General features: G+C 45.7%; 1 protein-coding gene across 3 annotated transcripts; it reads left to right on the top strand.

The window, feature by feature from the left end:
* Positions 1-7,573: 7,573 nt before the first annotated feature.
* ZMIZ2 (zinc finger MIZ-type containing 2) lies at positions 7,574-119,529 on the top strand. 3 transcript variants are annotated; one of them, XM_075272953.1, is made up of 20 exons: positions 7,574-7,608; positions 24,193-24,252; positions 98,101-98,175; positions 99,254-99,368; positions 99,552-99,757; positions 101,087-101,273; positions 101,509-101,772; positions 102,161-102,334; positions 104,238-104,312; positions 104,965-105,136; positions 105,479-105,620; positions 105,705-105,915; positions 106,985-107,090; positions 107,499-107,656; positions 107,770-107,837; positions 110,694-110,762; positions 110,892-111,136; positions 115,237-115,415; positions 116,781-116,987; positions 117,083-119,529. In XM_075272953.1, exons 3-20 carry the CDS (start codon positions 98,126-98,128, stop codon positions 117,188-117,190), a joined length of 2,736 nt encoding a protein of 911 aa, XP_075129054.1. In that variant the 5' UTR covers positions 7,574-7,608; positions 24,193-24,252; positions 98,101-98,125; the 3' UTR covers positions 117,191-119,529. The 3 variants fall into 3 exon arrangements, with proteins under 3 accessions (XP_075129054.1, XP_075129052.1, XP_075129053.1); XM_075272951.1 differs by lacking the exons at positions 7,574-7,608; positions 24,193-24,252 and adding an exon at positions 71,055-71,163; XM_075272952.1 differs by lacking the exons at positions 7,574-7,608; positions 24,193-24,252 and adding an exon at positions 71,181-71,553.
* The last annotated feature ends 4,165 nt before the right edge of the window (positions 119,530-123,694 follow it).

Here is a 123,694-nt window from a genome sequence, read left to right as displayed (position 1 = left end):
AACATGCTATTTTGTCCTGGCAGCCTCCCTTTAAAAAAAATTATATTTCGGCACAAAATTTTGTATCAGAAACAATATGGAGTGAGCTTTTTTTTTGCAGGGCTGTGGCGTCAGTCGGGGCCAATTTTGGCTGGAGTATGGTTCCGAATAAAGATACAAACTCTGGCTTCAAAATAAAAGTACCATGGCTGTCAGCCATTTATGAAGGAGTCAGAGTTGGTGATTTGGCCTACTGACTCCACAGCCCTGGATTTATGACACTGCAGTAAGTCTCACTGTTGGTCTACGCTATAAGGACATCGATATCACCAGCGACTTATAATACAGGTGTGATATAGACAGACATCCACATCTTGTTCCTTCAGTTCTGCATTGATCCCTTGTGCTTTACACTACAGTTCTGCTCATTCATATATAACCAGCATAAAACACAAGCCATGTACAAGTTGGTAAGCTGATTCCTATGACCGCATGGACAGAAGGAGGATGAACTACAAGCAACTAAACCTTTGAGAAAAGGCAAAAAATTCAGGTAATTGAGGCTAATACTTTAAGACTGATACCAAGACCAGCAAATCCAATACCAGTCTTCCTATCCCCTATGCTATGATCATCATTTATGTCCATTTATAAATCCGATGGGCCAGCCGCCTGAAAAATGACAAAGGTGGCGTAAAAGAGGAGAAAGTCAATCATTGCACAAAAACTCGAGTCATGCAAAAAAAAAAAAAATTGCAATTTTTTTCATGCCTGGTTTGCCATACGAGTCATGATAAATATCTCCTATAGAGTCTGTAATTTATGGAGAGTTACTATACCTGTTATATAGAAATGGTTCCACATTCCTGATAAGTCTCTACAACAAGTTGTTCTAGGGGGGATGATACATAAGAGCCATGAGTCAGGCCCTGTGTGTAGTCAGCGGTCACACACATGAAGGACGCTTTATTAGAGGCGCCTATGTAGCTTTCATAACTACGTTGTTTGCTTCTTCATGGTATAGTCACCATTGTTCTGCTGGAATATTGGCCCATGTGGACAGGGTTGCTTTCCATGGTTGCTACACTGAGCAGATGTGAAAGAGTCAATGCTGCATGACCACTTCGGCGGTGGGTCAGTGGAGGTCTGGGGAGGCATAGCCTTGAAGGGGCACACAGACTTCCACCCAATGGCTAACCATACCCTGACTGCTGCTAAGAACCAGGATGAATTTCTCAGAGCCATGTTCAGATCTTTCACTGTAGTGGACCCGTGTTTCATGCAGCATTGTTCCTATTTTGGGGTATAGAAACAGTGCTGAGATACTTCAGCATCACTGCTATTATTTGAATAGGAGCATTTCTGCATGCGCCACCTGCCCACCAGCAGATTCCAGCACCCAAAGGCTTCTAAATCAGATGATCTGTGTGGGGGTCCAAGCGTCGGACCCCAACAGAGCACATGCTGGTGACATATCCTGTGAATAGGTCATCAATATGAAAATTCAAGTCTGAGTCGGACAACCCCTTTAATGGATAATGGAGGAATTGATGTCATTGACTGTCCCTCACATTCTCCAGACTAGTTGAGAAGCTCAAGGACATCATAAATTACAGTAGAGCATCCAACAGCACCAAGTGGTGCGATACACTGTCCCGGAGCTGACTGAGGTTCTCATCCAGGTTTGGGAGTAAATCTCCCAAACCTCTCGATTATCTGCCATTTCATCAGGAATAGAGATGAGCGAACAGTGAAATATTCAATATTCGTTTCGAATAGCCCCTCAATATTCGACTATTCGAACCCCATTATAGTCTATGGGAAAAAAAAGCTTTGTTTCAGGGGAAACCACTCTTCGACTCAGGAGAGTCACCAAGTCCACTATGACACCTCAGCAAATGAGGACAACACCTCTGGAATGGAACTGGGAGAGCAGGGGAAGCATGTCTGGGGGCATCTAACATGCCCAAGTCCCTGTATTACGCCACTAATAATGCAGGAGCTGACTTTTTCCCATAGGAATGCAGCGTTGATTGGCCGAATGCCATACAGAGTACAGCATTCGGCCAGTCAACGCTGGTTCTGCCGGAGGCTCGTCTGTGAGGAGGCGAAGTCTAAGATCTGTCCACAGCAGTCTCCATTGTGGTCCGATCTCAGGTATAGCACGGTTGACACAGCACTGCTACACCAGAGATGCAGCAGAGCTGGCTGTGCACTGAGCTCTGCTAAACCTGAGATGTAGCAGTGCTGTGCGCTCAATGCTGCTACATCTGAGATTGGACCACAATGAAGACTGTTGTGGACTGATCTTAGACTCCGCCTCCTCCGGCACAACCAGTGTTGATTGGCCGAATGCTGTACATTGTATGGCATTCGGCCAATCAACGCTGGTCAATGCATTCCTATGAGAAAAATTTAGCTCCCGCATAACGCAAGCTGACAGGGGTCCCGACCAGATAGAGCCCCAAACAGCTGGGTGAGTAATAAAGATAATTCCTAGCTAACCCTGCAGGACATCTATCCCTGTCGCACAGTCACATAGTTCACTGTCTCATATGAACCAAATCTGAAATCCACCATTCATATAAAGTGGAGGTCACCTGATTTAGCCATCCAATTACTTTTTCCGATTTTTTTTCCGATGTCTCTGTTGTCATAGTTCCTGTCCCACTTCTCCTGCACAGTTATTGGTGCAAAAAAAGCGCCAAGGAAGGTGGGAGGGGAAACAAATTTGTAGTGCATTTGCTGCATGGTATTCAATTGGAATTGAACATCTCGAGCAGCCTGATATTCAATGGAATTGCAATTCGGTCGATCGCTCATCTCTAATCAGGAACATGCCCAGATGTCTGTTGGGGGTGCATACAGGCTTGTGGACGATAACCACGACTCAGCCACATTATGAGTTGCTGATGATCCTGGATCCTGTGATTTCTATTGTTACTTTCATTTTTCGGATGATTCGGAATCCAGCCCTCAGTTGATGATTTTGGTTCCCATTGACCACTTACAAACCAATTTATTGTCAATGAATTACCCAAATTATATCAGTAGATTTTCAATTTGAATTTTTTGTTAATGAAGATCCAATCTGATTCTAACTTTTTGAGAGGTGTATGCAGGGCCACTTTAACCATAGGGCCAACGGTGTAGCCACATGGTAGCAGGCGTTCCCTCAGCCACCCCAGATCAAGCGGGACAGTCCTGAATTTCAGGTGCTGTCCTGCTGGTCCAGGCAGCAGTCAATGATTTCAACTCCACAGATAGAGGTTCATCGCAGACATCGTCATCAGCTGAAGGCTGAAAAATGGAGCTTGAAGCTGATAGCTCCACCACCGTATTCAACCTCCATCTGTGAAGTTGAAATCATTGACTGCTGCCTGGACCGGCAGGACAGCACCGGAAATTCAGGAAAGTCCCGCTTGATCCGGGGTGGCTGAGTTGCAGACGTTACAGCCGGAGCCTGTAGGTCCATGGGAATGGAGTTAAGTTGCTGCATTTCTGCAATGTGTGGCCTATTAGCACATTCACAAGAGAGAATAGAGTCCAGAAACTTCTGGAAACATCGGTACATTGTATTTTTCCTCTTTTTCGGGCCTACTCCAGGCAATGGCTAAAGCATAGGCATCATAAACTTGTGTGGACAAGGCTGAACAACTCACAAAGATCCATGGGAACTTTGTTTGAGCGTCTGTGACATGTCACATACGAAAATCAGACCTTTTGGGGCACTTGGTTTAACGTCACGCTACGAATTACAGAAAAATTCCAGATTCTTGGAATGTGGCCAAAGCCCTTCCTAGTTGTGTTGTATCAGTGTTTTTATTTGCTCTAGCATTGACTTACTTTGCCTAGATGATCTGGCCACGAGGTGGCGCTAACACATAACAAAGTGCAGATGTATTGGTCAAACCCAGGTTACCGCAGTGATAGCAGGAGGGGAGGGCGATTGCACAAGAGCTGTCAGAGGGCGCCGCAGACGGTTTTATGCCAGTAGTTAATAGCAGGGGAGACCACACGCACTTAAAAGAGCAAACAACCTGAACTGCTATAAGCTGGGTAGGGAATACGGTAGCAATAATGACCTTTATATAGCGACAACATATTCCGTAGTGTCAGGGGATGCAGTAAACATACAAAATAGTGTCAAACAAATATAACCTAATATAGTGAAACCTCTCCAGAAGACCACCTCTTCGAGAAGACCACCAAGTCGTCCTAGATTTTCGATTCCACCGTATATCATGCATGCCTCGGCCATCTTCTTCGAGAAGACCACTCCGTTGTCTTAGATTTTCAGTTCCACTATATATTATGCATACCGACCATCTTCTACGAGAAGACCACCCTCTCGTCCACTATATATTATCCATACTGATCATCTTCTACGAGAAGACCACCCTCTCGTCCATTATATATTATGCATACCGACCATCTTCTACGAGAAGACCACCCTCTCGTCCATTATATATTATGCATACCGACCATCTTCTACGAGAAGACCACCCTCTCGTCCATTATATATTATCCATACTGATCATCTTCTACGAGAAGACCACCCTCTCGTCCACTATATATTATCCATACTGATCATCTTCTACGAGAAGACCACCCTCTCGTCCACTATATATTATCCATACTGATCATCTTCTACGAGAAGACCACCCTCTCGTCCATTATATATTATGCATACCGACCATCTTCTACGAGAAGACCACCCTCTCGTCCACTATATATTATCCATACTGATCATCTTCTACGGGAAGACCACCCTCTCGTCCACTATATATTATCCATACTGATCATCTTCTACGAGAAGACCACCCTCTCGTCCACTATATATTATCCATACTGATCATCTTCTACGAGAAGACCACCCTCTCGTCCACTATATAATATCCATACCGACCATCTTCTACGAGAAGACCACCCTCTCGTCCACTATATATTATCCATACTGATCATCTTCTACGGGAAGACCACCCTCTCGTCCACTATATATTATCCATACTGATCATCTTCTATGAGAAGTCCCTCTCATCTTAGATTTTTGCTTTTAATATATATTATGTCCACCTCCCTAGAAGACCATTTTTCAGTGCAATTTTGGGTGGTCACCTCAAAGAGGTCTGGCTGTCCTAGCCTCATAAGCAACGAAACAAAAGATCACATGACCACAAATTCAATTGCGGACCAGTGAATTGTGACCGCAAACATTAACTAGCGCTAGGTAATTGGGTACAAATGTGAACGCCACTCGAGACGAGAGCTATTAGTGTATTACTGCATGTCGGGCATAATAAGTGGAAGTGACAAGCTGTGTCAGAATCGTGTCTGTTCTTTTCCTGTCCCTCCTCCCGGGGAAATGTTCTGTATCGAGCCTCAGGTTAATTGTTTCCATGCCCTGTTAGTAACTCGGGTAATGGAGCATTGCTTTGTAGAGTTCTGATAGGGGGTGCGGAAGGGGAAGGGTTAAAATGTATCCTGCTGATGGTTTCTATGGAAACAGCTGGCAACGCAGAGCACCAAAAGGAGGGGCAGGTGGCGCACCCTCTTGGCACACGGTGCCCCTTCTTCTGTACCTATCTCCAGATCAACGTTTTTCCTCCATTTTTCATTGTTCTTGAGCTCTGCTCTTCTCCTCCCTTCCCCTTCCTCGCTTCTCTCCCTCTCCACCCTTCCTCTCCATCCCGGGTTCTGCAACTCCCACCGCCCCATTGTTCGCAATCTTTCCTCCTGTCTCTTATTATCTTCTCCCCTAGTTTCACCCCCTCCTTACACCCCGTGAGTTACTCCACCACCACCCCCAGCATCCTCTCCTCCTCTGCCACTGACAGTCTCACCCTGGAACATGTATGGCTGATATGTGATTGACAGGTCATCTCATTCATTAACCTTTTTATGGCCACGGAGCTGCAGGTCCATCAGGTTCAACCTATCCATGACTCTGTCTATCTATCTATCTATCTATCTATCTATCTATCTATCTATCTATCTATCATCTATCTATCTATCTATCTATCTATCTATCTATCATCTATCTATCTATCTATCTATCTATCTATCATCTATCTATCTATCTATCTATCTATCTATCTATCATCTATCTATCTATCATCTATCTATCTATCTATCTATCTATCTATCTATCTATCTATCATCTATCTATCTATCTATCATCTATCTATCTATCTATCTATCTATCTATCTATCTATCTATCATCTATCTATCTATCTATCTATCTATCATCTATCTATCTATCTATCTATCTATCTATCTATCATCTATCTATCTATCTATCTATCTATCATCTATCTATCTATCTATCTATCTATCTATCTCCTATCTATCTCCTATCTATCTATCTATCTATCTATCTATCTCCTATCTATCTATCTCCTATCTATCTATCTATCTATCTATCTCCTATCTATCTATCTATCTATCTATCTATCTATCTATCATCTATCTATCTATCTATCTATCTATCTATCTATCTATCTCCTATCTATCTATCTATCTATCTATCTATCATCTATCTATCTATCTATCTCCTATCTATCTATCTATCTATCTATCTATCTATCTATCTATCTCCTATCTATCTATCTATCTATCTATCTATCTCCTATCTATCTATCATCTATCTATCTATCTATCTCCTATCTATCTATCTATCTATCTATCTATCTATCTATCTCCTATCTATCTATCTATCTATCTATCTATCTATCTATCTATCTATCTATCTATCTCCTATCTATCTATCTATCATCTATCTATCTATCTATCTCCTATCTATCTATCTATCTATCTATCTATCTATCTCCTATCTATCTATCTCCTATCTATCTATCTATCTATCTATCTATCTATCTATCTATCTATCTCCTATCTATCTATCTATCTATCTATCTATCTATCTATCATCTATCTATCTCCTATCTATCTATCTATCTATCTATCTATCTATCTATCTATCTATCATCTATCTATCTATCTATCATCTATCTATCTCCTATCTATCTATCTATCTATCTATCTATCTATCTATCTATCTATCATCTATCTATCTATCTATCTATCTCCTATCTATCTATCTATCTATCTATCTATCTATCTATCTCCTATCTATCTATCTATCTATCTATCTATCATCTATCTATCTATCTATCTATCTATCTATCTATCTATCTCCTATCTATCTATCTATCTATCTCCTATGTATCTATCTATCTATCTATCTCCTATCTATCTATCTATCTATCTATCTATCTCCTATCTATCTATCTATCTATCTATCTATCTATCTATCTATCTATCTATCTCCTATCTATCTATCTATCTATCTATCTATCTATCTATCATCTATCTATCTATCTATCTATCTATCGCTATATACATATATATAATTTGGAGTACCCTACTGTTACGCTCACCTGTTAACCCCTTGAGTGACGGTAACCTTCAAACCATATCCATTAACCCCTACCAGGCCACAGCTTAATCACTGAACCCTACCTGCCCGTAAGGTAATGATCTGTCACCTATAGGTTACCATTGCCCTTCGTTTCCCTTTCTTCTATACATCCAGGAGGGCACGGATACATTAGCGTTGTGATTATACGGTACGTGGCGTCACACTAAGTTACGTTTTAATTACTGATCCCTCGGAGATGCCAGCAGGTAAACCAGTCATTACGTTGTAAAACGGTTCAGGCAGACTCCATTACATGGTAATTATGAGATGCCCAGACAATGGGGCCCCTTAAACTGGCATCAGTCAGGCTGCTCCCATGTAGCGTCCCCCTCCCATTAAGAAGCTGCATTACTGTCTGAATCCATGGCAACCCAAGTCTGTCAAGGCATGGAGGGGGTGAGGGGGCGGGAGAAGCCAGAACTGGCAATGACTCTTCATTAGCTCTCTGTAATCCCCGGCCTCCTTCATCTCCCTTCTCTCACCTCCCCGGCCATTTATCCGATACAGTGCCCGCATGCTACACGTCTTACCCTGACACTCCGTCACGTCAAAGAAACATGGCGCCACACTTTAGAAGAGGTGCCCTAATAATACCACACGACTATACCCAATAAATCCGTATCTACCACCCCAAGGCGCCGGTGACAGAATATTCATGGCCGTATATGTTACTGTATATTTAGCACCTTTTGTATTATATATGCACTGGCAGAAGGGGGCAGAGGTGAAATATTCTTAAGATCACTCAGCTTTCCCAAAGTCCTGAATGTCAGATGCTTGTTCTGCTGTGATACAGGAGCCGGGGGCAGGGGGGGTATGGCTGCTAGATGTGACAGATTTGTCAAGTCTGACAAAACTGGCTGGCAGTCACTGAGGGGGTGGTAATGGCAGCCATACGACTGTCACTCAGCTTTCCGGAACTTGCTAAATAATCTTTATTAAGGGAATAGATAATAAAATGTTCTGGCTATTACTTAAAGGGGACATATTGATAATAATAATACATTTTATTTATATAGCGCCAACATATTCCGCAGCACTGTACAATTTATAGGGTTCAGATACAGACAGATACATAACAAAGAACGTCATTTCACACAATGGGACTGAGGGCCCTGCTCAAAAGAGCTTACAATCTATGAGGTAGAGGGGGTGACACAAGAGGTAGCAGGGGCGGCATTGCTTATACAGTGTTCACACAACTTTGTGCATTAGGAATTGTGATAGGCTTGTCTGAAAAGATGTGTCTTTAGTTTGCGTTTGAAACTGTAGAAATTGGGAGTTAATTTGATTGTCCGGGGTAGAGCATTCCAGAGAAGTGGTGCAGCTCGGGAGAAGTCTTGTATACGAGCGTGGGAGGTTCTGATAATAGAGGATGTAAGTGTTAGGTCATTGAGTGAACGGAGAACACGGGTTGGGCGGTAGACAGAGATGAGGGAGGAAATGTAGGGAGGTGCGGCTTTATGGAGAGCCTTGTGGATGAGAGTAATAACTTTATATTTTATTCTATAATGAATAGGCAGCCAATGTAGTGTATTGATGTTATATTGGCATCTGCCCCCCATTGTCCGGTGTTGTAGTCCAGGAGTAGGTGACCTTTTTTGTATGGCGTCCAAACTTAAATAAAAAAAAATCAAAGATGACGTTCTCAGAGTGCCGGGCAATAATAGTAAGGCTGGCAACTGAGGAGACCCCAGAGTATAATTGTAGCACTTTAATTTCGGACGTGTTTGGGCCAAAACAAAACCGCTTTGCCCAAGTACTGTCCCTCAGGAACTAAGGCTGGCCTTACATGAACGTAAGTTAAATCCGCAAATGGCCCGGAATTGTGGGTTCTCAATTGCGGACACATTGTATTCAGTGCGGCCTCTTACACCACCAGATATTTTATCCGTGGTGTGTCGTGCCATGATCGGGATCCGCACTGAATACCGTAGGTCCGCAAAGTCATGGACATCACGGCATGCACTGTCTTTGACATCTGCTCTTTGTGGATGGACACGGACATCTGCCGAATGGCTTGAAATGTGTTGCTGATCGGCAAATTGCGGACCGCAAAAACCACTACTGTCGTGAAAGACCAGCTTCAGGCTGTTGTGCAAGGGAAATATGCCTCTCTTGGCATGGGTGCCAAGGGCTGACGACTCCTGTTCTAATCCACTGGAGGACAAGAACAACAGACACAAAGACCGCTAAAATAGTGGACACCAATAGTGCCCGATGGACAACACTGACTATAATGAGATCTGTCAGCTGTTCGTTCTTTTAAACTTAATCTACCCAATGAAAAAGTTGGACTTGCAGCAATTTTTCATCCAAATGGAGATTCCAGAGCAGATGTGAACCCAGTCTTAAGCTGTCGTCCTACACAAAAGAGAAGGGTGTGACATGGAAAGGGCCCCCAGCCCCACCAGATACGGGTGTAAATGATCCCTGAAATCTAAGACAACTACAAACTTGCGCGGATATCAGTGTGCAGGCGCATAACCTGGTGGAGGGTGCGCCTGATTTATGACAAGGGTTGCGCCTCCACATAAATGTAGGGGATATGAAGACTGGCATTGAACATCAATCTTCATAAATCTACTCCAAAGCCTACAACAAATTTCTGGCATAGTCTACCAGCGATTGCTCCCATATTAGAATATGAGTGTCTCCTGGCACACAGGGGAAGCCATTGCCAGCCTGACATTTCACCTGCAGTGGCTAGTGTTAGCAACATTTACATGGCGTCTATACAGATAAATGACCATCCATGTGCGACATGGACAACTTAGGTTTTCCAGATGGGAGCATCACTAATAGGACATATGGGCATGGGTTATCTTCATGAAGACTTGACATATGACTACACCTATACACAGGGTCTCCATTCAATGGCCTAGCCAGAAAGTGTCCAATCAAGAATGTCCCCCTACTAACAGTGCCCCCATAATTGTGCCAGGCTTGGGCCCAGCACCTTCCAATTATGAGGTCCTACCCATAAGGCAGTGGGCTCCCTGAAACTCCAATACTTGGATAAATTGTGGCCCAGAACACTCACACAACCTCAGCTTTTCACTGGAACTTTACTGAGTTAGTTCTGAAGGCAAAAACAGTGTTTCGGATACAGCAGAAACTTCACAAAGGTTCCAGAACATGAGCACAGATTTCTAAGGCTGTGTTGGAGTTGCGCTCCCATAGCAGTGCAGAGCATCTATCCTGCGTGTACAGGGGTTGTGCTCAGCTCTCATGAGTTCTGCTTCTCCTGACATACACTAAGGGATTTGCTCTGATAACTTTCAGGTAGTGTTTTGCACAGATGAGTGGTCGCACCAACTTCCAGGAGTAGACTTCACTTGACTTCATACCATGAAGGGCACAAAAAAACTTCTTTGTAAGGGGATATTTCCTTACCCCGGTATGACTGTAAAGGATGCACAGCCAATGGGTGCAACAGGGCTCTTCCCATTTGGAAAAATCATTGCACTGACTCTTTTCCAGAAAATATTAGATCAAAACATGTCACAATGACTCTTCAGCAAAATACTTAAAGTGGCAGTGACACACAACACAATGCACTGAGTCATCAGAGCAAGCAGAAAGGAAATGCACATAGACAGCCCAAGAGTATTCATAGCCTATCTTGGGTAGGGACCTGATGTCCAAGACCCACCTCAGGCTAAACTTGTGTAAGAGGGTGGCTTTCACCACATTACACACCCATTAAGAGGACACCCAATAACAGTGTCCCATCCAAATGACACCCAATAACAGTGACCCATCCAGATGACACCCAATAACAGTAACCCATCCAGAGGGCACTCAATAACAGTGACCCATCCAGAGGACACCCAATAACAGTGACCCATCCAGAGGACACTCAATAACAGTGACCCAGCCATGTGTCCTCCGATACTCATCTCCACTCTCTACAAAGAAGGTAATATGAGTGACCACTTGTGCTTCCCCCATCTGGAAGAAACCTGTAGCTAAGCACCATGAGAAATTTTGTGTTTCCGCGGAAGGAATTGAGGGAACTGGTGGCTGTATACCACAAAAAGGAACTTAGCTGCAGGTGCCCTTGGTAGTGAGAGTGGTGGTCACCAATATAGGACGTCACTGGCATCTAAGGAGTAGGAGACATCAGAACATACAGGAGAAAGAACTAGACTAGGGGCAGGTATTTATAGTCCTCACATTACAGAATAGTAGTAAGTAAGGGGTTTGAGGCTGAAGAGCCTGACATTGAAGGTTTTTCATAAATGGAAATGTGTTGGCTCTTCAGAGAGAAAAAAAACAGCAGCACATTGGAGAATTTCCAGTGGGCGAGAGTCAGAGGGGACTGAAAATGTGCATGTAAATGGCAACCAGATGAGTCACTGCAATGATTCCTTCTACGCAGGTGGAGACTCAGTCAGAGCTTAGATTACATCAGAAATCTGTGCCTGGAAGCCCACGTGATGCTGGAAAAAAGGAGCCAGCCATAGCCATGGATGGAATTACGTACATCGATAACCATCGAGCTTAGGCTTGGTCCCTACTAACCATTTACGTTACGTTTTCTGTACGCATTTTATATCATTTAGCTCAGTGGGCGACGGAAGGAAGAACTGATGCACAAAATGGCAGCGATTTACATCAAAGTGCAGTCCATTATCAGTGCCCACTGACTTCAATGGAGTATAAAATTATCATCACCGAATGCGATGCTTCAATAGAATCAGAATGTTGAAAAAGTATTCACACCCCTTCACTTCTGTTACCTAACATGGAGGATATTCCTCATGAGTATGACACCAGGCACCCCTGTATTTGTGGATTTTCTCCTTTTATGCCCTGCAGATCCTCTTAAGCTCCGTCAGGTTGGATGAGGAGTGTCGATCTGCAGCTATTTTCAGGTCTTGTTTGATCGAGTTCAAGTCCGGTCTCTGGCTGGGCCACCTAAGGACACTCACTGACTTGTCCCAATGCCACTCCTGCATTGTCTTGGCTCCGTGCTTAGGCTCCTTGTACTGTTGGAAGGTTAAAGGGATGTATCACCAGGAAATAATATATTATTTACATGAGTATTGTAAATGTGGCATTTTTTTTAAATGTGATTTTCCATATTAAAGTGGTATTCAGGTACTAAATTGATGACCTAGCCTAAGGAATCAGTGGGGGTCCAACACCCAGTCTCCGTGGATCAGCAGCCTGAAGTAGCAGTATTGCTCCCTTAGCGCTGCTACTTCATCAGTCACATGGCTTGTTTGCAGCTCAGTCCCATTCAAGTGAATTGACTGACCAATGATACCAAGCTCAGGTGATGCACAAATGTGCATTGTGCTTGGTCAGTAGTGAAGAGGCCACAGCACTCAACCAAACACTGTGGCCTCTTCAAACAGTGTATTTGTAGGGGTCCTGGGTGTCAGAATCCCACTGACCTTTAATTGATGACTTATACTAAGGATAGCTCATTAAAGGGGCTCTAGCATTGGGAAAAGTCATATTTAGATTAGCACATCCTTGCATAGCCTTTTGTATGTAAATTGCCTCAGTTGATTTTGAATGAGTCCATTTTTATTCATATGCTAATGAGCTTGATCGTGCACCGGAAGTCTCACTGTGCACTGTCTGCTCTATGTGTATGTACAGCAGAGACGAGTCATAAGCACAACACAGGGGGATAACTGGAGAGGGTATTAAACCATGGCTGGAGGGGGACCTAGTTGCCCCCAGTTTAATGTCACCCTCCAGCTACTCCTACGGTTTAATGTCTGCTTCTAGTTGCCCACCGTTTAATGTCCCACTTCATCTGCCATTTATTTATTGCCCCCTCCAACTACCCCCATTGCTAATGTCCCCCTCCAACTGATCCAGTTTCATGTTTAAACTGGGGCACCAGGAGAGGGACTTAATACTGTGGGGCAGTTGGAAGGGGGGCATTACAACGTGGAGACATATAATGTACGGGTGACTGTAGGAGGATTATACTGTATCGAGGGACATGATAAATGAAAGAGAATGGGCGGAGTCAACATGAAAGTGGGCAGGGCTAAATCTGCCGCACATTTTATCCCTCTTTCTGTTGTTCAAAAGTTGGGAGGTATGCCAATGATAGAGCCACTTTAAGTATTAAGCCTGGAAAATTCCTTTAAAGAGAACACACAATAGGTTGATGTTTTCTGTATTTCATTTGCCAGATTTGCTGTGTAGACTGGAACATCATCATATCAGATGGTGGAAAATTGAATGACAGCTCTACTGTAGTGCTGGAGGCCTAGGTAAGGCAGAATAGCAGCACTATACACATAGACCCAGGTGTAGCTTTACAACATAACACAATGTCAGCACTAAAACAGTATGTACTAAGTAGGGGCCCTACTATATATTTTGCAATGGGGCCCAGGAGCTTCAGCTCGCACCTCTGCACATAGATAAGGGTCTGTATGCAGCTCTCCTGTCACTCTGATGTCTAGGCCATGGGGCCGTGCTCCATCCGTTACTACAGATTGTAATAAGCTGTATTACGCTCTGCTTCCATTCATAACAGAATTCAGAACGCTCTGCCAGATCCTTCAATATGACGGATGTGTCCAGTATCTTGACAGGAAAAATAGCACTGCATGCTCTGCTACATTCCTGTCAAATATGAATCTGTAACAAAGATGCAGATGTGAACAGTGCACTGAAAACATTTTTTTACCAATTGACTCCCATTTATTACAGCTGCCAAAAAGCACCCACACCCTGTGCACAGTCTACTCACTTCCCAATGATTACAAGGGTAAAATAGGGACATTTATAGGAAGCCCTGTCACCCCCCAGGTCTAAAAAGTCTAATGACATACCGCAATTTGTTGTTTTGCTTATACAAATCTGTTCAGCTATTCCAAAGATACAAGCCCTATTAGCATTGACGTAAATTAGGTAATACTAGCCAATTGGGTGGGGTCTGTGTGTGTTATATGTCAAGTACTGTTACTTCCCATTTTGCTAGTTTACCCTGTTTGGAGCAACACTAAAAAGACTTATATCTTTGGAATGGCTGAACAGATTAACTGAGTTGTGGTTTATTGTGCAGACTATATAATGTGTATGAGCCATGTGATTTCCAGCCAACTGACTAATATTTCCGCATATTTTATTTTGATAGATTATTAAATAGCCTCTTTCACTAAAGAAATGCAGCAGCGTGTTAGGAGAGACCAGGAGTCTGGGAGTCCTAGTAGTCGCGATGATCATGGTGGCAAGGATCAAACGCAACCACATCTTCCAGTTCTCCTCCTAGTCCAGTCTAGTGGTGAGGTAACCTGCAGGATGTCTGAGGGTAGTAGGAGTCTTCTACTGGGGTCTGTCCTAGTGGTTGTAAGCCTCCCTGAGCCTGATGGTGGTTGGAGTGTCCATGATGGTCATGTAGGAATAAGGGCTCGTTCACATCTGCGCCTGGTCTCCGTTCATACAGGTTTCCGTTTCCTGCACAAAACTGAGCAGGAGACGGAAAGCTGCAGGACTCTTTCATACCCATTCATTTGAATAGGTTTGAAAGATGTCCGGCCGTGAGCACCGGTGAGCGTTTTATGCTCTCCGTGGCGAAAACGTTTTTTTTTAACCGGACACAGAGTCGGACATGCAGTACTCTGTGTCCAGTTTTAAAAAAACAGTTTCGCGGCGGAGAGCATAAAACGCTCACCAGCGCTCACGGCCGGACCCGGTCTGACAGCTTTCCGTTTTCTGCATGCAGGAGACGGAAAGCTGAGAACAGAGTGCGGGCGCTAGTGTGAACCCAGCGTTAGACTGAGGAGACAGGGTTGGTTCAACTCCACCAGTTACTAGAATGAAGTGACAGTGGTGCTAGGAAATTTTCTCTGCCCATTCAGCTCTGATCAAACTTCCTGAAGGAACATCATTCTCAACGCCACGTTCCTATCACCACTGCTAATGCATTATATCAGTAACATAGGGGTAACTCCCAGAGTTCCAATCATAGCAGCTGCTATGTAGCCCAGAAGTAAGTGCTCCATTTTTTATGCCACAATAAAGTACAAATGTGATGATGAAAGGGGATGTGGAATACTGTATCTGCAATGAGTATTACTATGGAACATCATGATAATCCCTGCTGTGTGCATTATTTTATCCTTCTTTGTTGCATTACTTTGCATTATCTCTATCATGCCCCTTTCACACTTGCGCTTGTTGTCCAGTTTGTGCCTTCCGCTGAGTTTCCGTCTTCTGCTCTGGCAAAACTGGACAGGGAACAGAAACCCAGAGGTCAGCTTTAAAACCTTTCACTTGAATGGGTTTACAAAGGTGACTGCCTGTGTGTGTCTTCTGCCTGTCCACGGGGGAAACCGTTTTGTTTATAGCCAGACACAAAGTCCTGCATGTCATTGGGACCATTAGACGTCATCAAACTTCAGGGCAGGTCATATTCCTGTCTATTTTGCGGACTATGCTCACTGGCCCCAATGAATGGGATTGCAGAAGCACAGCTGGTGCACGTTCGGCACAGATGACATCCATTTGCAATGATGGCTGGGCAACACACATACAAGTCATGTGTATGTCGCCTCATGAAGTTTCTTAATGCAATAAATACATCTGGCCTTACTCTACTTCTCCTGGGCAGAGATGAGCGAACAGTGTTCTATCGAACTCATGTTCGATCGGATATTAGGCTGTTCAGCATGTTCGAATCGAATCGAACACCGCGTGGTAAAGTGCGCCATTTCTCGATTCCCCTCCCACCTTCCCTGGCGCCTTTTTTGCTCCAATAACAGCGCAAATTAGGTGGGACAGGAACTACGACACCGGTGACGTTGAAAAAAGTAGGAAAAACCCATTGGCTGCCGAAAACATGTGACCTCTAATTTAAAAGAACAGCGCCACCCAGGTTCGCGTCATTCTGAGCTTGCAATTCACCGGGGACGGAGGTTTCCGTCCAGTTAGCTAGGGGTTAGATTCTGGGTAGGCAGGGACAGGCTAGGATAGGAAGGAGAAGACAACCAACAGCTCTTATAAGAGCTAAATTCCAGGGAGAAGCTTGTCAGTGTAACGTGGCACTGACGGGCTCAATCGCCGCAACCCAGCTTTCCCAGGATCCTGAATGGAATACACTGTCAGTGTATTCCCGTATACCCCATATATACCCCCCAAATCCCCGTTCCAACGGTGTGCCCCCCCACCTTCACCCCAGAAATACCCTGCAAGTCCCCTAGCAATAGAATTGGGGCTATATACACCCACTATTTTTGCTACTGCCATATAGTGCCATTGTCTGACTGGGAATTCAAAGAATATATTGGGGTTATAAATACCCTCATTTCTTGCTACTGGTATATAGTGCCAGTTTCTGACTGGGAATTCAAAGAATATATTGGGGTTACAAATACCCTCATTTCTTGCTACTGCCATATAGTGCCAGTTTCTGACTGGTAATTCAAAGAATATATTGGGGTTATAAATACCCTCATTTCTTGCTACTGCCATATAGTGCCAGTTTCTGACTGGTAATTCAAAGAATATATTGGGGTTACGTGCACCCACAATTTTTGCTACTGGTATACAGTGCCATTGTCTGACTGGTAATTCAAAGAATATATTGGGGTTACGTGCACCCACAATTTTTGCTACTGGTATATAGTGCCATTGTCTGACTGGGAATTCAAAGAATATATTGGGGTTATAAATACCCTCATTTCTTGCTACTGGTATATAGTGCCATTGTCTGACTGGGAATTCAAAGAATATATTGGGGTTACAAATACCCTCATTTCTTGCTACTGCCATATAGTGCCAGTTTCTGACTGGTAATTCAAAGAATATATTGGGGTTACGTGCATCCACAATTTTTGCTACTGGTATATAGTGCCATTGTCTGACTGGGAATTCAAAGAATATATTGGGGTTATAAATACCCTCATTTCTTGCTACTGGTATATAGTGCCAGTTTCTGACTGGGAATTCAAAGAATATATTGGGGTTATAAATACCCTCATTTCTTGCTACTGGTATATAGTGCCATTGTCTGACTGGGAATTCAAAGAATATATTGGGGTTACAAATACCCTCATTTCTTGCTACTGCCATATAGTGCCAGTTTCTGACTGGTAATTCAAAGAATATATTGGGGTTACGTGCACCCACAATTTTTGCTACTGGTATATAGTGCCATTGTCTGACTGGTAATTCAAAGAATATATTGGGGTTACGTGCACCCACAATTTTTGCTACTGGTATATAGTGCCATTGTCTGACTGGGAATTCAAAGAATATATTGGGGTTATAAATACCCTGATTTCTTGCTACTGGTATATAGTGCCATTGTCTGACTGGGAATTCAAAGAATATATTGGGGTTACAAATACCCTCATTTCTTGCTACTGCCATATAGTGCCAGTTTCTGACTGGTAATTCAAAGAATATATTGGGGTTACGTGCACCCACAATTTTTGCTACTGGTATATAGTGCCAGTTTCTAACTGGGAATTCAAAATGCGCAAGGCTCCCGGAAAGGGACGTGGACGAGGCCGTGGGCGAGGTCGGGGGAATGGTTCTGGGGAGCAAGGTAGCAGTGAAGCCACAGGGCGTCCCGTGCCTACTCCTGTGGGTCAGCAAGCATTGCGCCACTCCACAGTGCCAGGGTTGCTTGCCACATTAACTAAACTGCAGGGTACAAACCTTAGTAAGCCCGAGAACCAGGAACAGGTCTTGCAATGGCTGTCAGAGAACGCTTACAGCACATTGTCCAGCAGCCAGTCAGACTCTGCCTCCTCTCCTCCTATTACCCAACAGTCTTGTCCTCCTTCCTCCCAAAATTCCCAAGCTTCACAGAACAATAACCCCAACTGTCCCTGCTCCCCAGAGCTGTTCTCCGCTCCTTTCATTGTCCCTCAACCTGCCCCTCCACGTCACGATTCCAGGAACCTAACAGAGGAGCATCTGTGTCCAGATGCTCAAACACTAGAGTCTCCTCCATCTCCGTTCGATTTGGTGGTGGATGACCAGCAACCCACCCTCATCGACGATGATGTGACGCAGTTGCCGTCAGGGCATCCAGTTGACCGGCGCATTGTGCGGGAGGAGGAGATGAGACAGGAGTTGGAAGAGGAAGTGGTGGATGATGAGGACACTGACCCGACCTGGACAGGGGGGATGTCAAGCGGGGAAAGTAGTGTGGATGTTGAGGCAGGTGCAGCACCAAAAAGGGTAGCTAGAGGCAGAGGTCAGCAGCTTAGGCGAAGCCAGGCCACACCCGGAATCTCCCAAGATGTTCCAGTTCGTACCCAGCCCCGAAAAACTCCCACCTCGAGGGCACGTTTCTCGAAGGTGTGGAGTTTTTTCAAGGAATGCGCCGAGGACAGATATAGTGTTGTCTGCACAATTTGCCTCTCGAAATTGATTAGGGGCTCTGAGAAGAGCAACCTGTCCACCACTTCAATGCGCCGTCATTTGGAATCCAAGCACTGGAATCAGTGGCAGGCAGCAACGGCAGGACAAAGGCCGCCTGCCGTTCACGCCACTGCCACTGCCTCTGCCACTGCCACTGCTGACTGTGCTGGTGATGCACTCCAGAGGACGAGCCAGGACACCACTTCATCTGCCTCCGCCACTTTGTTGACTTCTTCCTCATCCTCCCCTGTTCCTGTCTTATCTCCTTCTCCTGCACCATCAAAGGCACCATCAGGCGCTTCTTTACAACAACCCACCATCTCTAAGACATTGGAGCGGCGGCAGAAATACACTGCTAACCACCCACACGCGCAAGCCTTGAACGCCAACATCGCTAAACTGCTGGCCCAGGAGATGTTGGCGTTCCGGCTTGTTGAAACTCCCGCCTTCCTGGACCTGATGGCAACTGCGGCACCTCGCTATGCCGTCCCTAGCCGTCACTACTTCTCCCGGTGTGCCGTCCCCGCCTTGCACCAGCACGTGTCACTCAACATCAGGCGGGCCCTTAGTTCCGCGCTTTGCACAAAGGTCCACTTGACCACCGACGCGTGGACAAGTGCATGCGGACAGGGACGCTACATTTCACTGACGGCACACTGGGTGAATGTAGTTGAGGCTGGGACTGCTTCCCAAACTGGCCCGGTGTACCTCGTCTCCCCGCCTAACATTCCTGGCAGGGACACGAGAAGAACACCCCCCTCCTCCTCCTCCTCCACCGCCTCCTCCTCCGCCACCGCCTCCTCCTCCGCTGTTAGATTGACCCCAGCTACGAGTTGGAAACGTTGCAGCACTGGCGTTGGTAGACGTCAGCAGGCTGTGCTGAAGCTGATCAGCTTGGGGGACAGACAGCACACTGCCTCCGAGGTGAGGGATGCCCTCCTCGATGAGACGGCAATATGGTTTGAGCCGCTGCACCTGGTCCCAGGCATGGTCGTTTGTGATAACGGCCGGAACCTGGTAGCAGCTCTGGAGCTTGCCGGACTCCAACATGTTCCATGCCTGGCCCACGTCTTCAACCTAGTGGTGCAACGTTTCCTAAAGAGCTACCCCAATGTTCCAGAGCTACTGGTGAAAGTGCGGCGCATGTGCGCCCACTTTCGCAAGTCGACAGTAGCCGCTGCTAGCTTAAAATCTCTCCAGCAACGCCTGCATGTGCCACAACACCGGCTTTTGTGCGACGTCCCCACACGCTGGAACTCAACGTTTCAGATGTTAAATAGAGTGGTTGAGCAGCAGAGACCTTTGATGGAATACCAGCTACAAAACCCTAGGGTGCCACAAAGTCAGCTGCCTCAGTTTCACAACCATGAGTGGCCATGGATGAGAGACCTTTGTGACATCCTACGGGTCTTTGAGGAGTCCACAAGGAGGGTGAGCTCTGAGGATGCGATGGTGAGCCTTACAATCCCGCTCTTGTGTGTTCTGAGAGAATCCCTGATTGACATCAGGGATAACTCAGATCACACAGAGGAGTCAGGGATAGCATCCGATCCGTCACAGCTGGAGAGTAGGTCCACACATCTGTCCGCTTCATCGCGTTTAATGGAGGAGGAGGGGGAGGAGGAAGAAGAGTTGTCCGATGATGTGATGGTGATACAGGAGGCTTCCGGGAAACTTCGAATCGTCCCATTGTTGCAGCGCGGATGGGTAGACATGGAGGATGAGGAGGAAATGGAGATTGAACTTTCCGGTGGGGCCAGAGGAGTCATGCCAACTAACACTGTGGCAGACATGGCTGAGTTCATGTTGGGGTGCTTTACAACCGACAAGCGTATTGTCAAAATCATGGAGGACAAACAGTACTGGATCTTTGCTATCCTTGACCCCCGGTATAAAAACAACATCTCGTCTTTTATTCCGGTAGAGGGGAGGGCCAATCGCATCAATGCTTGCCACAGGCAATTGGTGCAGAATATGATGGAGATGTTTCCAGCATGTGACGTTGGCGGCAGGGAGGGCAGTTCCTCCAGTAGGCGACCAAGTTCTCACCGGTCCACACAAACGAGGGGCACACTGTCTAAGGTCTGGGACACCTTGATGGCACCCCCTCGCCAAAGTGCCGCCACGGAGGGTCCTAGTGTCACCAGGCGTGAGAAGTATAGGCGCATGTTGCGGGAATACCTTTCCGACCACAGCCCTGTCCTCTCCGACCCCTCTGCGCCCTACACGTATTGGGTGTCGAAGTTGGACCTGTGGCTTGAACTTGCCCTATATGCCTTGGAGGTGCTGTCCTGTCCTGCCGCCAGCGTCCTATCTGAGAGGGTGTTCAGTGCAGCCGGTGGCATCATCACTGACAAGCGCACCCGTCTGTCAGCTGAGAGTGCCGACCGGCTCACTTTGATAAAAATGAACCACCACTGGATAGAGCCTTCATTTTTGTGCCCACCTGTGTAAAGCACCCCAACATGAAACTCCATGTCTGTACTCAACCTCTCCAATTCCTCCGCATCCTCATACTCATCCACCATAAGCGTTGCACAATTCTGCTAATACTAGGCTCCCTCCACCCTGATTTCCCCCAACTCTGCTGGTTAGAGGCTCCCTTCACCCTGCTTTCCCACAACTCTGCTGGTTAGAGGCTCCCTCCACCCTGCTTTCCCACAACTCTGCTGGTTAGAGGCTCCCTCCACCCTGCTTTCCCACAACTCTGCTGGTTAGAGGCTCCCTCCACCCTGATTTCCACCAACTCTGCTGGTTAGAGGCTCCCTCCACCCTGCTTTCCCACAACTCTGCTGGTTAGAGGCTCCCTCCACCCTGCTTTCCCACAACTCTGCTGGTTAGAGGCTCCCTCCACCCTGATTTCCACCAACTCTGCTGGTTAGAGGCTCCCTCCACCCTGCTTTCCCACAACTCTGCTGGTTAGAGGCTCCCTCCACCATGAATTTGCCCAAACTGGGCTGGTTAGAGGCTCCCTCCACCATGAATTGGTTCAAACTGGGGTTTTTAGAGGCTCCCTCCACCATGAATTGGTCCAAACTGGGGTTTTTAGAGGCTCCCTCCACCATGAATTTGCCCAAACTGGGCTGTTTAGAGGCTCCCTCCACCATGAATTTGCCCAAACTGGGCTGTTTAGAGGCTCCCTCCACCATGAATTGGTCCAAACTGGTGTTTTTAGAGGCTCCCTCCACCATGAATTGGTCCAAACTGGGGTTTTTAGAGGCTCCCTCCACCATGAATTTGCCCAAACTGGGCTGTTTAGAGGCTCCCTCCATCATGAATTGGTCCAAACTGGGCTGGTTAGAGGCTCCCTCCACCATGAATTGGTCCAAACTGGGTTTTTTAGAGGCTCCCTCCACCATGAATTGGTCCAAACTGGGCTGGTTAGAGGCTCCCTCCACCATGAATTGGTCCAAACTGGGCTGGTTAGAGGCTCCCTCCACCATGAATTTGCCCAAACTGGGCTGGTTAGAGGCTCCCTCCACCAGGAATTTGCACAAACTGGGCTGTTTAGAGGCTCCCTCCACCATGAATTTGCCCAAACTGGGCTGTTTAGAGGCTCCCTCCACCATGAATTGGTCCAAACTGGGGTTTTTAGAGGCTTCCTCCACCATGAATTGGTCCAAACTGGGGTTTTTAGAGGCTCCCTCCACCATGAATTTGCCCAAACTGGGCTGTTTAGAGGCTCCCTCCACCATGAATTGGTCCAAACTGGGGTTTTTAGAGGCTCCCTCCACCATGAATTTGCCCAAACTCTGCTGGTTAGAGGCTCAATCCACCCTGATTTTCAAAACAAATGTTGGTGCCAACCTCAACTTACTACAAGGGCCAAATTCACTGCTGGTGACAAGCTCTCCTCACTGCAAGTGCCAAATACACATGTTTCAAGGTGTTTTCCTACTGTCAGAGAGGTGGTATTGAGTGTGTAAAGTGTGTAGTTGTTAGGCTGTGATGTTGGGGTAATAGAGGGTCTTTGGTGTGTTAGATGCCCCCAGACATGCTTCCCCTGCTGTCCCAGTGTCATTCCAGAGGTGTTGGCATCATTTCCTGGGGTGTCATAGTGGACTTGGTGACCCTCCAGACACGGATTTGGGTTTCCCCCTTAACGAGTATATGTTCCCCATAGACTATAATGGGGTTCGAAACCCGTTCGAACACACAAACATTGAGCGGCTGTTCGAATCGAATTTCGAACCTCGAACATTTTAGTGTTCGCTCATCTCTACTCCTGGGTCCTTGTTCCTTAGCTCAGTCTGTGTGTGGCATTTACACCATCTTCATCTTTTTCTCACTTGTGGTTTAGTAATTTGTACTTTATTATCACTCTGCTCTGCTTGTAATAGAAGTCAGCTCTCTATGCACTGACATCCCCATGAACTTGTGCTGGGCTTGTGTATGTACACAGTAGCCAGTCTGAGGAGACAGAGCTGCAGCCTAAATCAATGCGGAGACCGGGGTGTGTCTCAGATTACCTCAGACTGCCTGTACTCACTGTACGTAGTTTAGTTGTAGCCACAAATTAAAGTGTAACTAAACTTTCTGACAACTTTAGAATTTCTGGCAGTATTTCTGTCATTAATAAACTTTATAATATACTTTATCAACAAATGTTGGCTCCTTTGTGTGAAATCCTGCATTTTAACTCTTTCCCTTACTTCTATATTGAGAGCTGTCCCTGTTTCTCATTGTGCTGTGTGAAGTCAAGTCAAATAGCTATGTCTCAGGCATTACAAAACGTAGAAACTTAAGGAGATTGGGATATTTATACGAAGCTGTATAATATACATGCTATAGAAATCCCAATCTTGAATGGAGATTCTGACTTCATGTTACATTTCCCCGAGCTCCATACACAAAGAGAAGCAGGGCTGGCTTTCAATAGAGAGGCAAGAGAAAGAGTGACAAAATGCAGGATTTCACACAAAGGAGTCAAACTTTGTTAAAGTATATTACAAAATGTATTAACCGCAAAAATCACAAGTTGTCCGAAAGTTTAACTACACCATAAAGCTCTGGCCTAACTGAGATGAGCTTAAAAACAGCCTAGCAGCAAGATGTAAGGAAATATCTCAGCTCAGATCCATTCTCATGAATGGGATTCAGTTGCAAATAGACTAGGAGATATAGCTATAAGGGGTGTAGGGGTAGCAGTTACTACCAGGCCCTACACCCTGTCATGGCCCACTATTCTAAATGGCACAAGGTAGTTAGGGGCTCCATTACAGTTTTTGCATTGGGGACCAGCACTTTAGTGCTGCGGATACAGCCCGTGGGGCCTTAGCCTTAAGGTATGTTTTTATCCTTTGTGTCACCAAAGTGGGAAAAAATCTCATATTGACATATTCCAGTTGTCTATGGGTAGAACTTCCCTCTCCCACAGGTACCACTACACTAGAAAACAAGGGAAGTGAAACCTGGACCAAGACTTTTGTCTTTCAAGGTATTAAGTTTCACCATGCAATCACTTGACTGTATACTGTAAAGTATGTAAGCTTACATCCCGTACCCCCTACTGCATGACACATGGCCACCCAAGTCTAAAGCCACATTATGTTAAACACAAATGCAGTGACGTCATCAACACTGCGTCCGAGCCTCTGACAGCAGTGACACGGGGTGTATAGGATGGCACGGAGTCAATCATTTTTACATGTTCAGCTGCGGTTTTCCACCTCTGCAATACAAAGCTGGGATAAAGCGCTCGGTATCGTGACTGAAAGCAGGGGCAAAAATCCTGTCATGTGTGGTCTGAACCTGGAAATGAAGGAACTAGTTTGGAATTAACTAGATTAGACATAATTTTCCAAAAGTTTTGGGCTCAATCTGACCCCTTAGGGGTTCATCACTTACTTCATCTTCTGGGGTCTCTTTAGAACGCAGAGAATAAGAAGTCCTGGTGCAGAATCATAATAAAAAGTTATACCTGCCCTCACCTCTCCTGGACATCCTTGCGGCGTCCATTGCTCTCTTGAAGTCTTCATTCAGCCTCCTGGTGACATCACACACCCCGATGAGACTGCTGAGGCTGAGCGTCATGACATTGGCACCTTACATGATCGATGAGGCCCAATTGCATCCCTCAGCAGTCCCCTTGTGACCCAAGAGGCCAGAAGAGGACCCTGAGGGAGCGCCGGACACTGTGAGGACTTCCCATCTGTGTAACTATCAATCTTTAAAATGTAACTTAAAAAAACAGTAAAATTCCTTGGCATCCAACCAACCATGCCAAATCAACAATATATCAGCAACCAAATCAGTTTGCTCTATCTTAAATAGTTGGACTATGTTCACACGTAGGAATTTGTCCCATAATTCTAATCAAATTACGCCAGAAATTTCAATGGGGAGCAGAAGCAATATACACTAGCAGAATTTGGAATTTGTGCCTGCCCAATAAAGGTAAAATACAGTGGCAGTCTTCTCCAAATTCTGCTTCAAAATCAGCATCAAAATCCTCGTTGCGGTTTTTTTGGTCAGGATTATGACGCAGAATCTGCATCAAAATCCGGCTCAAAAAACCACCTCCCATTGAATTCATTGGATTCCTTTTCCGGCTTGTTCCCGCTCACGGAAAAAAGAAGCGACATGCCCTTTCTTAAGGCAGAAGCCGCTGCAGAGTCTGCGGAGCAACACCTCCCTTCCGGCAAGGCCCATTCATTTGGGCCTGATCCGGAGAAGAATGCCGCAACTGTATCCCGCTGCACTGTATGCACTGCACCGGTATCCAGTCGCGGCTAACCTTTTTTTGGACTGGACTCTGAGGCGGCCTCCACGTCAAAATCCGGTCCAAAAAACTCTGTGTGAACCCGGCTTAACAAGGAGAAAAAAAATCTGCTTCAAATTCCTGAAGCAGAAATGTTCTGTTTGACAAATTCAGCGTTAAATTCCTACATGTGAACATAACCTAACATGGAACCAGTCTACAATACTAGTCCGTATATAAATGCTGACAGTCTTGGATGGCTATCAATAGACCAATCCAGAGTCACCCGCAGTGTATCCATATCCATCTTCTAGTTATGACGCACTGCAAGTGCTGTCAATGTCACGCGCATGCACGAATAGTCAAAATATCGAAATATACTTAGGATCTGAGGATATATTTTGGCAGTGTACGCATGCGTGGATGGATTCATCATTTACCTCCATTCCCCTGAGGATGCCACAGTCACAAGTTGGGGGGGCATGAATTTGTTTTTTTTAGATCCCTGCATTTATACAGGGACTAGTACTGCAGACTCATTCCATGTAACTATTGAAGAGGAAACGTATTTGGTTGCTAATATACTGTTCATTTGACACGGTTGGTTGGATGCCAAGGAATTTTACTAGTTTTTTAGAGATTCAATAAAAGTTACATATTAAGGACTGATAGTTACATAGATGGGAAATACGGGTTTTACGCAGTGCAATAAAAGTACTTTGTCCCGAAACTAATCTTTGGACTGAACCAGCAGAATCCAAAATCCGCATATACAGATGCCACAAGCATTGTCACCCAGCTTTCCCAAACTCCTAAATGTCCACAACGTATACTATAAGCACAAGGGTCACAGTCTGTAGTCAGTAATAGTTAACAGGGTCGCAGCTGAACTGAGACAGAAGTATTGCAGTGACTCCTTTGATTTGGTTGGGAAGCATTTTTTGTCTGTGGGAGGTTTTGGACGCTCCTCTCCTACAGCGAAGGACCAGACACAAAATGTGACATTCCTGGCTGGTGAATGGGTTCAGGGCAGGACACGACTGCCACTCTCCTCCAGATTGAGTCTGGATCCACCCTTAGAAAAGTGCAACAAGCACAAGATCTTGATGTAGGAATGTTCCATCTCATGTGTACGTGCCCTTCTTTATTACAGCCAGGTTCACATGTGTGTTTTTTTTGCTACTGTACTTCATTCAGAACCTGAGTCATAGTGTAGCTGCATAGTCTGCATGAGGCCCTAGTCTGGTTTTGACTTACATTTCGGTTTTACTTATAAAAAAAAGTTGCTGTAACAATTTGTGCTATGTATTCCAAGCTGAGATGATGGAACTGTGCGCTGGCCTCAGGCCATTGGAATAAATTGTCTGGTGCGACTTCCCTAGGCACCTTGTGTGCAGAGGTAGCTATAGCAATAGTGGCAGCAGATATTAGATTTATATTTGGTATCATATACCTGGTATGCTCAGTACCTTCTCTAGAACAGCACTGTAAGTAGTCGTAGAATAACATCTAATACATATTAATGTAATAAAACTTCATATAAAGCTATAGCACTCATATACATCCTGATAATGTCATGTATTAGAGCCCTGGTAAGCATGCCAAAGACGTAACATTAATATTCTTTGGAACCATCGACACCTTAATATCCCTTGCACCCATACTCATTTAAAGAGGACCTTTTACCACCTCTGCTACTTGCATCACCTAATAGTCGCTGCTCCACTGATTTTGGCACAGTTGGAATTTTTTCTCTAGCCCACACTGTTCCTGAGCTATAAGTATGAGCAGGAAAAGGGGTGTGACTCTGAACTCTGATTGGAGTCTGACTCCGCCCACTAACAGCACAGAGTCCAAGTTGACCAAAACTACCTGCATTGATTCTTCAGGAACGGTGTAAGCTACAGAAAAAAATCCAACTGTGCTGGAATCAGTGGAGCAGCGAAGATGGTAAGAACTGGAGTTTGTTGAAGTGGAGAAAAATTCTCTTTAGGCTAGCATTGCCATAACATGCACTGCGGGAAAATCCATAGTGGCAACGCATCAAGGTTTTTCCCACAGATCTTTTCGCAGAAAGTCCACAGTTTACCTTTGCAGAACCTCTGCTTCAATTATACCCATAGGAAAACCGCCAGCTTTTCCGTAGTTATAATTGGCATGCTGCCATTTTCAAAACTGCAAATCACCGTGTGTCCATTGCGTGTATTGTTCCGCAATATGTGGATGGGATTTGGTAGAATCGCATCCACTTTGCAGTGACTGAAATACGCTGCATTTTCTGCTGCAGTGTTCACGCCACGTGGGGTCCTGGCCTTAAAGGGTTTTTCTGAGATTGTGGTATTGATGACCTATCTGAAACATAGCACCTCCCTTCCCCATTCTCAATTAATTTTTTTTAAGAGACAGCGGTGTTGGGATGAGCACCCTGGCCTCTTCACTGAATACCATGCCCAGAACCATACACAGGGGCTAAACCCAGTATTGCAGCTTAGCCACATATTCCTAATGAGCTATAAATAGGTCAAGTGACAAATAAATAAGACATTGCTGGCTCTTGAAGCAGGCGCTCAACTGAGTATCCTGAGTATAAGATAAGATAAGATAATCCTTTAATAGTCTCACAATGGGGAAATTTCAGTGATACCGTTTCATAGATGGTACGGTAGTATATAACAAGAGAGAAAAAGACATACAAGCTCATGGCAGATAGAGAAATCCTAGGAATCATAGCAACTAAAAAAAAAGAAACACAGACACACTGCAGGGTCATTTAGTTCTCTGTGCGAAGTGATGTTAATAATAATACAGCCCAACCGTGGTTGGAGGACACCCCTAGCAGATATTGATGATATATCCCATGGTTAGATGGTTGGTATTTAACTTCTGGAAAACCTCTTCAAGTTTAAGGTCCTAAGGGTAAGTTCACACGGGGTTTTTGGTCAGGATATTGAGGCTGTATCCAAAAACCATGAAATCAATGGGAGCCGGTCAGTTCTTTTTTCCGGGAGCCGTTTCTTCTGGCTCCTGGAAAAAAAGAAGCGACATGCTCATTCTTTCAGGCGGATTTGCCTCACAACATCTACCTGAAGACACTCCCTCCTCCTGGTTAGGCCCATTCATTTGGGCCTAATCCAGAGCGGAGTGCGCGACTGGATGCCGGTGCACTACACCGGCATCCAGTCGCAGCTACCCGTATTTTGGAACGGAACCTGAGGTGGCCTCTGCCTCAGATTCAGGTCCAAAACCCCCCGTGTGAACTTACCCTTAATTGTGAAAACTGACAGCGGGAAAAAAACGTTGCGTTTTACAGTATCAGTGTTTCGCTACATAGGGACTTAGCCCAAAGGGGTACTCCAGTTCTTTCTCTTTACACTATAGGCAGGCTTAAAAAGGTAAATACTATATACTCACATAACTATTTGGCCTGGGACACAGCAATGAGCATTGACTTTGGCCTAGGGTCTTCCTGACCTTCGGCCTGCACAGTAGAGAGTCATCCATTCAGTGGCCGAACAGACTGACACATTGCTGCACAGGAAGAAGGTGAACAAAGTGCGTGAATCAGAACAGGAACTCTCTGCTGTATCCCTGACCAAATAGACAGGTGACTATATAGCGTTCATTATTTTATGCCTCGTATGGGGTAAAGAAAAAGAACTGGAACATTCTGTTTGCCTTCTGCCTTATGGGGCTGATTCGCCTTTTTCTGGATCAATGCTGAAAATGGATAATGGGTAGAGATGAGCAAACTGGTTTCCAAAAGTTTTGCGTGTGACCCAAACCTGCAACTTTGTCAGTATGTCACCCGAGAATCGGAAGTGAATTTTTTACACTCTGGGGTCTCTTCAGTATAATAGTAAGAGGCCCAGGGGAGGTCTATGTCCCAGTTGACTCACATTGCTCTTAAAATGGAAGTGTAAAGATCACATGTGCAATGGGCCAATTGGTGCAAATGGTGGGGCGTTAATTGGGAGACCCAACTGGTAATTGAGTGATAAGATAATCCTTTAATAGTCCCACAGTGGGGAAATTTCAGCATGTTACAGCAGCATAGTGATACAGGTACAGGATAATACACAGTAATATATTACAGACGTAGACACACATAAGCTGAGAAGAGAAGATATATTAGGAGTCCATAGCAGATATGGAACAGAGGAAGTAAGAAGGAAGACTTCATAGTCATAATTAGAGATGAGCGAACAGTGTTCTATCGAACTCATGTTCGATCGGATATTAGGCTGTTCGGCATGTTCGAATCGAATCGAACACCGCGTGGTAAAGTGCGCCATTACTCGATTCCCCTCCCACCTTCCCTGGCGCCTTTTTTGCTCCAATAACAGCGCAGGGTAGGTGGGACAGGAACTATGACACCGGTGACGTTGAAAAAAGTAGGCAAAACCCATTGGCTGCCGAAAACATGTGACCTCTAATTTAAAAGAACAGCGCCGCCCAGCTTCGCGTCATTCTGAGCTTGCAATTCACCGAGGACGGAGGTTTCCGTCCAGCTAGCTAGGGCTTAGATTCTGGGTAGGCAGGGACAGGCTAGGATAGGAAGGAGAAGACAACCAACAGCTCTTGTAAGAGCTAAATTCCAGGGAGAAGCTTGTCAGTGTAACGTGGCACTGACGGGCTCAATCGCCGCAACCCAGCTTTCCCAGGATCCTGAATGGAATACACTGTCAGTGTATTCCCGTATACCCGATATATACCCCGATACCCGTTCCAACGGTGTGCCCCCCCACCTTCACCCCAGAAATACCCTGCAAGTCCCCTAGCAATAGAATTGGGGCTATATACACCCACAATTTTTACTACTGGTATACAGTGCCATTGTCTGACTGGGAATTCAAAGAATATATTGGGAATACAAATACCCTCATTTCTTGCTACTGCCATATAGTGCCAGTTTCTGACTGGTAATTCAAAGAATATATTGGGGTTACGTGCACCCACAATTTTTACTACTGGTATACAGTGCCATTGTCTGACTGGGAATTCAAAGAATATATTGGGAATACAAATACCCTCATTTCTTGCTACTGCCATATAGTGCCAGTGTCTGACTGGTAATTCAAAGAATATATTGGGGTTACGTGCACCCACAATTTTTACTACTGGTATACAGTGCCATTGTCTGACTGGGAATTCAAAGAGTATATTGGGAATACAAATACCCTCATTTCTTGCTACTGCCATATAGTGCCAGTTTCTGACTGGGAATTCAAAGAATATATTGGGGTTACGTGCACCCACAATTTTTACTACTGGTATACAGTGCCATTGTCTGACTGGGAATTCAAAGAGTATATTGGGAATACAAATACCCTCATTTCTTGCTACTGCCATATAGTGCCAGTTTCTGACTGGTAATTCAAAGAATATATTGGGGTTACGTGCACCCACAATTTTTACTACTGGTATACAGTGCCATTGTCTGACTGGGAATTCAAAGAGTATATTGGGAATACAAATACCCTCATTTCTTGCTACTGCCATATAGTGCCAGTTTCTGACTGGGAATTCAAAGAATATATTGGGGTTACGTGCACCCACAATTTTTACTACTGGTATACAGTGCCATTGTCTGACTGGGAATTCAAAGAATATATTGGGGTTATAAATACCCTCATTTCTTGCTACTGCCATATAGTGCCAGTTTCTGACTGGTAATTCAAAGAATATATTGGGGTTACGTGCACCCACAATTTTTACTACTGGTATACAGTGCCATTGTCTGACTGGGAATTCAAAGAATATATTGGGGTTATAAATACCCTCATTTCTTGCTACTGCCATATAGTGCCAGTTTCTGACTGGTAATTCAAAGAATATATTGGGGTTACGTGCACCCACAATTTTTACTACTGGTATACAGTGCCATTGTCTGACTGGGAATTCAAAGAGTATATTGGGAATACAAATACCCTCATTTCTTGCTACTGCCATATAGTGCCAGTTTCTGACTGGGAATTCAAAGAATATATTGGGGTTACGTGCACCCACAATTTTTACTACTGGTATACAGTGCCATTGTCTGACTGGGAATTCAAAGAATATATTGGGGTTATAAATACCCTCATTTCTTGCTACTGCCATATAGTGCCAGTTTCTGACTGGGAATTCAAAGAATATATTGGGGTTACGTGCACCCACAATTTTTACTACTGGTATACAGTGCCATTGTCTGACTGGGAATTCAAAGAATATATTGGGAATACAAATACCCTCATTTCTTGCTACTGCCATATAGTGCCAGTGTCTGACTGGGAATTCAAAGAATATATTGGGGTTACGTGCACCCACAATTTTTACTACTGGTATACAGTGCCATTGTCTGACTGGGAATTCAAAGAGTATATTGGGAATACAAATACCCTCATTTCTTGCTACTGCCATATAGTGCCAGTTTCTGACTGGGAATTCAAAGAATATATTGGGGTTACGTGCACCCACAATTTTTACTACTGGTATACAGTGCCATTGTCTGACTGGGAATTCAAAGAATATATTGGGAATACAAATACCCTCATTTCTTGCTACTGCCATATAGTGCCAGTGTCTGACTGGGAATTCAAAGAATATATTGGGGTTACGTGCACCCACAATTTTTACTACTGGTATACAGTGCCATTGTCTGACTGGGAATTCAAAGAGTATATTGGGAATACAAATACCCTCATTTCTTGCTACTGCCATATAGTGCCAGTTTCTGACTGGTAATTCAAAGAATATATTGGGGTTACGTGCACCCACAATTTTTACTACTGGTATACAGTGCCATTGTCTGACTGGGAATTCAAAGAATATATTGGGGTTATAAATACCCTCATTTCTTGCTACTGCCATATAGTGCCAGTTTCTGACTGGTAATTCAAAGAATATATTGGGGTTACGTGCACCCACAATTTTTACTACTGGTATACAGTGCCATTGTCTGACTGGGAATTCAAAGAGTATATTGGGAATACAAATACCCTCATTTCTTGCTACTGCCATATAGTGCCAGTTTCTGACTGGTAATTCAAAGAATATATTGGGGTTACGTGCACCCACAATTTTTACTACTGGTATACAGTGCCATTGTCTGACTGGGAATTCAAAGAGTATATTGGGAATACAAATACCCTCATTTCTTGCTACTGCCATATAGTGCCAGTGTCTGACTGGGAATTCAAAGAATATATTGGGGTTACGTGCACCCACAATTTTTACTACTGGTATACAGTGCCATTGTCTGACTGGGAATTCAAAGAGTATATTGGGAATACAAATACCCTCATTTCTTGCTACTGCCATATAGTGCCAGTTTCTGACTGGTAATTCAAAGAATATATTGGGGTTACGTGCACCCACAATTTTTACTACTGGTATACAGTGCCATTGTCTGACTGGGAATTCAAAGAATATATTGGGGTTATAAATACCCTCATTTCTTGCTACTGCCATATAGTGCCAGTTTCTGACTGGTAATTCAAAGAATATATTGGGGTTACGTGCACCCACAATTTTTACTACTGGTATACAGTGCCATTGTCTGACTGGGAATTCAAAGAGTATATTGGGAATACAAATACCCTCATTTCTTGCTACTGCCATATAGTGCCAGTTTCTGACTGGGAATTCAAAGAATATATTGGGGTTACGTGCACCCACAATTTTTACTACTGGTATACAGTGCCATTGTCTGACTGGGAATTCAAAGAGTATATTGGGAATACAAATACCCTCATTTCTTGCTACTGCCATATAGTGCCAGTTTCTGACTGGGAATTCAAAGAATATATTGGGGTTACGTGCACCCACAATTTTTACTACTGGTATACAGTGCCATTGTCTGACTGGGAATTCAAAGAATATATTGGGGTTATAAATACCCTCATTTCTTGCTACTGCCATATAGTGCCAGTTTCTGACTGGGAATTCAAAGAATATATTGGGGTTACGTGCACCCACAATTTTTACTACTGGTATACAGTGCCATTGTCTGACTGGGAATTCAAAGAATATATTGGGAATACAAATACCCTCATTTCTTGCTACTGCCATATAGTGCCAGTGTCTGACTGGGAATTCAAAGAATATATTGGGGTTACGTGCACCCACAATTTTTACTACTGGTATACAGTGCCATTGTCTGACTGGGAATTCAAAGAGTATATTGGGAATACAAATACCCTCATTTCTTGCTACTGCCATATAGTGCCAGTTTCTGACTGGTAATTCAAAGAATATATTGGGGTTACGTGCACCCACAATTTTTACTACTGGTATACAGTGCCATTGTCTGACTGGGAATTCAAAGAGTATATTGGGAATACAAATACCCTCATTTCTTGCTACTGCCATATAGTGCCAGTTTCTGACTGGTAATTCAAAGAATATATTGGGGTTACGTGCACCCACAATTTTTACTACTGGTATACAGTGCCATTGTCTGACTGGGAATTCAAAGAATATATTGGGGTTATAAATACCCTCATTTCTTGCTACTGCCATATAGTGCCAGTTTCTGACTGGTAATTCAAAGAATATATTGGGGTTACGTGCACCCACAATTTTTACTACTGGTATACAGTGCCATTGTCTGACTGGGAATTCAAAGAGTATATTGGGAAAACAAATACCCTCATTTCTTGCTACTGCCATATAGTGCCAGTTTCTGACTGGGAATTCAAAGAATATATTGGGGTTACGTGCACCCACAATTTTTACTACTGGTATACAGTGCCATTGTCTGACTGGGAATTCAAAGAGTATATTGGGAATACAAATACCCTCATTTCTTGCTACTGCCATATAGTGCCAGTTTCTGACTGGGAATTCAAAGAATATATTGGGGTTACGTGCACCCACAATTTTTACTACTGGTATACAGTGCCAATTTCTAACTAGGAATTCAAAATGCGCAAGGCTCCCGGAAAGGGACGTGGACGAGGCCGTGGGCGAGGTCGGGGGAATGGTTCTGGGGAGCAAGGTAGCAGTGAAGCCACAGGGCGTCCCGTGCCTACTCCTGTGGGGCAGCAAGCATTGCGCCACTCCACAGTGCCAGGGTTGCTTGCCACATTAACTAAACTGCAGGGTACAAACCTTAGTAGGCCCGAGAACCAGGAACAGGTCTTGCAATGGCTGTCAGAGAACGCTTACAGCACATTGTCCAGCAGCCAGTCAGACTCTGCCTCCTCTCCTCCTATTACCCAACAGTCTTGTCTTCCTTCCTCCCAAAATTCCGAAGCTTTACAGAACAATAACCCAAACTGTCCCTGCTCCCCAGAGCTGTTCTCCGCTCCTTTCATTGTCCCTCAACCTGCCTCTCCACGTCACGATTCCACGAACCTAACAGAGGAGCATCTGTGTCCAGATGCTCAAACACTAGAGTCTCCTCCATCTCCGTTCGATTTGGTGGTGGATGACCAGCAACCCACCCTCATCGACGATGATGTGACGCAGTTGCCGTCAGGGCATCCAGTTGACTGGCGCATTGTGCGGGAGGAGGAGATGAGACAGGAGTTGGAAGAGGAAGTGGTGGATGATGAGGACACTGACCCGACCTGGACAGGGGGAATGTCAAGCGGGGAAAGTAGTGTGGATGTTGAGGCAGGTGCAGCACCAAAAAGGGTAGCTAGAGGCAGAGGCAGAGGTCAGCAGCTTAGGCGAAGCCAGGCCACACCCGGAATCTCCCAAGATGTTCCAGTTCGTACCCAGCCCCGAAAAACTCCCACCTCGAGGGCACGTTTCTCGAAGGTGTGGAGTTTTTTCAAGGAATGCGCCGAGGACAGATATAGTGTTGTCTGCACAATTTGCCTCTCGAAATTGATTAGGGGCTCTGAGAAGAGCAACCTGTCCACCACTTCAATGCGCCGTCATTTGGAATCCAAGCACTGGAATCAGTGGCAGGCAGCAACGGCAGGACAAAGGCCGCCTGCCGTTCACGCCACTGCCACTGCCTCTGCCTCTGCCTCTGCCTCTGCCACTGCCACTGCTGACTGTGCTGGCGATGCACTCCAGAGGACGAGCCAGGACACCACTTCATCTGCCTCCGCCACTTTGTTGACTTCTACCTCATCCTCCCCTGGTCCTGTCTTATCTCCTTCTCCTGCACCATCAAAGGCACCATCAGGCGTTTCTTTACAACAACCCACCATCTCTCAGACATTGGAGCGGCGGCAGAAATACACTGCTAACCACCCACACGCGCAAGCCTTGAACGCCAACATCGCTAAACTGCTGGCCCAGGAGATGTTGGCGTTCCGGCTTGTTGAAACTCCCGCCTTCCTGGACCTGATGGCAACTGCAGCACCTCGCTATGCCGTCCCTAGCCGTCACTACTTCTCCCGGTGTGCCGTCCCCGCCTTGCACCAGCACGTGTCACTCAACATCAGGCGGGCCCTTAGTTCCGCGCTTTGCACAAAGGTCCACTTGACCACCGACGCGTGGACAAGTGCATGCGGACAGGGACGCTACATTTCACTGACGGCACACTGGGTGAATGTAGTTGAGGCTGGGACTGCTTCCCAAACTGGCCCGGTGTACCTCGTCTCCCCGCCTAACATTCCTGGCAGGGACACGAGAAGAACACCCCCCTCCTCCTCCTCCTCTACCGCCTCCTCCTCCGCCACCGCCTCCTCCTCCGCCACCGCCTCCTCCTCCGCTGTTAGATTGACCCCAGCTACGAGTTGGAAACGTTGCAGCACTGGCGTTGGTAGACGTCAGCAGGCTGTGCTGAAGCTGATCAGCTTGGGGGACAGACAGCACACTGCCTCCGAGGTGAGGGATGCCCTCCTCGATGAGACGGCAATATGGTTTGAGCCGCTGCACCTGGGCCCAGGCATGGTCGTTTGTGATAACGGCCGGAACCTGGTAGCAGCTCTGGAGCTTGCCGGACTCCAACATGTTCCATGCCTGGCCCACGTCTTCAACCTAGTGGTGCAACGTTTCCTAAAGAGCTACCCCAATGTTCCAGAGCTACTGGTGAAAGTGCGGCGCATGTGCGCCCACTTTCGCAAGTCGACAGTAGCCGCTGCTAGCTTAAAATCTCTCCAGCAACGCCTGCATGTGCCACAACACCGGCTTTTGTGCGACGTCCCCACACGCTGGAACTCAACGTTTCAGATGTTGAATAGAGTGGTTGAGCAGCAGAGACCTTTGATGGAATACCAGCTACAAAACCCTAGGGTGCCACAAAGTCAGCTGCCTCAGTTTCACATCCATGAGTGGCCATGGATGAGAGACCTTTGTGACATCCTACGGGTCTTTGAGGAGTCCACAAGGAGGGTGAGCTCTGAGGATGCGATGGTGAGCCTTACAATCCCGCTCTTGTGTGTTCTGAGAGAATCCCTGATTGACATCAGGGATAACTCAGATCACACAGAGGAGTTAGGGATAGCATCCGATCCGTCACAGCTGGAGAGTAGGTCCACACATCTGTCCGCTTCACTGCGTTTAATGGAGGAGGAGGAGGAGGAGGAAGAAGAGTTGTCCGATGATGTGATGGTGATACAGGAGGCTTCCGGGCAACTTCGAATCGTCCCATTGTTGCAGCGCGGATGGGTAGACATGGAGGATGAGGAGGAAATGGAGATTGAACTTTCCGGTGGGGCCAGAGGAGTCATGCCAACTAACACTGTGGCAGACATGGCTGAGTTCATGTTGGGGTGCTTTACAACCGACAAGCGTATTGTCAAAATCATGGAGGACAACCAGTACTGGATCTTTGCTATCCTTGACCCCCGGTATAAAAACAACATCTCGTCTTTTATTCCGGTAGAGGGGAGGGCCAATCGCATCAATGCTTGCCACAGGCAATTGGTGCAGAATATGATGGAGATGTTTCCAGCATGTGACGTTGGCGGCAGGGAGGGCAGTTCCTCCAGTAGGCAACCAAGTTCTCACCGGTCCACACAAACGAGGGGCACACTGTCTAAGGTCTGGGACACCTTGATGGCACCCCCTCGCCAAAGTGCCGCCACGGAGGGTCCTAGTGTCACCAGGCGTGAGAAGTATAGGCGCATGTTGTGGGAATACCTTTCCGACCACAGCCCTGTCCTCTCCGACCCCTCTGCGCCCTACACGTATTGGGTGTCGAAGTTGGACCTGTGGCTTGAACTTGCCCTATATGCCTTGGAGGTGCTGTCCTGTCCTGCCGCCAGCGTCCTATCTGAGAGGGTGTTCAGTGCAGCCGGTGGCATCATCACTGACAAGCGCACCCGTCTGTCAGCTGAGAGTGCCGACCGGCTCACTTTGATAAAAATGAACCACCACTGGATAGAGCCTTCATTTTTGTGCCCACCTGTGTAAAGCACCCCAACATGAAACTCCATGTCTGTACTCAACCTCTCCAATTCCTCCGCATCCTCATACTCATCCACCATAAGCGTTGCACAATTCTGCTAATACTAGGCTCCCTCCAACATGATTTCCCCCAACTCTGCTGGTTAGAGGCTCCCTCCACCCTGATTTCCACCAACTCTGCTGGTTAGAGGCTCCCTCCACCCTGCTTTCCCACAACTCTGCTGGTTAGAGGCTCCTTCCACCATGAATTTGCCCAAACTGGGCTGTTTAGAGGCTCCCTCCACCATGAATTGGTCCAAACTGGGTTTTTTAGAGGCTCCCTCCACCATGAATTGGTCCAAACTGGGCTGGTTAGAGGCTCCCTCCACCATGAATTGGTCCAAACTGGGCTGGTTAGAGGCTCCCTCCACCATGAATTGGTCCAAACTGGGGTGGTTAGAGGCTCCCTCCACCATTAATTGGTCCAAACTGGGCAGGTTAGAGGCTCCCTCCACCATGAATTGGTCCAAACTGGGCTGGTTAGAGGCTCCCTCCACCATGAATTGGTCCAAACTGGGCTGGTTAGAGGCTCCCTCCACCATGAATTTGCCCAAACTGGGCTGTTTAGAGGCTCCCTCCACCATGAATTGGTCCAAACTGGGCTGGTTAGAGGCTCCCTCCACCATGAATTGGTCCAAACTGGGCTGGTTAGAGGCTCCCTCCACCATGAATTTCCCAAAACTTGGCTGTTTAGAGGCTCCCTCCACCATTAATTGGTCCAAACTGGGCTGGTTAGAGGCTCCCTCCACCATGAATTTGCCCAAACTGGGCTGTTTAGAGGCTCCCTCCACCATGAATTTGCCCAAACTGGGCTGGTTAGAGGCTCCCTCCACCATGAATTGGTCCAAACTGGGGTTTTTAGAGACTCCCTCCACCATGAATTGGTCCAAACTTGGCTGTTTAGAGGCTCCCTCCACCATGAATTGGTCCAAACTGGGGTGGTTAGAGGCTCCCTCCACCATTAATTGGTCCAAACTGGGCTGGTTAGAGGCTCCCTCCACCATGAATTTCCCAAAACTTGGCTGTTTAGAGGCTCCCTCCACCATTAATTGGTCCAAACTGGGCTGGTTAGAGGCTCCCTCCACCATTAATTGGTCCAAACTGGGCTGGTTAGAGGCTCCCTCCACCATGAATTTGCCCAAACTGGGCTGTTTAGAGGCTCCCTCCACCATGAATTTGCCCAAACTGGGCTGGTTAGAGGCTCCCTCCACCATGAATTGGTCCAAACGGGTTTTTAGAGGCTCCCTTCACCATGAATTGGTCCAAACTGGGTTTTTTAGAGGCTCCCTCCACCATGAATTGGTCCAAACTGGGGTGGTTAGAGGCTCCCTCCACCATGAATTTGCCCAAACTGGGCTGTTTAGAGGCTCCCTCCACCATGAATTGGTCCAAACTGGGTTTTTTAGAGGCTCCCTCCACCATGAATTGGTCCAAACTGGGCTGGTTAGAGGCTCCCTCCACCATGAATTGGTCCAAACTGGGCTGGTTAGAGGCTCCCTCCACCATGAATTGGTCCAAACTGGGCTGGTTAGAGGCTCCCTCCACCATGAATTGGTCCAAACTGGGCTGGTTAGAGGCTCCCTCCACCATGAATTTCCCAAAACTTGGCTGTTTAGAGGCTCCCTCCACCATTAATTGGTCCAAACTGGGCTGGTTAGAGGCTCCCTCCACCATGAATTTGCCCAAACTGGGCTGTTTAGAGGCTCCCTCCACCATGAATTGGTCCAAACTGGGCTGGTTAGAGGCTCCCTCCACCATGAATTGGTCCAAACTGGGCTGGTTAGAGGCTCCCTCCACCATGAATTTCCCAAAACTTGGCTGTTTAGAGGCTCCCTCCACCATTAATTGGTCCAAACTGGGCTGGTTAGAGGCTCCCTCCACCATGAATTTGCCCAAACTGGGCTGTTTAGAGGCTCCCTCCACCATGAATTGGTCCAAACTGGGCTGGTTAGAGGCTCCCTCCACCATGAATTGGTCCAAACTGGGCTGGTTAGAGGCTCCCTCCACCATGAATTTGCCCAAACTGGGCTGTTTAGAGGCTCCCTCCACCATGAATTGGTCCAAACTGGGCTGGTTAGAGGCTCCCTCCACCATGAATTGGTCCAAACTGGGGTTTTTAGAGGCTCCCTCCACCATGAATTGGTCCAAACTTGGCTGTTTAGAGGCTCCCTCCACCATGAATTGGTCCAAACTGGGGTGGTTAGAGGCTCCCTCCACCATGAATTTGCCCAAACTGGGCTGTTTAGAGGCTCCCTCCACCATGAATTGGTCCAAACTGGGCTGGTTAGAGGCTCCCTCCACCATGAATTGGTCCAAACTGGGCTGGTTAGAGGCTCCCTCCACCATGAATTTCCCAAAACTTGGCTGTTTAGAGGCTCCCTCCACCATTAATTGGTCCAAACTGGGCTGGTTAGAGGCTCCCTCCACCATGAATTTGCCCAAACTGGGCTGTTTAGAGGCTCCCTCCACCATGAATTGGTCCAAACTGGGCTGGTTAGAGGCTCCCTCCACCATGAATTGGTCCAAACTGGGCTGGTTAGAGGCTCCCTCCACCATGAATTTGCCCAAACTGGGCTGTTTAGAGGCTCCCTCCACCATGAATTGGTCCAAACTGGGCTGGTTAGAGGCTCCCTCCACCATGAATTGGTCCAAACTGGGCTGGTTAGAGGCTCCCTCCACCATGAATTTCCCAAAACTTGGCTGTTTAGAGGCTCCCTCCACCATTAATTGGTCCAAACTGGGCTGGTTAGAGGCTCCCTCCACCATGAATTTGCCCAAACTGGGCTGTTTAGAGGCTCCCTCCACCATGAATTTGCCCAAACTGGGCTGGTTAGAGGCTCCCTCCACCATGAATTGGTCCAAACTGGGGTTTTTAGAGGCTCCCTCCACCATGAATTGGTCCAAACTTGGCTGTTTAGAGGCTCCCTCCACCATGAATTGGTCCAAACTGGGGTGGTTAGAGGCTCCCTCCACCATGAATTTGCCCAAACTGGGCTGTTTAGAGGCTCCCTCCACCATGAATTGGTCCAAACTGGGCTGGTTAGAGGCTCCCTCCACCATGAATTGGTCCAAACTGGGCTGGTTAGAGGCTCCCTCCACCATGAATTTCCCAAAACTTGGCTGTTTAGAGGCTCCCTCCACCATTAATTGGTCCAAACTGGGCTGGTTAGAGGCTCCCTCCACCATGAATTTGCCCAAACTGGGCTGTTTAGAGGCTCCCTCCACCATGAATTTGCCCAAACTGGGCTGGTTAGAGGCTCCCTCCACCATGAATTGGTCCAAACTGGGGTTTTTAGAGGCTCCCTCCACCATGAATTGGTCCAAACTTGGCTGTTTAGAGGCTCCCTCCACCATGAATTGGTCCAAACTGGGGTGGTTAGAGGCTCCCTCCACCATGAATTGGTCCAAACTGGGCTGGTTAGAGGCTCCCTCCACCATGAATTTCCCAAAACTTGGCTGTTTAGAGGCTCCCTCCACCATTAATTGGTCCAAACTGGGCTGGTTAGAGGCTCCCTCCACCATTAATTGGTCCAAACTGGGCTGGTTAGAGGCTCCCTCCACCATGAATTTGCCCAAACTGGGCTGTTTAGAGGCTCCCTCCACCATGAATTTGCCCAAACTGGGCTGGTTAGAGGCTCCCTCCACCATGAATTGGTCCAAACGGGTTTTTAGAGGCTCCCTTCACCATGAATTGGTCCAAACTGGGTTTTTTAGAGGCTCCCTCCACCATGAATTGGTCCAAACTGGGGTGGTTAGAGGCTCCCTCCACCATGAATTTGCCCAAACTGGGCTGTTTAGAGGCTCCCTCCACCATGAATTGGTCCAAACTGGGTTTTTTAGAGGCTCCCTCCACCATGAATTGGTCCAAACTGGGCTGGTTAGAGGCTCCCTCCACCATGAATTGGTCCAAACTGGGCTGGTTAGAGGCTCCCTCCACCATGAATTGGTCCAAACTGGGCTGGTTAGAGGCTCCCTCCACCATGAATTGGTCCAAACTGGGCTGGTTAGAGGCTCCCTCCACCATGAATTTCCCAAAACTTGGCTGTTTAGAGGCTCCCTCCACCATTAATTGGTCCAAACTGGGCTGGTTAGAGGCTCCCTCCACCATGAATTTGCCCAAACTGGGCTGTTTAGAGGCTCCCTCCACCATGAATTGGTCCAAACTGGGCTGGTTAGAGGCTCCCTCCACCATGAATTGGTCCAAACTGGGCTGGTTAGAGGCTCCCTCCACCATGAATTTCCCAAAACTTGGCTGTTTAGAGGCTCCCTCCACCATTAATTGGTCCAAACTGGGCTGGTTAGAGGCTCCCTCCACCATGAATTTGCCCAAACTGGGCTGTTTAGAGGCTCCCTCCACCATGAATTGGTCCAAACTGGGCTGGTTAGAGGCTCCCTCCACCATGAATTGGTCCAAACTGGGCTGGTTAGAGGCTCCCTCCACCATGAATTTGCCCAAACTGGGCTGTTTAGAGGCTCCCTCCACCATGAATTGGTCCAAACTGGGCTGGTTAGAGGCTCCCTCCACCATGAATTGGTCCAAACTGGGGTTTTTAGAGGCTCCCTCCACCATGAATTGGTCCAAACTTGGCTGTTTAGAGGCTCCCTCCACCATGAATTGGTCCAAACTGGGGTGGTTAGAGGCTCCCTCCACCATGAATTTGCCCAAACTGGGCTGTTTAGAGGCTCCCTCCACCATGAATTGGTCCAAACTGGGCTGGTTAGAGGCTCCCTCCACCATGAATTGGTCCAAACTGGGCTGGTTAGAGGCTCCCTCCACCATGAATTTCCCAAAACTTGGCTGTTTAGAGGCTCCCTCCACCATTAATTGGTCCAAACTGGGCTGGTTAGAGGCTCCCTCCACCATGAATTTGCCCAAACTGGGCTGTTTAGAGGCTCCCTCCACCATGAATTGGTCCAAACTGGGCTGGTTAGAGGCTCCCTCCACCATGAATTGGTCCAAACTGGGCTGGTTAGAGGCTCCCTCCACCATGAATTTGCCCAAACTGGGCTGTTTAGAGGCTCCCTCCACCATGAATTGGTCCAAACTGGGCTGGTTAGAGGCTCCCTCCACCATGAATTGGTCCAAACTGGGCTGGTTAGAGGCTCCCTCCACCATGAATTTCCCAAAACTTGGCTGTTTAGAGGCTCCCTCCACCATTAATTGGTCCAAACTGGGCTGGTTAGAGGCTCCCTCCACCATGAATTTGCCCAAACTGGGCTGTTTAGAGGCTCCCTCCACCATGAATTTGCCCAAACTGGGCTGGTTAGAGGCTCCCTCCACCATGAATTGGTCCAAACTGGGGTTTTTAGAGGCTCCCTCCACCATGAATTGGTCCAAACTTGGCTGTTTAGAGGCTCCCTCCACCATGAATTGGTCCAAACTGGGGTGGTTAGAGGCTCCCTCCACCATGAATTTGCCCAAACTGGGCTGTTTAGAGGCTCCCTCCACCATGAATTGGTCCAAACTGGGCTGGTTAGAGGCTCCCTCCACCATGAATTGGTCCAAACTGGGCTGGTTAGAGGCTCCCTCCACCATGAATTTCCCAAAACTTGGCTGTTTAGAGGCTCCCTCCACCATTAATTGGTCCAAACTGGGCTGGTTAGAGGCTCCCTCCACCATGAATTTGCCCAAACTGGGCTGTTTAGAGGCTCCCTCCACCATGAATTTGCCCAAACTGGGCTGGTTAGAGGCTCCCTCCACCATGAATTGGTCCAAACTGGGGTTTTTAGAGGCTCCCTCCACCATGAATTGGTCCAAACTTGGCTGTTTAGAGGCTCCCTCCACCATGAATTGGTCCAAACTGGGGTGGTTAGAGGCTCCCTCCACCATGAATTGGTCCAAACTGGGCTGGTTAGAGGCTCCCTCCACCATGAATTTCCCAAAACTTGGCTGTTTAGAGGCTCCCTCCACCATTAATTGGTCCAAACTGGGCTGGTTAGAGGCTCCCTCCACCATTAATTGGTCCAAACTGGGCTGGTTAGAGGCTCCCTCCACCATGAATTTGCCCAAACTGGGCTGTTTAGAGGCTCCCTCCACCATGAATTTGCCCAAACTGGGCTGGTTAGAGGCTCCCTCCACCATGAATTGGTCCAAACGGGTTTTTAGAGGCTCCCTTCACCATGAATTGGTCCAAACTGGGTTTTTTAGAGGCTCCCTCCACCATGAATTGGTCCAAACTGGGGTGGTTAGAGGCTCCCTCCACCATGAATTTGCCCAAACTGGGCTGTTTAGAGGCTCCCTCCACCATGAATTGGTCCAAACTGGGTTTTTTAGAGGCTCCCTCCACCATGAATTGGTCCAAACTGGGCTGGTTAGAGGCTCCCTCCACCATGAATTGGTCCAAACTGGGCTGGTTAGAGGCTCCCTCCACCATGAATTTCCCAAAACTTGGCTGTTTAGAGGCTCCCTCCACCATTAATTGGTCCAAACTGGGCTGGTTAGAGGCTCCCTCCACCATGAATTTGCCCAAACTGGGCTGTTTAGAGGCTCCCTCCACCATGAATTTGCCCAAACTGGGCTGGTTAGAGGCTCCCTCCACCATGAATTGGTCCAAACTGGGGTTTTTAGAGGCTCCCTCCACCATGAATTGGTCCAAACTTGGCTGTTTAGAGGCTCCCTCCACCATGAATTGGTCCAAACTGGGGTGGTTAGAGGCTCCCTCCACCATGAATTGGTCCAAACTGGGCTGGTTAGAGGCTCCCTCCACCATGAATTTCCCAAAACTTGGCTGTTTAGAGGCTCCCTCCACCATTAATTGGTCCAAACTGGGCTGGTTAGAGGCTCCCTCCACCATTAATTGGTCCAAACTGGGCTGGTTAGAGGCTCCCTCCACCATGAATTTGCCCAAACTGGGCTGTTTAGAGGCTCCCTCCACCATGAATTTGCCCAAACTGGGCTGGTTAGAGGCTCCCTCCACCATGAATTGGTCCAAACGGGTTTTTAGAGGCTCCCTTCACCATGAATTGGTCCAAACTGGGTTTTTTAGAGGCTCCCTCCACCATGAATTGGTCCAAACTGGGGTGGTTAGAGGCTCCCTCCACCATGAATTTGCCCAAACTGGGCTGTTTAGAGGCTCCCTCCACCATGAATTGGTCCAAACTGGGTTTTTTAGAGGCTCCCTCCACCATGAATTGGTCCAAACTGGGCTGGTTAGAGGCTCCCTCCACCATGAATTGGTCCAAACTGGGCTGGTTAGAGGCTCCCTCCACCATGAATTGGTCCAAACTGGGCTGGTTAGAGGCTCCCTCCACCATGAATTGGTCCAAACTGGGCTGGTTAGAGGCTCCCTCCACCATGAATTTCCCAAAACTTGGCTGTTTAGAGGCTCCCTCCACCATTAATTGGTCCAAACTGGGCTGGTTAGAGGCTCCCTCCACCATGAATTTGCCCAAACTGGGCTGTTTAGAGGCTCCCTCCACCATGAATTGGTCCAAACTGGGCTGGTTAGAGGCTCCCTCCACCATGAATTGGTCCAAACTGGGCTGGTTAGAGGCTCCCTCCACCATGAATTTCCCAAAACTTGGCTGTTTAGAGGCTCCCTCCACCATTAATTGGTCCAAACTGGGCTGGTTAGAGGCTCCCTCCACCATGAATTTGCCCAAACTGGGCTGTTTAGAGGCTCCCTCCACCATGAATTTGCCCAAACTGGGCTGGTTAGAGGCTCCCTCCACCATGAATTGGTCCAAACTGGGGTTTTTAGAGGCTCCCTCCACCATGAATTGGTCCAAACTTGGCTGTTTAGAGGCTCCCTCCACCATGAATTGGTCCAAACTGGGGTGGTTAGAGGCTCCCTCCACCATGAATTGGTCCAAACTGGGCTGGTTAGAGGCTCCCTCCACCATGAATTTCCCAAAACTTGGCTGTTTAGAGGCTCCCTCCACCATTAATTGGTCCAAACTGGGCTGGTTAGAGGCTCCCTCCACCATGAATTTGCCCAAACTGGGCTGTTTAGAGGCTCCCTCCACCATGAATTGGTCCAAACGGGTTTTTAGAGGCTCCCTTCACCATGAATTGGTCCAAACTTGGCTGTTTAGAGGCTCCCTCCACCATGAATTGGTCCAAACTGGGGTGGTTAGAGGCTCCCTCCACCATGAATTTGCCCAAACTGGGCTGTTTAGAGGCTCCCTCCACCATGAATTGGTCCAAACTGGGTTTTTTAGAGGCTCCCTCCACCATGAATTGGTCCAAACTGGGCTGGTTAGAGGCTCCCTCCCCCATGAATTGGTCCAAACTGGGGTGGTTAGAGGCTCCCTCCACCATTAATTGGTCCAAACTGGGCTGGTTAGAGGCTCCCTCCACCATTAATTGGTCCAAACTGGGCTGGTTAGAGGCTCCCTCCACCATGAATTTGCCCAAACTGGGCTGGTTAGAGGCTCCCTCCACCATGAATTGGTCCAAACTGGGGTTTTTAGAGGCTCCCTCCACCATGAATTTGCCCAAACTGGGCTGGTTAGAGGCTCCCTCCACCATGAATTGGTCCAAACTGGGGTTTTTAGAGGCTCCCTCCACCATGAATTTGCCCAAACTCTGCTGGTTAGAGGCTCAATCCACCCTGATTTTCAAAACAAATGTTGGTGCCAACCTCAACTTACTACAAGGGCCAAATTCACTGCTGGTGACAAGCTCTCCTCACTGCAAGTGCCAAATACACATGTTTCAAGGTGTTTTCCTACTGTCAGAGAGGTGGTATTGAGTGTGTAAAGTGTGTAGTTGTTAGGCTGTGATGTTGGGGTAATAGAGGGTCTTTGGTGTGTTAGATGCCCCCAGACATGCTTCCCCTGCTGTCCCAGTGTCATTCCAGAGGTGTTGGCATCATTTCCTGGGGTGTCATAGTGGACTTGGTGACCCTCCAGACACGGATTTGGGTTTCCCCCTTAACGAGTATCTGTTCCCCATAGACTATAATGGGGTTCGAAACCCGTTCGAACACACGAACATTGAGCGGCTGTTCGAATCGAATTTCGAACCTCGAACATTTTAGTGTTCGCTCATCTCTAGTCATAATCATTAGTTGTCTGTGCAGAGAGATCTTTGCTTGGTGAAGATGTAGATTATACAGCCTGGTCGCGGTTGGAAGGAAGGACCTGCGATAGCGCTCCTTCTCACACTTGGGGTGAAGCAGACGGTCGCTTACAGTGCTGCCAAGTGCCATCAAGGTCCCATACATGGGGTGGGATTTGTTCTCCCGCATGGAGGTCACCACAGACAGTATCCTTCTGTCACCCACCACCTGTACTGGGTCCAAGGGGCTCCCCAGGACAGAGCTGGCCCTCCTAATCAGCCTGTCAAGTCTATTTCTGTCCCTGGTTGATATACTACTCCCTCAGCAGGCTACACCGAAAAAGATGGCTGAAGCAACTACAGAGTTGAAAAAGGCCCTAAGAAGTGGCCCCTGCACTCCGAAGGCCCTCAGCCTCCTGAGCAGGTAGAGTCTGCTGTGGCCCTTTCTGTGCAGCGCCTCCAGGTGATCAGCCCAGTCTAGTTTATTATTGAGGAGCACACCCAGATACTTATAGGTCCTGACTATCTCAATACATGTCCCTTGGATCTCCACCGGGGTTGGAGCACCTCTCCGTTTACTAAAGTCCACCACCATCTCCTTGGTTTCCCAGCATTAATCCTGAGCTGGTTCCGCTGGCACCATTCAACAAAATCCCGGTTTAAGTGTCTGTATTCCCTATCGTCGCCATCAGTGATAAGGCCGACTATAGCAGAGTCATCGGAGTACTTCTGTAAGTAACAGCTGGATGAGTTGTGCCTAAAGTCAGCAGTGTACAGTGTGAAGAGAAATGGGGCAAGAACTGTACCTTGAGGTGCCCCCGTACTACAGATCACAGTGTCAGACACACAGTCCTGGGCTCTCACATACTGAGGGCGGTGTGTCAGGTAGTCTAGTATCCAGTTGGACAGGTGATGGTCCACACCAACAAGGTTCAGCTTCTCCCTCAGTAGCCCTGGCTGAATGGTGTTGAACGCACTGGAGAAGTCAAAGAACATTATTCTCACAGTGTTCCCGGGTTTCTCCAGGTGAGAGAGAGCTCTATGAAGAAGGTGGATGATGGCGTCATCATACATACCACAAATAGTCCTATCTAGGTAAAGCAGTCTAGTACCGAGATGGTGCCATACGTCAGCTCATGGTCCTGAATTATATGGGTTCACATCCAGAATTTAGATGCCTATGCGTATACTTGACATATTTATGGAGGGCGTCACAGTTCTATTCTGTATCATGTCGGCTGGATATGAAAAGCATCCAATACTCCGGATGAACCTGTTGGACTAATAGACTCTTACTATTAATATACGTCTTTCTGGCTCCCGCAGATTTTTCTCATGGGAAAACATTTAACATGAGCTCTGCCTTCCTTTAATGGAAAGTACTGCGGGTTTGTTGTCATTTCTATGTTGGAGCTCCTGCCTTGTGTGTCCACGCCGCTTTTCTCCCATAGATCAGGGAAGGAGTTAATCTTTTGCCTCCTCCTATTAATATGCAGTTTGTGCCAGAAAGAAGTACGAGAACACAGTGTTCTGAGCTCTTACTAGCCCACATTGACACAGCCCCCCTATACTCACGCACGCTGTTTCTAAATACACAGGGCCCCCTGCAAAATAAGCATATCATACAGGCACTTACTTCCTGACTGCAGGGTATTACACGGTAGAGATCGGGAGATGTTGTCTCTAAGTGTTTAACAATATATCTAGAAGCGGAGATTCTTGAAATCAAATTGCTTTAGCCTGGCATAGGGTGGTCTGGAATGGCCAATGGACTGGTCTCCATATAAATAAGCATATCATGCAGGCACTTACTTCCTTACTGCAGGGTATTACGCAGGACTGATCTGAAGATGTCGTCTCCAAGTGGAGAGACTCAAAATCTAAGATAGTGACATTACTTAAATCTAGCATTGGGTGATCTGGAATGGCCAATGGACTGGTCTCCATAAAGATAAGCCCCATGATCATCTTGATGGTCTGAAATTTCAGTAGTCCAAAGATGGAAATATGTAAAGTATTAAAGGCCTTATTCACATGACCTAACGTCCGTGAAAAGCAGCCACGTCAGTCCGATGAAGACCGATGAAAGAGCTTAGCCTAGATTCACACGAACATTGTACAAAACGTATTGAGGGATCCGTGAAAACAGGTAAAAATAGAACATCAGTTACATGAATAGCCCCCATTCACAAAAATAGATTTTAATGCAAACATGCGACTGTAGGCTTATTCACATGACAGTGAACAATGGCCACTTTAACACCCATGAGTGTCTATGGGTCTATTCACACGGCTCCATCTACGTCCATTAAAACGGACAAAGATAGATCATATCATTTTTTGTGAATGGACCCATAGACATTCATGGTTTGAAAAACAGGATATGACGACTGTTCCCAAAACATCCATCACAAAGCTGTTTTTCACTGTGTGAATAAGGCCTAATATATCATTACACCAGTCAGATAATTGCCCAAGACAAGGGGCCATTCACATAACACTTTAGCTCCATGCTGAGCATGCCGGTGAGGGATACTTTGGAATACCCAAAAATAGTAAAACAAAAGATAAAATACTATCTGCTTTCCATCTGTTTTTTAGAGTACATAGTCTCTAACCTATGAACAGTGGTGTAACTAGTAATGGCGGGGCCCCGTGGCGCAATTTTGACATGGCCCCCCCCCCGAGTGACACCGACTCCAAAGACCTCGACCGACCCCCTCGTACGCAGTCCTGCATGCTCTATTATGCCCCATAGTGGCTCCTTCACACAGTATTATCCCACATAGTGGCCCCTGCACACAGTATTATCACCCATAGTGGTCCCTGCACACAGTATAATCCCCCATAGTGGCCCCTGCACTCAGTATTATGTCCCTTAGTGGCCCCTGTACACAGTATTATGTCTCTTAGTGGCTCCTGCACATAGTATTATCCCCATAGTGGCCCTTGCACACAGTATTATGTCCCTTAGTGGCCCCTGCAAACAGTATTATTCCCAATAGTGGCCCCTGCACACAGTATTATCCCCCATAGTGTCCCCTGCACACAGTATTATGTCCCTTAGTGTTCCCTGCATACAGTATTATGTCCCACTTTGGACACCTATAAACAATTATTATACTCTGGGGTCTTTTCAGACCCCAGAGTATAATAATCGGAGACCCGGGGGAATAAAAACATAAAAAACTACTGTTTCTTACCTGTCCCCGGCTCCTATGCTGTCGGCCTCCGCTGCCGTCCTTCTTCAATGACGTCAGACGTCACATGACCCCGGACGCAGGCCGGGTTCATGTGACGTCAGAGACGTCAGACAACTAGGAAGGAGGCCTCACAGGATCGTGGAGAGGTAAGTTACAGTGTTTTTTTATGTTTCTTACCTCTCCTGGTCCGCCAATCATTATACTCGGGGGTCCGAAAAGACCCCTGAGTATAATGATAGCAGCGGTAGCGGCTGTCACCGAGCCCCTAATGTCCCGGGCCCTGTGGCAGCTGCCTCTGCTGCTATGGCAGTAGTTACGCCACTTCCTATGAAGCTATTGTGTCTTAAAAAAAACTCTATCACCGATGAAAAGCAGGTTGATGTAGTGCAAAGTTTGAAGAGGTTGTCCCATAAGAGACACCTAGGCTCTATCTATAAGTGTCTACTTGGTGGGAATCCCACCACACAGGAATTGGGGTCCAGTAACTCTCCATATGAATAGAGCAATGGAAGTGCATGTCCATGGATGCCCCATTTAACTCTATGATAGCGGATGTCAGTAATTGCTGCAGATTCTACACATTTCATCTGTAAAAACTAGAACTGCAGTATAAGCAGATCATTTTTTTCCATCCTCGCTCCAGCCGTTTTTCTGCAGCAGTCTCTTCGGTCCTCTTCTGCCTGCTACTATGATCATGTGCCCCAGAGGTCTCAGCTGGGGCCTTTAATTGGGCATCAGCGGTCCTATGGGGCGTTCTAACATTATTACTGCTGGAGCCCAATCACAGGTCCCAGTAGTGACCCCTGGGGTGCGTGACCTCAGTCACAAGCTAAAAAAGCCCTGTAGAGGATGCTGGGACCTGTCCTACTGTCACCTTTCTGGGCAGGCTTTTATTGGAAAGGGGCCCAGAGACATTAACAATATGTCTAGCAATCAGGGCACCAGACATTCTCCAATCACTATCATGGCGTTGAGGGGCCCAGGCCATCTCCAGCTGTCCGTGTGGGGCCTGTACCAATCCGGGCCAGGTTGCAGTCACATCTCCTGCAACCGCGATCATTACACCCCTGGACTTGAAAGTGACCCTGGAAAAAAAATTGAAAAGTGGCCCCATTTTATAGGCGGCTGAATGCAAATAGGCAGGGCCAGCCCAAGTAGCTCCTCCAGTTAAAGCAGTTGTGTATAAAGTAATTTTGTACAGGACTGCTTTATATGGATGGAGAGACAACAGTCCTATGTAAGTTACCATGTTAGACTGAAACAGTAACTTACACAGGACTGCTGCCTCTCCCTCCATGTAAAGCAGACATTTCTGTTACACAGGGCTGCCTTCTTTACATGAAAAGGCAGCAGTCCTATGTAAGTAAAGTTATAGGCAGTGGGGTCAGGGTGGTAGCAGAACTGTAAATTTTGGAGGTTCACCACCCACGTTCCGTTATTATACTTTCTCTTCCAACCTCAGAGTATAATGATTGGAGGCCCAGGTGAGGTGATTAAACATAATAAACATTGATTCTCACCTCTCCTGGGCCCTGGCACTGGTCTTTGGGTCTCTTCTGATCTTAGAGACGTCACGAATGTCAGAAACCGCTGAGGCCCAATCACATGGCGCAGTGACGCCAGCGTAACGTGGTCTCTGACATCGTTCATGACATCTCTTAGGTCAGAAGGGGCCCGAAGACCGGCGTCAGAGCCCAGGAGAGGTGAGTATCAGTATTTACCTCTGAAAGACCACAGAACATAATAGCTGTTTCGGTACGGACTTGTTCGGTCCGAAGGAAACCGCTGGACAAACCTCATGTGACAAATTCACCCAATGCCAGGTTGCACTCTTCAGCAATAGTCAGGGTAAGGGGCCTCAGGTCAGGTAGCCTGCCGGCCTGTTGGCTCATATTCCAGTCAGCTCACTAGGAATATTCCCATTGACATACATTACCAATCTGTCCTAGTCCATGTTAATCACAATCCTGTTTTTTTCGAGTCGTGTGCAGGTACAACCAGATCACTCATTTTTTTTCTTTTACTTTTTTTCACAGCCCCCAAGACTATCATTGGCATTGGACAATAACATCAGATTGTCAGGGGCCCAGCACTTCGCACCCCCTTCAATTGGCTGTTTAATATCAAAGGGATTGTCCTGTAAAATCCAAAAATCCTTGGCATGTGGATGCCATATAGGTGGTCCTTTGCTTGGGTCCCCCTCTATGGGCCATGCTAATAACCCTCATTCTGCATTTTCTTGTGGTTGACTGCAGATTTCCCTTGCAATATTGTCTGTGTGCCAAGGACCTCAAGCTGGACCTATATTAAAGGAGGTGTCTGTGATTTTTTGTGCTCTATACCCTTATATAACATTATATCATTATCACTGGCCCCGTAGACACCTGTCTATTAAAGGGGAAGTTTACTTCTAACACTTGGGTCCAAACAGACATGGCCTCTGAAGTGTTAAACATACCTCCTAGCAAGATTTCCCAACACTGAGGACAGGGCCGTGTTTGCTTTCTTAGCTGTCTGTGTATACAGCTCTCAGGACCAGCTATGTACTTGATCTCTATGTTTGTCCTGTGAACTTTTAACACTTCGTGTGCTGGAGGTTCAATTGCCAAAGGTGAACTTCCTCAAAGTACGGCAAACCAGCTTCAAAATAATATCGTGATGGAAAAGGGTTAAGTCATTACATATTTTACACCCAGATCAAGATTGACGTTGTGGGTGCGTGAAGGTGTGATGGCTCATATGTGGTGGAGTTGGCCGCCTTTGCACAGCTTCATGGAAAATGTGATAGAAAACAGCACAAAATTACCTCTAGTCTTCAGCAATAAACCTGCCGCCATTACTTTCCTCTATGCCCGGGTTCATATCAAATACCGAGACGTTTAATAGATGTATCATTGCAGCTAATATAGTATTGCCAAGACTGGGAAAACCAAGAAATACTTAAAGACTCCTTAGGGAGAATTTACAGAAAGCTGGCATGGAGGGGTCTATATGCGACGCATCATCGACACAAGGACATTTTTTGCCAAAGATACGTCACTTTACTCTTTTCTAACAAACCTAGGAGCCAAATGAGAATATCTCTTCTATGACCTCTCACCTAGCCAAACCAATACCCTGCTCCACACTGATAATGGGAAATAACCCCAAAACAACTGTCTGCGGATGTGTCCTTCTTCTCTATGGAGATTCTCTGGTTTGACTTTAATCCCAGACCAGGAGAGGATTTTGTCAATCCATCTATGTCAGCTAGTTAAATTTGCTTTAACAAGTTCTTTCTTGGGTCATCTGTGCACCAAAGCCCCTGTTGCCTCAGTGCAACATATTTGCAGGCTCAGACTGTCCGACTGGGGTACTGGTTAACACCTGGTGGGCCCTGTGCCTTTAAGGGTCCCTACCAGATCCCTACTGTTTTTTAACAGGCAATGGGGGTCTGGTAATGGCCCCTATTAACTTACCTATCCCCACTCCTGCTCACTGCAGTCTTCCATTCTCTCTTCAGCCTCCAAGGGGCCCACTGCGCCGCATATTACATCACTGTGTTGCAACCTCTTTAAAGAGGTTGTCCATAAATTGGAGTGACCCCTGTGGCTGACAGGTGAGTATGCTTTTTTATTTTACAATTTCCCTTTAAAGGGTTTATCCACCTTCCATCTAATATTGATGACCTGTCCTTAGGATAGGCCATCAATATTATATCTGCGGGGGTGCGACAGCCAGGACCTCTGCAGATCAGCTTTTCCAGTACAAAGCGACTACAGGTAATGTTTCAATTCCAGGAGTCATACAGGGTGTAGCAGTGGGTTTAGGTACTGCAGTGGTGCATATTGTATGGAGGGTGAGCAGCACAGCTTCCAACAGCTGATCTGTGAGGGTCCTAGCTGACAGATCTCTGTAGATGTAATATTAATGGCCTATCCTAAGGGCAGAGCAACAGTATTAGAAAGGTGTACAACCCATTTAATATATGGGCATAATTTCTATCAGAGGGACTGGGAAAAACTGGGTGATAGGAGGCACTATGGGGGAGGGGGTGATAGAGGGTTCAAAGGGGGGTTATATTGTGTGTGGGAGGCAGGATAGGGGGCGTTATACCCTGGCATACATTATGATAAATCTGACAGGGTCAGGATAGTGGTGTGACTTTTTAAATGTGTAAGCCGTGTACTGAGGTGGGCTCCCCAGGATACAGCGAAGTCACGAACAAAGGAAGTGAGTCCAATTCAATTTAACCAAGATAGGATTTTACTTAGTTTAGATAACCTCTTTTGTTCAAAAGAACACTCCCAGGTATTACATTTACACAGCCTAGAGGCTGGGACCCTGGTGTTATACAGCACGGTGCCCACTAGTGTGGCCTTCAATATACTCCAAGCTTTTACCTACCTGCAGGCTGCGCCTATGCAGCTGCCTGTTACCTGTTATTACCCTATTACACAGGAACAATTCAGTGTGTGTGACACAGGCATCCGGCGGTGTAACACCAGGGTTTACAATCTTATCACAATACTACTAAATTCCCCCCAAACCAAGTACAACTAAGCAAGTATAATAGTTGGTTAGCTTGCAAGCCAAACAGTGTAAAGTTAAACTAAATGTTGCTCCCAGACTTCCTTACAAGTCCCTCTCTGGGAGATATAACTCTGTAGAAATCCTCTGTGACTTAGTCCTTTTATCAGACAGGTAGATAGTTCACCAGTATTGCAGCCTGGGGTGATGATTATACCTAACTAACTAACTACAGGCTTTTTACTCAGTCCCAGCAATATGGCGCCAAACTTGCAGTGTGGTGCGTGCACGCTTACTTCTGTTGGGTACCTTTTAGTCTCTGTTAGCATCAGTGAAAGGGAAGCTCCTCGGACAGCATGCGGTCTCACTGACAGTCTCACTTCTCAGCCAAATCTCTGACAGTAATCTTCTCCTTAGGATGGTGTCTGGACAGACTCTGAAAGTCTCAAATCCACAGCTATTCTTGCTGTGGCTTCTCCCTCCAAGGACCCTCTCTGCACAGTGATGTCTCCACAGCTCTCTCTTCTCCTCTAGAGTCCAGCACACTCTGACTCAAAATGGCTCCTAGAACCTTCCTACAACGATCAGGGTTTCCACATCAATCTTCCAGGGGCATGCAGCCTTTTTCCTTTTACCTGTTATCTTGCAACAGCGACCTCTTGTGGTCAAACAACAAAATGTCAGGTTATGAAAACATCAACTCAATTACACATTGCACATTCACTACACAGGGGCTGTTTCACCCTCTTACAAATGGCTGGTATGTCAGTATTAGTAGGGTGAGCCCCTAGAATAAATTCTGCTAGTGGGCCTTAGACATCCCACACTGGTGCCCTGTACTTATCAAGGTTTCTTTTAAGGTTGGCAAAATACCAGTCTTAATAAATCTGCCCCAAGGTCTCTAGATTTCTTTAAAAACTGGGCATTGTTCTATAGGGACGAACCTTACAAATGGTTGGGCTAGAGCTAGTTTTCCTTATTCCATCCAATTTATTTGTACATTCCCTTCCTAGAATTCTTAGTATAGCATACAGGTTTGGGAAGACCCTACATATCACAAGGTACCGTGATAAAAGCAACATCTCCCTAAGGGGGCATTCACACGGAGTAACGCGGCGCTGATTCTGGCACGATAACTCGCGTAAGAATCAGCGCTGATAAAAAGACTCCCATTGACTTCAATGGGTTTCGTTTTCCAAGCAGAACACATTGAAATCAATGGGTTAAAAAGCCTCCCATTGATTTCAATGTGTTCCGTGCGGAAAACGAAACCCATTGAAGTCAATGGGAGTCTTTTTATCAGAGCTGATTTTTACGCGAGTTATCGTGCCAGAATCAGTGTCGCATTACTCCATTTCAATGCCCCCTTAGGAGTCATAGTATCCAGCGCCGCACCTCTCATTCAGGCGGCGCCATGCCGGGGCCCTGGGGGGGGGGGAGGGGGGGCGGCGACATTTTTGCTGTCCTAAGCCAGTCCAGGACTGGCTTAGCGTCACCGTCACTGAGCGGTGGATTGAGGCGGCCCTGTGGATGCAGCGCTGCTCCAGCGGCCGCCCCTCACGCTTAGCAGAGAGCAGGTCCTCTCCCTGTCTGCTCTCTGCCTGCTAACGCCGCCCGCTCCGCCCCCTACGCTCGGCTCTGCCCCCTCCTCCGGGGTGGGGGTGGGACGGCTTTCTGACGTCCGCCTCAGGCGGCACAAAGACTAGGTTCACCCCTGATAGTATCCCTTCTGACCAGTAGATGTTATGTAATACCAAAACTGCCCTGTGGTGGCGTTGTAGGAAAATGAAATGAAGCATTAGCCATGATGTGTGTCTCCATCCCCCAAAATATTCTCAATTGTTTTTTTAATGCCGGAAAATTCCACCCATGTGAACAAAGTCCAAACAATTCTTAATTACTGGGGATAATTATTCATCTAGGATACATTTTAATTGCGTAACTTTCTACCTTAGGTGAGAACTTGTGCTGCCTAAAAATATTAATGATGTATAGCAGCCATGTTACCCCTCCGGTGGTGCTGGATGTTCCTGTAATGATATGTGACTCACTGACAATTGTGTTAATATTTTCCTAATTATTTCGCTTGCGGTAGTTTTTTTGCCCCGTGCGTGACCTGGACTGAACTGAACATCAAATTTTATATCATGACAATAGTGCTAATCCTCCCGGCTCCATGTGTCATTATATATTGAAATAAACCGAGTCTTAATGTTCTCCAAGTCTTTTTAATGGCATAAAAAAAGCAAAAAAAGACGAACAAAGTAAGTCGACAGAATAACACTTACACAGCAGGAGAACAAATTGGTCCTTAAAATAAACTTCATTAGCCTGGCACGGTGGCACGTCTGAGCAGAATCTTCCATAATCCTTCTGCAATGTGCAGCCTTGTGTTAGAACAAGCGGAGACAACCTATTTAGCCCATACGTGTAACTTCTAGGTAAACATGTATATCAGAATGACGGTGTTGGGTATGGGCTGACCTTGCGTTCACACGAAGTTGTTTGGCTCAGGAAACTGACTCAAATTCCTCCTCCTAAAAACGCCTCGCCATAGGACTGTATAGTGAGGTGTTTTTTGGAAGAGGAATTTGAGTCAGTTTTCTAACCAAATTCCTGAGCCAAACAACTCCGTGTGAATGCTAATGAGTCACATCCAAAATGAATATGCACCACCATGATATATATTTATTCTCATTACTTATATAGCACACACATATACTGCAGCGATGTTCAGAGATTGTGATCAATCACCCTGATGGGGCTCTTAATCTCACACACATGAAATATTGAGGAGCAACCGGAGAATCCATGAAAACCAAGGCAAAGATGGCTGCATGATGTCCTGACAGAGTCCAGTGTTTGCTTGGTTGTAATATACGGCACCAGAAACACAAGATCCTGGGATTCCCTCCCCACAGTCACTGTATAAGCCCTGCCTTGTGCTTACTCGTCTCCTTGTGTAGAGGAGCGGGTCACACACCTTCCTGTCTTCAATGGAGGCGAATCTGCGGTACCAGCAATAACCACTACAGGGCCAAAGGTGCAGGGGCCCCCTTGGGACATATACTGCCCCGCCCTTCCTGGGCTGCCCAACTTCAGCTCATTGTCGTCCTCTCCATGCGTCATCATTTATCCCCTCTCTTCCCCAGGAGCTACAGGCATGATGTCACAGGAAGGGGAGGGGTACACTAAACCGTGGGGGTAACTGGAGGGGGATACTATACTGTGGGTGCACATTATATTGTATTGGGCCACTAGGGAGGCATTATACTGTGCAAGGACCACTAAGGGGGCATTATAATCTGTTCAAATTGGGTATTTCTAAGTGGTCACGATGTGGGGGGGGGGGGGCACTTATGAAATCTTTGCACTGGGCCCTGGTATCAGCACCCAGCCACTATACAACGACCATGGCAAGCGGTTTCTGGCTCCGTGCTGTGTATAGTATGGGCATCGGAAGTGGTCCCATACAGCTGATCTGTGCAGGGGTCAGCTGTCAGACTCCTACTGATCAGATATTTATGGCCTATCTGAAGGCAAACCCAGGGTCGGACTGGCCCGCCGGGGAATCCCCCGGTAGGCCTCGAGCCTTGACTGACAGTGCTAATTTCCTCAATGCAGAAGCACTGGTCAGGGGCGCGATCGGGATGTCAGGGGCTGGTTCGGGCCCCTGTCCAGTGCATTTGCATTGATAAACTGAGCACTGCTAGTGGAAGGGGCCCGATCGGTAAGCTCGGGGCCCCAGGCTGCAGGCAGCGCTGTAATGAATAAAGCGAACCCAATAATTAAAAAAACTCCTGGACAACCCCTTTAAACTCTCCTATTTTTCCTATTTCCAACGCATCTACTTCAAGAACTGACTGTTTATTTCCCACCCCTTGACAGGTGCCATTGTCACCAGATAATCCATGTTTTACACTTCACCGGTTTTAATGCTATGGCCGATCAGTGTGTATTTGTTTCCTGACCTATAGAGCATAGTGTCATCGTGGGGACATGGAGCCGGCACAGTCAGGACAAGGCTGGATCTCTTCGGTTATAACATGTCACACAAGGTCAGAGCTCACATGGGCAGGAGAAGTCAATATATTTATTGTGCGTCTGCCTCCCTGCAGGAGAGATATGGAGAGGATGATAGACTAAGCATGAGTAGGACATTTTTCTGGAGGATACACATCTGGGATACAGTAGAGAAGGGGTCATATACTTGATCTCATGAACTCGTATTAACTCCAGCCGATCCCAGTTTAGCTGGATCTGCCCTTTCATTGCACGGAGTGAACCATTGCACGCGCTTTCTTTATCTCTTACCGCTCACTTACAAATTAGATTTTTGTACAGAAATTTGCTGACTGATCAAAAGCTAAATTGTAAAAGTCAATGGGGCTGATCTTCCTGCGGTTACGCTCAGCGTGCAGCCTTTTAACATATCCCAGATTGATCTTTAAAGAGACGTTGTAGAGATGTAATATATTCCCAGCTCATATCTGTTACAGTCTGGAGATGTGGATTCTGGAAGCCATAACCTGTAGTGCTGAGTCTAATGGTGCCCCAGTCATCACCTGTAACCTGGGCAGACTTTGAGACAAGAAGATCCCTAAGCCTCAGTTCCCAGAATAGTCACGGACTGGCAGAAGAAGTGCCCAAAATTGCATTGACTCCATAACACCTTATACAAAGCCATCAGAATGCATCTTGTAGGTGACACATGTATCCCTTTATTTCCATATAACAGGCCCATGATCCAAAGTATGTGCTGCCCTAAAAGAAATAGCAAATGTCAGAGGGAGTCGTAAACAGAGGCGTAACAAGAATCTCCACCCATTCCAACCTCTTTGCGGACCCGTCAGCATTGGTATTGTACCACTCAGATCTGAGGAGCACAATTAGAACTTATAGGAAGTCTGTCAGAATCCATCATATCAACCCAGCCCCACAGATACGAGGGTTAAGGTCACCTGAATCATACAGTGTTTTCCCCTTGTGAATCACTGCGTCCAATGTGTAGATATTGTTGTTTCTATCAGTATGCAAATTAGCTATTTTGACATTAATCCAAAGAGATAATAAGATAAGATAATCATTTAATAGTCTCACCATGGGGAAATTCAGTGTGTTACAGCAGCATAGATAATACAGTAATAATACAAGAATATAACATACAAAAAGCTCAGATAGAAAGATAAAAAGATAGAGGAAAGAAGATAGTAGGAGGGATATCACAACTTTAGGATCATTTAGTTCTCTGTGCGGAGTGATCTTCGCTTGGTCTGATGTAGATTATACAGCCTGACCGCGGTTGGGAGGAAGGATCTGCGATAGCTCCTTCTCACACTTGGGGTGAAGCAGTCGGTCACTGACAGTGCTGTCACAGTCTCATTCAACGGGTGGGAGTTGTTCTCCAGCATGGAGCTCACCACGTACAGTATCCTTCTGTCACCCACCACCTGTACTGGATCCAGGGGGCTCCCCTGGACAGAGCTGGCCCTTCTGATCAGCCTGTCAAGTCTATTTCTGTCCCTAAGAAGTGGCCCTTGGACTCCAAAGTCCCTCAGCCTCCTGAGCGGGTAGAGCCTGCTGTGACCCTTTCTGTGCAGCGCACCCAGGTGATCGCCCAAGTCCAGCTTATAATTGAGGAGCACAATGCCCATCCCCTGGATCTCCACCAGTTTTGGAATACGTCTCCGCTTTCTAAAGTCCACCACCATCTCCTTGGTCTTCCCAGCATTAATCCTGAGCTGGTTCTGCTGTCACCATTCCACAAATTCCCGGTTTAAGTCTCTGTATTCCCTATCGTCACCATCAGTGATAAGGCCTACTATAGCAGAGTCATCGGAGTACTTCTATTAGTAACAGCTGGATGAGTTGTGCCTAAAGTCAGCAGTGTACAGTGTGAAGATGGAAGGGGCAAGAACTGTACCTTGTGGTGCCCCCGTACTACAGATCACAGTGTCAGACACACGGCCCCGGGCTCTCACATACTGAGGGCGGTTTATGAGGTAGTCTAGGATCCAGTTGGACAGGTGATGGTCCACTCCACCAAGGTTCAGCTTGTCTCTCAGCAGCCCTGGCACTAGAGAAATCAAAGAACATTATTCTCACAGTGTTCCCTGGTTTCTCCAGGTGGGAAAGTGCCCTGTGAAGAAGATGGATGATGGCATCATCCACCCCAATGCCAGCCGATAGGCAAACTGGAGAGGCAACACCCTCATTTCTCCAAATAGCTCATTTGCGTATTGACGGAGACAGTGATATCACAAAGGGAAAACCCAGTTTGATTGAGGTTACCCTAACCTATTTATCTGCTGGGAGGCTATGCTGGACTCCCTCTAAGAGTAAAGAACTGGAAGTCCAAGGAGAAGATAGGTCTCAGCTATTTTTGTATGTACAACAATCCCCTATAGAAGAATATATCCTGAGCTCCCCTCATTCTCAGGATCACTGTAGGTGCCAGTGATGACTCTTCACTATTCACACATTTATGGCATGACAATGGAGTGGAAAATCCACATAAGTCCATGTGGTAATTCCCCAACTACTCTGACCACCCAAAAAAATGTGTCTCCTGGACATATGAAGAACTGCACAGAGCAGTAATAACAATACGTCGGCTGAGGCTACAAGTTTTCTTGTAAGTGATCCCACAAACAATGACTTAGGACTGGAACGGTGAGATCCATCATATTGGGAGAGGCATCATCTGTGCAAGACTTTTCCATGCACTGCACTACCGCCTTATAACCTGCAGATGTCACTCTTGATACTGCTGTATATTTGATGTACGACTAATGAGCAAAGTCTTATTACATTAATTAAATTACAATAATAATTTGTACACGCTGTAATGTATCTTTATGACGATGTATAGTTATATAAATCAAAACATATAGATGGGGTTGGATTGCTGCATTTTTGGCCAGTCGAAACAGGTTGTTGTGAAGGGCTCAACATGTTATTGCGGATCTCACAGATTTTGGCAGGATTTGCCCACAATCTGCTGTCTGGACCCCAAGATAGAGGGGCTTGGCTGCCTCATATTTTAAATTCTCTTGAAATTACATGTACTCTTAAAGGGATTGTTGCCGGAGCAGGCAGATCATCGGCGCCAACAACACGCTCATTATATGGCGTCCCAGCCAGTTCCTGAGATGCCGGAACAATCACAGGCACGGTGCGAGGAACAAGTTCAGCAGCAGGACAGCTTGAGAACTGACGGAGCAGGCAAACCATCGACGGCAGCAATTTGCTAAATATAGGCGGATCATCGATGCCAACAACTCACAGACGAAGTGCAAGTGCATTCCACTTGTTCAAAGAGAGTGTCTTAACATGGTCATCCCTGATTGGTCAGTGCCAGTGTGTAGGGACTCGCCCCTCACGGGTAATACCGATTCATACATTTCTAGGAGGAAGAACAGAGGAACAGCACAACACAGATTTATCAGATATATTATTGCACGGGGAATACAAGTGTTTATCTTAATCGAAATGTCAAGAGTAGCGAGCAATCCTCTTCACAGGCACGGTAATGGCGGCGTTGACTCAGGGTTCCCCTGACAGCCCTTGTATTCGGCTCCTTAAAGGGCTTCTCAGTTTTATGTAAATACAGATCAATGTCGGTATAATGAATAGCTAGGCAACTTTTTAATATCAGTTGTGTTTACTGAAAACCTACCCTTGACCAGTCCTGTTACAGAGCTGGCGGGTTATTACATTGCATCTATTCTATTCATACAAATCTCATAATGTCGGGGTCAGAAAGAAAGCTACCTACTCCGCCTTCAAAGCTAAAAGATTATTGTTAATTATATTCTAGATTTATTAATATTGTATAATGAATTAGATGTATAGCTTGTTATATAGTTACCTCCATAGGAATGAGTCACTGGCTTTTTAATGAATTAGATAATCTTTATTGCTTCTGTCTGACCATGGCTGTCAGCCATATATGAAGGCTTGGCCTACTGACTGCTCGATCAGTATACCGGGGGATTGGATCTGTGTCTATGTGCATCAGCCCTAAGGCTTATGGCTTTACCTCCGCTGATGCATTGTAACACACCCTCAGCTGTTTTAGGGTACGTTAACACTGGGTTTTTTTGGTCAGGATTTTGAGGCCGTATCCGCCTCAAAATCCTGATCAAAAAGACGTCTCCCATTGAAATCAATGGGAGCCAGTCAGTTCTTTTTAGGCGTATTCACCTGAAGACACTCCCTCCCAACTAGGCCCATTCATTTTGGCCTAATCCGCAGCGAAGTGCGTGACTGGATGTCGGTGCACTGCACTGGCATCCAGTCTCAGCTACCCGTATTTTGGTACGGGACCGTGTGAACTTACCCTAAGGCAGTGCCGCACCTCCCATGAGGTGACCTGAAGCGAGCGCTTCAGGCGGCGCTATGCCAGGGCCTCAGGGAGGGCGGCATTTTTGCTAACCTAAGCCAGTCCAGGACAAGCTGTCCTGGACTGGCTTAGCACCGAGCGGTGGTTTGGGGAGGCCACTGGAGCAGCGCTGCTCCAGCAGCCTCCCCTCACGCTCAGGCAGAGCGCAGGCAGTCTCCGGGCCTGCACTCTGCCGGCGAACGGCGCTAAGCCCCGCCCCCTTCAATTCGCCACGTCCCCTCCGCTAAGCCCCGCCCCGCCCCCTCCCCCGGCAGGGGGGGGGGTGGCTTTCTGTAGTTCGCCTCGGGCGGCGAAAGGGGAAGGATCACCCCTGTCCTAAGGGGAATATCCAGGAACGGTTTGAAATCTTACTTCCCTTGGGTTCTAGTTGTCCCAAATCCTGGGTTTCGGGACTCATGTGTCATGTGATCTGACCCTGCACATGAGTTGACCCACCTCCTCCTTCCTCTCCCGGGGGCACTTATATTTACCTGTACTATCAGTGGCGTAACTAGGAATGGCGGGACCCCATGGCGAACTTTTGACATGGCCCCCCCCCAACCGATGCCGAAGACCTCGACTGACCCCCTCCTACGCATTCCTGCGCGCTCTATTATGTCCCTTAGTGGCCCCTTCACACACTATTATGCCCCATAGTGTCCCCTGCACACAGTATTATCCCCCATAGTTTCCCCTGCACACAGTATTATCCCCCATAGTGGCCCCTGCACACAGTATTATGTCCCATAGTGGTCCCTGCACACACTATTATGCCACTTAGTGGCCCCTGCACACAGTATTATGTCCCTTAGTGGCTCCTGCACACAGTATTATCCCCCATAGTGGCCCCTGCACACACTATTATGCCACTTAGTGGCCCCTGCACACAGTATTATGTCCCTTAGTGGCTCCTGCACACAGTATTATCCCCCATAGTGGCCCCTGCACACAGTATTATGTCCCTTAGTGGCTCCTGCACACAGTATTATCCCCCATAGTGGCCCCTGCACACAGTATTATGTCCCATAGTGGCCCCTGCACACAGTATTATGTCCCTTAGTGGCTCCTGCACACAGTATTATCCCCCATAGTGGCCCCTGCACACAGTATTATGTCCCATAGTGGCCCCTGCACACAGTATTATGTCCCACTTTGGACACCCATAAACAATTATTATACTCTGGGGTCTTTTCAGACCCCAGAGTATAATAATCGGAGACCCGGGGGAATAAAACCATAAAAAACTTCTGTTTCTTACCTGTCCCACGGCTCCTACGCTGTCGGCCTCCGCTGCCGTCCTTCTTCAATGACATCGGACGTCACATGACCCGGGACGAAGGCGAGACGTCAGACAACTAGGAAGGAGGCCTGGCAGGATCGTGGAGAGTTAAGTAACAGTGTATCTTATGTTTCTTACGTCTCCCGGGCCTCCAATCAACTCGGGGGTCTGCAGAGACCCCCGAGTATAATGATAGTGTTTGTGGGGCCCGCGGTGTCACTTACCGATCCCGGCCCAGCCAGGATCGGTAAGTAAATAGAGCCCGTAACGGCCTATTAAAAAAAAAAAAATAAACGCAGCGGTAGCGTAGCAGCTGTCACCGGGCCCCCTAATGTCCCAGGTCCTGTGGCAGCTGCCTCTGCTGCTATGGCGGTAGTTACGCCACTGTGTACTATCATAGCTGGCAGAATAGATCATAAAGGATAAGGACCCAAGTAGCGGGCCGAAGCTGCGGGAAAAACCGCAGTGGAAACACATGGCGTTTTTTTTCCACACTGCTTTTCACAGAAAGTCCGCAGAAGTTTCCTTCAATTATACCTATAAAGAAACCGCCGGCATTTCTGTAGGTCTAGTTGACGTGCCTCGATTCCCAAAAACGTGACGGTTTTGGAAATCGCAGCATTGACACTCCATATATAATAGTAATGCACCCCCATATTACAGATATAAACACTGGACCCAGGGTGAGAACCAGCCCAAAAACCTGAGTTTGTGTCCAAATCGAAGAGTCTTGGGATAACCCCTTTAAGCTTTAGGGACACTTAGATAACACTGCTGCACCGCTGGTAGCCACCAGATGGCAGTAATAAATCTTACATCACTGTGCGGTGTATAATTTGTGCTTTATCTCGGGAAGGATCACATATACAATACTTTATGATGTTATTGTAGGGCTCTTGCGATCAGCACAGTAATAAGCTTTGCTATATCACCATCTGGAGACAGAAGTGTATAAAACACTGGTATTCAACCTCTGATACTTCAGCAGTTGCAAAACTACAACTCCCAGCAGACAGCAGAGCATGGGGACTTGTGGTTTTGCAACAGCTGGAGTCACAGACTGGAATACATAATGATTGAAAGAGAAATTTTATGATGGGAGATAAACAGGTTTACTGAACCCAATTCATTTTGGGGGAATGAAGACATATAAACCTAAACTACTCATAGGATTAAGGGGTTATCAGGACCACAGACATGAACCTAGGGCGTGCCTAGAAACACCCTAATATAGCCCAACATAAGTCCTGCACGAACAGAGGCAGCTCATTTCCTGGGTGCACATCATAATGAAACACGCCTATTCACACCTACCATCAGGATTATAGTTACGTGACACTTCTGTGTGCCTTGTGATTTTATTATGGCTGGTTACTGTGCACGTCCTCGGTGTATTTATATCAGTGGGGGAGAATATAGGGCCTTCGAGGAGTCAGACCTGGGTGCCTAGGCTTCATCCAGTAAGATACATTGTGGGGGCCAGGGGTGCATGACCGCATAGTATCAGCATGACACTGCAAAATGATTGGTAAGGAAGGATATAGTGAAGATACTGGGCGGCCTGCCAGATTGTTAAATAACCTAACCAGTTTATATAATATGGGCACACAGGCTGGTTGTGATGTTGCACATCTATCTGTATGTTATATAATGGGGGAATATCCTATGCCAATCTTTATAAAATCCCGACTGGCATGAGGAACTCCTCAGTTATTGACCGCTTTATTTGGTTTCTAAGATTGATGTCCTATCCTTGCAATAGGCCATCAATCTTAGATCTGTGGGGGCTTCATACTGAAGACACCCACAGATCAATAGCACCAAGGCAGTGCAGGAGAGCCACACTGCTCGCTCCCCGTGTAGTGGCGAGTGTAGGTACTGCAGCACTGCCCCATTGAAGTCTGCCTCATTAATGGTGAACTTCAGGGGTCCCAGATGTTGGACCCCTGCAGATCTAATATTGACGCCCTCTCCTAAGGATAGACCATCAATCTTAGAAACCAGATAACCTCTTTAATAACTCAGCATGACCAGAATACAAATCTAAACCAGTCAAGAACTATATATAACACACCACTTTATAATACATATGTCACCCTGAGGTGTCATGCTCCTTAAAAACATGGCAAGCAAGGCGCAGGATCAGGGATGTGGAGCAAGACATTTCAATGGGCCAAAAATGGGCCACAATTACACCCATTTATGCCAGAAAAGTAACCCTATATGGATTAATAACTTCCTTGCAATGAGTATTTTGTGCCATGCAAAGCTTGTGCAGAAGGTGGATAGATGGGGGGCTCACCCTGGCCCAGGGGCCTACCAGGGAAATTGAGATAAGATAAAATAAGATAATCCTTTAATAGTCCTGCCATGGGGAAATTCACCTGTGGGCCAGTCTGAGCCCATGTATGGTATAAATAATAAGATCACGACTTTGTAAATAATAAGTAATGTAAATACATGCCAGCTCTCCTGCGTCTGGGAGACTCCCAAAAAAAAGGGGAAGGGGGGTCACGAATATTCAAAAGAGTGGAAAGACCTCCCCAGACCAGCGAAATTCTCCTACATACCCTGGGCTCTCTCTCATTACACAAACAACATGGGCACTTTATATGTCGGACTGGGTCACATCCCGTAAGCGGGCATGGGCTGCACTTTTACTTGCTTAGGTTACAAAGGTTGGGTTCTAAAATAGGGGCCTCAAAATTTTCATGGTACACAAAGTGCAGTGTTCTTAGATGTTGGCAAGTAGGGAGACTAGCTGATGGTTATGTAGAGATGTGGGGAGAAACAAGGATCTCAATGTATATACTGGTATATAGAAGGAGTGAGACTATACCAGCTTTACATAGATGCCCAATGCAGATGATACCCCACTTTAATAAATGAGGTTCCTAGTTCTGGCGGGCAGCAGTACAAATCACTGGTTATAATATGTGAGAATGCCTGCTAGGTAGGAGCAGAAGACAAATGAGTCTGCTATGTCAGCGGAGAGTGCCCACCGGATGCCAGTCCATCACCGCCAGCCTCTCTGCAGATCAGCACACTGTACTATTCGCACAGAAATATGGCATTGTCCCACTCATAGAGTAAATAGATGTGCGCACATTACCATAACTCACATGACACGGTATAGTTCCTGCCACATTGTATGAATTACTGATATGGATGTTCATCTTGTTGCCAACGAAAAAACGTAATATCCCGCTAAGTGTCAGTGGGAGTTATAGGACCAGCGAAACACACCCCTGGAAACACAGAAATAAATAAAAACGCCATATAACACTTTCCCAGGCATAAGCCAAAGATTTCATCATCGAACTTGTAGACGTAGTGAGGCAAAATGACACAAGAAAGTGTTAAAATGTGTTTACAGAGGCATAATTGGATTATAATACGTATATAGTGGTGCCATATCATATACATAAATAGTACTGTTATACTACACACATAAGCTTATATATAGCATTGTATCACACAGACACCTATGTACATTAACCAGAGACCTATTCATTAAACACACACACACACACATATATATATATATTTATATATATACAGAGTCCAGTCATATTAATGTGACCACCTGTCAAAATCCAGAATAACCACCTTTGGCAGAGCGGACGCTGCGAGACGTGCAGGAAGAGAGGGGATGTTGTGATGATGTCACTGGGATGTTGAGCCATGCCAACTCCAGTGCCGTGGCCAGCTGCGCTAGGTTACACGGTTGAGCATCCATGGCACGAACAACCCGATCAAGGTGGACACACAAATTCTTGATTGGGTTAAAGTCTGGGGAATTTGCTGGCCAAGGGAGTACAGTAAACTCATCCTGGTGCTCCTCGAACCACGCACGTACACTGCGAGCTTTATGACACGTCGCATTGTCCTGCTGGTAAATGCCATCATCCTGAGGAAAAACAATTCGCATGTAGGGGTGAACATGGTCCGCAAGGATAGATGCATACTTGTGTTGATCCATCATGCCTTCCACAATGATGAGTGCACCCAGATGGCTGATGACACGTGACTTCTGCCATTGGTTATTTAACGTTGACGTCAAAAGTAGGCGGTGGTCACATTAATATGACTGGACTGTGTACAATCAAACACACATCAATGACAATCTCTGTACAACACTGTGGAATATGTTGGTGCTTTATAAATAAAAGAAATGCATATGTACACAGTCCAAAAAATAGCTAACCAGGCAGGAGATATCACCACCCACGAGATAGCGTCAGGGGAATCTGCCAAGTCCAGAGGTGGCCCCGTATCTATGGGATATCCTCTGTAATACCCCTTTAAGTGAACCTTTCCCCTCTCCTGACATGTCTTAGTAGATAACTCTATGTTGCGCTACTCATCTGTTATTCCAGCAAGAAATTAGTCAACTGGGTGTTACCAGTTGAGGGTGTGTCCTTGCAATCTGATTCTGTCCAATCAGTACTGACATTGCCGGATGGTGAAGGGACATGCGCCTCAACACTGATCTTACTACTTAGAAATTTCTAGGAGGAATAATAAAGGAACGGCACAACGTAGCATTATCAAAAGATTATCTAGAATTGTAATTTAGGACAAGTGACTTGTCAGAGATGACCGATCCTATTTAAAGCTTTATTTACATATGACTGGTATACTCCTTTAAGCATCTGGCATAGATGTACCCATGACAATGCCTGTCAGCCAAGGATGTTCCCATTACCGCATGTGACCGTCACAGATGTCCCCTACTACAGATACCCTCATAATAATATGTGCCAGCCACAGAGGCCTCCTAGCTGTGCATGTATATATGACAAAATCTAGAATAAGAAAGATTAGCTGAATGAAATCTTATAATCCTAAAGGATTATCTGGTTTACAAAAATGATTTTCAAATACTCTTTTAGGTAATTACACATGAATAAAGTGGGGTCTTCAATTTAGGGTCCGCATCTTTAGGATGGTGGGAGAAAGGCTTCAAAAAAAGTCTCTTCCTCTGAAGGGCCCATTGCACAGATAGTTTATTGGGAACTGTGTCATGCTTCGGTTCACCTGTGATGGCGCTGCAGTGATATTGAACACAGGGAACTGCCAAAGACTACAGCTGATCGCTGGTGATCAATTTATCATATGGACACCCCTCTAACAAAGAACTGACTAGTGTGAATTTATTAGGTGATTCTATCACCCTATCTTGCAGAATTTCATTCAATACATGCTTGCTATGGGTCCAGACTGGGGTCTGTATATATAGGATTGCATGCCCACGGCCACAAGAATATGGCCGCTTACCCCAGGTTACTGTGCAAGTGGCCACAAGAAAATGACCGCTTACACAGCTTACTGTGTAAGCGGACATTTTCTTGTGGCCGCGAGCATGCGCAGTTGGCTCTGCCCGAGGCCGATGGCAGAGCCGACTGCGCATGCCTAGAAGATTGATACTCAGGACGGAAGAAGACGCAGGGAGAGGCCGTTCCAGAAGAAGATGGAGGCGTCGCTGGAGATTTCTCTCGCAGCATTGGGGACGCCCCCAGTGCTGCGAGATAACTCATTTGCATACCAAAGCAAACCCAGATTTCTACCAAATGGCGGCGCGGAGAAGACATCTAAAGTTAGGAGAAGAATAGCCTTTCTTAAGGGTATTCCTCCTAGTCAGACAAAAAAGGGTATCCAATGATAGGATCCCTTTAACAAGGAGTCTGTATATGTTGGAGGGTCTGTATTGATGGCGAGGTCTGGTTCAGGGTCTATATTAATAAGGGGTCTGTGTATATTAAAGGGTCTGCATTGACAAGGAGGTGTGGTTCAGGGTCTCCTTAGGACACTCTGCCATAATGCCTGAAATCGGTGAAGAAAAAAAGTTGTGCCCGCATGAATTTTTCATCTGTTACCTTCAGTATTAAAACAACAGACACCCAATGTACCCCTTTACAGTCAATAGGGTCTGTCAGGCTCTCTATGTAACCACTAGTTTAGCCGTGCGCCAATCTGTTGTTCTGATCCTCTGACGACCCAAGTGTGAACCCCGCGTACGGGATCTTAATAAATTTGAGGGTCTCTATGGATGGGGAGGCCTGGATTAGGGGCTATATTAATACGCGGTCTGTATAAGGTGATTTGCTATCTTTATAAAGGCCTCGATTGTATAAGGTGGGCTCTGGTGTGTATTCATGTTGGGTTGCGCTGAAGGGGGTCAAATCTAGTATACACGATCCAAATTTTTTGGTATAGCAGTCCGTTATAGTCAATGGGGTCCATTGGGCACCACCGGTGTCTGCTGTTTTGGGTCCGTTGTTCTGGTCCCTGGGTGTGAGCACACAGTAACAATACATATTAGAAATTTGGTGTATTTTGGCGCAGAGCCAAGGGGGCTATCGCGGTGTGCATTTTGACTTTCCGTGGACCGGCGCATTCTTTAGTTCACACGGCAGCAGCTAAATACACCATGAAAGCTTGTGACGCATATCACATCTATGGCCGGCCTGTGGTGGCCAAACAGCTCCACAACTACAAGCCTAGAGCCACCATCTTCTCATCAGTTTCCTCTGACAGACAAGATCCCCAGTTCTTGTAAGATCACAAGTTTGCTTGGCGCCTAAATTACTGAGCAGTCTCTCCCCACATGACCCCCACCCCCTTCCCCAGCCACGTCCTGGTCCAGTCTCTGCACTCAGCCTCAGAATTCCCTCAGTCATTTCCGGGCGCGCACGGGTTAAGCCTGGAGTCTAGTGACACAATGTAGCGCCCATCCCCCTCTCAGGCACGTTAGCCGCTCGATGTCCTCGGCGCTTGTCTGCTTGTGCCTGGCGCGGCCAGGGGGCTGGGAGAGTGGGCGGAGCGCTGGCGGAGAGGGGGCGTGCCCTGGAAGTGTACGAGGAGAAGGAAGCTCGTGAATATTAATGAGCAGCATTGTGCAATTGGAGATGAAGCGGTGAGGCTGGAGAGGAGACAGGAGGTGGGTGAGCGGCGGCAGCATGGGGCACGGCCGCGGCTGAGGTGCCCGGGCACCGAGCTCACACGGCCAGGCTCTTTATTGTCACTTGATTGCTCTGTCTATCTAGATATCTGGCTGGCACTTCCCTCTGCCCCTCCCCCACTCATCCTCCCTGCACTGCACCCTCTCACTGCATGCACTGCACCTTCCTCACTTCCCTGTGCACTTCACTGCATGCTCTGCACCTTCTCTGCACTCACCTCCTTCCTTTGTGCCCTTACTTCATGTGCCAGGACTTACCCCCTTCTCCCTCCTAATTTTGGGGCCGACCCCCCCCACCCCCTACTCTGAACACTGAGTAGTATGGGGAGGAGAGAGTGTATCACAGCCTGATATAGCTTCCTGGGCAAGGTAAGTGCCAGTCTGCTGGTGGGTATGTGGTCTCCATGCTCTTGGGTGGTACAGTGATGGCCACCTGGCTGTGCAGGTGCCAGTCTTGTGGTGGGCATGTAGCTTGTGCTGCTTGGCAAGTTGCTGTACTGTAGTCAGTCGGTGTATGGTGGAGTGAAGAGTCTCTGTGACCCTGCCAGTCATCTGGTTCCTCCTTGGCATGGTGGATCTTGTGTACCTGGCAGCATGAAGGGCCAAGTGTTATCCTGTTCTGTGCATGGTCAGTCAAGGGGTTTGGCTGTGTCATGACCACAGTGTCTGGTCAGCTGAAGGATATGGCCGGGTCAAGTGACCGTGGTCAACAGAAGAATATGGTCCAGTGCCCGTGGTGATCAACCAGCGGATGGGTCAGGTGCCCATGGTCATCAGTCAGCAGGAGGGTATAGATGGCTACTTGACTGATGTGCGATCAGGGAATTTGGTTGTTGAAGGACATGGTCCACTCTACTGACCACGATAGGACATGGTCAGTTCAGGAAGTATTTGGCTATAATGTGTGGTCAGGTGGTGGGTTTGGAGAAATTACCAGTGGATTTTTGTCATTTGGCTATGGTGCATGGTTCTCTTGCTTAATACAATGGTATGTTTTGGGCATTTGGTTGCAGACATGGTCAGCTAAAACTGGAACGACTGGTTATGATTGGGTCATTGACTGAGTGATGAGATACAGTCTGTGATAGATCACAGTGGTGTGTGTTCAGCAGGTGGAGATGGTAGGGTCTGTGATGGATTGTGGTGCATGGTCAGCAGATGGACATGATGGGGTATGTGGTGGTGCATGGTCTGTATGTGGACATGGTTGGGTGTGTGGTCAGTAGATGGACATGTTTGGTTCTGTGGTGGTGCATGGTCTGTATGTGGACATGGTTGGGTCTGTGGTGCATGGTTAGTAGATGGACATGATGGGGTATGTGGTGGTGCATGGTCTGTATGTGGACATGGTTGGGTGTGTGGTCAGTAGATGGACATGTTTGGTTCTGTGGTGGTGCATGGTCTGTATGTGGACATGGTTGGGTCTGTGGTGCGTGGTCAGTAGATGGACATGTTTGGTTCTTTGGTGGTGTGTGCTCAGCAGGTAGACATGGTTAGGTCACTCAATTACCACAGTATGGTTCTTTAAAGGGTTTGGAGGTGCCAGCATGGACAGCTGTTGGTGCAGTTCTTATGTATTATAGTCTACATTACAACCTACTATGTGATTTGGCCACCTTGGTTGGGTGGATGACGTCAGTCGTCATTCATTGGCAATATGTGTCACGCTTTGTATGCCAGTGATTGGAAAATCAGTAGTGGGTGCTCAACGTCCATGAATGCCACAAGGACACTTGTAACCTATGGACGATAGATGCCACTGCATGCTGATGGAGTGCCATGGAGGTATACATTAGGAAATCCTCCTGAGGTACTCTATAAACTCAATGTGAATAGATGCAAGTTATGGTTAGTTATTGGTTTGCTTGTATTTCCGAAAACTTGTGATTTCAAGGTATTATTGGTCACCACGGGCATGTCTATTGGTGTGACTACCTGTTCTACTTATTGTGTGACTCCATGTTCTCTGCTGTGACCAGTAGAAGGGTCTTGAGTTAGAGCAGCCCCCATAGGGCAAATGGAAATGGCTTCTTTTTAAAAGGACCACCTGCTAAGACACCAGTACTTAGTAAGTCCTTATCTGATTGGTTTTCTCAATAACTTGTTTGATGACCCCCTATGTGGCCATATACTTGACATCATTTGGCTGTAGGGGAAAATGATCACATGGTTGACTTCTATATCCATAGACCTCTCAGTGTGTGCATGTTTTAAATCAAGGTGAAGATAAATGGTTGCCTTACACCGCTTATCTCTGAATGTAATACAGGCACCAGGTAGCATTTGGACTGTTACACCAACCATAAACGTGCGCCAGCCTCTGTAGATACCACAGCAGTGGGTGAGCTCCTGGGGGGCATAATACTTGATTATTTGGCTGAATTTGTCAGTGGCCGACTTTAGACCCTTGCTGGGTACTGTCTGAGTGATTGGGCTCTGCCAACAAATGTCTCTTGTATTTGGCCCGTTTATGACTTATGGGGAGATCAATATGGTGGATTAATCTTTTCAATTTATCACTGGGTGTCATGGCTCTTGACCCAACCTGGCTCGGTACGACTTGGAGCTACTATGGAGCCATATTTTGGGTGCATGATGGACTGTGTTGAAGTCTTGTCTGTAAAGTGACAAAGTTATTGCTATCTCACGTAGGTCATCGAGGTTTACTGTTAAGATGGTTGTCCTACAGGGTGAGGGGATGGCATATAATCGTGGGGGGGGGCTAACCAGTAGGTCTCCTAACATTGGAGACCTGTAAGTTGCCGTGACTGATCCATGTGATTGGCTTGGTGACCAAAGCTCCCTTCACTTATATGGGACTGCTTGGGCAATGGTCTTCAGCAGCCCCATGGAGTGGTGGTCACTAATCCATTCATTTGGAGGCCTTGGAAGTTATGGGCCCTACGTCTCCTTAGAAATGCCTGTTTGTTTGGGGTCTGACCGCCGGAGCCCTGGTGAGCAGACCCTTATCCGCTTTCTCTGTATAGTTTTTGTCGACCAGACCTGTCTATTATGGCGTGCTTGTACGTACATTTTATTTTACCTTCATTGTACAGTTTTTCTAATAACCACGTAGCCGAGAAGTAAGGTATATAATGGACAATGGTTATCGGCTGTGTTCACCTGCAGCAGACTTCTTGCAGAAATATTTCATACATGTGAACGGGTTGGTTTCTGCTTTATGCGAACTGATTTCTACAAACCTCATTGAGAAGAATCAGACAGAACAACATGGACTTAGTGGTGGTTGGTGACGTCACTATTTCTGAGTATTCCCCCCCCCCCCCCCTCTCCCTGTTGTACAAGGCTGGGGAGAAGCTTGTAGTTGTACTGAATGTCACTTCCCTATATTACTAGTATAGCCAGCCGCTGCAGTTGTACGTCTGTGACCTTTGTAAGTCTAGCATTTCCTTGTTACAGTTTTTTAAGTAGCTAAGGGGCAGGTCATGACAACCCTGAGTCAAAGGTGTTAACTGGAGACCTTCTTCAGGTCCGGGAGATTGGGCTGCACTACCAAGCCCTTGCCTTAAGGTTCCAATAGACATTAATGAAGTCGCTGAATGTAGCGTCCATATTGGATTTTTTTTATATTTAAGATTTGTTCCCAGGGGGACATAGGATGGCCTGAGAGGTGCCAGACAGCGGCTTGTTCTGTGCATCCCTGTTGAGAATATATGCATGCTCAGTTAAAGCGTAGGGTGCATGTGTATGGGGGACATCGAAAAAAAAAAATAGTTGCCCAAATGAACATTTGGCTGGCAGCTCTCTAAGGCTGGTCTTACACGACCGTAATTTGAGGGTTTTCAATTGCGGACACATTATATTCAGTGTGGCCTCTTACACCACCGGATATTTTATCCGTGGTGTGCCGGGCCGTAACCGAGGTCCTCACTGAATAGAGCAGGACCACAAAGGCTGTGAATTCACGGACTTGCCCATAGAACTCTATGGGCGAGTGCGGCAGGACACCGGCATCTGTGGTGTCAATGTTGCTGATCAGCAACTTGCGGACCGTAAAACAGATACAGTCGTGTAAGACCAGCCTAAGGCATCGTGCACATGACCAAGCGTGCTATCTGAATCTAGATGACTGTCTTCCATGTCTGTGTGTCTATTCCAACAGATCCGTATAGGACCTGCTCTAAAAATAATGGAATGCCAGTCTTGAAGTCACTCAGCACACTCTGTCGTTTGTGTTGATGCCTTATAGACATCGGTTGTGACATATAAAGTCGGATTTCCATCCAGCCACTACTTTTCCAAACTTCATTGGTTGCAATTTTCTGTCGCGTTACGCTAGAGTTGGAGTCGCCTCACTCATTGGCTAAATACATTGCCGTTCCAGCACCAATGCTCCAGTGGTCCCTGCCAGTCTTTGCTTACTTGGTCTCTATTTTGTACACCCTCTTGACTTACGACACTGAGGCCAGTGTTAGAAAAGACTGACCACGACCAGCACAGTGTCAGTGCTGGATCGGGAGCTAGTAATGGTGGATATTTGACATGGTGACATCTCGATTAGGCTACTTCAGTTATAGATAGTAGTGCGCCGTCTGCCCTGTACGCTGAAGCGTCTTCAGTTACCTCATAAACCTTGCACAATCCAATCCCTCTGTGTGCCAAACTCTCTTCCAGGGCCACGCGAGGACATTTGTGACAGCGTGCTGGCATGACCTACTTTATCTATAGAACCGCTGGCCTGAAATGCCGCAATGAATTATTATACATAGGCGGGGCGCTTTGTTATTTTAGTATAATAATTATATTTTTCTGAATATTTTGCAGCCATTAAAAAAGGGGAAAAAAACCCAGACTTCTCTTGGCTGTGTAGTTCAATCTATTTCTCTCTGTTGTCATCTACTTTTATTTCTAAAGGGTCCGTTTACGTGGGCTGACTTTTGTCCAAACCTTTTTTCCGGTCATTGGGGTGAATTTACTTGCCCGTTTTCTGGTGGTGATGGGTGGAGAATCTTTGGCTGCAGCCCCTCTTTGTCCCCAAAGACTTGCCACATTATTCCTGCTGCGCCCTACTTGCGAGGACTATGTAACGGGTAAAGATTGGCGCATAGGATAGTAGTCGTAATAAATTCACCCCATTGCCTCCCATTGAACAAACGCTTGTTTGGCGACTGAGAGTGTGTTTTATGAAGCCCTAAAATGATCAATTATTGGTAGCACGTCCCGCCATGTAAACAGGAAATATGCTGCCAACAATAATGAAACTGTATGCAAACCATCCATCCTCTGTCACATATAGCCACGACCGTGCTCCATGTAAATGGAACTGACAAGCGTTGCGATCCGCTCGCTAATATCATTGGTCGGTCAGAAAATCTGCCCATGTTCAAGGACCCTAACTGCACAATGCTTCAATGGCTTTAAATAGAACGGAGCTTGCAGTACCTGTCCTGGCCACTATAGTATGTGTGGAGCTGTACTGAATTGTCGAGATGCAAGAATTAAAGTCTGAATACCCCTTTAACTTTAGTGTCCCACTTCTGCAGTGATGCACAGTCTTCCAGAAAGTTCAGATATAGGGACGTATTTGAGACATCGCACTATAGATCTTCTTTGGTTGTGTTTGATATGCAAGGCTGCGGAGTCGGTCAGGGTCAATTTTGGGTGGGGTCGGAGAAGGGTTTCCAACTCTGGTTCTAAGTAAAAAGATTTCACAATTTATTAAGATTGATTCCTATGAAATTGTCCAATCACTGGCTTTTTATTGAATTAGAGGACCATGGCTGTCTGCCATTTGTGAAGGAGTTGGGAGTCAGTAGTTTGGCCTACCCACTCCGCAGCCTTGGTGATATAGAAAGTCTAGTGGGATATCAGGGCTAACTGATCAAATTCTTAAAATCATCATTTAAAATTGTAATTACGGTAATTTATTTCTTTCGGGCCAATGTTCTCCGCAGCCCTATACATTAACCTATACGGCTATGGTCTGAGAATTGCGTGCCGCCAGATACATAAGCCGTGTTGTGGTTCGTAGCTGTCATCTTCATGTTCTGCTTTGTTATTCTGTTTTGCATTTGGAAATTAGGTCCTCGTTGTCCAGAGCATCCCTCCGATTTTTGCATTTTCCATCATCTGGTTGCCTCGAATGGACAACAAGGGCACAGTCTTTCTAGAACAGATGATGTCCAGTGTCATAGTATAAAACATATCAGGCATTTACATAACCTGCCCCCGCTCTAGAAGTGTTGGCTGCTCCAGATTTTCCCAGGAACATTGGAGTCTAGAGACCTCACTAATAGATACTTTCTATGGCAAATTCCAGTTTTTATGGAGTTGTCCTCCTATTACAGGAGTTGTCTTCCAAATGGTACCTTGTAGGTTGGTCTTAATCGATTGGAACCCCTTAATATTAGCTAGTACAAGGAGCTGTCCATCGAGACCCTGTATTTCTGAAAGACTAAAGATGTCCATTATGGACATTTTGGAAAGGAGGCAATCCGTAAAACATGGCAAGTCAATGTGATTGTTGGCTAGAAGCATATAGCCTGGCTGAGGACATCTCAGGATCCAGATGAGCAATGAGCCTACAGTACATACTGTATAGGTTGGGTTGAGTCTTTAATGATCGCAACTTCACTGTTTTAGTGGCCACTAACATGGCTATGTTTGGCTCCATATTATGAAACTCTGGATTGAATGTCCATAACATAGGCCAATTTGTGGTAGCCAAATACTCCCTGCTGTAGTGACCATTTTTTGGTATCCATTCGTGATAGGGTATTTCTGTATATACTGTAAAAGTAGCGGACTAAATGGTGTGTGTATGGATTTTGTTTTAAACCGACGGACCCTATTATAGTCAATGGAGGTTTGTCGGACAACATTATTTTAAGTGGTCCATCGGGCGTCTTTCTGGTTTGGAGGAGGACCAGACAGCCAATGTCACAAAGGGTGGTATTGGGCTACCAGATCTTTCTGAACAAGCTATAATTTGTACCGATCAGCGATCATTCTACACTGTCCTACTAACACGGGCCAGGGCAGAGGTCATAATGGGGGAACACTAAAGTGATCGTCCTGTTGGTAGCAAAGCCCTTATTAGACATGGTGATGTGCTGTTGACCAACAATGCTGTTTTTGTCCTGGTGACTTCAGTCGATCACCCAATGGACAAGCAAACACTTGTTCGAGTGATTTGTCGGCTGTATTAGACAGGTCAATTGTTGGGAGTGTTCATTCCCCAGAATTGGTTGCCAAATAATATGTATGGGGTCCTTTTTAGTCTTCCGACTGGAGGTGTTGGGGTTTGCTTTTAGCTGCACGGTCCTACTGTTTACAGGCAATAACCTGCTACCAGACTAGTCCACGTGCACCCCTTAGCCGAGCTGAGTGTGCATTTGTTCAGGGGAGTTGAGAAAAATGGCCGTTAACAGCATTCTCGTGTATATGGTCCGCTTAACCCTTGGGCCCATACACATGGCCATATTATGCCTTTATTACAGGGAAACGTTTCTTTTTCTATTCCGTACACATCTGGCATATCAGTTTGTAGCAGGTTCCTTCAGACATTGCATATATGGAGGCACTCTCCCCTTCACGCTTTACTTCACACGTATGACACCCAATATGACGGTCCATGCACTACTCACTATGGGCCCGGATTCCGTATGATTCAGTTGCCGGTAATGACAGACTTGTTCCAGATGACAATGACACTGGATGTAATGTTCTGTGGCCTGACTTTCTGTGGGATTTGTCATATGTTACATAGTGTTCATAGTTGGACTGGTTTGGGTGTTGGTCGTCACTGTAATTCTTAAAAAGCCGTCCACCTTCATAGTACTAGAGAGGACATATCCCAGCGTAGTCTCGGCTGTCCTGTACACTACCTGGAACGTCAGATAACGTCCTGTACGCCTAGGCCCAGTAGATTGGTTTCTCGCTACGACCTTGGCCAGTACTGAATACGGTCTGTCCTTTTCCCTTCAAGACAAGCGGATTTGCGTGAATAACCTTTCTCCATGTAAACATGAGGCCTGTACTATGAACGTCCTCTGGTCCTTACTGTATTTTCCTGTATTATCCTATTGATCTCCCATTAGATCAGGGCTGGAGAAGTCCCAGGAGCCATTAAGCACGTCAAAATGTATTATTAGTTCCTGTTTGGGTTGTTTTTTATTGATCTCTTATGTTTTCTACTGACGGACTACCATTGAGGGCCCATTGGCTACTAAAAGGCCTGACTTCTACAGTCTTATGTAGTTTGGATCATATATGATCTGGTAGAAGTGCCGTTTATCATTCAGGGACCATTAGATCCCCAGGACACTTGGGCTACATGGCAACTTTGATCTATTGAGCAGTGTGCAATTTTGTGGGCTGCAGCGGTCGCTAGATAGTTAAAGGGATCCTATCATTAAAACACACAATTTTTTTTTTTTTTGTGACTATCACATAGGAATAGCCTTAAGAAAGGCTATTCTTCTCCTACCTTTAGATGTCTTCTCCCTGCCGCCGTTCGGTATAAATCCCGGTTTTTGTCGGTATGCAAATTAGTTCTCTCGCAGCACTGGGGGCGCTCCCCAATGCTGCAAGAGAACTCTCCAGCGCTGCCTCCATCTTCTTCAGGAATGTCTTCTTCCAGTGCTCATTCAATCAATCGTATGGGTCTTTGGCTGCCATCTGAATGCCGTCCCTTCCGTTTTTCACTGACCTGTACGTGACAATTGGTTGAGTCCATGTAGGCTTTGTTATAAATTGCGCTGAGAATTCACCACAGATTTCACCTTTCAATGGAGAAACGGGGAATATCTGATATAAAAATTCTGCAGAAAGAACGGATATGCTGCAGATCTGAACTTATTAGACAAATCTAATCCAGTTTTCAGGCACTATAGCATGCTGTGGATTTTCCACCCAAAAATTCTGCAGTGTCCGTGCTACTCATCAGTGTGACTCCATGCTGGAGGTATGTTAGGGAATATGTACAATTTGGAGGCAAGTTTTCATTATCTAGGTCCTTCACCCACTTTTTTAGGACTCCTCAAGAGAAGGTACCTGAGAAGTCTTCTGGTGGACCTCTAGAGTCATGATGGCTGATAATAGCCGACAAATCGCTACGGTTTAGTGTGTAGAATCTACAAGATAGCACAAAACTCCTTTTGTTTGGAGAAGGATTGGGTTGTCTAGGTATTATAAGATATTTGGTTAGATGTAAGGAATTTTTGCTTTGATATTTATTGCTTAGACATTTTTCCAAAAACTGATATTGACCTTTCACATCCACATACCTTATTTATGTCCAGTGTGATGAGCCGTATTCATGTTTGAGGATCATCTAAGTAGAGAAGTTCATTTAAAATAATTTTTGGAAGTCCAGTAGAAACCAAAAACTTTTTCTACGAGCCTATAAAATCTTACTGATCCTTTTGGCTTTCTCTTGATTATTTTTCATCCATTGGGTCAGTAGACTTGTATGATGATGATCGGATCCTGTGATATACAGCTGAAGTAGTATTAATTACAGAAGATGAATCTGACCTTGAGACTACGCGGCAGGTTCAGGACTTTGACGTACATTAAGCCCTACTTGCCCGAAGAATCTCGGGCAATTTAAGGCCACCATACACATTAGACTAACATTGGTCAAACCCATTTTTGGTAGGGTTAGCGGACTCTCAAAATGCTCAACCTTCTCAACTGAGCTTTTCCTCTTGATGTTGAGAACCCATACACATCCTTGAACCGAGTGTGAGTAATGTCAAGAGGAATAGCTGTAGGCCCGAACAATAGTTGACGATGAGCATTGCCTGAACCGTATACGGGACAGTCTAATGATGGGAACATCCAATATTTATTGGCCAAAGCCACCTTGTGTACATTGCCTTTTGGCTATTTGTGTAGTCTTAGACGTGGTGTAATGAACTCTAGTAACCTCTTTTTACCTGCGTTCCGTAATGTTAATTGCTGCCTGTTTGTTGCCTGGTACACGGCTTTATTAGAACACGACGTTTTATATTACACGCTGCTAATTTGTTCTTGGTGACAGTTTCCATAAGTCCAGGGACGTACCGGTGTAGTACAGATTATGTTCTTGTTTAATGTAGTGTCTCCGGTTTTTGCCAACGTACCCACTTGTAAATGTTTACCAGATGCCGCCTTGTATCTCTAAATATTCATCAGGAATTTCTGGCACCTATACCGGTTTACTTCTTGCCTCATGGGGAGGGGGAATGTTTGCCTAATACCTCCCTGCGAGACCCCCTGATGTTTATCAATGATTAGCAGGTAGGTTAACATTTACCAACGCCCTGCAAGGTCTGTATTTTTCCACCCTGACCACTGTAGCGCCGGGGACTGGCTGACTTTTTTTTTTTTTTTTTTTTTGTATTTAGATTTTATATTTTTATATAATTTTCTCCTTGAACTAATTTTTCCATTTCCCATAAGATTGCGAAGCTTAGATTCTGTTTAAGGATAATTGGGGGGAAATCCAGGGTTGTGGGGTTGGTAGGCCAAACCATCAGCTATCCACAGCCTGTCTCCAGCTCTACAAAGACATACTGATAGGAAAAAAAAACCTGTGAGGAGCTGTAGTGGCGCCATATTGGTAGTCACTGAGTTTCAAGAAAGGAACACTTTGGTAGAATTTATGGAGACTTTACCGAAAAGGACAATGACTGATGTCAGGCAATAACTCCAATTTTACTGGGATTGGCCAACCATCTAATGTCTCCAATGCTTCCAAACACTCCCCCAATGTCAAGTGGTGTTGGACATGTTGGATTTTTATCATGCCTGATGCTTGGGGAGATACTCTACCATCAGAGCTGTCCAGCACTGTCTTTCTCCCCACTTCTTCTTTAGAACACATGCCTGCCCAACTGATCAGGCATGGGGGGGGGGGGGTGGATTTTGAGAGAATTTTTGGCCAAATGAGTATTCTGCTAACTCATATATCATCTTTTGCCTTAGTGTAAGGTGGCCGATCACATTAGACAGCTACCTCTTTTTCGGCTGACAAATATTCCCCATGCCCACATGCCCCTGCAGGCTTGGCTGGGCATGTATATGTACTCAGTAGGAAGAGGTGTATAATTATAAATTTATTTATTTTTTACGTGGGCCAGTAATCGAGTGAATGAGTAAACTGTATGGCAGTGAGAGATTGTATTAACTATTCCTTGTCCCCTGTAGTTTTGATGGGCAACTTATATCCTAAAATTGGCCCATATAAAAAAGCCGTAAGCTGAACTAATATTTTCTTGGTACCAGAACTGTGGATTTTGGTAGGACAAACCACCAACTCTGACTTTATTTTTTCCACTGACCGACTCCTTCATAAGTAGCTGACAACCAGGATTAGTCGGAAGTAGTAAAGATCCTTGAATTCATTAAAAAGCTAATGATGAAAATCCTATAAAGGTAAATATGTAACATAAAATACATTACAGCAAACTACGGTATATAAGAATTGTATAGTACTTTAATAAAAGCTCGTCACTCTCGTGTACATAAGACATGGATATTGCATCTGCACCAGTACACATCTGAGGAAGACCAATTATATGGCCCAAACGGTAAGCATTAGATGTGCATTGCTACTTGTATACCGCAGCATATGTACACGAGGGTGCTGAGGTTTTATTAGGCCTTGTTCACACGGGGCACGGGACCACGTATTTTGTTCCTGATTCTGATGCGGGAAGCCGTGTCAAAATAGGCCTAAAATGCGCCTGCCACGACTTTCGACAGACGCTTCCCGCTCCGGAGTAGGCCCAAATGAATGGGCCTAGTCCGGAGGGTGCTGTCGAGAGGCGGTTTCCGGGGCTGACTCGGCCACGGAATCCGCCAAAAGTCAGGACTTTTTTTCCGTGAGCCGGAACATACCGCTACATAGACCTCTATTGTGAGGGGGTTGGATTCTGCATCAGAATCGCCCCCTCTTTCCCTGTGTGAACGAGCCCTAAAAGTATTAGGTGCCACCCCGTATATTTGGGCACCGTAACTAAATCGCTATGCTTCCTTATCGGCTGTAATAATCGTATAATATCTCATCATTTTACTTTGACATCTGAGTCGGTAATTTTTTTTATTTTTGCATCCACCCAAAATTGGCCACAACTCTGCTTGGTACAGGTTTGTGGTGACAGGAGGACTCTCCAACCTTTTTATTCCCCCACCCCCAATTAGATTCCCCCCTTATCTTTTGATTTCCATTGTTTTCCTCTCCCTCCCCAGATTTCGGTCTCTCCCATTACCCAAATCCATGTGGAATACCCCACTGTACTCAGGCCTGTGCCCCCGTATTTAGGGGGTGCTATTGACATTTTTGTTGCCGTCGTGTCTGACGTATAAGAGTCCATGGCTGTCTTTAGGTGAGCAGGCATGTTCTACTTGTCGTTTCATGGTATTACCACATAGCTTTATAAAGCGCACATAAAAGACACATACTTCAGGCCTTAAAAGGGAAACACGGCTGCTAGGAATAAAAATAACCTACACTTGGAGCCCCTTCTATATCACGGATAGGACTCTGTGAATTTTTGTTGTCTTGAGGGAAATAACGTGGGCGGTCATCGTGCTCCATTTAGCTATAGATTCTTAGATAGACTGCGTCTTTTCGTGTGAATTCTGTGTATTGAAGATGTCATGGCTGCTCTTCATTTACAGAAGTATGACGGCTTTCACACACTCTGTTGTCCCGTATAGAAATTAAGTGTTCCCCTACTTGTAGAGCATGGAGATTTTTTTTAGATATTTGTAGCCACCCGATGAAATAAATTGGGGGTTAAATCGAAGGAAATTTGACCTGTTATTTCTTATATTGCATTTCCACCTATATAGTGTTGATCCGCACTTATATCAAATCAATAACTGTGTGTGTATATAGAAAAAATTCGCCGCAATATTCTGAAATACGGTAACTTTCCTCTTGATGCATTTTTACGTTCCCACAAGATGAGACCATGATGGCGTACAGCTGGCATGGCGTTCCTAATCCTACTGGGAAGAACCGGGGAAACTCCGTTTATCCTCCAATAACTGTATTTCACTAGTTTTTGGTCTTGATCAGTACACATGGAGTTAAGGGGTGAGCTTGGTGAACTTCCACATTTTGTAACAAGCAGGGCCTGTGATCTCATCGCCTGAAATATAAGGGATTTCCAGATAAGAAACTGGTGATGCAAGTCACTTATAAAGTTACTCATTGACAGGCTCATTGGTAACTGTGCAATACCAAGTGGGGCGCTGCTGATCGGTATATTTTGGGGATGGTCTCCCTTAGAATTATGACTTGAATACAGAACACGTGTTCTGTACCACATCTATGGGGTGTAGAGCCTTGTAGGGCCATTTGCTTTGAGGCTAAAGTTTGCCATACACATAAGATGAATGTCTGCCAAACCTGACATCAGTGTAACGTGTAAAGGCATTAAGAATGTAAAATACCCATTGGGCATACTGGATTTTCAACATGCCTGATCCTACGTATAGTTTGTTGCTTATTTACTTTCCAGTTTACCGGTTACATATGGACACCGGCGGACCCCACTGACTATAATGAGGTCCGCTGTTCCAAAACTAAAACTGTCAAAGAGGAAAGTTATCCATGTAGGACTTTTCCCTTCACCAATTTTTGGTGGTTTGAACGGAGTCTGAGTTGCTTGTTCCACCTACCAAGTCTACAGCCCTGGTCTATGTAGGATGGTATGATTTGGGGACCTTACGGGTTCCTCTCCAAAAGACCACCGTTTTGAGAAGACCTCCTTACCCAGACCACGTCTTCTGTTTTCCCTTTTCCATAGTGGTCACCTTCTTTGAGAAGATCACCTCTCTAATAGACCACTTTTTCCTGCAATTTTGGGTGGTCGTTCACCTTTGTAACCAGACATTGCGATCACGTGTCATGCAACTTCATTTCACCATGTATCCCGAGTCTGACCCTCATACACAGTTGTAGGTTTGTCACTTCGGAGTTGCCTGGCTTCTTGACAACCGGTTTATGACCTGTTATAAAAGTCAGCAGGAAGCCAATGTCTGAGACCCCCTTCCCCCACCGACATAGAAAGTGTAGCATAGATGTAGAAATGTCTGGTCCTTTTATGTTCAGTGACTATTTTTTGTGCCGTTTTATACCAATAATTAGGATTTCCCATAAAATTCCCAGTAAATGTATGTCCTGAAGTCTTCTGCCGCAAGGGTTGTCGCCCGTCTGGGCCCTGAGCGATACATTTAACTTGGTATAAAGCTGTATATGAAATGTTCCCTAATACGTACAATAGTGTTTAGCCATTCAGGACCCTAGAAAAGCTGGATGCAGGTAATGACGTCCAAAACATTTGAATCTTTTGTAACCTGACCGAGGAGGAAAACATGGTAACTGTTGCAGGCCTGACCGTAGTGAGAGTGCGAGAGGCCTGCCGAGAACTTTATGGGGGTTTCTAAAGGAAAAGGAAACCACATCATCTTCAGACAAGGGAAGGTCTACCATCTGTGAGGTTAGTTTCTTCCTCATATACTACATTGAGACCTGAAGGTGCAAATAAGAAATGTATAAGGAGGTTATTGCTGTAAAGCGAATAAAACTTATCATTTTCAGGATGCCCCACTATTCGTACATGTAGAAGACTGCACACAGACGTCGGCCCCCGTTCACACCAGTCTATATATTGGGATGTTTTATGTGGATATGGTTTAAACCACAATTGTTTTTATAAAGGGAGATAATGGTGTTTGTTTGGGACCATTTGCTATACAGCATATGTGCTGAGAGCTCCCGGCATGTGGTCCAGACACATCTGTGGGATGGGGATAAGTGTCTGATCACAGGGGGTCCGACTGCAGGGAACCCCAGCCATTACGAGAATGGGAGTTCCCTGTGTAAATGAAGCTGAGCATAACTCCAATCACATCTATGGCCTAAGGACGATCTCCATCAGCCCCATAGAAGTGAATAGAGCCATGGTTGTGCAAAAACAATACCACACAATTCACACAGGACACTTGGGGACGCTTTCCTGTACTGCAGGAACCTGACATGGATAAGGGTTGTTTTAGGGCACGTTCACTCGCAGCAGAAACTTCTGTGAAGGATTCTTTTGGAGACTTGCACAGGGATTTGTCTGCTCTGTTAGGCCCCGTTCACATGGGGCAAGAGGGGGGCGGATTTTGGCACTGAATCCTCCTCAAAATCCGCCCCCTCACAATAGAGGTCTATATAGACCGCTAGCTGTCCTTTTTTTTTTTTTTTTTTTTTTTTTTTTTTAACGCTAGTGGTTTGTTTCCGCTAGCGGGAAAAAAGCGAGCTGCCCTTTCTTCAGATGGATTCAATACAAGTGAATGGGAAAACCTTGTTGCGTTTTTTGCTAAAAAATGCAACGCAGTTTTTAAAGGCTGTGCTGGAGGGAAAAACCGCCTGGCGGTTTCTACCAAAAACCGCCTCCATGTCAAAAACTGCTTCCTAATTCCTGAAGCGTTTTTTTTTTCTGGACCAAATTCCGCCACACCCTATTCACTTGTAAACTAGGTCTATAGAACAGATTTTTAGTCTGAAACAAAATTTGCCACATGTGACCATGCCTTTAAGACACCGCTGACACGTTGGAGTCAGAGTTGTGGCAATTATTTGACTGTGTAGCAAGCGTTTCCTATCCTTTACAGGCTGGGGGCACTCCTACCAAATTTATACATATGCATGAGTGTTGTGGCTCCCCTGGCGGGTTTCTAAGGCACCCCTGTTCGCTGGCCTAGGCGGTCATCTTTTACAGGGCTGATCTTCATGAGATATCTGGTGGATGATAGTATTGTGGCTGCCTTCATCCACCGTATACGGCAGATACATTGAACTCTACAGTAAAGCAGATTGCTGTAATCATCTCCCTCTACTGGTAGTTGCCGGTAGTTAAAATTTTGTTGTTTACCTCTGTATAAAGGGATTTGGAGCTCTGTACCAGGAAAACTGAGCACCAAAGGTATATAAAGAACTTGGTGCACAGTGTTGCACACTATGGCGTTAAAAAAAAAAAAAAAAATAAAAAATGGGCCTTCACTTTAAGCTGCTGACATGGGTGGGACACTGCAACCCTTCCCCCTCCAAATGTCCACCGTATGCGGGGAATATGATATCGGAGTGCCAATGTGCTGTATTTGAATGGCTTCTGTGTGTTGGGCTCCACATGCTGCTTGTCCCCCTCTAGGGCTTTCGCTCAGGCATTGTGTTCATTATGCTGGTACATCGGTACAGAGTGCACATGGCCGCCCCCGCACTGTGCGTCGTGCACCCAGGGTATTGATGTACTTAGCGTTTCATACAAATTGTCCTGCCACTGCGGATGGTTCCGTTGCAGCGCCCCGTGAGCGATGGCCTCCTCCTGTGGCCATGCCATGATGGACTACCTCCTTCCTCCTGATCTTAGATGTTTGCCCTGTGGCACTGGCTATAAAGCTCCTCATCCAGTGCCTGCCTGTGTGACACAGATAGGGCCGAGACGGGGGAGGTGTGACAGTCATGCAACCTCAGGCACAGGCTTTGCACAGCAGGTTGGACGGGGAGGGGGCAGGGAGAGAATTGGCAGAAGTCTTGTGGATTTAAATAATTGGGAGAATTCCAAGTATCTTGTGTGACGGGCAAGAGAATTGTTCAAGGCGGGATAGATAGGGGGACAAAGGAGGGAAACTGGACAGAGATAAGGCTGGTCTGTGGTCAGGAGCAGGGGGGCAGGAGATTTGGGCTTAGATAGCTGAGGTGTTATTGGGGTGGGGGTGTCGGGACTGAAATCGGGTTGTGTATCCGGACTGATTCATCTTTAGTATTCCAACCAAATCTTGCATTTGCATAAATAACAATTCCATAATTCCAGGGCCTACTTTGGTTTACATAAGCCACCACAGCCCTGGGAATCTGTCAGCAGACTACAGGCTGCTGCTTAGTATTCTATGCAGCCCATAGTCTACTGATGGGTGTATACAGCAACTATTGCTATGCTACCAGTTCCTACAGTTTAAGGTAGTTCTCCAACTCCCACAATATCCTATACGTGTTTACACCAGAGATAAGATTTCGGGTACACAGGGGTGTGTCTCTAGTCTGTGTATTAAAGGGATTCTCTAGTGAGGGTTTCAACATTTACTTATTTTGTGGTTTCTGGGATCACATGATTGGAACCAGCCCTTCCCCCAAGTCTGCTCCACCACCTCCCTCCTCCCCCTTGTTCACTGCTACCGTAGTTAGCTTTACTATATTGATCTAGTCAGCCAGCCCACATAATACTGGTAACTATCCGTAAAAACAGGAGCGGATGCAGATGAACAAGGGGGTTGGGGGCTTGTCCTGATCACTTGATCCAGAGTCAGAACCAGCCCAGAAACACCTAGTTCATTCTTTTTCCCTGTGAGTGATTGTGTCGAAACCTCCCTGGAGAACCCCTTGTAAGACACTGGAATCCAACATCAAGACCGCTCCTCCTCCCCAAGATTTTGACTGACTTCTCCAAGAGTGTGTATTAGGCTGGTTTTACATGACCGTAATTCTTTTATGGTCTGCAAGTTGCTGATCATTGACATAAACTCCGCAGATGCCCGTAAACTGCCGCACTCGCCCATAGAGTTCTATGGGCGAGTCCGTGCAGTGCCGTAAGTTACGGCCATTACGGACATATTGTATAAATTGCGGACCACGATTGCGGCCCGGCCACACCACAGATAAAATATCCAGTGATGTAAGAGGCTGCATTGAATATAATGTGTCCGCAATTGAAAACCCTCAATTGTGGACCATTTGCGGTCTTAAACTATGGTCGTGTAAGACCAGCCTCAGACACTTAGCAGAAATACTACTATCCTGGAGATCTCCTATAACATTATTACATTTACTCTTTAGATCAGGCCTACTTATATGCTGTCCGCATGTGGCCCGAGGCTGTAACCATTGTGAGCTGGATCAGCAGAAATGAGGAGAAAAGACCCTCAATCTGACTCTAAGCCTGCGGCCTAAGGGTGTTTTCACACGATGTAACGTGCCGCGTGATCTGGCACATATACGGCGTGTGAGAGTTTGCGCGCCGTAAAAGCTCCCATTCATTTCAATGGGAGTTAGGATCGTATACGCCGCGTTATTTTGTGGCGTATATGATCCTAACTCACATTGAAATGAATGGGAGCTTTTACGGCGCGCAAACTCTCACACGCCGTATATGTGCCAGATCACGCGGCACGTTACATCGTGTGAAGACACCCTAAGAGCTCTGGCCCATTTGCTCAGCCAGGTTCGAAACCCTTGTTTTAGTCGTGTTTGCAAGAGGAAAAAAAATACTTGTATGTCAGTTTTTGCTGATTTCATTTCAGAAAATCAACCTGATGTGTCCAGTACTACTTCGCCGATTCTTATTGTCTAGTATGCCCAATAGCAGGAATCAAGGGGTGGGACTGAGCTACTGAGCATGTGCGACCATGGTTTTGGTCATCTGTCTGTCTGCCCCTTCCCTGAGCTTGAGGACTTGGATTTTTTTTCCCCCCACTTGGAATTCAGCCTGGCTGAATATAGGGTATCTGCAGTGCTCCTATTAACCCCTTCCTGACGGAACAGGGGAACTGTCAGACACAGGGATACCTAATGTTTGTGTTTCACAGTTATTTTCTAGTTTTATATGTATTCTAGGGAAAGGAGGGATTTACAACTTTATTTTATTTAAGCTTTTTTTTTTTTTTTTTTTTTTTTTTTTTTTCACTATTTTATGGGAGATTCTATACATTACTATTGTGGCTGGTCATAGAAAAAAAAATAAAAAAAAAATAGTGCTGAAAAACTCGGCTTATACTCGAGTATATACAGTAATTCAGGTTGAGAGATTTGTTACATTTTGCCTGATCGAAGTCAATTAATATTTATTGCCAGGACAAACCCTTTAAGCCTTGATATACACTGATGTGTCAATATCCCAAAGCCAAACAGTCCCAGGATGTTAATGACTACTTCTACCCCAGCTGTATGTTTACCAGTCCTGGTTCTCACCCTGCCAGTATGCATATCATTGTCGTATTGGGACTCTATTATTATTCATATATATAGGGTTCTACCATTATACACTTAGTTTTAATTGACATCTCGTTAAATCACCCCTGAGTTCTAGTAGTCTGTATACTTGTTGCGTGTTTGTTGGAACCTCTTGTGAGCTCCGAAGTGGCAGGAACTGATGAGAAAAACATTAAACCAATATTTACCCAGCACTAACGTGTTAGATCTGTCTGCAGAATTCATGATAATGTGTTGTGGGACGGCATGTGATCCCTAAGCACGGGGCAGACTTGTGGGCATGAATGTGTAGGTGCCTCCAACTATTAGAGATCCTATCATTGTATACCCTTTTTTTTCTAACACATAGGAGTAGCCTTACAAAAGGCTATTCTTGTACCTTTAGATGTCCTCTCGGCAGCGCCGTTCGGTAGAAATTCTGGTTTTCTTCAGTATGCAAATGAGTTCTCTCGCAGCACTGGGGGCGGTCCTCAGCGCTCAAACAGCACTGTGGGCGTCCCCAATGCTGCGAGAGAAATCTCCAGTGACTCCTCCATCTTCTGGAACATCCTCTCCCCGTGCCTTCTTCTGTCCTGGCTTTCAATCTTCTAGGCCTCGGCCAGAGCCGACTGCGCATGTCCGGGGCCACAAGAAAATGGCTGCTTTCACCAGCTTGCTATCTCGGTTTATTGACGTACAACTTTTAGTAAATTCCCCCACTGTTTGGACATTCTTGTAGCCTTTCTTTGTCAGCCATTTCCATAACTCTGCAATTTGGGCTAAAAATGGCCTGTTTTGGGGAGTGTGCTGGTCCTAGCAGTCTGCCCCTAGTGGTACTTTATGACATATCCTATCTATGGGCCACAAAGCCCGTTCAGACTAGGGTAAAAAACTGGTAACTGGGTGTCCTGCTGCTGGAAACCCCAAACGATTAGCTGTCCTTTATAATCTAGGCCAGCAGAAAGGTTTAATTTTAGTGGCGCCACCACAGGGGGAAATTAAGCATTACAACCTGTCCATAAAAGGGGGTTCTAGAGGATTTTTATAGTTTAAGGTCTGATCTTAGAATAAGCCATCAATATCAGATCAATGGGGGTCTTACTGCTCAGAACACCACAGACCAACTGATGCAAGGTGGTGCAGCAGCGCCATCCTATTCACTGTGGTTGTACTTGGTACTGCAGCTCAGTCCTAGTCGAGTGGATGTGACTAAGCTATGTACAATACCAGGTGCTGCCACTTGCTCAACTGTGGCAGCCTTTTTTAATCCACTGATTGGCAGGGGTGCCTAAAGTTGGAGCCCCCACTGATCTGGTGTTGGTAGCCTGAGAAATGATTAGTTACTGTTCACACTGTGCAGTTTGCTATTGTTGGTCATGTAAGTATAGTCTAATAACAAACTCCACTCTGCTACAGAGTTGTATTTTTCTACATTCTGTGTAGAGATGTATGGTGTCTGGATGAATCATAAATGTATCTATTCTAGGACATGTTTTTGTGCATTCTTGCTACAAGAGGCATTGAGATTTCGCCTGACACCCACACTAGAGGGAGTCGTGACATCACAGCGGGGTCATATGTCCATGAGTCACATGGACTTGTTGATGAGTGGTTGTGACAGTGCACAACCGAGGCCGTGTCACACTAGGACGAGTGCGGCCTTGTATCAATTGGACTGCAGTCACGGTACAGAATATCGAGGAAGTAGAAATGTCACCGAGCATTCAAAGTCCCTTTTCTGGGATTTTGTTAAAAGCTGTATTTTTGTTTCCGGAAAAGCTGGGTGGCCATCATTACAGCGTCTAAAACTAAAGGGGGTTTTCAATGTTGGACTGTTGGGGTCCGAAATCCCCACTGATCTGCTTTTAGAACAAACTGCAGCCAAGTACAGCGCCACACATGTTATAGCATCTGTACTAGGTATTGCAGCTCTGTCATATTCACTTGAATGGGACTGAGTTGCAAACGGATAATGTGACCGATGAAGTGGCGCTCACCAGACCACCACTATGATCATCTACTATGTAGGGGTTAGAGTGCAGAGGTCGCAGTCACCTCTCTGCTCCTAAATCCAGAATTTGTACATCTTTATATAAGCCTCTTCCAGAAACTGCGCCACACTTGTACACAGGTGGTTGGTGGAATTGCAGTTTTGTGTATTCAATGAGGCTCAACCGTAATACCAGGCACAACCCATGGACAGGTGTGGCACTGTTCCTGGAAGAAAGCTGCCGTGTTTATCTAATCCTGTACAATTCTGACATATGCTACACCAGTTTCTGGCAGCCATTTGTATTTCCTCCACCCCCATAGTATTGCTAGTTTACTGTGAACAGTGGGATAGCGGTATATTTAGCTCACTATAAAAATGAAAGTTTTATTATAATGGCGTGTTTTTATATTGGGTAGTATTATACGTCTGGGTACAAGGATGGCATGAGGCGGTAGATTTGCGTTTGGTGCGGTGGAGGTGATGTGTGGGGTATGGCGTGGGGATGCTGCGGCACAGGACAGGATACAATGTGGATTGCAGCATTCTTTTTAAGGAGCCTTTGGTTTATGTGTGATGTGCAGGGAGGGGCTGTGCGGGATGGAGGGGCACTGAGCTTTGAAGGAGGGGGGGGCTTATACATTTTTGTGTTTGGGTTGGACAGAAAGATCCTGGTGAGAGAGAACAAGACAGAACCCGATGTTCCAGGGACATGACGGGAGAGGAGGAGGAGGAGGAGGGAGGAGGGAGCATCATGAGGATTTGTGTAGAGATGCCAGCCGTACATACTGCAATACAGCTATTAACCCTGTCCTGTGTGTGTTTATAGACGCCCTCCCGTCTCGTCTGATCCTTCTATGGACCAAACTTTAAGTCTCTTCTTAGAATTCTTCATTTGTTCCTTGTTCCCAGTCATTTCTTGGAAAAATGGAGACAATGGTTTTCAGTAAGCCATCCTATATGTATAAGAATTGAAGCATTTGTTCTGGATCTGATGTGACCCAATTCATGGAATGGATTTGTAATCCTGGGCCCATTGGTCTGGTCTATGGTGACTATAGGTTCCTATTAGAATTTTGGTTAAGCCAGCAAATTTCATTGGGGTCATCTGACTATCTAATGCATATGGGGGCACCCAAGTCTTCCCTGCTGGCAGATGACCACGTGTTGGTTTATAACTAAGTCACCAGAGGTGTCTGACTTATTCCCCTTTTCCTATTGAGAACGTAAGGCTGTGAATCTTTTAGGGTATACTGGGGATCTATCTATCTATCTATCTATCTATCTATCTATCTATCTATCTATCTATCTATCTATCTTTAAATCCATTAAAATAAAAAATTATATTAAAGTCTAGTCCAAAAAATCTGCACTGTTTCTTTAAGATGGCAATCCTATCTTTCTAACCTCATGCGACCCTTTTAGGATAGCACTATGGCCATGCCACTCCTTCACAAATGTAAGTGAAGGGTGTTGAATTGCGACTCTGAGGATGCTGCGACCTTGACTGGATCTCAAAAACATCGAGCAGTAAGTGGATTTTTTTTTTTTTTGTTAGCGACTAGAATGGCAGCGTCCTCGTGGTCGCAGTGCAGCTCCATTCATTCACATTAGTGAAGGAGTCACAAGGTGACACGGTGATGTTTGGCTGCCGCCAAAGTCACCGTGTACTTCTAGCCTAAAAGGATTGTATGAGTTGGTTGAGGAGAACATGGTCGTCGTCTTAAAGAAGCAGTGTCACTCTTATCCATACATTGTCTGGTGTTGCAGTTCAGCCCCGTTCAAGAGCTGTAATACCAAACTCGAAGAGAACAGTGGTGCCATATCGAAGTGTTTCCTGTAGACTGCCACTTTGGGTTATCTATATAGGCACGATAGGCTCACAATGACAAGGCTCGGATCATTTTATAGAATAGTTCAGCCTGTATTGAAAGTCTAAGTTCAGCCTCCCCACGCATTTCAGCGCCATGTGTTCCTAAAGCTTTGTTACGTCCTGGTTTTGCCCTTGCGTATGACTAGATATGTCAACCACACCCATGTCAATATTAACCATGGTGGATCTATAAACAAGTGGTTTTCTATTAAGTATCCCTCAGATGTTCTCGCTCGCCCTCGTACTTTCCCGCTGAACAGGGCTCTCTTATGAGGTGAGCCGGCTGCAGACTTGGAGGATTTTGCTGACCCAACTGGGTTTCCGAGCGTCTGCAAATATACTTCTAGACGGAGTCCCACTATTAGATAAATAGTCATCCGATGGGAAGTGCGTGTCCGTGTCTGCGTTGATACAACGCACACATCATAAAGAGGGACCAGCGGGGGAAAGGTAATCCATAAAAATGATTGATCTCTAAGTTGCAGAGCGCTTGTGCACACCGACCTAAGGAAGATGGATCTAGGGGGAAGATGGAGAAGTGGAGCATGTCCAGCTTCTCCATGAAGGTCTATCTATATTAATGGTCTTGTCCCGATGGTGATTAGTGATTTATTCACCCAGATGAGGAGGGATTTTATGTAGACACACAGCCTAGACTGGAGACTTCTCCCTCAATTTAAGCATACACAAGATGAAAATAACCCAAACCTGGCAATTGTTGACCGTTTCTTAAAAATTGAGCACAATCGATCAATGGTCGATGGCAGAATGCAGTCGTCTTAAAATCATTTCAACCATGGTTTGCCGAAACGAAGTTTGTGGCATGATCTACCCCAAAAACTCAGCGGGTTCAGTCTCTTGTGTTGCCAAAGGGATTATTTTGTAGGAGCAATCCCATGGACAGATGATCAGTATTGTGGCCAACCATGTGCCATTGGATAGCCATTTCAGATCAGAGTTCATGGTCACCCAAGCCTCGATGGCTTCAGTTTTGAGAACCTTACTTGCCTATAAATATTGGCATCTCTTTCGTCTTAAGATGTGTTCCTGTGTCCAAGGCCAAAAGCTGACCGTGTGCAGACCAGTAAGTGACAGGATTATTACTCAGAATGGCCACTTATGTCACCGTTCTGGAATTGCAGAAAATTATTAAAGGCTGAATGGTGTTTGTGACCCGCAGCCAATATAATACCGCAGCAAAGTTGGCAAAGTATCTTGTGTGATTTATAGATGTGGATATGCTCTAAAGATATTTACAGGTTTTTGTGGTCAACCTATTTCCCAAGTCTGGAAGTAAGAGAAACACCGATTTGTCAGTCCACAGGACCTTCTATAAACTAGTGTTTGTCAACCTTTTCAAGCGAACTACTCCTTAGTGACAAAAAGCTGCAGCCAAGTACCCCTAAAGAAGTCAACGCCTATAAATGTTAACAAAATAAGGCTTTGTTTGGAGGCTCTGTCACGTTATGTAATGGTCCACTCAATCCCCCCACCTTTAGTTAGTGGGAGGACCATTATACTGCAAGTAGAGGCACTAAGTAGAATGGCCTCCACGTGTAGTCTAATGGCCCGAAGACGTGAGTGGTGAGCCACGTTCATTATTCGCCTCTCTCCTCTGGGGCCTGATGTGACAACGGCACTTGGCAGTGGGAGAAGAGTGGTGAGTAATGCGTCCCTGGGGTACGCCTAACTGCAATGGACGCCTCCTTCAGTACTGATGGAAGCCTTCATTATGTCTCTAAGGCTGTGGGTGTCCATCTTGGGTGAGGGCAGTGGTAGTGGTACTTATTTGCGGTGGGTACCACAGGCTCAACCACTGCTATAAACTTTATAAACAAAGGTGAAGACGTCTTCTGGGGTCCAAGAGGACTTTTCATTACTGAATTATTTTTTAAAAAATTTTTTTTTATGGAGATTGTGAGCCCCACATAGAGATCACAATGTACATTTTTCCCTATCGTTATGTCTTTGGAGTATGAGATGGAAATCCATGCAAGCAGAGAGAACATACAAACTCCTTGCAGATGGTTTTTTGCCCTTGGCGGGATTTGAACACCAGGGCTGTAGTGCTAACCACTGAGCCACCGTGTGGCCCCCCCTGAAATTTTTTTCCACTTCAAGATCAGACATATCTCGAGGTGATTTTGGATGTGTTGTAATAGTTGCTCAGGTAATTGCATAGCAACAGGTTACCCCAACAATCGGTCTCCATGTTTTAGCCTACGCAGCCATGTAACCCACTATTGAACAGAAAGGCCGGCGATCTACACCAACACCATTAAATCCTCTTAGAAGTTTGCTGAGTGTTACACCTTGGTACTTAGAAATTTTATTTCCATTTAGTTCCATTTCTATTCATCTCTGGGCGACTTTACACCCCCAGTGCTTTACACTGCCACTCTTTGGTGCTATCTCTTTCTCCATTCACTGGATTAGCCTGGCTGAAAGTATCTAGACCATAGATAACAATGTCAGGCCATGCCCGATAATACCAGAGGAGAAAGTGATGACGGAAAGTCGTGAGACTGAGAAATGTTTCGGGGATTATCTCTGGTGTATGTCATGGCTGAAGTTGTAAACCTAATGACCCGTGTGTGATATATGACCTATCTATCTATTATGGAAAAAGATGGACCATGTGATAATTTTTTACCACTAGTTATATGGCAGACTCCTAATAAAACCACGGCCTCCATATCTCTCCAAGGACTGATGTGTGTGGTGTCCGGCCATCATGGCTGTGCCTATATACACATATTACATCGATATTTCTCGCACTTTCTTCTCTCGTACCAAGCATTTTCTTGTGGTCTTGTGGCGAACATGCAGGACATAACACAGGTTAATGGTTTTCATGTTGAAAAGCCACAGCCGGGCCTTGAAGCCCGTAGTTCACCACCACGGTGTGAACGGGGTTTTAGGAAATCCCTTTCATGACTAGGTAATAGCTGACCACTACAAAGCGGTCTGAACAGAGCCTTACACATAGTTGTGGTGGTCTTTAATAATAAATCATGCCGGACTCGGCGTAGCTATGTATTTACGGTCCATCACGGAGACATGAGGCAGGATGTATGGCGTGACTCATAGATGACAACAATGTCTAGTGAAGTGATATTTCCAAGAATGTTCTGCCTACAATATGGCTGCAGCGAGTGAATGGGCAATGACTATGCTGTAACCACAAACTGTTATCTTCTGCTCTGCTCAGGGACTGGCTTCCTCTGGTAACTATCAGCGGATCTCTACAGTACTCCGTTCCGTCATTGTTGGCTATATCATCTTCGTGTTGACCCGTCTTGGTGGCCACTTGCAGACTGTGACACCTGTCACCTCAGGATACTCGTCCCCTGTACACCATTTAACCTCCACTTCCAGCTCTGCTCTTTACTTACTCCCACCCGCTATGCGTTGCTTTCCGTTCCCTCCTCTGCTTGCTTCCTTCCTGTCCCCCTGTGTACACTCCCTGCCCTGCGCCCCCTCTTCCTGAGCACACCCTGAGGAGATGGCGGTACCCCATATTTATTATGTCGCCTCCATCGCTCAGAATTTCCTTTTGTGGTTGTCACACCTGCACTATATGGTGGCACGAGGCGCTTTAATAATATGTGATGCTCAGGTTAACATTAATTCAATTGCAAATATGTAAATTTTATGGCTTCCTTGTCGGTCATATCAAGATGGAGATGCCATTGTTGATGGGGTGTCCATCTGGTGAGGTCATGTCTTTTCGGTGCCGGTGGTCAATGGATTGGTTACCCATGGCAGCACCAGGGTTAATCAAGGGTTGTCTATATAATGAGTGCCAAGTGCCGGCATGGTGCCAGCTTCCACGTCCTGTGTACAGAATGCACGGTCATGTGACCAGAGGGAAGGTCGGGGGCAGATGAGCACAACGTTAACCCTTTCTGTATAAAAATGCTTAGCAATGCAACATCTATGTTACACGCTGCAGAGAGATCTAAGAAAGGAAAAGCAGCGAGTCTTGCAGGGCAATTTAAAGGTGCACGGTGACAAGCCTCTGGGGAAAGAGACATAATAGATGACTGAGGTTTTCTTTCTTCTCCCTCTCTCTCTCTGCAGCCACTGACAAAACAGTCGCCTGCAAATGAATTCAATGAACCCCATGAAACCATCTCATCCAGGCACAGGACACAGGTAAGCGCCAGAATGCTATGATTCGCGTGAATTGTGCGTCTGTGTGTTCACCCGTAACAGCCCTTAGACGCTTGTGCTTGCACCTGTGGTTTTTTTCATTGTACCTCTTAATGTACCGGCAATGTATTATCCTTAACCCCTTATGTTATTTTAGCCCTAGGGTTGTTTTTGCTGATTGTTGTGCAACATGTTATACATACCTATATGTAAAAAAATATATTGTGTGTGTGTGTGTGTGTGTGTGTGTGTGTATATATATATATATATATATATATATATATATATATATATATATATATATATATATATATATAATTTATTAATTTTTTTATTTTATATTTTATTTATTGTTATTATTGTTAGTTATTATTATTTTTTTATTGTTATTATTGTTGTTTATTTAGCACCATTACTTCCATGGTGCTTTACATTTGGGGGTTACATACAATACACAAAATATACAGGTACATATCATACTAACAGTGATCGGCTGGCACAGTGGGGTAGAGGGCCCTGCCCGCGAGGGCTTACTATATATATATATATATATATATATATATATATATATATATATATATATATATATATATATATATATATATATATATTTATTTGTGTAGATATATTTTTGGAACTATACTATATGAATATAGATAGATATAATATATGTGTGTGTATATGTGTGTGTGTGTATATATATATATATATATATATATATATATATATATATATATATATATATATATATATATATATATATATATTTTTTATATTTATTTATTTTATTTTTTTTGTGCCACCTCTTACAAACTTCCCACATAGAAAAGCATAGGAATCTGCAATGCAATATTTTTTTTTGGTCATCGTTTTTCCTTGCAAATCTAATGGTATGGTTGTAAACGTGTGCATTCGGTCTACGTGTCTTGGAATTGATCCTTGCAGAGAATCTCCCCGTGTCTGTATGTGTAAATGATCTCTCCATAATCTCTTGTTTCTGAGCCTCCTGTATACGATGTATCTAAACCTTTTCCTATGTTTCGCGCACACACCGATAACTCCCGCCTCTGCCCCTAAACAGTGATGGTTCATTTGCATACGACTCTGTTCCCTGGCAACCAAACACCAATCAGCCTGCAGGATCGCTCTCCGTAGTAACCACCGTCTGGGGTTTGAGCAACACGTCGCAGAGCCAGGTAACACATGACGTCACCTCCATCACTCCCCTGCTATAGACCTGGCCAGCGTTGCTTCGCTTAACCCTTTCCGCTGCCACTCCCTGTGCTCTTCTCACTATTGTCTGCAATATGCACGTTATCGCCTTATTTGTCGTTACTAGCCCGAATAATTCTCAAAATGTTGCTTGCGTCCTTCCTTAGGAGGTTCTTGGGAATCCCATGGTGCCCAGCGGTGGCCCCACAGGAGGCGGAGTCATGCCAGGTCTGGCTGGCAACGGTGGGGGAATGGGAAGCCCTCAGTTCATTGGTCAGCAAGGATTTCCAGAAAGTGGTGCTGGAAAGGGTTACTTGCCGCAAAACATGTATGGACGTGGAGGATATCCAGGAGGCTCTGCCTATACTAACAGGTATCGTTTTGGGGAGGTTTTATTTTTATTTATTTTCCCCTTTCATAGAATGGCTTTGTTGGGGAGGTCAGTGATCAGAGGAACAAACCAAAGTTTGACTCTGAGAATGCGTTGTGCAGCCATTGCCTTGATGTCGGCAGTGCTTAGCAACTGGTACCTCAAAGGAATCGCACCGTGTCCTTAAGACGAGAGTCAAGGCGGATGTCACAGTGACTGTACAGGACTCCTCATGTATCTGTATGATCAGCTCCTTGTCTACCACTTGTAGGGAATCTATTGTGTGATTGAGCCGGGGAACCTGTCGCCACATCTCACCTACCACTTTTAGGACACACTTGTGTTCCCCATAAACTGACAATTCTGGAACATCTTTTCTTACGACTATACATTGTACGGTTCCCCTTTATAAATGTGTAAGTAAATTTACTGGGTGTTGCTATTACCTATGTAAAAGAAGCGTCCGTATAGAAGAGGAATAACACGGCGCAGTTCTAAAAGATGCTCCGAATCTGTCATTTCACGGGAAATACGATTATCTACGCCATGTTCTCTTCTGCATCTTGCTATCCATTCTTCACGCCGCTGATGGAAAACCGGTCCGCCAGACGACCGAAAGTTTCAGAGCCCATATTGACTACCTTGGGGTCTGTCAGGTGTCCGTTATTTTTTAACAGACTTCTGCGGACCAAAAAAAAGCCGGTTTTGCCGGACTTTTTCGTCTGGGATTTCTGACGCGCCAGAGACTGTGACGTACATGTGAACTGAGCCTACAAGTATTGTTACTGTCAGAAGAGCTGACAGATCCTCCTATTATTATTAAACAATAATAATAATAATCCTCTATATTGATGACCAATATGTGAATGGTAGCTGAGCTGCAGTAACCTGACATGGCCACCACACAATGGATGGAGCTGTTTGCTTCAATTTAGTTCTGTGAATAGCTCTTCACTGGTTGTCAGACCCCTGCCTATCTGATAGTGATGACCTTTTTTTAAGGGTAGTTCATCACTATCAAAAGATTGACCCATCCCTCTAAGACAGGTGTTTTTCAACACTGGAGTCATATAAAAGGGAACAGCCTGTGAACTTTTATCTCTTTGCAAATTACATTTCCTATTATCTGTATGGAGAGTTGCCATGTGCCTGTGATTCCTCAGGTTTAAATGTAACTACAACTCCCAGCATGCCCTGATCGCTGCTTATTACTGACAAATGCATTTGCTTAGATTCCTATAGAAGCTATATATACTGGATTTGGCCTTCAAATTGCAAAATGACAGCCTGCGTTGTGCTAAATTCAATTTTTTCCCCCCCTTAAACTTGCAGTTACCCTGGTGGTCCCACAGCAGCTGGTGGAATGGGCATGGCCCAACACACAGGACGAGGTCCCACAGACTTCACACAGGCGGCAGCTGCAGCGGCGGTGGCGGCGGCTACAGCGACAGCAACTGCGACCGCAACAGTGGCTGCGCTACAAGAAAAACAGACCCAGGAGATGAATCAGTATGGCGGGGTAAGTTGTGAGTCAAACTGCATCTAAAAGGCAGAAGCGAAATGCAGGTCTTGTGTGATGTCTGTTACATTTTTAGTGGTTCTTAAAGGGGAAGTCAAGTCAGAATGACTGACATATCACTGCTTACGTTAGTAAAACCTGTGATCTTGGACTGTCAGTGATTTCCAGAATGAACAGTCTAAATCTGCATATACTCTATAGATTTACTGTAATTTTTTTTTTCCCCCCTGCGCAGGTGGGTCCCGCTCATAATTTTGGTGGCCAGTTTTTGCCTCACTCTGGGCCCCGAGGACCCTCCATCCAAGGAGGAATGACATCTGGGGGTATGGGGTCTGTCATGGGACCTGCAGGAATGGCTCAAATGAGTATGAACTCTGCAAGAGCGCCAAGTATGAACCCAATGTATACTGGGCAAAGGATACCACCCCATGGCTATCCAGGGCAGCTGCAAGGACAGCAGATGCCACGTCAAGGAGTAAAAAGGACCTACTCTAATGAGGTAAGTCTTGTAATGTATAATAATAATAATAATACACTTTATTTATATAGCGCCAACATATTCCGCAGCGCTGTACAATTTGTAGGGTTCAAAGCAACAGTCCCTGTTGATACCTTGTGTCCTTTGTGACTTGTTTGTTTCTGTAGATTACACAAACTATCATATCATTTGTATATGTGTATATATAAGTGAGAAACTATTAAGATTTTTTTTATGTATATTTCTCCCACTCCCCCTAACCCAGCCCTCCTAGATACCCCAACCTTCAACTGACATCCATAGGATTATCAAATATTTAAGTTTCTTTTTATAGCATGTCAGATGTATGTTATTTCTGTGCATTAATCTTTTCTCATTAGAAATAATGCTAAATGTTTTCTCTCTATAGGACTACGCACCTCAACAGTATATTCAAGGTGGCCAGTATCCACCCCATGGGGGTCAGTATGCACCATCTGCACCTCAGCAATCTGCCCCATCCCCTTCCTATCCTGGGCATCGTGTACAGCAGAACATGTCGCAGTACATGCCCCAGGCAGGTCCTGGAGGCCATTTTTATAAGGTAAAAAAAATTTACTATTCTATAATTTTCTTAGCATATAACTATCAGTCTTATATTTGCTGCGTGCTTTGTAACTGGCGGGACATATGACTGTGATGTTGCTGTAGACTATTGGGGCATAACTTATTACTAGAATGCCCTATCTACTGGATAGGGAGTAAATGCTAGATAGTTTTGGGCTCTAGGGATTGCACCCTACTTATCATGAGGACAGAGGTTCTGTTCCCCTCCACTGGTGCAGTGGTGGCAGATACTCCAAAGGTTACCCTTCCACCTCAAATATGCCAGTATTCTAAAGGCACAAGGTAGGTTGTGGGCCCAGGAGCCTCAAAGTACTGCTCTGTAGATATCACCTATCCAGTGGATAGAAGATGGCTATAAAATTGAATCCCACCTTTTCTGTTCGGAATAATTTGGGGCAATGGTAGATTTTCATCCTTACACTGCCACCATGACTGAAGCGATATTGCTTTTCTGTCATATAACCCTATAAGTTTTGTTGTATACCAGAATTGCCATGTAACTGGATGATCATACATGTGTGATGGGCAGAGGCTGGTCTTAGATCACACAGACCCCACATTAATCTTCTTACCAGCGGTTAGTTATCCACTTCCTTCTGGACCTCAGCTGTGTTACGTGACCAACAATAGGACTCTCCAGACACCTTGGACAGGAACTTGGATTCTCTTGATGTGAGTCTCCTAGTAGAGATGAGCGAGTACTGTTTGGATCAGCCGATCCGAACAGCACGCATGCATTGAAATGAATGGAAGCACCTGGTACTTCCGCTTTGACGGCGGCCAGCCACTTAACCCCCCGCGTGCCGGCTACGTCCATTCATTTCAATGCGTGCGTGCTGTTTGGATCGGCTGATCCGAACAGTACTCGCTTATCTCTTTCTCCTAGGAATGAGTAGAGAATCTGACTTCCTGTTTACATGAGACATTGTATCAGTTGGAGAATCTTATTGTAGGTCACATGACGCAGCTAAGGACTAGAAGGGAGTGGATAACTCTCAAACCGTCACCAGTAAGATTATCCTCACTACAACTTGCATCTTGTACCTTTCTAACTGGCACAGATTTTTGTGGGAGTGCTACTTTGAGAACTGTAAGCCGAGCTCTGGTTGCTTTGAGCAAAATGAACAGCTTTGCTGAGGGAGCGCCATAATTTACGTTGTCTGGTAATAGGGCCACATATTCATGATGTCAGAGCGGAGCACAATGTGTGCTTTTGTAGTTCAGTTTTCCATTGCGTATATACTACGCTATCTATTCACCTTATCAATTCCGTCAAGGACATGTTAGTTTTGTGGCGTATTATGTGCTTAGGCTTTTATTATAAGGAACAGAATTGGTTAATGAAAAAGGAAATGGCCCTTGTGACACAGAATTCTACATTTATTATTAGTCTCTGTGCCTCCTACAGTGGAAAGTTTCTATACTGTATGTCACTACTATCAAAAGATGTTCTCTTGTATATTCACTGCTGAGATCTAAGGAGACCCCAATAGGGGGGCAGCAAACGCACACAAAGTTCTTAAAGGTGGCAATACATGGCAAACGTGTTCTTAGCACTTTTAAAGGGAGTCTGACCAGACCCCAGCCTATTGACTCAGCCCCACAGATAGATCAGGGTCATTTGTGTTGGCAATATGGAAATGAGTAACAAAGGTATTATTAATCACCAACGCCCTCATTGCTCCAAAGAGCCAATTTGCACATTGGTAACAGCGATATCAGGGCAATGGGGAGAGCGCAGTTTGGTTTAAGTGCCCCTAACCTATCTACCTGCATGGTTGAGGTCTGTTTGGAGACTCCATTTAAGATAAGTTCAGTTGTAAAGGGATTTTTTTTTTCCATGGTGTGCTGTAACTTCTTTTTTTTTTTTTTCTCTCCAGCTGACAGATCAATACAATGGACAGAGCAATAACTTCAATGGTGGAAACTTTGCATATAATCAGACTATGACCGGGGTAAGCATTCATCATCCTTAAGAGGATAAGACTCATAGATGAAATAAGCACAGAAGTACAGGTATCTACTATACTATACATATAGTAGATACTCCTACTATACTACTACTATAGTATCTACTATACACTATACATATCCAACCCATACTGAAGGGACTTAGATAGATTGTAAAGGTGACACATACAAACTGCAGATTTTAGGAGGGCTGCGTTCATTATAATACCTATGGGGGGTATCTTGAATCTCAGCAGTAGATGTCAGGGGAAAAAAAGGATCATGCTGTTGGATTTCAACATCCCTGATGCTTTGTTCTGAAGGGGAGATAAACTGCTGTCAGTTTGGTAGCAGCTTATTCTCCTTCCCTAGTAAGATTGCATGTCCCTGTCTGAGCATGCACGTGTAGGAGTCCCGTGGGGGGAGTGGGGAACCCCTTTTAGGTTAAGGCCGCACATTGCTGAGATGCAGATTTTGCATCGGGTTATTGAGCCAAAGGGAAACCTCTAAATATTCTTGTTTTACATGTTCTACTCCCTTTCAAGCACACCACAGCAACATCTGCAATAAAAATGCTGCGTTTCTGCAACGTGGGGTCTAAGCCTCAATGGGAAAACGTGTGCAAAAATTTAAGCAATCACCTTGTCTTCCATGCAGCCTGGGCGCCCAATGCCAGGATATCCTAGTTCTCCCTTACCTGGAAATCCTACACCACCGATGACTCCTGGAAGCAGTGCTCCACCTTATATGTCACCAGGTCAAGATGTCAAGTCTCCGTTTCTACCGGATGTCAAACCTACACACAACTCTTTGCACCAGTCTCCCACCGGTGAGTCTTAAGTTGTAATTGAGGGACAGCCCTGTGATCGCCTATCCACAATATAGGAGAGATGTGCCTGACTGCTTCTGATCCATTTAACATCAGAGCCGGACATTGTACTTGACTATACGATACTGCTCTATCCCTGGTCCTCCCTTTCAGCATCTATCCAGTGCTGGTACATGATGTAACTGGGGGTATATGATGGGTTTTTGTTTTGTTTTGTACCCACCATGGTCTCCCTTGTGTTTTTGAGTTTCCCTGGAATGGAGCCACAGCGTTGCATTTTGTCATATTATTGACCTATAACTTGGAGAATAAGGTAGTGATGCTCCAACTCTTTGCCCTTAGGTGCCTCCAATGATGAGCTAAGACTGACATTCCCGGTACGAGATGGGATTGTTCTTGAACCTTTCCGATTGCAGCACAACCTGGCGGTCAGTAACCATGTGTATCACCTGCGAGAATCGGTGTATAAAACGCTTATGATGAGGTATGAACATTTTATGGTTTTTATCCTCCTTTGTAGTGAATGTAAGGGTGTTTTATTGACCTGTGCCACTTCTCTTGCTCCCAGGCCCGATCTTGAGCTCCAGTTTAAATGTTACCACCATGAAGATCGCCAGATGAACACAAACTGGCCTTGTTCTGTACAAGTCAGCGTGAACTCCACTCCACTGAGTATTGAGCGAGGGGACAACAAAACTTCCCATAAACCCCTCTACCTGAAGCAAGTTTGTCAGCCTGGCCGGAACAGTATCCAGATCACTGTCAGCGCCTGCTGCTGTGTAAGTACAGCGTACATCTTATAGTAGGGAGGGGGGACGGTTTGAAGCATGGGAGATGAGACCCATCATCATGGGGAGCCCCACTAATTCTAGAATACTTTATTTCTGGAGAAATAAAGCAGTATTTAGGGGGAAAAAAGTTCTATGTGAGATCCACTAATGAGAAGAGAATCCAACTGATGTGCTGTAGAATATGTTGCTATATAAGCAATGGGACAAATGACAATTGCCCTGTACTTGGAACTGCAATACCACATACAACCTGTGGACAGGTGTGGCACTGTTCTATGGAAGATGGCAGCCAACAAAAAAGTGATATATTTTAACTTAACAAATTCTGCAGGCAGTAGTCACACAATGGTTGAGGACCTGAACACCTTCATGTTTATTTTGCAAGCACCTATATGTATCCAGCATGGGTGAGCCTAACAAATAATTCCTCGCTCCACCCAGTACCTTCCTACATTGTACCTGTACCTATAGGGACGCTGAACGATCTGTTAGCCAAATGGACGACGCTTGACATTTAGTCTTCTAAGGCCTATGACATATAAGCCGACTGCTTTTGCTGGACTCCAATACATGTGCTAATTCTACAAACGCCCTCGTATCCATTCATTGCAACTGGACACCCTCTGTAACAAGGTGATGTCTCACCGACCCACTCCCATAATTAAAGGATTAGATCGCAAGCTGAAAATTAGGAAGAGTACAAGAGGGTTTACAACAAAACACAGAGCTGTTTACGTGCTGAGTCTGCTGTTCCCTGTGACTTTGTATTGGTTGTCATTGCTAACCTGGCTAGGTGCCTGTCACAACCTGTCACCACCGATGTAAACATGGCAGCTTTTCACGGTCAGGGAACAGTATAGTATAGTTTTATTAGATGAGGAGGAAGTCTCTGGTGACACCCACTCTGTCATGGGTGAAAGAACAATGCCGATACTCCGCTGCTAGGGCAAGATGAAGTGAGGGATGTGCAGCTTGATATGTGGTGCTAAGTTAGTTGGTGTTAATAGAACATGCAGAAATATATACATTATAATTTATATATTTTTTTTCTTTACAGTCTCATCTGTTTGTGCTACAACTGGTTCACCGACCATCCGTAAGATCTGTCCTTCAGGGTCTGATCAAGAAGAGGCTGCTCCCTGCAGAACATTGCATCACAAAAAGTAAGAGGACACGAAAATCCAACACTAGAGGTTTGTCCAGTTTCTAAGCTTGGCAGCCTATTTTTAGGATTGGCCATCGATATTCAATCTACTGGTCACTGGTACTGAGACAGTACATCTCTTGGTATGGTTTATATACTGTAAGCTGCCTGCTTACTCGCCGTACAAACTGTATCAGTGAGTCTAGGCTCTGCAGTGCCGTCCTATTGATATCTATGGAGCAGTACCCGCACTTGCTGTTAGTTTATACAACATGTGAGTAGTGCACCCACTGTGCTAGTGGAGTCCTTGAAAAAAATGGATGCCGCGCTGATTTATTTAACACTTTTCTATCCTCCTTTGGTGTACTCCGTATAATTCCCCCCCCCCCTTTCCTTTTTGCTCACCATTTACCCACCCCTTCCACAGTTAAAAGAAATTTCAGCAATGGCAGCATCCCCGGCACTCCTGGGCCCAATGGTGAGGATGGTGTGGAGCAGACGGCTATCAAGGTGTCCCTAAAGTGTCCAATCACGTTCCGAAGAATTCAGCTTCCTGCCAGGGGCCACGACTGTAGACACATCCAGGTAATAATTGGGTGACGGCCTGGGATCTGTTTGTCTCCTCTCCATTTTGTATGGCTGTAGTCTGTTTTTAGCTGTCCTCTGGTCAGATTCATGAATTTTTAATCTTTCCACAGTGTTTTGATCTGGAATCATACCTGCAGCTGAACTGTGAACGTGGCACCTGGAGATGCCCTGTGTGCAAGTAAGTGACCCAGATATGGCTTTTTATCACCATCTCACTTGTGGGGTGAGGGTAAAATATCTTCTAATCTGTGTGACCAAAGTCTTCTTTCCACACAATGCTTATTAATGGGGGTTTTTGTGAACTAAATATTTGGATAGGGCATCAATATTTAATTGGCAGGGGTCTGATACCCAGTGCGCCCCCACAGATCAGCTGTACAAAGCTAAAGCCGTGCTTGGTGTTTCCACTTCACAAACTATTGATATCACTTTCATTTGCAATATGACTTGTTTGCAGGAAAGTCCCATTCAGTTGAATGGGGCGGAGTTGCAATACCAAGCGAAACCCCTATGTTGTGTGCATTGTGCCTGATATTCAGCGAAGGGGCTGTAGCTCTCACCTGAATGCTCCAGTATCTTCACAAAGTTGATCATGGGGTCTCTGTTGTCAGACCACCAGTGATTTATGATTTTGATAACTTCTCCCAAAGAAAGGTGATCAATATTAAAATCCTGGAAGAAAAAAAACCTTTTACACCCCTGGCGACTGGCAATTTGCACAGATCTGACGGATCTTTTGTACAGTTTTACAGATAGCCCTGCCAATAAAACCGCTTTTACACTGCCCTTTGTGGTGTCCTTTGAAGGAATGTCAGGACGAATTCGCAACATATACCTCCAACTGATTCTATTGTATAGGTGTATAGTGGCAACCTTTACCCATAGGCTCCCGTTATGTAATGCTCTGAATAAGCCATAACTTCATACCTCTGTAGCTATACCAGGCCGATGGAGGCCAAAAGAGGACACTCATGGGGGCCTATGGATAAGTTTGACTTATGTGGCAGGAACTTTACGTCACAAATTGCAGTGTGAAAGCAGCCGAATGTGGGACAAAGACTTAGGATCAGCTGATAGATACGTCTGTACCCCCCCTTCATTTGTTTGTATGTATGTATGTATATATGTATGTATGTATATATGTATATGTGTGTATATATATATATATATATATATATATATAGAGCGAACAAAATGGTATTTAACAGGGACAAATGCAAAGTTCTACATCTGGGTAACAGAAATGTAAAAAACATATATAGTATGGGAGGAATAGAACTAAGTGATAGCATAGGGGAAAAGGACTTGGGCATAATAGTAGATCACAAATTCAACATGAGCCAACAGTGCGGTGCTGCTGCAAAAAAGGCTAATAAAATTCTGGGATGTATTAAGACAAGCATTGAATCTAGATCAAGAGAGGTCATTATTCCGCTGTACTCTTCCCTGGTCAGACCACACCTGGAATACTGTGTACAGTTCTGGGCGCCTCAATTCAAGAAAGACATCGATATATTGGAGCAAGTCCAGAGAAGAGCAACCAAAATGGTGGAAGGTCTGCAAACCATGTCCTATGAGGAGCGGCTAAAAGAACTGGGATTGTTTAGTTTGCAGAAGAGAAGGCTGAGGGGAGATTTAATAGCAGTCTACAAATATCTGAAAGGTAGTCACAGTGCAGAGGGATCTCCCCTATTCTCATTAGCACAAGGAAGTACAAGAAGCAATGGGATGAAACTAAAGGGAAAGAGATACAGATTAGACATTAGGAAAAACTTTCTGACAGGGTAGTGAGAGAGTGGAATAGGCTGCCACGGGAGGTGGTGGGCGCTCCATCAATGGAAATCTTCAAGCGGAATCTGGATAAACACATAGCTGGGATGATTTAGGAAAACCTGCACTCGCAGGGGGTTGGACCCGATGGCCCTTGAGGTCCCTTCCAACTCTACCATAAGAATAAGAATATGTAGTGCATGTGCACTGAATGGAAGAAGAGAACAACAATATCTGGCAGGGGAAGAATCCCTGATAAGGGAAACTTCATAAATGTCCCCAGTATTATAGTGTGGTGTCTGTATTGAAGACTGACCTATACAGCTCCATTTTTCTTATCCTATGCCACCGGAATGCACCTCACATATGACTAGGCCCATGCTAGATATATATATATATATATATATATATATATATATATATATATATATATATAATAACTTATATTTATATACATATATTCTCGATAGGGACTGTAGAGTACATATAGGGGAAGGGGAGAAGTGGGATACAAGCAGAAATACAAGGTTACACTATCCAGGTCACCATGGCCATTGTTCTGGTCTATTGGCAGACCAGGGCAACAGGCAGAGACTACTAACAAAGTCACACTTGTAGGACTTTGTTTTTTGTCTGGCAATTTTAGGTGTACACTGCAACAGAGTCTCTGAACAGAAACTCAAACACAGAAGGGTCAGAATCTGGATCCAAATAGGAGCCTCCTTCTCTACATATATGTTGTACCTAAACCTGGGGTTGTTTCTGAGAGTGAAAGACAGTATTCGAGCAGTTCTTCTGTGGGTTTCCTTAGGGTGCTGTGGTTTCCTGTACAACATCAGACCTACTGATAGGGAATTTAGATTTTCACTGTCTGTAGGGCTCACATTGTCTATAAAGCACTGACTAATATATTGGTGCTGTATAAGCAAGATAAAAAAAAAAAATAATGATATAAAGGCCACATAGTGTTACACCTCTTGTTCATTCACAGTAGTAAAATTAAACAAATCTGCTTTTTGTATGGGGCTAAGGTACACAGTGATGAGAACTGTATTTGTTAGTTGTAATACCGCCTGACAGACAGTAGATGGTGCTAGATGTTCATGAATTACATTCTAGATTTCAGTGAATGGCGGTCTAGTCTATCATTGGTTACCAGCCATTCTTATGATCTCACTGTAATGTTATATATGTAATGGAGCAGAATGTATTATCTCAGTGGTTGAGAGTAATGCGATTTTTTTTTTTTCCATCTGTTTTGCAGTAAAACCGCCCTGTTAGAGGGATTAGAAGTTGACCAGTACATGCTGGCCACCCTGCTGTATATCCAGAAGTGAGTGCTAGCAGACCATAATACATGTCTTCACTCTTTTCTGTAGTTCTGTATTAGACAGTAGTTGTTTTGTATGTGATTATATTGATTTTGGGACTTTATCATCTCCCGTTATGTTCCATGCTCTAGTTCTGACTATGAAGAGATTACTATTGATCCTTCCTGTTGCTGGAAGCCGGTCCCTGTGAAGCCAGACACCCACGTGAAAGAAGAGTCAGATGGACCAGTACTCAAGCGTTGTCGAAGTCTGAGCCCAGCACACATGGTTATGCCACATGTTATGGAGATGATCGCTGCGCTGCGACTAAATCCTTCTCCCTTCAATAGTATGCAACCAGGCGGGGGTGTGCGAACAGAATACAGCGGCCAACAGGGTGCGTAATAAGATGTCCGTGTAGTATTGTGAACATGCCATGGGGTTTTGTCTTATAAATTACTCTTTATCATGGCGATACTAAAAATGTACGATGTGACCAAAAGGGTGGAATGAACCAAATGTACAGACCATAAAGGGGAGGAGGAAGGCGTAATATTAGACAGATGTTTAGGGATGTTTCGTGAAGAATTACACACCCCAATGGCCTCCAGAATAATGCCCACGGTAGTAGGGACATCCTGTCTTGGGCTGGTAGTGAGATCAAGACTGGATCCCATACTGCTTCTCCAACGAGTGAACGATGTACAAGAGCCGTATTCTTGAGTAGAGTTTACTACTTTGATGGAGAGCCACTTTAAGGATGTGTTCATACCATATTCTTTTATAGAAACACTGGACATACATCTAAGACTGTGCATATCACATCCTCTGGTGTGGAAACATTAAGTATACACGGGACTACTGCTATGTGATATACTGTGGGTTCAGGTGGCCAAGCATTTCCACTGTCACATATGGTGGGCATGGTTGGGTCTGCTCTTGCCTTAGGGGCTGCCTGCTATGGCTCTTAAAGGGGCGTCTTAAATGCGTTTAGCCATAACTGCGTGTCACATGTTACTGTTGATTGAACTATAAATGGTGAGGAGGACTTTGTAGTACAGGTAATGTTCTTTTGGCCAAATTTCCATTATTTTGGTGGTTAGACTCTATTTAAAGGTTTTGCCGGGGGGGGGGGGGTCTTCCTCGTGTGATCAGAAGCTGCACCTAGTCCCCAAGGTGCTGCTCCTCTCCTGTGCTATAGGGGCTGGCTGATCCCCATGTAACCCTGAAACCTTCTGAGTATTTTAGTCAGGTTTTTGAGACCGTATCCGCCTCAAAATCCTGACCAAAAAAATTGCTCCCATTGAAATCAATGGGAGCTTGTCAGTTCTTTTTTTTTTTTTTTTTTTTTTTTTTTTTTGTCTGGGAGCGGTTTGTTCCGGCTCCATGAAAAAAGAAGCAAGATGCTCATTCTTCAGGCAGATTCCCTCGTGACATCCCCCTGAAGACACTCCCTCCCGACTAGGTCCATTCATTTGGGCCTAATTCGGAGTGGAGTGCGTGACTGGATGCTCTTGCACTGCCCCGATAGCCAGTCGCAGCTACCCGTATTTTGGAACGGAACCTGAGGTGACCTTCGCCTCAGATTCTGGACCAAAAAAAACCTGTGTGAACCCAGCCTAAAACAGTTTCTGGGGTAGAACCACTCCATAATCTGGTGTCATACTAAGGAATTTCTGCTAGCACACGGTGTTTGCGATGCTAATGGTCTACATACAGCATTCTGCCTTTTCTGCCATGTGTAAGAATCTGCAGTCTTAGGCAGAAAACCCATCTGGAACTTGTATTGATCTCACAGCTGTTGGGCTTGTTACAGTATGTCCCTAAAGGCCCAGGACAGGAGCGATTTCTGATGTGTCTAGCTCCCAGGGGGCTACCTATTCTGAGACATGGCAACAAACTGCTGCTGCATGGGCAGGGTCTGAAGTGTTCCTATAATATTATTTGACTACCCAATCCCTGCTCAGTCATAGTGATGTGCAGGGGCTTTAGGTGGTCTAGTGTTGTGTGATGCCTGGGCCGTATTCTAGATGATGGGAGACTGAGATCATACAGTTGCCCTAGTAACTATACCGCACCGCGTGTTACTGCGGTCTCTCCAGTCACATCAGGCAGGAAAATTCAATTATAAAGGGAATTTAACCCTTTAAATGAGACTCAGTGTACTATTAGAGGGAATATATGGGATTGTGACTCCTTCTCAGACTACTAGAACGAGCGCCACAGAGACTGTTCCCATAATTCACAAAGAGGTAAATTTGGGTTACGGGAATAGCGTACAACATCAGTGGCGTTTGGGTGGCTCATGGGCATTCCTAGCTCATTCAGGAAAGGCTAAAATAGGAATGACCCTTTAAGATAAGATAAGATAAGATAATCCTTTAATAGTCCCACAATGGGGAAATTTCAGTGATACAGTTTCATAGATGGTACAGTAGTATATAACAAGAGAGAAACACCTACAAGCACAAGGCTGATAGAGAAATCCTAGGAATCAGAGCAACTAAAAAGAAAGAAACAGACACACTGCAGGGTCATTTAGTTCTCTGTGTGGAGTGTAATAATACAGCCCGACCGTGGTTGGAGGACATGAGGAGGGGTCACAGCATGTGGATATAACAAGCAGAAAACATTTTTGCAGAGGTGGGGGACATATGCAGCTATCATGATAACATGTGGCAGTTCCTTTGGTAGGTGGTGAGATCTCCTGCTCACAGCTGATAGTTCGGTATCTTGCATCAGCGCTATTGTCCATTAACCACAAAAAATGCCCCAAATGTCCTTCATCACAGCCCTCCTCCGTTCTTCTTACCACAGTGTTCTACTGCCCAGAGAGGTCTGAAGCCATCCAGGTAGACATGGTGCTGCTCTCTTGCCAAGCTTCCATAACTCCTGGGGTAGGTGGGTGATGGTAGGTTTCCAGGCTGTAGCAGAGTCCCACGTGTGCACAGTAATAGAAAGAAATACCAGTCAGCTGTAGGCATCTTCACACACCTGCAATAGACTCCAAAAATCATCTTGAAGGAAGAAGTCCGCATTTCCATGTAGGTTTCTCCTCCTTGCCGCATGGTGAGCCATGCTGTCCTAGCTGGGGGGATGGTAACAGGCACATGTGGAAACCAGCTGAACCAGGTCTTGTCATTGTCCATGCTTTACAATAGAAACAAAATACTCCACAGGGTCTTCCATTCGATTTATAGTTGCTAATTCATAGTGCTAGATTGCTTAGTTACACGATTCTTGAAGATACAGAGGAAAAGAGTGAGAAAGGAAAGATAGAGATTGCTCCCAGCTTGGAGCCCTGTATCGAGGCAGCCACTAAGGGCGCCAGGAAGTAGGAAAGCAATTTAAGCAATTGCAAGCAGAGATTGAGACCATGATGAGGATATAAAATACTAAGTACGCTGCCCCCAAAGAAATGGAGGCAACACTAAGGCTGGGTTCACAGGGCGATTTTACGTTTTTGTTGGTTGTGTTTCTTTGGGACGAATGTGACAGACTTGAGAAAGTCTGGAGACTCTGTAGTGAACGTTGGGCCTCGTGAGCGTGCAGGCTGAGACTCTTCCGAGTCTGGGAGGAGATGCCGTAGTACATCACTCTGGTGTCTTCAGGAGCGTGCTCAGATGTTGGAAGTGCACACAGACATGTAGGAGCTATTCATGGAGTCACATGATGAGTTACCATGATGAATATTTATATACATTGGATCCGCCTGTGATTTTTACTTTTATTTTTTGCAGTGATTTGGAACCTGTCATTTGGTTTCCATTGACCATTCATGTGCCATTTTGTTAAATTAAAGTTTTTTTTTTATGTTTTTTTTTTAACTTCAATTTTCTGTTTGAGGTTCCATGTGACTTTGTTTTGGAGCAATGTATATTGGAAAGGTGCTATATTTTATTTTTTTAAAGCAGTGGCAAAGCTTTATTTGTGAAACCAAAACCTCTTTATGGCACTTAAGGAGACCAGGTGGCATGGAGACTTATTAACAAAGCCCCATGGGGGAGGGATGCAGTTTTCTCTTCTTACAGGGAGTGAGAACAATCTTGCTTTTGCAACGTATTGGCAGTAGATCCCTTAAAGTCAGCGTCACTCTGTGACAAAAATTGGAACATGAAGGATAGTAGTTTATACCTGGCTCCAAATTTAAATGGCCTTTCTGTGACTGACAACTGGTCCCGCACTGATTTGTTTGGGAGGGGGGTTGCATTCACTACTATACAGTGCAGGGTTCCTTTGTCCTATATAGTGGCTGAGTGCCATTACTATTCCTCAGCTCTCCTTGACTTCAGAGCCCCCCCACCGATCAGATATTTATAGTCTACCCTAAGGATGTGCCATAAATTTAAAAGAAGAAGAAAAAATCCTGGAAACCTCATTTTCTGACTAGAAAGACAGTTCTGTTTCCATGTGAGGGAGCCATATGCATATTGGTAGACCTGATATTATACAACTTAGAGACCCTCCCCTTATACTGTCTCTTCTTATCTCTTCTAGGCCCAGCTTTTCAGAGTCAAGGGGGATTTCCAGAAGGAGGCTTCCCATCCTCCAACCCTGGGACGCCCACAATGAATGACTTCACCCCCAATGGTCCTCCACCCATCTCCTACCAATCTGACATTCCAAATCCAATGATGAACCAGGAAAAGAGCGGTGGCCCACCATTAACTGGGCAGGTAAGGAAAACATGGCGGAGATTTCTGATGTCAGAGCTGCAAACATACATGGGGGGGAGAGAGGAAAACCTTCTGTTCCCTGCACCAACGCTGTTGGCCTGAAGAAGACGTTTGTCCAACGTCGAAATGCATTGCCCTGGAATCTTTTAAGTGATATAAAGTAATTGGATTTGCTTGTTCTGGCATCTCCATTTCTGCATACCAAACAGCGCTCTATCAACCCAGTGTTTTTCTCTTTTACCCAATATCTATCTGAATATACCAGTGTCTGAACAGGCAAGTGGTCCCAGGGAGAGCAGCAGCTTATCCTATATTTTACCATCCAATTGGGAAATCAAACCATATAGAGGCACCATTGTGGTCACCATTTTTTTTTCCTGGCTAATAGCTGCAGGCATATGACATTTCTGGAAGCAAGTGCATGCACATGTAGTCAGATACACATGCAGGTACTGGAATATGGGACTCTATGGTGATAGTTACAGACATCCTGGGTGTGACTGCCAGACTGCCCCCCTGTCCTGGACTACTCTCTGCAGGTAACCAGTGCACAGCAGGGACCTGGTAATGCATTTATCAATCGATAGATGAGCTGTCTGCTGCAAATGGTCGTTTTATAATAGGCTTTCACTTGTTACTGGCCGCATTGTAACCCATAATATTATGCTGCTAGTAATGAGGGAAAGTCTCGTCCGTTACTTAAAGGGGTTTTCCATTAATATAACCATAATTAAACTTCTAAACAATTTAAAAGTTAAATATTTTTCAAATATAAGGAATTAAAATTTTTGCAATGTTAAAGATTTTCTGTAACCATCTCGGTGCTGACAGTCTTTTGTCTTGATTGGTTGCCAATAGATGTGACCATGAACGTAGGAACTTTCTATGGTCTGGGACTTGCAATCCCTGCAATCACAATCAAGCTTTCTAGCGGTATATAATACCGCTGATATCAGAGAACAGTATATTCATGTTAAACCCCTTTAAGTGAAAGCTTTGGCTGTTGCTAAATGCCCCGTGGTACACTCTGTGGCAGTAGTTTGGTGAAATCTGGCCCAGTGATCAGCTGATCCTCTCTAAGGTTACATTGACATGTCTGATTTTCTGGCCGTAGCCTCCAGTGCAGAGTTAACTGGATTGCCTGATGATGGATGTCAATTTTTTTTTCCCCCACATACAACGGACCTCATTCTAGTCAGTGGGTTCCCACAGGATCACTTGTTTGTCATTAGACCTTCTGGTCCACCACAGATGTGACTGTGCACTAACCCATGACTAGAGGAAGCGACATCTAGCCAGGCATTTTCCCTGCAGTGGCCAATGTTCCAAAACTCTGCAAATAATAATCTTTGCTTGTGTTTCTAGGTCCCTCCTACAGGGCGGATAGAAGCCTCCCACAATCCCTCCCAATCTCTTCATACCTCCAATCTCAACAATCAGTCACCACAACAGCAGCAGCTTCACCATCGGAATCAGCAGCGACAAGCAATGGCTCAGGCCGGGAGCGATCTGGTGTTTAACCCTTCGGTGGGGATCCCAGCGGCAGGCGATGTGACAGAACCCTCTCTTGATGTAAGCTTTTGTCCACATTCATTTCTGTATTCAGCCTGACCCTTCTGTATGTGTTCTTCTATGTTCTAATCCCGCCATCCTCTCTACTTTTCCAGCTTCTCCCCGAACTGACAAATCCAGACGAGTTGCTTTCCTACCTTGGCCCTCCAGACCTTCCAAGCAGCGGAAATGACGACCTTCTCTCCTTGTTCGAGAATAACTGATTGAAGAATTTTAACTTTTTAATTTCTTTTTTTTGTTTTTTTTTAATCTTCGTGCCCAAGTTTTAACAAAATGGACGACGGGAGCAGCGCTGAGCACAAGACTTGATCTGGATACGGACAATTCACCTTCGCAGACGAATTCAGACTCTTCAGATCATTGCACTATTGTAAACCTGCAGCGCTGCTCCGGAAGCTTTAGAGAGAATCTCTGCAGACTAGAATTTGTTACTTTGTGAATAGCAATCGTCGATTTTACGTTATCTGCAGATCTCCATTTTAAGGACACCAGCAATGTTCTTCTTGTTAATACCTCCGCTACCAGGCAAAGGTGCCACGTATATGTCAGCTTTGTCTGCTGACTTGTGTATATGCCGTTTTTTTCCCCCCTTTTTAATTTGCCACAAAGCACCAGCCTGAGAAGTAAAAGAGATTGTTGCAGGACTGGTCGCCCATTTTATTCTATGTGGAGCCCGGTCCGTGGGAGGCAGAAGCTAAGAGCACAATGCAGGTGTGTGTACGAGTCTACACACCATCTTTTTCCTCTTTTTGTAATGTATAAATACATACATTGTGTGTGTATACATGTATAATATTGCTGGTCCATTAGTCATGACTCATTCCTTTTGTGGGGTGGGGGAGGGTGGTTTTGGTTATAATGGACACTGTAAGATCCTGGTGCCACACTTCATTCTATTTCCTACGATCTCAGCCGTAGCCTGAGGTGACTTTGCTACATATATCTATATTATTATACAGGAAGTTACCCCTGTAGTTATGTGTCCTTGTCGTTGTATGTTATTTCCAATATTCAAGCTTCAGTAGCCTGGGCAGCGCCACCCACTGTACATGCAATAAACAAGGGCCTGCAGCCTTGCAACACCTGCATTATTCGCTCTGCAGCAGAGCGGGAATCTGTGTACAGTATATAAATATATATTTATATATATGTTTTGTGTGATAATATCACATGACCGCGGGAAGGATGCAGCATGTACATAAACGTCTTAGTTTTCCTGTTGCCTGCACAGTGGGGGCAGTTGAATCCAAGTTTGGAGGTGGTAACATCATTGAGACATGAGGCACAATATACCACATACCTCCTTTGGTTAAAGAAGCACTCCAGCAAATTATTTGGTCTATGTATGGTGCAGCATAGGATATTATGGATATCTATATTAGTTGATGTGATATTTATGGGTTGTCTGCCATCTTGATTCCTTTATCTCTTCTGATATGGTTCCTTTAATGTAGGCAGTCTTCTCACATTGGACTTGCTTTGATCTGAGTCCTATGGGATATTGCAGATTGTCGGTGTATCCCTATGTAGGGCAGCTTTAATTTGCACCTCCCACTTTCTTCTTGTGACAGGTTTCTCCCTGTCAGATCGTATCTGCATAGGAAAACCAATTCAAAGCAAAACGGACAAATGAGAAAATATTGTAGCTGTTATGAGCAAGATAAATCTTATAGGTGTACACTGAAGATTCTGCATACAGCACTCACAGGAAGTAATGCAGCTAAGCATTGTATAGACTTTCATATAATATCACCGCTCTCTTGTCCCTTCGAGATAGGGCAGACATAGGAACAAGGAGGGCAGCACAGGGTCAGGCGCTATTTTATACGAGATGTAATCCTGTAGTTCACTGGGAGAGTTCTGGATTGGTGGTCTATAATGAAGGGGTCGAAATGTACAATATTGGTGTCATTGAGCTGCGGGGAACCAAATTGCACTGCTCGAATATTGTCAAAAATAGTTTGCAGAGTGCTATTTTAACATATAAGCAAATTTTAGATCTCAATGGTTTATCAGGCTTTTTAGGAATGGGAAGAGATGGATTTCAATGATAAAATGGCTGCCCCCTCCTCTAAACTGTGCGTAGGCCGTAAGTGCACTGCAGACAAATGGGCAGTGATTTGCATAGAAAAATCTACAATGCTGCAGAGACCCACGCCGATCAGCCATAGTTATGTTTTATTTATTATTTTAGCTTATTTCTGGACTTTTTCCGAATTAAAAAAAAAAAAAGATAGTCATGCAAATTGTTTTTAAATAAGCCATGAAGGAGCCGGAGTGCGATACGGCAACGAAGCAAAAAGGGACCACCGGTTTTACATGAAGTCCGCTGCCTCGCTCCTCAGCGACTGAAGTACAGATTTATTGCAAAGCCAAAAAATAAAATAAACTTTCCAGACACAGGCAAACAGGCCAGGGATATATCATGCTGGTGAGTGTGGTTACATGTCGGGTTTCTATTTAAATATCTAGGGTTTGTGCTACGTGCTGGAATAATGTGCGTTTTGCATAAATAAAAAAATATATATCTCTATATATTGAACCAATGGTCTCATGTGGTTGTTTGTGTGTGTGTGCACATCTGCATCTTGTGGCAGCATTTTAATGGCAGGTGCTGGTTGCTTTCCTTTATGGAGTTCTATTTTAGTAAGGCGGTGGTCCTACCAAGAATATATAGCATCCATCCATAGGATAGTGGATAGACCCCCATCCATTAGCTATTTATCCTCTGATGTTGCGCATTCAGCCATGCTGGCTATAAGGCGTGATCGTCGGTGGACCCTGCTCCCAGAGAAGTGAATGGCAATGTGGCTTTGTCCATCCACCAAGCTGCCTGGCTGCGGTCAGTCTGAATGTTCAACAGGAATCGTCCCTGTTCTCCAGATCAGTGGTTACCTGACTGGGGGTCATGACTGAGCCAAGTTGATCAATGTCCTCTCCACATTGCAGGACTGCAAACTGTCGGCAGTCCTAGTGGCTGGATCATTGATGTCTCGGTTATGACCAGTCACATGCAGGGGCAGAGCTTGCACAATAGTTCAATGTATGGAAGAAGCTGGGCTGAGTGTATAGGGAAGGCTGGATGGTGCATGGCTCAGTGTGTGGGGTGATGATGTAGCAGCACGGGGGGGGGGGGGGTACAGGTAGCAGAGCTGTTTTGGAGGGAGCAGACTCTATGCAAGGAGGAAACGTGGAAATAGGAGAGTCATGGGGGTAGGAGCATAGCTCCCAACTGTCCCAGATCCAGCGTCCTGATTTATACACTGCTGTCCCAGATGGCATACAGCTAGTCCCGTACCTGAAGCGTTTTATGCTAAACTGTGTTAGGGTTGGGGTAAAGGCATACCTCCCAACTTTTGAAGAACCGAAAGAGGGATAAAATGTGCGCCGCTGCAAATTTAGCCCCGCCCACTCGTTAATTTTTCATGTGCCCGCACACAGTATAATCCTCCTACAGTCACCCATAAATTATATGTCCCCCCTCTATCTCTCCCCCAAGTTTCATATACACCCTTCATCTGCCCCCAGTTTCATGTCCCCCCTCCATCTCTGCCCCGTTTCATGTCCCCCCTCCATCTCTGCCCCGTTTCATGTCCCCCCTCCATCTCTGCCCCCAGATTCATGTCCCCCCATCGCTGCCCCAGTGTCATGCCGTCCTCTCCTTCATCTGCCCCCAGATTCACGTTCCACCTCCACATTAAACTTACCTTCTCCTCTGCTCTCTCGACGCTCTCTGCGCGCCTCTCTCGCTGACACATGCGACTGAAGGAAGGAGCTGACCTGTGTCAGCTCCTCGCTTCGCCGGTGCCGCCGGCTCCTGGCTTGTAGCGGCGAAGCGAGGAGCTGACACAGGTCAGCTCCTTGCTTCAGCTGCATATGTGTCAGCGAGAGAGGCACGAAGCGAGGAGCTGACCTGTGTCAGCTCCTTGCTTCAGCCGCATATGTGTTCAACTCAGATCTGCGTCCTCTGGACGCAGATCTGAGTTTGAAATTGGGACATACCTCCCTCCAACCGGGACCGCGGGACATGTCACCCAAATCGTGAATGTCCTGCGGAAATCGGGACGGTTGGGAGGTATGTAAAGGCTAAATGGTAGGGTAACAGCAGATGCTAAAACCTAGTGGGCTAAAGGACCTTTGGTAATGACATGACCATGTGATCAGACTCTTGTGTAGGTGGAGCTTTTCTGGATACTACAGGACAGTGGGGCGTTACACAAGCTGCTGGGAGGAGACGGATGGAACGTAAGGAGAAGAGACAGCATGTGGGGGCAGATGAAGTGGGACATTAAACTGGGGGCAGATGGAGGGTGACATTAAATGTTGGGGGGGTAGCTGGAGAGAGATCTGTCTGCCTCTAGTTTCCCCCTATTTTAATGTGCCCTCTTTTTTTGCCAGTTTAAACTGGGGCACGAGGTGAGGGAGGAGAAGGACATTATTAGAGGGGACCATTGTAATATGGTGGCATCTGTTAGGGTGACTGTAGGAGCATTATACTGTGTGGAGGCACATGGGGAGAAATATGAATGAGAATGGGTGGAGTCAAAGTAGAAGTGGGTGGAGCTAAATTTCCTGTAGCACATTTTTATTTATTTTTTATCCTATCCGTATGTCTTTGTAGAATGGGAGGAAATCCATGCAAACACTGGGAGAACATACAAACTCCTTGCAGATGATGTTCCTGGCGGGATTCAAACCCAGGACTCCAGTGCTGCAAGGCTGCAGTGCTAACCACTGAGCCACCGTGTTGCCCCTGTTGTAGCACATTTTGTCCCTCTTTCTTTCCTTTGAAAGTTGGGAGGGATGTAGCAGAGCTGCATGTGCAGGAATGAAAACATGAATAGCAATGTGTGTGTAAAAATCTGGATGTAAGGGCCCGTTCACACGGAGTAAACGTGCATGTATTTTGACAAAATACACGTGTAAAAATAAGACTCCCATTGACTTCAATGACATTTTACACGTGTAAAAAAAAAAAAAAAAAAAAAAGTCAATGGGAGTCTTATTTTTACACACGTATTTTGTCAAAATACATGCACGTTTACTCCGTGTACATGTGTATTTTGCCAAAATGAGCGCGTGTTTACTCTGTGTGAACGGGCCCTAACAGCTATATGGGAGAGAACAGGGAGATGGCAGAGCTGTGTTTGTGTTAGAACACGGAGTTAGTAAAGCTTGTATTAGTTCTGACGCTTCTTCCTTCACACGCCTGTTACGTACAGACAGTATACAACTGAAAAGCAGAACACATGCTGAATACAGCTTACATTTTTCCCCAATAGAAATAAGTATGAGGGGGAGGGGGAAGCTGTGTTTTCAAATTTTGGCAACCATTGCTCTATCCTATGGGTGGAGGACAGATATTCTGGGTTACATAAACCATTTAATAACAGAATTATTCCTTATAGACGCTTATAAGGAACTGGACATGTACAGAAAGTGGGGAAGATTTATGCAAGGGAAAAATGGTTTCCATGGCAACTAACTGCATGTTAGGTCTCATTTCTCAGGGAACATCTTGGGTAACCCTTTCTTTGCTAAGAGATTATATATATATATATATATATATATATATATATATATATATATATATGGGGTGGGGGAAAAATTTATATATAATATATGTTCCTCTTTGTGTTTTGCTCATATTGGGCTGTATATCTGGTATAATATATCTTGTACTGACAGACGCTATTGTGCGGGGTGGGGGGTATACAGTTTGCTGTCGATCTTTCTCTATACGCTGATACAGAGCTGGTTACTACACTGTAATACAGTACAGCTTGTATGACTCCCCCATAAGCATTCTGATACAGTACAGCGTGTGTGATCTGCCCTCCCTGATGATGTGGATGTCTTAGTCTTCCTCCACATATCAATCCTCCTGTACACCCTCCTCTCTCTGCTGCTGCACTTTAGGCTGAGGCCACATGTTGCAGTAACATGGGGGAAGGGGGGGGTTGTTTTAAAGTCCCAACAAAGTGAATGAGATTTTGTTTCAACTGATCCACATATTGCAGAAAAACAATGCTATAGAAAAGTGTGCGTTAATTCAGGGTTTTATACTTGGAGATTGGAAGGAATTTTTTCCCTTGAAATGGGGCAATTGGCATCAGCCTCATAGGGCTTTTCTTCCCCTGGATCAACACTGTACGGCAGACCTGGGCAATGTCCGGCCCGCGGGCCACATCCGGCCCGCATAGCTAGTTGAAGTTTTTTCAAGGACCTGTGATCTCATCACAGCCTATCACCAGGATAGGCTATGACTCATTAGTGGGCGGAGCCACACAGGACTGTGTGCTTTCTGCAAGCTGCCGGCAATGGAGGCTGCTGGATGATAAAGAGAGAAGAGACAGCATGTGTGAGCAAGAGGGGGGAACTAGGGGCAGATGTAGGGGGGCAGTTACACTGAATGCACATGGAGGGGGGACATTAAACTAGGGGGCAGATGGAGGGTGACATTAAACTGGGGCAGCTGGAGGAGGATATTAAACCATGGGGTAGCTGGAGGGGGACATGTCTGCCTCTAGTTGCCCCCAGTTTAATGTCCCCCTCCAGCTGTCCCAGTTTAATGTCCCTGCTAATTTATACTGGGGCACCAGGAGAGGGACTTAATACTGTGGGACATTTGGAGGGAAACTTTATAATGTGGGGGTGTATAATAAGGTGACTGTAGGAGGATTTTATTTTGTGGGGCACATGGAAAA

The sequence above is a fragment of the Leptodactylus fuscus genome, chromosome 5 (genome assembly GCF_031893055.1).
Source record: "Leptodactylus fuscus isolate aLepFus1 chromosome 5, aLepFus1.hap2, whole genome shotgun sequence".
In the NCBI taxonomy this organism is placed as follows: Eukaryota; Metazoa; Chordata; class Amphibia; order Anura; family Leptodactylidae; genus Leptodactylus; species Leptodactylus fuscus.
This window is presented reverse-complemented; position numbering and strand designations above follow the sequence as displayed.

Excerpts from the sequence above, each read along its gene's own strand:
- ZMIZ2 (XM_075272953.1), top strand. The coding sequence starts at position 98,126 with ATGAATTCAATGAACCCCATGAAACCATCTCATCCAGGCACAGGACAC. Across the intron at positions 101,773-102,160 it reads AAAGGACCTACTCTAATGAG|GACTACGCACCTCAACAGTA; the intron begins GTAAGTCTTGTA and ends TTCTCTCTATAG. Across the intron at positions 105,916-106,984 it reads CTGTCAGCGCCTGCTGCTGT|TCTCATCTGTTTGTGCTACA; the intron begins GTAAGTACAGCG and ends TTTTCTTTACAG.